Below are 144,179 nucleotides of genomic sequence, written 5' to 3'. Positions count from 1 at the left end.
TTTTGGTGGAAAGCATGTCTGGGTGGATTGAAGTATTTCCCACGATTAATAAGAGGGCCCAGACAGTCCCCGATGTTCTTCTCCAAGAAATTATCCCCCAATTTGGAATCCCAACGTCTCTTTAGTCAGATAATGGCCCAGAGTTTACCTCTCAGATCTCTCAAACTTTATCTAAGGTTCTCAAAATTCCTCTGTGTTTTCATATCCCATACTATCCTTAGTCTTCAGGAAAGGTAGAATGAACTAACTGTTCCTTAAAAAATATTCTTGTTAATATGTCACAGGAGCTTCACTCTGACTGGGTAAAACTTTTGCCTCACGCCCTTCTTAGGCTTAGGGCTCTCCCCCAAAGCCCCCTTTTTATCTCGCCCTTTGAACTCATGTATAGGCAGCCAGTTTTAACCCCCGGCCTCTCACCTAAAACCTCTCCCCTTCCTGATCACCTGCTTACTCCACTGTTAGCCCATCTTCACTCCCTATTATGGGGTTTTACCAACTACTCATTACTTCAACATGTGCCAATCTGTACCCACCGCCAATTAAATTAGGAGACCAGGTATTATTCTCCCCTTCAGACTAATATCCCTTACCCCTTTCTTCTAAATGGTAGGGTCCCTTTAAAGTAACTCTTGAAACTCCCAGAGCTGCCAAGCTTGAGAAACTCTCTCATTGAATCCACCTGTCTCACCTTAAACCTTTTATTCTCCCAGCTCAAGATACCCCCTTGTATACGCTAACTCTCTTAAGTTCCAGAGGACACCAAGATCAGCCACTTTTTCTCCAGTTCCAGAAAAATAAAAGTTTTTTTTTTATTAATTTATAAAAGTTTCCGCTTCTGCTCCTCCTCCCAATACCCTCCCATTCCCCCCACTCCCTCTTCTCCTCCCTCTCCAGCCCTAAGAGCAGTCAGTGTTTCCTGCCCTGTGGGAAGTTCAAGTTCCTCCCCCCTCCCTCCAGGTCTAGGAAGGTGAGCATCCAAACTGACTAGGATCCCTAGGAAGCTTCACCCGATGATGAATGGAGATTGAGACAGAGACCCACATTGGAGCACTGGACTGAGCCCCCAAGGTCCAAATGAGGAGCAGAAGGAGGGAGAACATGAACAAGAAAGGCAGGACTGTGAGGAGTGCGTTCACCCACTGATACAAGGGGACTGATCTAATGAGAGTTCACCAAGGCCAGTTGGACTGGGACTGAACGAGCACATGATCCAACCAGATTCTCTGAATGTGGCCAGATTCTCTGAATGTGGCTGGCACGGGGACTGTCTGAAAATAAAAGTTTTATCACTGCACTCAACCCTCCTGTGCCAAAACTCCATATACTCTCCCTCTTCCTCTTCCTTCTATCTGCCTTACCAACTTCTCTACATCTTCAATGTCATCCTTAAATTTCTAGTTAACTTCTCAGCTGTTATTACAGGGACCACCACTAAACATAGAGTTGGAAGTACGAGGATTGCCAGGAGCCCAGGTGGTAAGAAACAACAATGAGTGTGGACATTCACAGCCCCAGACTCCAAACGCTCACAACACAGTCTTTAACATAACAGGTTTGTCACTGACTGCAGCAGTGTCTCCTGGATGTTAAGGTAATACCATGATGCTAAAGAGAACAAGTGCCTTAAGATTTGCTTCAGGTAAAACATTGAGGGGTCTAATAATTCCCCTTTCTAATAATTCCCCCTTTTCTTCCCTCCTTCCACTGTCTTCTATTCCAATACAATACCATCATAAACATAAGCTTTTAATATGTCAAAAATTTATTTCTTTTCAAACATTTTTCATAAGCTCCAGGGAGCCAATTGGACTTATCTAAACAGACCAGACTCACCCAGAAGAAGTATCATTTAATTCTTCCCTTATCATTCCTGGTCTCGGGAACCCCTGGGAAATTCCCTCGTCCACCCCTCAAAAGGCTCCCCTCTATCTTCCATCTTGGGACTCTCCTTCCTTAATCACCAGGATCTAAATTTTTTCCAGACATAATTTTCTGCCTCTCCAGCATCTTGCAAGGTTCAAGCTCTCAGCCAGCCAGTTCCACGGAGCCCAGGAAAAACACAAAAGTAATCAGCCATCCCAGGCTGTGGTCAAGCACCTCAACTCTCTGACGCCCACAAAATCAGCAAAAAGCAGTCTCAAGAGACCTAACGACACCCACAAAAGCAGTAGGAAGACCTCACAACACCCCATTCCCCATTAAAGACCCCAAACTCCCCAAATTTTTGTCTCATCCCACCCATTAATGACCTCAAATGCCCCAAATTTTTATAATAAACAAAAGGGTGGAATGTTATGATTCAGGCATACATGGCTGACACTTCCAGTCTCCAGGGCTGCACATGTGTGTACAAACCCTCAGACATGACCCACGTACGTACAGCATGGTTGCATCACCTACATATGATGCAGCTGTGTGGGCCCTTGCATGCACATGTGAACTCTATCCTCTATGCATGACATAACCACACCATCCTCCTGTGCACATGTGCTAGGAAGCTCTTAAAAGCTGGACACAACATCTTTAGCTCTCTCTGCACACTGACCTCACTAGGTCTGTACACCATCCCCAAATACTTCTAAGCAAGTTTGTTGTGTGTTCTGTATTTCTGTATCACTTGTGATGGGTAATTTCAATAAGATTATGCACAAACCCTCATATCCAGTCTCAATGAGACAACTTAGTAGGAGGGAAAAAAATACCAAGAGCAGACAAAAGAGTCAGAGACACTTCCTTTCTTAATTGGGGTTTCTATGGCTGTGAAGAGACACCATGACCATGGAAACTCTTATAACCTTAGAGTTGAAGTTTAGTCTATTAGCATCATGGCAGGAAGCATGGCAGTGTGAAGGCAGACATGGTGCTGGAGAAGGAGCTGAGAGTTCTACATTTTGATACACAGACATTAGGAGTCAACTGACTTGAACTTTTTAGATCTCAAAGCCCGCCCCTACAGTGACATTCTTCCTTCAACAAGGCCACACCTACTCCAATAAGGCCACACTTCCTAACTGTGTCACTTCCTATGGGTCAAGTATTCAAACACTTGAGTCTATGGAGGCCATTCCTATTTAAACCATCACATTCCACTCCCTGACTCCCATAGGCTTGTAAGTATATCATAATGTAGAAATGCATTCAGTCCAATTTCAAAGTCTATAACATAGACAATAACCCCATAGTCTATAACAATCTCAAGTCTGTTTAAAAGTCCAAAAGTCGCTTCCAAGACTCACAGCAATCTCTTAAGTGTAATCACCTGTAAAATTAAAGTGAAAAAGCAGACCACATACTTCTAACATATAAGGCACAGGATGTATATCACATCACCGTTTCAAAACGAAGGAAAGGGAGGATAGCGAGGAACAAAGCAAGACTCAAAACCAGCTCGAAACCGGCAAACTCAAGACTGTGCCTCTATTTCTGATGTAAAAATGCTCTTCAGATCTCCAACTCCTTTCAGCTTTGTTGACTGCAACACATTTCTTTCTCTTGGGCTGGTTCAACTCCCTGTTAGCCGTTTTCCTTGGCAGATACACCATGGTTCTGGCATCTATAACGTCTTTAGGTCTCCAAAGCAATCCACGCTTCACCTTCACAGTCTCACACAAGGGCCTCTCTGGGCATCCATGCAGGGACACCCCTGCCACATGTCTGGCCTCTGCAGCTTTCTTTAGTTACAGAATGAGGGTCCATAATCCCTTTTTGGATTTCTGAAGCCAGAAATATGGCCCCCTTGTTCAATTATATCTTTGCCAGCTTTCTGTTTGTGATGGTTTCCTTCACTGCCTAAACTTGGCTGTCCTGGAACTCATTCTGTAGTCCAGGTCAGCCTCAAACTCAGAGATCCACCGGCCTCTGCTTTCTGAGTGCTGGGATTAAAGACAAAGTGTGTTCCACCACACTTGGACCTAAATTGCTCTTTAATTCCTTTTCACTGGTTGGAAGTTTAGCTTGGTGGAGTCTTGCCCTGAGGTTCTATTTGTTCCCTTTGTTCTATTTCTTAATCTGTTTATCTCCTTGAACAAACACAAGGCTTAGCTCCTTTCTACTTCCTGGTTTTTCATCTCAATCTGTACATTTTGAATTTTTACTTGCTCAGCTTGTTCTTTTTCATTACAAATTCATTAGAATCAACACTAGTCACCATGTAACAGAGTCTGTGCTAGCCTGTTTTGAGATTTCCTCTGCAAATGGAATTAATCTCTTTGGGTGTGGGCAAAAAGCAGTTGCATTCTCCACCAAAATGTCACAAGAATGATTTCTAGGTAGTATACTAAAATTCTTCTCTTCTGAAACCTCTTGACTCAGTCACTCACATTTCAAATCACCCTTAGCACCACTGTATCCCATGCTCCTACTAGTATGGCCCATTAAGCAGCACTGCTTTCCTAACCCAAAGTACCAAGGTCTAAATTCCTCTAAAAAGGACATGACCAGGCCTATTACTCCTAACTCTAACCCTGGTTCCAACTTCTGTCTTAGGGTTTCTACTGCTCTGAAGATACAGAACTGCCATGGAAACTTTTAAAAAGGAAAATATTTAATTGGGCTGGCTTACAGTTTTGAAGTTTAGTCCATTATTCTACTCCCACTATTAGGAGGTCCACAGTAACCCCAAGTTAAACAACCACAGTATGCAGAGGACCTAGCACAGACCTTTGCAGACTTTGTGATTGCTGCTTCAGTCTCTGTGAGCCCCATGAGCCCTGCTTAATTGATTCTGAGGGTTGTGCTGGTGTCCTCTACCCCATTGGCTCCACAATTTTCCTCCCTCTCTTCCATGGGGTTCCCCAAGCTCTATCTAATGCTTAGATGTTTCTCTGTTCCCACCTGTTCCTATCAGCTGCTGGAGGAAGCCTCTCTGATGGCCATTGGACTAGCACTGATCCTTGAGTATAGAAGAATATTGGTAGGAATAATTTCATTCATTTGATCGCTTTGTTTTCTGTCAGCCATGTTTGGTTCTGCCCTAGGTCTCTGAGCCATCCAGCTTCCTGTTCTGGCTATCCAGGCAGTGTCTTGTGGCTGGGGCTCAAGTTAGACCAGTCGTTAGTCAGTCACCCTTACAGTCTCTGGACAGCCACTGCTGCAGCACATCATGCAGGTAGGACAGGTGTGGGTCTAAGTGTTGGTGTACCAGCCAACTTTTTAAAAGCAGAAATATAGGGCTTTTAAAGGTTACTTATCTGCATGAGGATTAATTTCCTTAAAACTAGATTTTAACTTCCACAAATCAGTCTAATTTGATATAATAAACTCTATATGTTTGGTACACCAAAAATAGGGGAGCTGTGATGCTGCATCTATCAGTTCTATGGAGTTCTGTCATCTCTTTAGACATTTAAAAAAGAAAGAAAGCATGAAGATGCTGTAACATTTATTATTGTTATTATTATTATTAAATTTGTGTGCATGTGCAAGTGAATATGTATGCTTGTACATGTCACATGTGGAAGCTAGAGAACAAGTTTCAGGACTCAGTTCTCACCTTTTATCATGTGGATCCCAGAAACTGAATTCAGGGTGTCAGGCTTGGTGACGAACACCTTCACCCATCAACCATTTTCCTGTACACCTTTCCAAGACTCACTGCTGCTCAAAATGTGATGGGAAGTGTAGTTTGCAGCAGTCTGTTCAATATTTTGTGAAAAATGTCAGAGGATCCAGACACAAAATAACATAAGAATGTAGGTATAATGATCTATTCTGTCCCTTTAAGAGACAAGGCATGCCCTCTCCTTCCCCTGTCTATGGAGACAAGCTGATCTTCAGCTTCCAGCCTGAGCCCTTCTCTTTCCCATCTCTCTCTCTCAAAGAGGCAACTTCTGTCTCTCCCTTCTCCCCACTTCTCCTTTTCTTCCCTCTTTCTCTTTCTCTCTCTTTCTCTTTCTCTCTGTCTCTCTCTCTCTGTCTATCTCTCTCTCTGCTCTTCTCCCCTTTCCCCTCCATAACCCACTAAATAAATATCCAAACTCACTCTACACAGCATGCCTATCCATGTCTCTGTTTCTCACCCGCAGCGTTGCTCCCTGCCTGGGACCAGCTGTCTTTGGAGACCTGTGGTGTGGTCTTGTGGTGTGCCCATCTGTCTGTCTCTCCTTGTAGGACTGGCTGACACTTTGAGGTCTCTCACCCCCCATGTAGCTCCCTGCTTGGGACTTGTGGACCACTGCATCCACTCGGGGAACTACGCCATCCCTGCCTGGGACTGGCTGCTCTGGGGACCTGCTGCTCATTGCCTGCCACCACTTTAGGGACCTGCAGCATGGTCTCAGGACCATCTGCCCATTGCAGCCACTTGGGGATCTGCAACATTTTACTTTTACCATTACAGTGTGTATGTGATCTCAATTCACATAGTGCGTTGTGGATTCAACTGTACCTCATAAACCTGCACAAGTGTTATGTGTTAATAAAAAAATGATTAAAATGTTAATACTTTGATTTGTTTATGAAACATGGACAATTAAAATAGAAGTAGCAGTAATAATGAAATTTTAAAGGCACTCAATTATCTTAAGTAAAATGAATATTATTTGGATATCAACAAGGACTTTATTAGAATATAAAACCTTCGGCACTGCCTCAATAATACTGAATAATAATTTAGTATTATTATTACTATGACCCATATGCACATAAAGTTCCAAAATGCAGTATTCTAAATCACATGTCACCATCTGGCATGAGGACTCAGTGAGGACGCCAATTCTTTAAAAACTTGAAGAGCTTAATTTCATATATTACTAGATCTATGTACATACATGTAGTGTACTAGTCAGGTTTCCATTACTGTGACAAAGTTCTTGGGGAACCAACCTAGAAGGAGAAATAATAAGTAAAACTAAACCTGTTTGGGTCTTTGTTTTCAGTTCATGGTTGACTGACTCGATATATCATGGAAGAAGCTTGGGCGCTGCCTCACCTCACTGTGGCAAGGAGACAAAGATAGAAGAAAGGTCTATTGTCTCAGACATCCCTTTAAGCACATGCCTTTAGTGACTATGTCCCTTCCATATGGGCCCCACCTCTTAGGGGTTCTACCTCCTCCCATTGGTACCATAAGCTGGTAGCCGTCCAGTCTTTAACACGTGGAGCTTTGGAAGATACTAATGAGCCAAACAATTGCATTAGGTGTGGGAAATTTCAGATGGGCCAGCTGTGTTCCTTAGCCTCTTTGTGAACATTTACAGCTTTACAATTCATTCCTGGCTAGACGACTGAGCAAGAAAGAAATGCAAAGTAGCTGGGATACAGACTTGACTCGTGAGAGCCAGGCAGTGGGTTGTGCATTACGTATCATCTGTAAGATGGGGACTGTGGTAAGCATGAAGGGAAGTATCTGAGTGTTTGATGACAAGGAAGGCATTACTAGTTTTGGAAACACAAATGAATGATACTTTGAGCTGCTGTCCATTTGGTCCTCTGCTACCACAGCCAACACCTATAGTCTATTTTGTATGGTTTCAGATTGGGAAATATAATTACTTACATTTTGTAATTGGGATTGCTTATAGGAAGTGAGACTCAGGTTTCTCCATTATGAGTCAACTGCTGCCCAGAGAGCAGTCTAAATCTGGAGACTAAAGCTGTTCAAATCTCCAAACTGGAGATTTAGATGGCTCCCAAGGTTTTAAGTTTTGAACTAAAACATTTAAAGTGTGCCCGTGCCATGGAAATTGTAGCTGATATTGGCCCTTTCTCTGTCATACTAGGGAATTAGAACAAAAGGCAACACACAGAGAAGGTCAGAACTGCCTTGGGAGAGAGACTGTGTCCATCACATAGAGACTGGTTTACCTCTTGTTTGGGACGGTCTCAAGAGAGACAACTACTCTGCATGGCATGTAAAAGGACGTTTTGACCGTTCCCAGCCTCAATTTGTAGTCTCAGCCTGTATCCTACAGTAGGAATACGCAAGTGTCCCTTTCCAAGAAGAAGCATGTGGAGTTATCATATTGTTTTGTTTTCTAGTTTATAACCCCTTTATATTAATAAAATTTGTTCTTAGGCCATTTTGCACATGTACTGAATACAAGCTAACCTCTCTCATCCCCAACCTCTCTGTCACCCTTGTGCAACCCCTCTTCTGTACACATCTCTCCTGAATTCTTGTCTATTGTTTTGTGACCCAGTGGTATTCAACCAGAACCATCAGTGTAATCATGGGCTTGGCTGATTTTGTACTGACTGGAACCTGGTTGGTACTTCGTTGCAGTTAATAATTTCCCTTTCCCAGATTCTATGAATAACCAGTGGTTCAGAGGTAAAGATTTGTGCCCCATGATCTTCCCTCTTTCTCGACTGATCATTGAGAGGGCTAGTTTTGTGTGCCCCTAATGCACACATCGACAGTCTTTGTAAGTTAGTGACTGCAATGGCTGTATCCAGTCTAAAATGGCTCTTTACCGCCCTGTCTTCCTGCTCTTGTATACTTTCTGCCCCCATATCTAAACTTTTCCTGAGCTTTAACACATGGTTGAAGGGACAATGAAATTCTCTGGGATTTGTTTTATGAGGGTACTAATTCCACTTATGACCTTTCTCCTCTTATGACCTAATCCCATTCCCCAAAACTGACAGTCCTCTAAATGCCACCATTTAGAGGAATGTAGCTTTAACATGTGTATTTGTGGGGAAAGAGAACCAAACAGCATGCCCAGTCTAGAGCACAAAGGATCCTTTTCATTAGGAAGCATGCATTAAGCCTCTAGCAGTAGGTGAGACTTCAAGGGCCATGTGATAGGGACCCCAGAAAAAAACTGTAATGGAGTCATGCAATCTGAGAGCATAAGGGCTTCAAGACATGGCTGTGCCTCCTTATTAGTGAGACTGGGAGAGAACAAGGGCCTTATAGATTGCTGAGGATTTCTAAGGGGCAAAGCTGAAGACACTGTATACAGGGTTCTGCAGGTTGCCTTTGCTCAAGTTGAATGGTGGAGGGGACTGGTTGATTAGTATTCTTTCCCAGTTTCTTAGAAGTGGTATCTTGTACTGCACATCCATCTGTGTGAACACAGAAGCTGAGGAAGGGCTGGATTTCCTGGCCCAGTTGTGGCAGCTTGGAACCAGTTTGTGAAATCCTGAGGCTTGTTTCTCCTTGGAAAGCTCTGGGTCTTATAGAATTTGGTGTTCAATGGAGCACGGAGTGGCTTGAGCCCTTCCCACTGGGTTTGAAAGTTCAGGGAAGAAGCAAGTGACACCAGGATGTCATTTCATTGTGTGCCTCCAACAAGATGCCACCGATAAGCTTAGTTCACGGCGAGGAAGCTGACTGGCACCAGGATGTTTGCACGTGACTTTGCTTGAAGAGAACACTTGAGGCCACCGATTGCACGAGCAAACTGAGATCCTTATCTCTGGAATCCAAAGGGGAAGAGTTTATTTATGCCCTTATCATCTGGAAGGTATTTTTATAGATGTAAATTGGATAAGATAGCTGAGTGTCATGCACGATACGGAAGAGAAAATATGTGCTCTGGGTCTTAGACCTACCTCTCACATCAAGTTGTTGTCTGAATTTGGTTGCTTCCTAGCCCTTTTTGATATTGTTGCTTAATGTAAATCTATTAACGAGGCACAGCTCAATCACAGAACTTTTCCTGGTATGTGTGCGTTTGATCCCTGGAGTCACATGTGGGTGTGTGGACTAAACAGAGGTGACTCCCGGCATCTATAGTGATTAAGGCTAACTTAGCTTCACGAAACAGTGGCTTAAATGTCTTTTCTTGTGTAGAACTCCAGCAAGGCAGGGAGTTCTATCTCTACTCTAAGAAACTTGGAAGAGCCCAGGAGCCTTTCAGGAGTTTGTCAAAAGGAAGGAAAGTGTAAACAGCCAAGAAAAGCACAGCATCCCTAGTGGTTAGTATACAGCAACTCCTCCGCCCCATCAGCCAGAATGGTCACATGGCCACGAACACAGCTGTTGGCAACCAGCACCATTGTTCTTTTTTTCCCCAGTTTTTATTGTTGTTTTCTTTTTTTAAAATTGATTCTTATTGAGCTCTACATTTTTCTCTGCTCCCCTCCCTGCCTCTCCCCTACCCTTCAACCCTCCCCCAAGGTCCCCATGCTCCCAATTTACTCAGAAGGGCTTGTCTTTTTCTACTTCCCATGTACATTAGATCCATGTATGTCTTAGTGTCCTCATTGTTGTCTAAGTTCTCTGGGATTGTGTTTTGTGGGCTGGTTTTCTTTGCTTTATGTTTAAAAACCACTTATGAGTGAGTACATGTGATAATTGTCTTTTAGGGTCTGGGCAATCTCACTCCAAATGTTATTTTCTGGAGCTAGAAAGCACCATTGATCTTAACTGCTCCATTGCTAGGCTGACACTGGAGTGGAAGCTTGTAGATGAAGGACAAACCTGAAATATGCATCTTCCTATAGACCAGCAATCCTAATAGATCTAGGCAGGGTCAGTGCTTTGGAGGAGTGCTGGGAAGTTATTCTCCCTCTGTAACATCCTGTCAATTGAGCCAGGTGATAGTGGATAATCCCAGGTGATAATCCCAGCCCTCTGGAGGCAGAGGTAGGCAGATCTCTGAGAGTTTTAGGCCAGCCTGGTCTACAAGAGCTAGTTCCAGAACAGCTAGAACTATTACAAAGAGAAATTGTTTCAAAAAAAAAAAAAACCAAAAGAATAAAAAGGTCCTGTCGATTGAGACATTGTCAGTATGCCTCAAACACAGAGTTAACAAGTAGCCCAAGCCCCCATGACCCGAGGAAAGCATGATTGCCCTGCATAGACACGTAAAATTGTCGAGTTTCCATAGTAAAGTCTGCAAAGACCAAGCATGTGAAATTAGTCTTAGTCTACTAACTCACTTTATTGAACTCAACCATATTGTTAACGTAAATATTATTAATGAGATATCCACAAACAGAGTGCTTGAGATTTAGCTGGTCACTGACACTCATGGTACATTTCAATTTTAGTTAGCTGTGCCCTCAGTGTTCAGCAGCCTTACGTGGCTTGTGGCTGTCCCATGGGGCCTTAGTGCTGGTCTGCTGGAGGACCAGATTTCTTGTATATATCATAAATTATTTTAAAGGGCCTCTGATTAACTTAGATTGAACTAATATAAAAGTTAATGTTATTTTTCCTTCTGGGGCTTCCTATGAATAAGCAATCTTAGATTATTAATTTTCTGGTTCATCAAAGATTAACCCAATGCTCTGAACTACTAGCCAAGTCACACGGACCTCTTGGCACCAGCTTTGCAACTTAATCCCTGAGTCTTAATTTCCTTGTCTGTTGGAAGGTCACAAGTTCAGATTTTTTTCTAATCTTTATTTTCTCAGCAAATATGGTGCAGAATAAAGAATTTGGATCCTAGCTTCGACTTTCCCCCGACTCTGTGAAGAAAACCTGACAGGCTCCTCTTTGGCTCTCACTTCCCCCATTTTAACTGGTGGGGTGGTATAGCACATCTACTAATTCTTCCTCTTACAAAAAAAAATAAAACTCCCCAGAGAAAAGTAACTCTGAGAAGTCAGATTGCAAAGGAATCACTGCATAAATAATTGCTTCCACACCTTCCCGCTCCTCTCAACAACTCCATTATGAGGGGGTTTGAGATTTAGAAGACTGGGGCACCCATAATGGCATAATGCTGCTGGGTAGACGTTATCTTTGAAGGAAGGGTGGGAACGAGGAGGGGGTGCTTCCTCGAGCCCTTTTGACTGACTCTAGCTTCCGGTTTGATTTCTTCATCTCTGCTAGTGGAAGTGCATATTGAGGAATCTTTCTGGAAGCCAAGTTGGCAACATATCTCAAATGACTTATGGTATATACATCCTGTCTGTCATGGTGCATTTCTGTGTCTGAGAATATGGTTCTATTTTTGGAGGTGCTTGGTTTTATATTGCTGATGACATAAGAAAATTTAAAAATTTCTGGCTATATGAAAAAAGGAATTACTAAAAAACAACAAAAATCCGTAGGGGAATACTGTCAAACAGTAATAAAACCCATGTCGATTTGGCATACTTAATGTTGCAGGCAAATGCTTCACCTCATTGCCAAATCCTTGATATTATTAATGCCGTGTACAGTATGGTTTGTTCCCAGGTCTTCTTATCAAGTTGATTGGATACCTTCTCTTCCTGTCTCTCCCCTCCCTTCTCAACTGTATCTCAAGGTGTGACTTTTTATTTTCTTGTAGTTCAGAAATTTTAAACTTGGAAGTATTGATACTTTGGGCCGGCTATTCCTTTGCTTCCAGGAGAACGGGACTACTTTGAGTCTTGTCGGACTGGAGCAGCATTCTTGTTCTACCTGCACCATACTCTGGGAGATCACTGAAACTTCCAGCAAGTGTTGACAAATGTCCCACGGGGTTTGTTGATGTTCACCTCCAGTCTGATCAAGTCCAATGTCCGTGTTTTATGTTGTTGAGAAGTAGAACTTGATAATATCACCTGTCTTCTGTTCCCTTTTCTATATCCCCACTTTTCTTCCCCTTTCTCACAAATACATCTGTACAAAGACCCTCACACTGTATTTCATATTAGTGAAAATGGTCATTCTCTAAGACAGCTTGGTTTATATGTATAGTGGTTAGGTCCCTCTAATGAATATGCATATATCTCTGTTCTCTATAGTAATGACTCTTTAGTAAGCAGAGAAATTATCTTTTTTTGGGTTCTTGTTCTAGATCCAGCATGAGAGGTAACAATACTTCTCATGTCGTTCAGTGATTAGGATTGGCAAATGAGGGCTGATATATATATATATATATATATATATATATATATATATATATATATATATATATATGTCTGTGTGTGTGTGTGTGTGTGTGTGTGTGTGTGTGTGTGTGTGAAAACCAATTATTAACCTGGAATACTTCATAGAAGCCTATTTATTTTGCTTTTAAAGATTGGATACTTAGCCCAGTATGTATCATCTTTCTTAAGGCAGTGAATTGGTCAGCAGGGAAACCTTGTTGCTTACCAAGTATATAGTAACTGAACAACTCTTTAGATTCTAGTCTCCTGGCCTTTAGCAGTCCTAAACTCTTAGACAACAAAGGCTTTCCCAGAACACTTACATCTAAATCAACAACCCTATAAGCACCACGTGTGATCCCACCTTTCTTACACACACTAAGAGTCAAGGAGTTGTTTTATCTGTCTGTTAATACTGGGATGTTCCCTATAAGAAGATTTCTGTTTGGGCTGATGGTAGCCCACAGGACCTGTCTAATTTTAAAATAAGGTCACTGTCATGAGTCATATACCCAGTGAGGCTCACAAAAAGAACAGGAAGAAAATGTAAAACATGAGGTTTTCTGTGTCTTAGTCCAAATATAATTCCTGGGCCCCATATGCTCACGCTGCACTGTCTAAGGAGACATGGTTATCGTCAAGCTGGTCAGGGAACATGAGTGTGAACAGGTAGTAGGTGGGTGCCAGAATCACAAGCACAGCAAAAGGGAATCACAGAATTACACAACCTACATAAAAAAAATGTATAAATGTGCACACGCATGCATGTACTTATATGTACATGTATAATTGGCAGTTATATTTTTCTTCTCAATGAACAACTATTTCTGTCTATTAACATAATTACTGCTGTAACTTCATGTGAAATAATATGTTGGTATAGAAATACTATGATATGCCCGGAGATCCAGAGTGTTGACTTAATACAAATTCCCAGAGATGTGAAACACTCGCAGGAATCTTCTATGTTCTGCTCAGTTCAAGTAAGTCCTAGAAAAAGTTCTGCAAAAATTTGGTACATAAACTCTATACTGAGTGTTTATTTAAAGTGTGAGTGACATGGATTAGATTTATCTTTTTCTTAAAGTCAGATTTTCTTCAATAATCTCGTCACTACTTATACATAACTCAGGACTGAGATAGGATGTGCGAACCATGATACCATGACTCTGTATACTCAACAGGAAGTAATACTTAGGTACTAAAATAAGTTGTGCAGTTGGATACTCTGGGACATGGAAGAGTATCTAAGCTATTTTGTCCTGATTCAGTAGGCCATCTGTGTGGTGAACCCTCTGCCCTTGGTTTCTACTTCATGTATTAATGTCATGGTCATGAACAAAATGCTTCCCCTCTTAACTGATGTTTTTTCACCTGTGATGGTGAGGTTCCTGCCCTTGACCAGTAAACCTCATGTATTTGTTCTAACAGCAAAAGAGGTAATAGCTATAAGCATGCTTGAGCAATAGCTGGAATGCATAATAGTATCATGGGAGCAGAAGAATATTAACCTTGCTCAGGACTAACCCACATCCAAGATGCACTGCTCCAATCTCTGAGATTGGATTGCTTGAGGTAAAGGCATTGGTATTTGGGGATCTCCATCTTGTGCTGTCTGGCCCCGCACCAGGCACCTAGGTGGAGGCTCTCAACTTGGATTATGGTGTCCCCAAGGCCTGTGTGGGTGGTAAAATAGGCCTCCTGAGCACATACCTAGAAGAAATGTTTAGGCTAGATTGCCACAGCTGCCCACTAGCCCTCGCATGTAATCCTTAAACTGCATTTTTTCAGGGTGGTGTGGGGAAATGAAAGGAATGAAGAGGTGTGGCAGATAAACACTTCTTTCCCCTTTGCATCAATAGTTGCTTGTTTGTTTGATGAGCACCTTTACACATATTACTGAGAGTATAAATCAACCAGTGTCTATTCACGGGCTCCACGGGCTCAGATCATTTGACCCAGGGCTCAGAGCCCAGCAGTGAAGCAAGAATCCACAGTCCCTGCCCACATTCCCTTCTGCCTCACTGTGTACTATGCAGATTTGCAGATTCTTTACAGTGAGGCAGAGCAGCAGTGGGGGCCGGGTCTCTCAAGGGTCTTAATTTCCTCAGTCAGCTGCTGCTGGCAGAAGGATGGAGGACGAGAACAGAAGGCAAAAATAAGAGACAAGAATGACATAATATTTTCTAGTGAATGAACGTGGATGTTTACCGTCCTGTGTGGGCAAGTAAATCAGACTCACAAAGACAAAGAGATGTTTAGCCTCAGTTGTGGATTCTTATACATGTATGAATATATAATTTATATATAGCACACATATAAAATATGACAGGAAAGTATAAGGTAGACTCTGGGAGAGAAAGGGTCCATCGTAACATTGTAAGATTGGATAAAATGTAATTGAGTTCGTTATTTTACACAATGAATGTATACTAATAAGAAGCAAACAAAGCGTAATAAGATAATAATAGAACTGCTGTGAGAAAAGGAAAGAAGGGATGGGTGCTTTAATGTATTGTTTTATGTGTTTCCCAAGAGGAGAGCCCATTCATACTCAACTACACAGGCTGCTTAATTCTGTGGAAGGGCATGGAAGTGAGTGATTGTGTGTCAGGCAGTTTCCGTATTTTTTTCTCTGTTGATGTTTCAGGGTGTCCTCATCCAGTGCTAACTGAATGACACATGCTTGATGCATGAAAATTTACTAAAATAAACAAACACACCTTTTATTTATTATTAAAACTAACTTTTCTCTTGGGGAGCTGCTTTGGATGCCAACAGTCTGTGGACTGATGGCCTGAATGCAGTAACATAAGACTGTGCTTCAGGTTCCCATAGCCCTTTGGAAGCCATCATATGTGTTTATGCAGTGTAAGGAGCTTACTGGAACGTATGATACAGAGGATATCATTTTCCAAACCTAAATATAATACCGGCTGGCATGCACTTGAAGTCTGTCCCTCAGCAGAAGTGTACCTGTTGTCTTGACAATACCTTATTGGCAATCTACCAGAAGCTCGGTGTTTGCAACCAGAGCAACTTGGCTTGAGAGCCCAGCTTCCCGCCACCTCCATGTGTTGGAACCATTGTTGTCTTCACTCAGGGTTTCTCCTCGTCTTGTTTCTGCTCCGCCTACCCAATGTGCATGGCCGCCCAAGTCTGAACCACAACTTTCAGAACAAATTCCCCTTTTATCAGCTCCACGTTTTCTGTATTCATCATGCATTGCTTTTCTCCTCTAGAAGAACAGTGGAACACAGGAATGAGTAAACAAACATGACAGTGTTCTTTATGGGGGTGAATAAGAACGAACTGCGTTTGTCTGCACAGGCGGCAGTGAGGACAAAGTGCCCAGTGTAGACTCATACTATTGCCTCTGCTTGTGCTCACTCTGGAGGCTGGAAAGAGGAAAAGACAATGACATTTATTTATTGGAAAGAGTTCTTACTATGGAACCCAAGACAGCCTGAAACTCCAGACCCTCCTGCCTCAGAATCCTAAGAACTGGAATCACCCCCACACCCAGCAGTAAGTGGAGATTGAGAGGATTCAATAGATACCAGTATCTTCTTGTTTGCTCAGGTTCACACCCACCAAGCTCAAAAGGCACAGAGTTCTGTGTGTACTTTCCTGAGGGTCTTTCTTAAGGATTGAATTGAGAAAATTGCACACCCTCTCACTACCAGAGAAGACATAAGGGAAGGAAGAAAACCCGTCCCACCTGAGAGTTTTGTCTCCAGACAGCCTTAGTGTCCTTCATCTCTTCATTCTCTGGAGGAATCGCCTGGAAGACTTCTTGTAAAGCTGGATGATGGTTGATGGGGTTATGCTGGCCTACTGTTCCTTGTGCTTGCCCAGGGCCCCTATGCTTTAGAATATAAGTATTGGATAGGTATTGTTTTGTTCATGGCTTTGGGTGTGGTTCTCCACAAACTCATAAATAGGAAATGAGCTGGTAAGGTTTTCACTTGTCATTAGGACCCAAAGGTTTCAACCTGTAGTTATGACTTTATTTATTTATTTATTTATTTATTTATTTATTTATTTATTTATTTATTTATTACTTAGTATGTAGCTCTCCTGGGTCCACTGTTTGCAGACCCAGGTTCCTAGATTTTAGAGTTTTATTCCAAGTTGTCATTGTCTTCTAAAAGTAATAGCTAGCCTTTCAAAGAAAATTCCCTGCTTGTCAGTTCCTAGCTTTCTGTATTCATCATCCATTGCTTTTCTACTCTAGAAACACAGTAGAGCACCAGAATGAGTAAGTAAAACATGACATCATTTATATCCTAATAAGCCAGGAATATCACAAGAGGCTTTCAGGATCATACAGTTTACTTCTCAACACAGGCCTTGATCAACTTTGTCCACGGTGGACAAGTCATCCTTTAGTGACCACATGTTCACCTAAAGACCAGAACATCTTTGCTGATTGCCACTGTACCTCATCCGTCCTGCTTACTGACTTCTAATTCACCTCCTATTCTACCAGGAAATGGATGGAGCTGAGCAAGTGTCTCACCCCCATAGGTGGGAGAACAGCGAGGGAAAACTTCAGTTCTTTCCATTCTGTTTTGGTGCATGGCTAGCGTTAGCGTATGCAAATATTCTATGAGCATGCACGGGCCTCAGTACCTATAGCCCTCCTCCCTTCTTTCTGAGATCCCCCTACACTGAGGCCTTGTATTTCATGGGTATTCGTGCAAAATGTCTACACCAATGTTCTAAAAAAGGAACAGAGCCAAGTGTCAGAAGGCTGAGGTTTTCATCTTTGTTCTATCAGCTTCCTGGACCACAAACGGGCAAGCCATTTTCTCTAGTTTAGCCTTTATCTTTGACTCTCAACTGCAGACCCATCGTTCATAGTGGATGTATAATTATCTGTGACTACGTACTGTGTTTTTTCTTAGCCCAAGTCATCTGCCCTTCTCTCTCCCTGTTTCTGTCTTTCTATTCTGTCCTTTTTCTGAGGTGCACCATAAACCAAGAGTTTACAGTAAAAGCACAGGAAGAACGAAGTGATGCATTCTCTTTAGGAAAGTACCTGGTCCCCAGGGGAGCAGGAGGCTGTACTGGGAGTTCCTCTCTCCCCTCCCGAGCCGTGGCTACTGAGGACTTTCGGTGCAGACCTAGCAACGCACCCTCACCCATTGATGTGGCTTTATGAGCACTTGGTGCACAATGGCCCAGATTTGGAGCAACAAAAACCCTTGCTACTTTCTGAAGGGGGCCCTGGGACACACAGAGTTTTGGCTACCTCTCAACATTGCCCGGAATTGTTCCCAGGACTGTTCCTAGTTGCAAGAATCTCAGCTTAAAATAAAACTGTAGACATTTAATCAGAGCAGGCTGGTCTGTCCACTCAGACTACAGCTGAAGACTTATTTTCTTTGCCTTCATTTTTCCTTTCCATTTCATTTTATTTTTTTCCTTCTCTTTTGGATTCTTGCCTGAATTTTCCTTTTAGAAGGAAGCTTGCTTCCAGTGGAACTTCTTGATGTCTGACACTTAAGAACAGGCTTTCAGAAAAAGAATTCTGAGCAGAAGACACAGGTAGGCAAGACTGTTGGGGTTGTCATTCCAAGGTTTGTTCTAAATGATGCTATTTCCAGCTACACATGCCTTTATTCAGTTCTTTTTTTGGCTTGGGTTTTGAGCTTTCTTTCAGACCCCTAGAGCTAAGCATCTGTGCCCTCCTCCAGAGCATCTCTGGCAGAAGTGTCCTCTTTGCCTGAGAACCAAACTCTGCCCAAAACTTGTTTAGCGTAGACGTCAGCTATCTCTTTTCTTTTTGGTAACTTCCCATAAGCTCAATAGACTGCATATCACCAAGGAAAGACATGGTGCTGATTCATCTTCAGCTTTCTGACAGTACCTGGTATGGTGGTATTTATGGGTTTCTCAACAGCTGCTTGCTGTTGTCTTAGTTGGCTCAAAAAAGCACAGGCCAGATGAAGAAGAAGGCAAGAGTCTTGTCTTAGAGAGCTTTCTGATCGTGTCTTGGGTTTTTTTTTTAATCTGAATGCTCTGAGTTTATGTGGTGACCTCTTTATAAATCCAAGTTCCCAGAGTTGTCCTCCTCTCTGTACCACAACGGAAGCTCTTCAATCTCCTTCCCCTTTCCTTTTCAATGCTTCTTCCCCTTTGCCAATACCATCTTTTTTTCTCCCCTTACTTACCTCCTTAATTTTCTTACTCCTATTTTTTCTGTTCTTTCCTCCCTCTCTTCCCTATATTGCTGCAATCATAACTATCATATTGTTATCATCATCATCATCATCTTCCTCCTTGTCACTCCCATCATTCACTTACACAGGACAGACAGAGCATGAATTACAATCTGGGCTACTATAAGCATCATCTAAGAGGATCAACCCCATACTCAATATTGTAATTAATTCCTGCCAGGATTAAGGATCAAATTCAAGTTAGTTTGACCTCAGAGCTATGCCGGTCATTTCCCTCATTCCCATGTGGAGAATGAGGACCTCAGATTATATGCCCAGCAACTGAATCTTGCCACACTGCAGTGCCTGTTCAATGTTCTATCAATGGTAAAAAGGTGAAAATGGTGTGGACTTTGTGAGTATGGGATGACTTACATAGAATAATGCTTGTCCCTGCCTACACCTGGTACCACTTCTATTACATCTTCCCATTCCTCTCCCCTGCCCTATGAGGAAAAGTTTCTCCAGACAGCCACAGGCAGCTTCTTCTACCTAAGCTTTCAGGGAACAGCTCATCTTCAGCAATAGGAGAGTTGGGAATGATATTATGTGATGATTCTGTTTTCACTTTGTCTCCTTGGAAACCCCTTGCTTTCAAAGTAGTTCTCTGGCCTTCAACAACTCTGTCCCCTCCAAACTTGCTGGGCAGAACCATAGATGTAAACAACTGGTCCCTCAAGGATAGAAATTCAGAATTACTTGACAAGTCAGCTGAGGGTGATTATCGTCCATGCAGATGGGGAAAAATGTATGCACACAGAAGGAAAACAATCCGGTTCTAGTTATGGAGTTGAGTGATTCCGCTGGATCCCTGTGCCCCCTCTGGCTGTAGTTCCCATCTATACAACAACATGACTCAGTCACTAAGCAACTTTTAGTTGTGTCTGCCCCAGGGTCTATGAGTCAGTTCCAGGAAAGTCTTTTAGGCTTTCAAAGGCTCCTGGGGTTGAGGGTGAGTGATTCAGGCTCTGGGCATCTGAGATGCTTCTAGAGGGGAGAAGCGAATACTGTGGTTGATAGGACAGTGATACTCCCCTAGGGGAGACCATTGGGAACCTAGCGCCCAGGGCTTTGAAGACATGAGTCAGCTTCCTTTCTGATAGGCACTTATTGTTACTGAGTACCGACTGCTGACCCTCGGCACTCTCTTGCGAAGTTCATACTCGTATTCATACTTTGTATGGATAGATCCTTGTGTCATTCATATGCCCGCAACAGACGGTGTTATTATTGGTCCACACATTTTTGCTTTATTTTTAAATACTATTTTTTCTTCTCTAAACCTTTAGTCTCTTCTCTTTATAATAAGAACATATATATTTTAAGCATTATACATGGTCCATAGATATATTTACCTAGATTGCTAGATAAAGGGTTAATATATACTACATTTATTTTTCTGTTCCATCACTCAACTCTCTAAGACTCCATTCACTCCCATGGATGAATTTCTAACCCCCTCTTCTAACTGCCTAGCCATCTTACTCCACATTCACCTCCTTCTAGGGGAGTGAATTGTCTGTGTGTATTGTCACCCACTCTCAGCCACTGAAAGCAATGCTGAGCAACTTCTCTGTGAATGTCTTCCACTGACCTTTGCCAATGGATTTAAAGAAAGCCACTTTAAAGTCATGGACATAGGATGTTTGAGGTGCTTCACAGACATCACTGTTAGTATTGTGGAGTTATTTAGTGTGTGCAACTACAAGCTCTCTCAGCTTGGTATTCAGAAGCCATCACTACCTGTCCTCTTTTGTTAACTTCTTTTCTATTAGATAAAAATGAGGATCTGGACTAAATTGTTTGCAGGCATCACACTCTAGCTGAAATTTAATTATGTTGAAAATTTAATTAAAATATAATTTAACAAAAGGTACTTAGTTAAATGGTGCCTTCTATTATTAATAAGCAATGTCGATTTTCTTTTTAAAGAAGTGACATTCCATATTTAATAAAATCTAAAATGTCACTGATTACAAAAACATCCTGATTATACATTCCATTAAGAAAGATAAATAATTATACTAATTAAGCCATCAACACCATTGATTGTAAGAAGCATGCTGCTTTTAAAGATGTTAAGATATGAAGACATGTTTATCTCTGCCTATTTCCTTCAATAAATAATAAGAAGAGAACTGATTTAATGGAGGGAAAAGTAAGGAAGTGACAATTCGACTTTAAGTGAAATTGGCTGAATTAATGGAACTGGCCCCAGCACAATCAGGATAAGGAAGCAGAATGGTGGCATGTGTGGTCCTTACACCAGCCTTGGAGGGCAGTCCTGCTTATCATGTGAGCATAGCTTTAGCCAAGTAGTAACTCAGCCAACCAGGGCAGAGTTCCCACTTCCAGTTTTCAAAAGCCCACAGAGCTTGTGACTTGCTTCCAGTGTGGACTGTCCTAAGTCTCTGTTCTCCAAGAGGGCCTTGAGAAGTGCTGTTTGCATGAGCTGTCTCCCTCTAATCCCTGACCCTCATAGGGGTGTGTGCAGCCTCATCAGCTCTGTTGCCTTGCACACAGCAGTTGTGTCAGCAACTGGAGAAGTTGATTGATGAGGGGATGTTTGAGATACTGAGACAACTGCTAATGGACAGAAGAGACTAGAGAATTAGTTATAGTAATATTTTTAGTTCCTTGGTAGTTAAGAGTGTATCATTTTTATTTTTCTTGGCTCCTACTATAATTGTGGCATTAGGGATTATTTCCATGTTACAGTTGAGAACTGACCATTTTAACACAACCTTAAAGTCAATAATAACGATTGGTGGAGCTATACAGAGTCAAAATATACTACTTGTCTTTCTGTCATAGCTAGTTTACATTCTATCTATCTATCTATCTATCTATCTATCTATCTATCTATCTATCTTCTATCTATCTATCTATCTATCTATCTATCTATCTATCTATCTATCTATCTTCTATCTATCTATCTTCTATCTATCTACCTATCTATCTATCTTCTATCTATCTATCTTCTATCTATCTATTTATCTATCTATCTATTTATCTATCTATCTATCTATCTATCTATCTATCTATCTTCTATCTATCTATCTATCTATCTATCTATCTATCTATCTATCTATCATCTATCAGTCATTCTATCTATCTATCTATCTATCATCTATTTATCTATCTGTCTATCTATCATGTATCTATCTATCTTTGGGAGGTATGGGTGTATTGTGGAGATCAGACAACAACTTTCAGGAGTGGGTTTTGTTCTTCTACCATGTGGATTCTGGGAAACTGCATTCAGATAGAGCATCATTTCTGGGTATAGGGTTTTTGCTTTCTGATCCATCTTACAAGCTCTAGAACTAACTTTTTTTATTTTGACAAAATTGTGATTTTCTTTGTGTTTTTAGAAATAATATTAGAGATCTGGCACATTTCTAAATTTACTGCCTTTTGACATCTTATAAAGTTAAGAGGTAGCAGGAGGCTTGGGCACTGGTGTTAGTGTACCGGAAGTGCAGAACTATGCCGTAGCTCTGTTTCGTTGAGTTGTCCATTACAGTCACGCTCACTTCTCCCTCCTATAATCTTTGACAAATCTGTGAGTTTGACAAGCGCTTGCCCACTTTCTGTAATTTTGGCATTTGCATTGTTATGTAAGTTAGAGCCCCCAGCATGTGTCCTTTTGTGCCTCACTTTTTCTATCTCAGTTTAATTTCTTATGCATGCATGCAGAAGTAATTTCTTAAATTGACTTAGTAAACCTATAGTATGGGTGTACCATATAGTTTCTGGTTTGGGGTTGCTGTGGCTCATATGCACAGTGTCTGCTCTAGGCTAGCGAGTTTAAACTCCTGGTGCACAGCCGGAGGCACTGTTTGGAAAGTTGTGGGTCTTTGAGTGCTATGACTACTAGCAGAAGTGCTTTGCTGGAGTTGGCATTAAAGGCGACACCCCTGCTCCCATCATCTCATGTGAATGGTCTCTACTGCTTGCTCCAGCCACTGGGAACTCTGCCACCCCTTCCCAACCATGCAAGGTTGAAGTGTGAGCCCAGGCTAGCCTCCCTTCCCTTGAGTTGCTTCTTGCCAGGTGCTTGGCTACAGGGATGAGAAAAATGAGTGATACACGGCTATTGGGAAAAAAGCTTCTCTGAACAACGAGAAAGGGTTTCTCTGTTGAAGGAGGGCCTGCTTGTTTGTTCTGGCAGCCCAGAACAGAAATAACCACACAGAAACTGTATTAATTAAGACACTGCTTGGCCCATTAGCTCTAGCTTCTTATTGACTAACGCTTACATCTTAATTTAACCAATTTTTATTAATCTGTGTATGATGGTCTACCAGCAAAGTTTTAGCACATCTGCCTCTGACAGCAGATCCACGATTTCTCTCTGACTCTGCTTTCTTCCTCCCAGCATTCAGTCCAGTTTCCCCCACCAAGTTCTGTTCTATCCTATCACGGGCTCAAAACAGTTCATTGCTCATTAACCAATAAAAGCAACACATAGACAGAAGGACCTCCCACACCATTTCTGTGCAAATAGAAGTACGCAATTCTCAGGGACTAGTAAGGAAAAGCACACTTGCTGGGTTGCACGGCAGTTGTATATTTTGATTTTTAAAAAAATATTCTGATAAGTGATTCTACACAGTAACTGCACTATTTTCTGCCCACCCCAGCAGTGCAGATGATCCTGTTTTTCCATATCCCACCACCCCTTGTTCTTTTTATTCACTTTTACTTTAGATGTTTTGATTGATGTGTAATTATATCTTACTGCTGATAAGCTTGAATTTCCTATGACTAATGATGTTGAAGACATTTTCACGTACTAGAGTTATTGGTATATATTCTTCAATGAAAACGATTTAGTTTTTTGTCCTGAATTCCCTTCTACTTTAAGTGTTTTAAAATAACTTTATAATTCAAATTAAAATATTCATTGAGATAAATCTAGGCACACATATAATTATAAAAATAATAGATATCATTAACCAAAAGATGGATAATACAATTAAAAAGTGCACAAGGATTATTTGAATATTTCTCCCATAAAACACAATAATGACCCATAAGCATATGAAAATATGCCCAACTTCATTAACCATGAGGGAACTGCACATTAAACCACTAAAACTCACTAAAATGGTTATACTAGAAAAGATAGGTAAAAGGAATTTTTAATGAAGATGTCAAGAAATCCAAAGCCCCATATGCCACTGATGGAGGGAAAAATGATGAAGATGTCTGGTAAACATTATGGCATTTTTTCAAGGGTTAAGCAGAGTTACGATTTTGAATTGAGAAGTTAATCTTGTATTCTGCTACATTACTGAAGGCTTTTATCAGCTGTAGGAGTTTCCTGGTAGAATCTTTGGGACCATTTATTTTTACTAACATATCATCAGCAAATAGTGAGAATTTGACCTCTTCTTTGCTGCTTTGTAACCACTTGATCTCCTTTTATTGTTTTATTGCTCTAGATAGAATTTCAAGTACTATGTTGAAAAGATAAGGAAAGAGTGGACAGCCTTGTCGTGTTGCTGACTTTGGTAGGATTACTTTGAGTTTCTCTCCAGTTAGTTTGATGTTGGCTGTTGGCTTGCTGTAAATTGCCTTTATTATATTTAGGTATGTTCCTTATATCCCTGCTTTCTCCAAAACTTTTATTATGAAGGGATATTGAATTTTTTAGAAGGCTTTTTCAGCATCTATTGAAACGATCGTGTGATTTTTTTTTCTTTCAGTTTGTTTATACGGTGGATTACACCGACAGATTTTCATATGTTGAACCATCCCTGCATCTCTGGTTATGTTGGATGATTTTTTTTTCAGATGTGTTCTTGGATTCGGTTTGTAATAAAATGAAAGAAAGGAAGGAAGGAAGGAAGGAAGGAAGGAAGGAAGGAAGGAAGGAAGGAAAGAACTCAGAAGTTCTACTTCCAAAAGAATTAAAGCCTCTCTTTCTCTGTCTGGCACACAGAAACACATGCGCGCGCACACACACACACACACACACACACACACACACACACACACACAAACAGATACAAAAACACAGACATATACAATCTGTTCAGGAATATTCATAGTGGCAAAATATCACATAGCTCCCAAAGAGAAAAACCTGAATGCTCACCAAATGGTGACTAGATGAACAATATATGGTTTATTTGTACATTGGGCTGTTACACAGTAATGTAAGGAAATGAAGTACTTGATGCATTCTATAATGAATGTTAGCTAAAATAATCCAGTCATAGAGAATTGTGCATTTTTATGATCCCATTTGTTTGAAATGTATAACATGGGCAAATCTGTAGAGACAAGAAGTTTGATTCATAGCTGTCTAGAGCTAAAGGGCTGTGAAGACTGGGTTGTAATGGCTAAGGGGGACAGGCTTTCTTAGGGTTGATATTCTTATTTATATGGAAAATGAAGGTGGATGCATAACTCAGTGAATAAGCTAACAGTCATCAGATGGGTAGTTGTATGGTATATGAATAACTTATCAACAAAGCTATTTTACAAAACAGAACTAACAGAGTGAATCCATGGGCCCTTTGTCGAGTTTCCCACAAAGGTGCTGTTTTACCATTGTTCAGTTGAGGCCAGGATGTTGAAATGAATACTACACATTGCTTGGATTTCCCTAAGTTTTATTCTATCTTTTTTTCTCCCTGTTTACCTCTCTCTCTCTCTCTCTGCCCCTCCTATATGTTTTACCCTTGTGTACCTTTTCAGGATGAAATGCTGAAGAGCACCCTGTGTTTTAGAGCTCTGAAGCACCGATTTTCTGTAAAACAGAGGACTAACCACTTTCCCTTTCCTTCATTCTGACCAGAGGCAGGGGCATGAATCTCCCTGAGCATCTTCTTCCTTGTTGCCAAAAGGCATAAACCATGGAGTAGCAAGAATCTCCCACCCACAAAGTAAGAGAAGAAAGGATGGAATCGCAGGTACAACCTCATCCAAGGTTTAGAACCACACACTCTTCTAACGAGCAGGGCATTTCTCACCAGAGGCAGGGGCATGAATCCCGAGTTCCCACAATAACTTTTCCTTCCTCAATTTCGGAAGCAGTTTCTAGAGCAGCTGTCAGCATTTTGGAGAGCTGGTATTTACTGTGCTGCCGCCAGCGAAGGCTCTCAGGGAGAAGACTGACAATGATTCATCGGTGCAAATCCCTGTTTTCATCGGCGTGCCTCTGTGTGAGGGGACAGCCCCACTCTCTCTTCCACAGCATCATCACTTTGGTTTCTCTCAAAATATTTGCTCAGAAAAAGCCCACTGTTTGGCCTCTGTTCACTTTGGGCTTCCAGGGGACTTTCCCATCCTCCCCAGAGTCCAAGGGTGAAGCTACTTTACGGTTTTCTCAGTCCTTACCAGACAACGAGGCTGGCTCCAGACAGACCATTTTGGATCAAAGACACACTGAAGTAGAATCACTACATTTCGGTTGCTAGATGGAGGAAGGTGTGGCAGTTATTACTTCATATCAGTTCTGAGGTTATTTCCAAATACTGCATGTTATTTCCAATTCACCCCCACTTGGTTCTTAGAAGTCAGCTGAGATTTGTCCAAGTAAAAGTTCCCTTGTGCATGTCGGTTCTGTGTGGGCAACTCCAGCGACTTGGCTTGGACACCCTGCCGACACGGTGATTACAACTGATTTTGACATTCTGATTGGTGCAAACCTCCAAACGCTAATAATTCTCCCTGTGGCTGAGTCCTCAGCGAGCACCAGGAGGTCCTTTGCATGCATAGTTTCACTGAATTCTCTTGATCTTCTAAAACATATGGTTCAGAGATTTGAGGAGACTTCTCCAAGATCACAACATGGAATCACAACCCCAATTTACAGCAATTTTATACATTATCCCTCCAGTTGGGGTAAAGCAGGAGCTCGGTTTTAGCTCCTGTGATAAAAGGTGCAGATGAGAGCAACAGGGGGAGGAAGGGATGTTTGTTTGTTTCTTTGACTCACAGTCCCAGGTTTATCATGCTGGGACATCAAGGCAACAGGAGCTTGAAGCAGCTGGTCATACCATGCCCACAATCAGAAAATAGAGAGGGACAAATGCATGTTAGTGATTATCTCTCATTTCTTTTGTATTGTTCAAGATCTGTTTGCTACCCACAATTAAGATGGGTTTTCCCACATCACTTAAACAGTATCTCCTTGAAGGAAATTCTAGATTTATCCCCTTAACCCACTTACCCACTTATCCCACTAACCATGAAAATCTCCTTAGTAAGATGATAGTCTTGATAGAGGTAAGGTGCTAAATTTTCTTATCTTCCATTCATCATACTGAAAGCTTGACACACACCTCTGTACACTATTTTAAGACAAAGTTGGCTTAAATTATGTTGATACGGTTCTGTGGAGACAGAGCCATCAGTTGTTAAATAGGAAAAAACTGGAATATAGACTGGGAAGATGGCTAAGCTGGTAAGTGCCCAACATGAGGACCCCAATTCTGGTCCCCCTCACCCCCACAAAAATCTTAACATAGTGGCATTCATTTTTAACTTAGTGATATGGGCCAGAGACAAGAGAATGCCTGTAGTTAGCTGTCTAGTCAGTGTAAGCAGTTAATGAGCCTCTGCTTCAGTGGGATACCTGTCTCAAACAAATGATGTGGAGAGGGATAGAGGAAGAGGCCTGATGACATCTGGCCTCCATTTGAAAATATACTACAAACACTGAACACAATAAAAATAGAAATTTATTTAGAAAAATAAATCAATAGGATATTGTGTGTATGAGGTGTATGAGGAGAGAGAGGGGAGACAGACAGACTGACAGATGATAGATAGAGAGAGAGAGAGAGAGAGAGAGAGAGAGAGAGAGAGAGAGAGAGAGAGATGAATAGATCTTGGAGAGAGATGTAGAGGGCCTGTGGAGGCTGGCAGGCTTCAAGTCTGCACAATAGGCTGGTAGACTGGAGGGCCTGGGTTGCTTCCAGAGTTAGTGTAGCTCTTTGGGCAAGAAATTCATCTGCTGGCAGAATTCCCATTTCTGTGGAGAGGGTCAGACTTGTTCTTAATTCTTCAGCTTTCACAAGACCACCTACTATATGACTGCTAGTCTGCTGCTAGTCTGCTTGATTCAAAGTCAACTGACTTACGTGTTAACACATGCCCAAGGTTTGGACCCTTAAAGCAATATTCAGACACGTTAACCTAACCACTTTGAGTACCACAATCTAGCCAAGTTGATCCATATAATGACCCACCATACCAGTTTAGTGTCTTTTGGGAAAGGAGATGGGGATGCTGGAGGGGAAGGGTAGAGAATTGAACCATCCTTTCTTTTAATTTCCCTTTGTCTGGGCATTTGACCAAGAAATGAAACTTTAGATAAACAAAGGAGGCCCTCAGGATAGACGATGGTTCTTGTTTACCACATCACAAGATGCTTTCCTAATGTCAGCTGTATTTCCTCTTGGTCAAAGACCAAGAGATTCAACAGTCACAGACTGCTTTCTCAAACCTGAGCACTGTGGCTCAGACTATCAGGAGCTGGGGGCTGGGGCAGGTGTGTGACATGAACGGTTCTGTTGAGAGAGCTGCAGGTCTTTAGGGAGAGGAGAGGGATCCTCAGCCACATCTCAGACAGTATGGAACAGTGGGGCAGAGTTAGGTGGGGAGTTGCTGAGTTTTGTCAGAGGAGAGAGGGAAAAAGCACAATACAGAAGATGTAACTCTTCCACTGTCATCAGCTTCAGTTCCAAACACCAGCAGGGAAGTCTACAGGGTAGTAGACCAAGGTGACCAGTATCCAACAGGCTTTGCACCCCAGCGTCCTGATGCTTCCCGAGTACCAGATGCCAGCTTGGGGAGGAGTTGGTGTGGCTACAGAAAGTCAGCATTTTAGTTTGTCTGTCGTCTTCGTCTTGTTCCTCCTTCCCCTCCTCCTTTTCTTCAGTTTTTGTTTGTTTATTTATTTGTTTTTGTTTTTCGAGACAGTATTTCTCTCTATAACAACTCAAGCTGCCCTGGACTAGCTCTTGGAGATCAGGCTGGCCTCAAACTCAGAGATTGACTTGCTTCTGCCTCCTGAGTACTGGGATTAAAGGCATGTACTCTTCTTCAGTTTTATAAAATTCCAAGGTGTTTTTTTTTTAATTTTATTTAACACAAATAAGTGTTGGGTTGATGAGATAAACAGTAGTCATTGGAGGCGAAGTGTGATTGCGTTTGTGAATTTTCCCCAGAAGCCAGCAGCGAAGCCACGAGTCTAAAACCCAAGTCTCCATAGTTTCCTAACAAACATTGGCGCTGCCTCCCAGCCCTTGTCGGTGTGCTCGCCTGTGCTCCCCATTAACTCCCATTATTTTGGTGAGTTACCCAAGTTTTGTCCTATCCACCATCTGAATTGGTTTAGGAAGCCTTTCCATGGCTAGCTGAGGCTAATAAAGGGCACCATCATCAGTTCTTTGGACACTAGTTGCCACACTGTCATCCCTGTAAGTGTGAGAATGCTGAAAGCGCAGGAAAGTGCAAAGCCTGGTGCCACACATCTCACCACCACTCACACTGACACACGGCTTTGTCCTGTTTCCCATTAGTCTCTGTCAGTCTCATTCAACACTGTAGAGAATATTGGTCTTTTCTTTGTCTCTAGACCTAATTTCCTTCTCCTCTTGAATGTTGTAGGTTCATGATCATGACTTGGAGTTTTCTAGCCCACAGACATCTTTTTATGTGTTCAAATGTGTGCATCCATGAAAAACACAAATAAAGCTGTGATACTTAATTGGACATACATATGATTGCTGAATACCTCCTGTAATCTTATTTTTTGAGATTGTGTATTAACCATCTTAGATAGTCAAATGTATATTTTATTTATTATCTTATTGACCTTTTTCTATTTCTTAAAAATTTCATTCAGAAGTCTTGGAAGCATCTTCGTGTACACCTCCCATTCTCCTCCTCCTGTGCTGCCCTTCTCCTCTGTCTGAGGAGGCTATCTCACTGGGGGATCAGTACGCTGTATGTACGCTACTCTCCAAACCTAGATGCCAAGGTCCTGAAGGTCAAAGGCTACATTTTATTTATCTCTAATGTCAGTGTCTGGTATATGGTGCTGAGGTGGATGAAGAAAGGAGCCGTCTCTGTCTCTCACCTTGATTTCCCTGACGAGTTTCATCTCTTACTTTAACGTGATAATAATCAAGGGCATCCCCGACCCGACTGCCATGCCTGTCACTCGTGGCTTCTCTCCCACTACTGCAGCTCTGTAGGGTGCACCGTTTTACAAGGTCCTTCCATTACACATCCAGGTATGACTGGAAAACACGTGTGCCCAAATCCAGAGCCCACAGCCTCATAAATTTCCTTTGCCAGATCTCAGTCAGAGCATTCTGATCTATGGAAAAGGGCCAGACTTCATCTTCTATGGACATGACATCAGCTCCAGCACCCTCACCCCGGTTACTTAGTAAGCCGTTTTCCCCATCTGAGTCTGGGGAAATCACCTTCGCTGATGATCCCACAACTTCAGCAGCTTGACGCATGTCTTTCTGTCTTGTACCCTGGGTCTGCCTGTCAGAGTTCGAAAATGTTACCAGGGATGCTTTGATGCTAGTGAGGCCAAACTCTTCATTTTAGAGATGAAGTTGAGGAAATGTTCTCAGAATGATGTCATGTAAGAGACACCAAGCTAAGGTCAGTACCAGGTCTCCTGTAAGACGCTGGGTTTTCTGATAGGGTCAGTTTCTCTAGTAAGGAAGGAACTGTGTTGTATGTGTCTTTGTATCCTTTGATATTAGGAGTAATGAAGGAACACACTAGGCAAAGACTGGAGATCGGAAGCACATATAAAGCAAAGAGCATGCTGATGATTAAGTCTAACTTAGAAAGAGCCAGATGGAAGAAGATCCAAACGATGCTGAATTTTCTGGACCAGAAGGAAAAGCAGGTCAGAGGAGAAAGCAGAGAGACTATAGAAAGACTGTAGTAGGTAGAGTAGGCTTGCTGCTGTGACCAGAGCTCCGTAAGCCCAGTGATGTGATGCTGTGACATAAACCTCGTTCACATCATGACCAGCACTCATTGTGGGTTTGATCTCTAATTGCGGAGTTATTCAAAGAGACAGGCATTCTTCCCCCATCCCTCTCTCCCACACACTCTGCAAATTCAGTGTTTCAAGAGAACAGGGAACCTAAGGAGAATCAAGACGAGCTAGCAGCAGAACGCTAGCAAAAATGGCTATTTCTGGTTCTATTCCCATGGTCTACCACATGGCTCAGGTTCTCAACATTCTTGCTCTTCAGTTTTGCAGCCCCAGGAAATGGGAGTCTCATGGCTGGATGTGCTCCCTCTCAGGATTGTGAACTCGGGCACTAGAATGTGTTTTGTCGTTATTTACCCATGAACATAAGGCTAGTGTAGTTCCATTCTATATGACTGGAAGCTGAGCATCCATCCCTCTCTTGTGAAAGTGGGTGACAGATGAAAAAGCATCTGAGAAGCATTCCTTATGAACAGAATGGTGACTGTAAAGTGATTGGTCGGCAGACACCCGCTGTGATAATCTTCCCTACTGTGAGGATGCTCAGATCCATGTTGTATTTGTATCTTAACACCAAGAAACGGCTCTTACCTCCCCCAGGCCCTCTCCTCTGCTGCTTTCGTTCTTATAGGTTCATTCCGTCCTTGACCTTAAATTGGTGCCACAACCTCCAGATTCTGGTGGGTAGTTAACAATCAGAGGATGGCACATGGAATCCCGTAACTCTTGGTTCTAACACTTCCCAGCCTCACCTTTTCCATCCATAAAATGGGGAGAATAACGCACATGACTGTTTTGAGGTCTGCATGAGCTCATTGTGAAAACTGCTTAGTATGCTAACTGTAAGCAGGTAGCACTCAGGAAAGCTGCGGTTGTTCTCATAGCATATCCAGTGTGCAAGAGATGAGTGCTGGGCTCTTGCGTAATGATTGAGTCAGACCTTCATCCTGTGGCTTCCTTGCTGGCTCTGTTTCTGTGAGTAGCCATGGACTCAGTCCCAGTTCTCACCCTGAACCTTGGTCAGTTTATCTGAGTACCAGACTCCATCTAGTCCTGGTACTGACAGAGCTGATGTTCTTCCTTCTCTTTCCACGTGCCCATGCCATCTGAAGTTCTGTCTGCTCAATTCCTAGGAAGACTTCCTTGTTGACCGCCCAGGCACCGAGGTCTGAAGTCTAAAGCTTTTCCAGGGGCTGTTTATTGTTTAGCCCATAGTGTCCTCACTGATTTGATCTTGAGTCTCATATGTTTCAACCACAGTGAGTTTCCTCTTGAACTCATTAGGTGTGAAAGCAGAGCCTGAGACCAGGGCATGGGAGGTGGTCCCAAGGTTAGGGTGATGGAGTGGGCAGAGTGAGGCAAGACAGACAAAAGGGCCGGCATGGGCTACGTAGTCATTTCGTTCCTGTTTTGGGTAGCCTTGGCTCTGTAGGTTGATAGTGCCTCCAAATTGTCTTGCTCAGGACAGAAGCCTGACATTCCTTCACGGCTCCTCCTCCAAACTGGATAAGGCTCCCTGTTAATTATTCACTTCTAAAATGACTCTGGCTTAGAGCTCAGTGGCTTCCCAGGCTCTTGAGAAAAACCCAAGGCACGGAAATAGAGCATGCTTTAAAGGAGAGCATGCTCACATGTGATGCATGATACCTGTAGATGTTACATGTCTGCAGAAGCTGGCTTGTTAGTGAGCTGGTTCCCACCCCAGGCCTCTTTCGAGAACTGTGCCTTCAATCACACAAGTTTAGACTCAAATGTCCCAGTTTTAAAGACATCCTGTCTAAAGGTGGCTACCATGATTCTTCTATCCCATGACAATTTTTTCCTATGACCCTCTTTTTTATCTGGGTCAAAGTAGCCTGAAACCTACCATCCTACAGTGTGTCTGTGTCATGGCATAGGTTCAATGGCAGACTTGACTTGGGTAATTATGTAAAGGGAGAGGTCAGATTCTTTAAATATGTAAAGAAGCAGGAATAATATGGCATGATATGGTTCAAGTGATAATTACCTGTGGGGTATAAGACATCAGGGAAGGAATTCTACAGAGTCAAACGTAGACAGCTCAGAAACGAACTAGCAAAGAGTAGTGGGAAGCAGGTATAGGAGCTGCCAGAGACCAGACAGAGCCAGGCTTATACAGGCAAAGATAGGCTGGCATGGAGGTTCTTAGAGCAACTTGATAGTGTCTCTCTGTATCTGGGCCCTATTCCTTGGTGTAGCAATGTTCATGATGTCACTGGAGTCTGAGGGAAGTGATTACTTCCTAATAGCCTTAATGCAGATTCCTGTTTGTGTGGTTGCAGTCTGTCCTCCAAATCTAAATGTAGCAGAAATCCAGGACCTGAAACGGCTTTTTGAGTCTTGGCTCAGAGTGAAATGAATGAACAACCTCTGTAGACGTATTTATGCAGCCTGAGCTTGCCCCGGGTGTTCTGGAGAGTCTGGAATGTAAATTGTGCGAGGCATCTTCTATCAGCACTGACTCTCTGGGTTACAAGTATATATGCTTCCATCATCTGGGCCAGCATCTCTGAATACAGTGTGACACATTCCAGGAGCTGAGGATACAGGTTCCACTTTACAGTGACCTCATGATTCTTGTCTCAGTTCTGCTCTCTGCAGGGGACCGTCTCCCCACTAAAGGGGAGGCTACAGAGTGGCCTGCCTACCTTGCAGGCAGAGAACTCATTGAGGCATCCGTCCCTTTGCCTTATGAATATTTTTTCTTTTCCAAATATACTTATAACAACAAATAACCTCTTGGTTTCTGTTACTGATGCATTCAGATTCCGTGGCCCTCGTGGTGGAGGGGATGCAAGTAACCAAAGGAAGAGGACTTCCCTCTCGTCGTTGTCCTCAGACTCGGCTGTGCAGGCTGATGATCTTTCCACCATGAGCTGCTTATGAATCATGTTCACAGCCACGGCCACGTCTTACATAACGAGGTTCTAAGTCATCGAGTTTCATTTCAGTTCTAATTGCAGGAAACAAACTACCACCTCAGGGCCATCGGTCTAAGCTGCCTCAGTTTCCTGCTCTGTACTTCAGAGATCATAGGGTGGTGATGACGTTTAAATGAGTTTTGGACACTGAGTGCTGTCAATCAGACACTTTTATTTTTAGCACCATCTTCCGTGTCAGGATGGAATCTAAACAAGAAGCATTTAGAAGAATTTTCAAAATGAGAAGCTGCACAATTTCGTATTTTAAGTAGTCCCCTGCTTGGTTTTTAGTGGCTTATGTATAGAAAGGAGGGCAACATTAAATCATTGGTAAGAAAAAGAGAATAGAGCCTGTGGAAGGAACTAGAATGAACAGACTACACCCCAGACCTGAGCCAGAGTGACTGAAAAGCACAGCCAGGACTCTGTCCTTGCTTTCTTTGTAGCAAAGGAAGTCCTGGCCTGCCATACATTTGGCTTTTTTGTCAGCACTGAATGTGTATTCGTCTACAGTAATATATTCACGGAGGGTCAGATTGGGTGGGGGACCAGCAGGAATCTCACTTGTGACTCCATAAGAACATATGACTTTGAGTGTAATTTATCACATTTAGCTTTATTAGGGCAAGCTGTAAAGTGAACATTTTTGCGATCCTCTGGAGGATCTGGGCCTTCGCCTCATGTGACTAGAATACCAAATCCGAATGCACAGTGGGAGTGAGAAATGACTTTGGCTGCGTCTGCCACTGAGCAGTGTGTTTACAGTTTATGCTTGGTTTCCTCTGCCCGCTTCATGTTCTTCAGCAAAGCAGCTCCAAGGCACAAGACACTTGGCCTGATCCATCCAGGCTACCACTTAAATTAACTGAAAGCATTCACATTAGTTCTACCTATTGATCAGCTGGTCAAACGGATATTGATCACCCCGTGTGAAGGATGGCTGCTGTGAGTAAAGGTGAGATACTATTTGCCATTTACGACAGTACAACTCTATGGAAGACAGTATGTGGGATACTTCATGTATATTGTATTTATTGCAGTCACATGAGATAGCTATTATTATTTCTGACTTATAGAAGAAAACATTTGAGACCCAAAGAAGTTATGTAGTTTGACCAAATGTATGTGGCTAACTCTGTAGTAGAAGCAGGATGTTCGAAACCAACAGTCGGATCCTTGCACTGCATTCACTGATGAGTGTAGAGCTACTTTCCTCACCAGCGACGGCGGTCGCAAAGACCTCTCAGAAATACTTCCTGCTTCCAACACACTCACTGTCTGGCAGGGGAAGCAGTTTCCTGACTATGGTCGGGGGTCTTATTTTACCCAAATTCCAGTCTTAGCTTTGAGAACATCTATTACAAAACAAGCATCAAGTGACTTAAATTCCAATTGAACACCAGGTGCATTAGGTATAGAAGAAAAAGGACTTTGTGGTGACTAAGGCTGGGAGGAGGATGTTCAGGTCTTTTTACAATACAATTCTCCTTTATAGACACACACCTTTGACTGTGTCCTGAGATCCTTGCATCTTCATATGTGAGATTTGAAAAGGTTCATGTAACAGAAAAACTTGCCCAAGAATAATCTCATGTAGAAGTGATTCCGACCCAAGAGACAGAGACATGCTCCAAGGACTGTTCATGGCTGGGATTGCTGGGATTGGCCAATTAATTTTTACCCCGTCCCCAGTAAGAAGCATGCTTGTGGAAAATGGATTGAATCCAGAAGTGACAGGGCTTCTCACTTTGTGAGTGGGGCTCCCACTGGTATGGTTCCTGAGAGAAGGGCTCTGTTCTCCAAAGAAGAGCACCTATTTCCAGGTGTCTCCAGTCTTCACGTCTGTCTGTCAGTCCACTGCATTTGGGATGCAGGCTGGAGGCCGAAAACCTGGAGCAGAAATATCTTTAGCACGTTGTATGCAACTAGGAGCTGAGGCAGAGGCTCACGATGGGGATCAAGGCTCTGCGTGCACACCTACCCTGCTCCGAGTCATCACTTGCACCCAAGGCCCTTTCAGTGCTGCTGCAGGGCACACAGTGCCATGAGAATCTGTGTGAGTTTGGTCCTTCCAAGTCTTCCTCACTTAGGGGCTTGTGCTCTTGTGGCGTTCACTATTAGATTCTGGTTTTCTCTGTCATTCAACAGATGAGTCTCCTTCTTCTACAGCAGGAATTGTTTTAAAACAAACACCATATCTCTGTTCACTGTTCCATTAACCTCTTTCTGAAGAGGTAGCTTCTAGTCTCCCCATTCTCCTGGAAGTTTAAATATACTTCATTCTAAGGACGAGAAATGCAATACCACATCTGTCAATTAAGTGTGAACCTCTTCCCTACCAAGCCTGATGTGACTTCTGAATTCTTTCAATTACCTTCCAGGCAGTTGTTCTAAATTGATTTTTTTCAGTGAGGACTTCTTAATGGGATGGTTCCTCCCTCCAGCTGGAGATGCGGCATTGAAGATTGGCTACCCGAGAGAAGTGCTCCAGTGGAGATACAGTGCTGGGTACTGAGACCTGGCGAAGGAGAAGGGGCAGCCCTGCAGATGTGACGGTCATGTGGGGCTGGAGTGTCAATCAGAGCCCAGCAATCGACAACCCCCATCAGTCTTCCTCCTGTTCACCTGAGAGGTGCCCAGAGGAGCATGGTGGTCAGCCTCTATGAAGCTGGCTCCACTCTCTCTCTCTTTCTGACTCTGAAGCTTTTCTCATACACCTAGGGCTTCTTCTTACTCTCCTCTGCTAGCTTCTCAGAAAGCCTAGAGGCCAGGAAGTTGATGCAGAGCATAGATGAATGCCTTTGGGGATAGCCAAGGCCTCCTTTGACCAATGGAGCTCCTGAGCACACAACAAACAGAAGCCATGCCTTGGGAATTCCCCTCTCCCTCCCCTCATCTTTTTATCGACCTTTCGCATCAAGCCAAGGATTGAGAATGCAGTGAATGTGCCTTCTTCCCTCTGATCCTTGAGAAATGCTTCCTTGTTCTGAAACTGGGCGGCTGCTGCCCCTGAGGGACCATGTGGATGGAGAGTCCTGGGAGAAGTTACTTTACTTTGGTTGTGTGTATCACGTTCTCTTTCTTAGAAAACACTGAGATCCATAGTATTCCCCCTCCTCCTGCAAGATTGTCCACTGGAGGACAAATTAGTTCTTGGTGAGAAAGGCTGTCTCTAGAAGTTCTCCCACTGTCTTCAGAAGTTCTCACACATCCCCCTCTTATACTCCTTTGTTTTTAAGTTCATGCCATGGGTGAACCTGATCTGAATTCAAATCCACACTGATTACAAGCGGCATCAAGATCACATTTCTTTGTTTCAGCTGTATGTTGTAGCTGGAGATACGAGATACAGTCAGCACTCAACTTTTAGACAGAAAGGAAAGCTAGTAGAACGGCTTGGCCCTCCTCCTGGGACAGCTTATGTGTTCAGCCAGCAAACAAGTATGCTAGGAAATGTCGGGGCAGCTCTGTCCTCGGTGCTAGAGGCAAGGTAAAGGAAACATGGACAGGAACTGTTTCGAGAAAGTGAACACACAAACAAACAGGTGGAAACACTGTATTGTGGAAAAAGGAGTGTTGTGGATGGTTGTGGTATGGGGGGGCGGTGAGGGCATGTAAGGGGACAAAAGTGTCGTTAGAACATGCCTCAACTAGTCTTGTATCACCTTGACACAAGAAATTGGAGTTACCTAAAAGGAGGGAATCTTATGCCCCCATAAGATCTTTTTTTTTTTTTTTTAATTAGTGATTGATGTGAAATGGCCCAGCCCATTGTGGGTGGTTCCATCCTTGGGTCAGTGGTCCTGAGTTCTGTAAGAAAACAGGCTGAGCAAGCCATGGGGAACAAGCCAGAAAGCAACATCCCTCCATGCTCTCTGCATCAGCTCTTGCCTCCAGGTTCATGTCCTGTTTGAGTTCCTGTCCTGACTTCCTTTGACGATGAACAGTGATCAGTAAGTGTAAGCCAAATAAACCCTTTTCCCCCAAAAAGAATATGCCTCGAGGCTGAAATGGGCTGCACCTGTGCAAGAACATTCTTGATCAGTGGCTTGTAGTGGTTGTGCCTGCCGAGTAGCATAGCTGGAAGCCATTATACCCGAGCATCATATGGTAGGGAAGTAGGTGTCTTCAAAATCACTGCTTTGTTTTGGGGTTTTCTTTGAGCTGGAAGGCAAGCATTGGAGGATTTGGGTCACAGAGCAGCACAAATGACTATTTGAGAACACTGGACAGTCCTTTGGGAAGGAGATTGGTTCTAGGAGACAGGTACTAAGGACCCAGGGCTCTTGACTATGAAGTCAAAATCACTGCTCATGCTTCTCAAGATGATGCTCAAGGACCAGAGCTTAAATAGGGCTTTGTGGATGGAGAGAAAGTCAATAGCGTCAGGCATAGCAAAAGCAATGAGCACAAGTCAGGCTCATGATTTTCCATATGTCTCACTCTGTGCCATAAAATCAAAGAGGAGGAAAAGGTCTAGGAAGCTCATTGATTCCTAAGAGGTCAAAAATAGGCCAGGACAATGAAAAATGCCCCAGGTTGTCCTTATAACTAACAAGAGGGGAGTAGCAAGTAAAAGGAAACCAGAAATGGGCTTTGGGTACAAAGGAGTCAGTCACTCAGCAGGTTGTAGAGGATGGTAATTCTTCCTGGCGGGGTGGCAGGGACGGGGGGAGGCTGGGTCTTTGGGGAATCAGAATGGAAACCGGTTGCTGGACCAGAAACACCACCTCCCAATCGATGCTCCTGTACCCCAAAAACATTTGCTGATAAAAAGCAGATGAGGAATTGGAAAAGTAGTGGTAGCCAGCCAGGTTTCTTATAAATTTCTGGGTCTTCCCTTATATATTATAAGTGCATATAAATATATTATTATTTCCTTATTGGCGATTTCTGTGGAGAAGGTTATTTGGAGGGGAAGAGATTGTTTGCGCAGGGCTGTCTACAAATTGCCAGCCTAGTCCCCTTGCCTTGAGCACCAAGCAGCATCAAACATCCTTATAAGGAACACCCAGGGTCAGTGCCGTCTTAAGATGGGAGGAGGCTGCCACCTGGTGGCTGATTTCCTCACTCACGCTGCTCAGCTTCTCTTTCAAAAACTGTGGGACAGAAGAAATCTGTGTGGCAGTTTTCTAGTCAATCATTGTTCATACCACCAATCTCATCTCACCACGGCCCCCCCCCCATCTCATTAAGATCAAATTCTTAATCCCCATTTTATAAGATATTCATACAAATCAGGTGGACATTCCAGGGTGACTTAGTATCAGGATAGCTTGGGGTACAAGCCAGGCTCTCGGTATGATGATCAGCCCTTTACGGAGGGGAGCATTGCACCTGCTCACGGGAGGGCACTGGCCCTTGGAAGGAACAGAGAAATAAAGATCAGTATGGGCGTTCCTCGCGGTGCCTGGCCAAAGGGGTCTTTACACATCCACAAACTCTAGCACTTAGGGCCTGGGTGAACTTGGGGGAAGCATTTCACTGTCCAGAGACTTATCTTTCCAACCTATTACCACAAATGTGGGGTGTGCATATGGAAGCTACTTAATTTGGAGCATCCCTACTCTGTATGTGTTTAGTGTACATTATTAAGCTTTACTTTCTAGACCTAGAAGGAATGGGTGATTCCCAAATGGGCTTCCTTTCCAGAGACTGAGTTCATCTGTGGGCTTCTTGGGGCAGCAGGAGGAGCAGAAGAGTGAAGCCCCTGCTGGACGCTGATACTAGGCACCAACACAAACCCTGGCAGCAAGCGCATGTGGCATGTGGCATTTGCAGTGCTCCCAAGGTGGAAGGACAAAAGGGGACGGGACACAAACCTTTCTAATGAAAAACTGCACTTCTTAGAGAACAAGGCTAGACATGGGCTAGCCTGGGCTCAATAGCTTCCATAACTCCCAGCTGCAGTCTGTAGACACTAAGTCTCTAAGTCAAAGTCCTCCCAACATCTTCACCTCTGATCCTCACCAACTTCACTCCTGTCATCCAGGCCTCACCTTGACCTCACCACTAGGCCTCATGCTAAGCACAGTCACCATGAGAGAGTTTCTCACCTAACCTAGTTCCAAGAAGCAAAGCCAGCACCTCAGGCCCCTGCTGGCTCCCTGTTTTCAAGGGAATGAGACCTCCACTCTGCTTCTCATGCCCCTATTTGGGCTGCCCAAATAGAAACTAACACCTGCATTCTGACAAACAAATCCCTGGTAATCACTGCAAGCAGCTCAGAACAGCAGCGGGCATGGAGAAGCGCTTTGCAGCTAGTCCCGAATCCTCCCAGAATCCCATGCTCCATCTGCACAACTCACTTGGCCGGAGTTCATCACCCTTCGCCTAGCTCCTGACTTGTTCTGCATGTTCCCCTCACCCACCACACCTCCAGCCCACTTCCAAGCTGCATCATAAAATGGTTTTGGTGAAAAAGGCTTGAACATAATACTCATCTTCCAGCAGTTTTTCACTGAATTTAGCAAAAAAATTTTTAAAAGTTCTTGTTCTGTACTAGTGAGGGTTGTGTGGTGGGTCCCTGCCGCTCACTGTAGGCTCTCCTGTTCGGTATCTATGATGGCTAATTTCCGTTGCTGACTTCATTAGGTTAAGGATGTGTCTGTGAGAGTGTTTCCAGAGAGCAGCAGCTGAAGAGTGGAAGGCATCCTGAAAGTACACAGTACCACCGTATGGGCTGGGATCCTGGAATGGGTCAAGGAGAAACAAGGAGAAACCTAGCTGAGAATCAGCATCCACGTCTCTCTGCTCACCGGCTGGAGGTGTGCTGTGACCTGCTGCTTTATATCTGTTGTGGCTGCCATTACTGCAGCCTCCCCACCCAGCATGACGACCACAATCCCAATCTGTGAGCCAAACAATGCTTCCTTTCCTCGGCTGCTTTTATTGGGTATTTTGTCACCACAATGCAGAAGTAACTAATATTATTTCAGCCCTTCTGGCCCTGGCACCGCTGACGATCTCTGCAGCAGGGAAGCTTTGGGCCTGCAGACACGCTCTACTCTCCAGTTCCCCTGCTTCTTTCACTTGGTGAACTCCTACAGATTTAGATCTCAGGTCCTGTGTTCCTTTCTTAGTGTCTTCATCACTGTGACAATACCTGAAAGAAGCCCCCAATGGCGGAAAGGTGCTAGGGCCCCCCTGTTTGGGAGGGTTCCATTTATAGTGGTTTCTTCATTTTCTTTGCTGCAGTAACATGCCGGCAAGAAACAAGTTCAGAAAAGAAGGGCTTATATTCCTCCTTATGGTTTCGGGGGACACATTCCATCACGACAGGGAAGGCGTGGCAGTCAGAAAAAGCCATCCAGCCACACAACAACCGCAATCACTAATCAGAGAGCTAACAGGAAGGAATGGAAGGGCTATGAAACCACAAGTCGTGCCCTTAGTGAACAGCTTCCTCCACTGAGATCTCATTTCCTAGGCTTCCCCAACCTTCGTCAACAGCGACACCAAATTTGTGAGCCCATAGAGAACATTGCATATTCAAGCACCATCCATGATTGGCTGAACCCGTTGTTCCTGAGTCTGTGGTAAGGAAGAACTCCATAACATTCTGATGGAAGCTCAGAGGAAGAGTGCAATAAGAAGGGACCATGGCTAAGATATGTCCTTCAAAGGCATACCCAGAGGCTAAACTTTCCCATTTACATCTCACTTCCACTGTCGTACTTTCTCTTAATAGTCTGTTCAAAGTCTGAATCATCAGCGGACTAAATTATGAGTGATAACCCTATTATCTAGTCTTCCATAAAATGCCATCAAAGGAATACTGTCTTATGCTCTACTAATCTACGTTTTGAAAAGCAAGTCATATTTATCAAGGCTGATAAATATAGGGGAATCTTCCCATCAGGTCTTCCAAAAACACTTCTCCAGAAGGCACAAGGGGTCGTGTCTACTTCCAACAGTGATGATGTCTACCTTCCGTATATGAGAGAGAGGCTGTTAGGTCTCAGCTTCAACTCAGCAAACTGGACTGAGCATTTGTGGCCCTTCCAGTGGAATACCCTGATAGACACTGCCTCGGCGACCTTGTTGATAAATACTATGGGGAAGCCAACCCCGGGCCCTTTGTTTTATTATTATATTCCTCGGTCAATAACAGCAGTTCCTCTGTGAGTCTCTAACTGACAATCAGGTGGGCAGAGAAGTGTTTTCCCCGTGGCTTTCATGGTAGACTACAGTATCCTCATCCACTGGAAAGTCTTATAGATACAGACAGGAGTTTGGATGCGGAGAATTCATTAAATGACCAATGGTTCCTACAGAAAGAGCGAAGAGAGACAAATGAGATTGAATAGGAGAAGCGTGGGATTAGCAGTGACATCACACATCCAGGCAGGCCCAAGAGTGAGCCACCTGTCAGGGTCCCTGAGAAATCTGAGCCAGAGACGTTTTCAACAGTGGAGCAGAAGCACAGGGCCAGCACAGCTCCCCAAGTCTCTGTGCAGAATCAGCATTCTAGTTCAGAGCAGGAAAGTGGCGTGGTCAGCTTCCTCAGTGGGGAAGAGAGTTGTGTAGACAGTCAATTGGCCATTGTTGAACCTTTGGAGAGACTCTGTCAGCTTACAGTGACTGCATAGAGATGGAGTAGACAGAGAAGTTCCCCGGTTTGCCACACCCTTTGCCTCGCTTCAACATAATGCTGGTGCCTCCCATTTGCATGCTCTCCCAGAAGCTGGGAGGCTTCTGTATGTCTTAAACTAATAACCTTGGAGTTTTTAGTGTGGCACGAAGCAGGGAGAATGAGGAGAGTGGATGAGGCAAAGATGTCAGGGCCAATTGAACGCCCTGGATGCTAATGTCAGTGGTGATTTTGTCAGCTTCATGTCAGTGGGACATGACCTCGAGTGTGGAGTATAGTTTTGAGAGACTTTTCCAGATGCAGGCAATTGACTGAAAAAGCTACAGGGATGGAGACTGAAGAAGCAACAGTGTTGGGCTTTGAACAATTGGTCTAGAACCCTCTGGTAGCCAGTTTTCCTTCAAGGACATCCAAACTCTCTCTAAGTCTGCAACTAAGGACTCTTGTCTGATGTGGCCTCTTTTTTTAATAAGGACTTGATTCTTGTGTAGGTTTTAGGAGGCCTTTAACAGCTATGTCTACCAACAGTCCTGAAGAGGGGGGACATTTGGGCTTAGACAGTGTCAGTGGCCAGGGGAGAGTCAAGCCTCCCACTTAAAGCCTGGTTGTTACAGAGATCCGTTTATTTGGGTTTGTGCAGCCAGGAGAACGTTGCTATGGCTGGCTTGTAGGTGATGGGTCTTATGATCTGGAACACAAATTGTGTATATAACAAGACAGCATTTATTAAAACAAGATAAACTCAGCAACAAAAAATCTGGCCGGAGCCACGAATTCCTTTCATCCTGGCTTTTGAATCACTGCATTCCATCTGAAGAAGGCCCAGCAGCCCGAACATTTCCATTAAACAAATCAATTTGCTGAGAATCTCTAAGACGATGAGTTAGGAATTGCCCTGCGCCTGGTTTGAAGGGAAATGTTACTTTCGGTGCCCATGACTCACCACACTACTGAGCAGGCACAGGCCTGCTGGACTGGGTGGGGGTTGCTGGCACTAGGAAGTGTCTAGGCTGGGTCTGGAGCTCTCTTCCTCTCAGGCCTTCGATGAAGCGGGAGAAGGAGACGATCCAGGCATCTTTTTTAGACTTGAGAACTCAAGAGTGCCTGAAACACTGAACAGTTTAATTTTACTTACTCTTTTAATTTGCAACTAGAACTCTGTCACCAAGACACACCAAGAACCAAGAAGGAGAGATTTTCCTCAGGGGCCAGGGAGGGAGCAGCACACGGGGGCCAGAGACATGGGTCTAAACAGAGTTCCATTTTTTAATTGGGTAAGCAGCATCAGCCAGGACTATGAGCCATGTAGTAGACAGTCATAGTAGAGATAGCATACACTTATTGCCTTAGTAATATTAAGTACCATGCATGACTATTGAGTTTATTCTTCCTAGAAACACTATGAAACAATAAGTGGACATATCATTTATGATTATGAAGTAGAGGCTCAGAGAAGTTAGGGAACTTGGGAATGGTAGAGTTTGAGAAGTGTGCCTGTGTTATCATCCCTTCCTTCCCATAGGGTTTCTATTATTATCAATCTCTTCCTTTCCATAGGGTTTCTGTTATCAATTGCTTCCTTTCCATAGGGTTTCTATTATCAATCCCTTCCTTTCCATTGGGTTTCTATTATCAATCACCTACTTTCCATAGGGTTTCTATTATCAATCACTTACTTTCCATAGGGTTCCTAGACAACTCCAGAAAGTTGACACCAGGGTGACTTTAAAAGACAAATCATAATCTAAGAAGAAATTACAAATCATGTAAATGCTCAGCACGACGCTTGATCTTAGAGTGTCAGTTCTTTCAACCTTGTGGGATTTTTGTTGACCCTCCCTCCCCGTCCCTTGTCTCCTCTCTTCTCTTCCCTGGCAGTTGAGCATTGTCCTCCCTTCCTTCCCCTTGCCAACATTCCTCCCTTTATTATGATACACTGGTTTTGGGGAAATACAGACTTGACCATGAAAATCAGCATCACAGACAAAACTCGAAAGTACTTGTGCTTTTATTAAAAAAAAATACAATCAGATACTGTCCAGATGCTTTTGGAAAGGGAACATCTCTTAAAAAGTCCTCAGTTTTCATCATTACCATCACCATTATTATATTAATAATATTAATGTCCTCAAAATTTAAACAGTATCACTTTTGTGGCTTCAGTTTTATGAAATGTACAAACCAACAGGGAGGAGGGAGTAACATTCAATGACACACATTTTTATCTTTGTTACCCCAAACAATAACAATTAATTATACAGCTTTGTGTAAAAATGACTACATCCACTGTAGAGCCAGACTACCCCTCTCCCATTCCCAGAACCACCCAAGAGAAGTAAAAAAAAAAATCCGTTGTGTTGCTATCACTGGAAGGCTTTGCTCAGTCAAACAAGAAAGCAGAAACTGGTTGCAGACTGCTGTCTTTGGTGCAAAGGAAGTAACTGCAGGGGCCTATGCCAGGGCCTCAGTGATTCATTGCCGGATTGGACACCCAGCAGATGCCCAGGGAGAGCTTGACTGTTGGACCGGCTGTGTTGATGCTTTGGTAAAAATTCTTTCCTTTCTCTGGGCCTCATTCCTGTCTCACTCAGTTGTTCGGGGAGTTTATGCTCGCTTCCGCCTGCCTTCAAGATTTCGGAAGTTGCTGGGTCTCAGCTTCATCTCAGCAAACTGGATTGAGTACTCGTGGCCCTTCCAATGGAACCAGTTAACACCCTGCAAAAAAAATCAGAGCCCTCTGGGTTAGTTTCCAGTTGGAAACCTGTTTGTGGATCATCACCATTTATTTATCCAAACAAAAAGGCGTTTGTTTTGATTTATAACTACCTTGCGTTTCACAGGCAGCTACCTCTGGATTCTGTTTTCTGGTCTGTGTTGTGAAAACTTTCAAAAGGGCAGGCTGGATCTAAACCTACTCCATAGTTAGTCATTCAGGGTTGACATTCACACACACGGATATACACTTGTGTGAGAATAATGACCATCTTTGAGATGTTGCCAAAGATTTTTCTATAAGACACTATTTGTGTCTTCTTTGGTTCCACATGTGGCTCTTTCACAGGGCCTAGAGATGTTTGAGTCTGCACTCAAGAGTATGCAGCGGATGCTCAGGTTAGGTCATCACAGTTTCAGACTGTATTTCTGAAGGCCACCACCCCTTGCCACTGACCTTTTCACCTGGAAACTGAGTAGAGCTACAAGAAACATGTCCCTAAACAAAGCAATGGTTAGTGAGATGAGAGAAATTACAAGATTCTTTTAGTTTGATTCTAGTTTTTGGCATTTGGTGGTAGGAGGCCATCCATCTCTAAGTCTGAAGAAGGGTGGAATCTGAGAGTGGCTGGTTCATTTCACACAGGAACCACACACAGTTACAGTGAGGTCCTGTAACCTGACAGGTTGTTTCACCTACTGACATCTCTTTCCTTCCAAAGAAGTTCGAGTCTGGCTAGAAGCCAAGAATCCTTGAAGGTGGGATCTGAAGCTAGAGAGGGAAAAAGACCTCACAAAGGTCACAGGGTGGTCTGAGTGGGGCCAGAGGTACATCTGAGCTCTTTTCAGTTCTTTGTGGCCTCTGATGTCATCTTTGCTTTGAAAATTGGATTGAAGGAGAATAAATGATGTGCTCTTCTTTTTTGGTTTTCCGAGACAGGGTTTCTCTGTAACTCTGGAACTTTTGTAGACCAGGCTGGACTCGAACTCATAGAGATCTGCCTGCCTCTGCTTGCTGGGATTAAAGGTATGTGCCACCACCGCCCAGCAACATGTTCTTCTTCTTCTTCTTCTTCTTTTTTTTTTTTACTTAAAGGTTTTTCTTTTGTTTATTCTGTATCACACTGGCATTAGGGGACTAGGCAATAAGATGGACAGAGCCAAGGGTTAAAGAGGTAGTCTTCCATCATTGCTTCCTCTGTAACATATATGAAGAAACACTCCCTGCTTCTCCAGAGTGAAGATTACAAGCACAGGATATATAGGTCAGAGAACTTGAAACGCAATGTTATGTCAAGGTAAGATCTACATTTAAACTCATGGATGTCATTTTCTAGTATCCAACTGACTAAGTCATAAACACATAGGCAAATCTAATAATAAAAACTTGCAGTCCCTAGAACCTGCTGCATGTCAAGAATCACCCAGGGAGCATTTTTTCAATATACCCTACTCTGAAATCAAGAGCTATAAAAACACAAACACTCAGGAGGCTGCTATCCTGCACCCTACCAGACCGCTGGGGACTGTGACATATAACCTGGGATATTGTACTTTCTGTAAACTCACTGGACTTGAATTCTCCCTGGGGAGGGGATGGATGTTTCAGAAGGAGCTAGTTCTGGGGTTAGCCATGATTAAGTAGCTGGCCCCATTTGCTGTTGTTTTTTTTGGGGGGGGGGCTCCTGCTAGTGTAGACAGGGCTCAGCAAGGTGAACTTATGAGTGTGGTTCCTTCACTTTTTTCTAAAGAGTTCAAAATTCTGTGATGGTGGGAGTTGTATGAGAGTGTATGGGGCTCAGGGAAAAATCAGGGGCTTAGGCAAATGGGGGTTTAGCCATGCTTCCAAAATCAGGAGAGCCATTTGTCGAAGGATGTAGGTGCCTTAGTAAAACAACGGGGATTTGAAATTCATGCTTCATCCCATGTCTTTCTTGGGAGTCTGAAGACACCTGTGGGCCTGAACTCTGCTTGCTTCCCTAAAATAGTGCTCATCTTCATTAGCTTTACAGAGGTTTTGTTTTTATCTGAGGGAAAATTCTATATTTGTGACCTGTTTGGACAGTGGTCAGCTTTTCTTGAGCTCTTCAAGAGTTAATATGTGCTGTTTTTTTTCTAATCTTAGATGATTTGTCACTGAGATTCCTCACTGTGTTGAAAGATAAATTTTCTAATGAGGCGTCCTTCCATGACCCACATCCTGCTTCCCTAGCTTGTCAGTCGTGGGCTGCCACAGACTACTCACCTGACTGTGGTTATTGTCCCCATATCTGCCCATCAGGTTGACACGATGGCAATTCTTATACCAGAAAGCTCCTTTGTAGGACAGAGCACAGTTGGTGATGGCTGAGTCTGTGTCCTTGTCATAGGTGGAGAAGGATCTGCCATTGTGATAGTTCATGGAGTCACCTGATTGAGAGGAAAAGAGAGAAAGAGAAGAGAGAATAAAGACCCCCAAATACTACAGTTGCACTACTTCCCAAGGTGGTGTAGGGCAGAACCATAGGTAACAACTGAACGATCCATGGGTATGCTGGCACTGAACCGCAATTCCAGAATGCGGATGGAAGTTTGGGATGTGAGTGTCACCCTCGCCACTTATCTCTGAAGAGAAGCACTGTTCTGTGGTAAGAAAGAAGGCTGCAGGTGGCTCTGGAAGGTTCCATTTAAGTCCCATCTCTTTGGTTTTCTAGTTGAAACCTGACACAAGCCAAGCATCCTTCTAAGCCTCAGTTTTCTCATCTATAAAATGCAGCCATTCCATGAATTCTGTCTACCTCACAGTGCTGATCTAACACTGGATGTGAAGTTGTTTTCTGGACAGGGAGACTGGCGTGCAAGCAGCCAGGGTTGTTCATGATTTGTCTATATTTTCTTTGCATAAAAGATCGATGAGGTTAAGGAGAAAACTTTGCATTTAATAATGATGTTTGGATCAGGTATGGTGGGGAACATCTGTAAACCCAGCGTGAGAGTGGGGTGGGCTAAGGTAGGAAGCCCACATTTGAGGACAGCATAGGCTACATAGTTAGACCTTGTACCAAAAACAAACCAAAATTAGTAACAGTGGGCTTGTCCCTCATATACAAATATATCTGGCTATGGTCATAAAATTAAGACCTCCAGTCTCTAAATATTGAGATAGCCTTATAAAAGTGTTTACCACCAGACTGGTATTATCTGATTCATATACAAGAACCTCATTTACATATATGCTACTTGGGAATGCTGTCTGGGTCCTCCTTATTCTGAAACCATATAATTGTGTGCAGGCATTCTAAGACATCCAGGTATTTGATACTGAGATTTTAGAGCAAGCTGTCAACGGATCTCAGGAGTATTTTTAACTAACGATGTTATCCATAACATACACAGCACAGGCAAGTCATTGATGAATATTTCTGTGAGGCACCACCACCAAAGCACGTAGGAAGCTACAGCCTGAAGATGTTACTCTGAGAGAAGGGAAAGCGTGGTATCCTTTGTCAGAGATATAAAGAGTAGACACAGGCAACGTTCTTGGTGGTTGGTGGATTTTCTTGCCATGTATCAAGATTCTTTCTTTCTCAAGCGATCTCAACCAACGAGGTATTAATTGTCAGGTGATAAAGCATCAGATATTTTTGAGGCATGTGAGCACTAAAATAACTTCCACTCCTATTTCTCTTCCTTCCTACCAAATTGCCTCTCAAAGGAGCTTTGTGTCCCCTTTCCACTGCAGCCTGGTTTGGGGACCCTTTAGTGAAAGGTGAAGACTTTTTAAAAGGGTTCTCAGAGAGATTGCAAATCTGTCCTGTTTTCATAAGCATAAAATAAGACCACCCAAAGAGTCATGGCATGCATGAGGTGGTCTACATTCTTTACCTGGCTCCTCTTTGTTACCACTACTCTTCGCAGGCACACACACACACACACACACACACACACACACACACACACACTCCTTCTGTGAGCTGCTGCATCTTGGACAAATGCCTGAATTTTCCTAAGCCATTTCCTCATCTTTATGTCATTTTACTAAAAGACATTTGTGAGGGTTCAGTGGGGTTGGGGGAGCAGCCCAGTTAAAAAATGCCTGCAATGATGGGTTCTACCTCATAGCCTGGATAAGAATGGCTTCCTTACATGTTGTTGCTCTAATGTAGAACCAGAAAACTATACAAAAACCACTTAAAGTCAAAGACATTTTCAAAACTAGGGTTATGATCTAGGTGAAGAACAAAAGGTGTCTGGCCATGCCAGGAATGTGGGCATCACCAGGAAACTTATAAGAAACATAGTATCTGGACCATGCTATGTCAGAATCTGAACTTCGGCACATTCTCATAGACATCACATGCCTATCACAGCAGAGCCCTGAGGAGGCTTTGGTGAAGACTGAGCCTTTGGAAGACCATTTTCCCATCACTCTACAACTATTAGCTACAAAGGAACAAGAAACACATTTTTTTAAAAAATGAGAGTTATTCTAACTCAGCCATCGTTGAGATGATTTCTGACCTGCTCTCCATCTCAGAGATCAGATGTTGGCCAGACCCTTTTAATAATAGCTTTTCTGGATTAGCATATAGAGGACATTCAAATAGCTACTGATTCAAGTAAGTGGATGGGTCAGGAAGGAAAGACATGAAGGAATGGTGAATGAAGGAATCCACAGGAAGTTTCCCATGACTTCAGAGCCTCACAGTGTAGCTAACCCATACCTGCTGTTCCACTGTATCCTTCTACCTTCAGCTTGTAGCGACTCTTGGCGTCTCCCACACTGAATCTGTCATACACTGCAAAGGCTGACTCCCCATGGTCTTGTAGGTCCACTCGGAGCTCGTACTGCCCTTGGGCTGTGATTTTGCTCAGATTATCCAGTCCTGTGGATGACAGGCAAGGACTGATAAGAAGGCACAGGTGACCAAGGCAGTCTGAGAACACTCAACAGTGGGACATATCACACAGACTTAGGCCTGAAACCTTCTCTGTGGCTGGTATGATGTCAGGCAAAAACAAATGTCATGTTTCTGAGCCTCATAGAAAACAATTCAACACCTTTGCTTATCAATTTTCTACACATCCTATCACATTGTGAAACTCAGAGGGCCATGACTTACACTCTTTAAAATTCCTAACTGGTGTGAGCAATGGATACCACTGGGGCGGAAGTCCCAGGCTCAGTCAGGCAATGGTGCAGAGAATGATGCTGTGTGCAGGTGGCTTGCAGGAAACTGTCCCTGATGGATGGTGGCACTAGAATACGAACTTGGACAGTTTGAATTACAGTGTATGTATGACATTGGCTAGATTACCATAGATAAAACGTAACACCGCCTTGAGGGTCTGTTTCCTCATGAGAAAGATGGGAATTCTGCTCTTTGCTGGGATGTTCTGGGTGAGAGATTGTCGCTATGAGACATGAGACGTGCTCAGTGTCTGGAGCTCAGGAGGGAAGCAATCATGGCAACAGTGAGGTTGGTTTCATAACTAGATTAGTGTCTGACTTAATGCTAGGCTGACCCACAAGGCTTGTTTTTCTGACCTGGAGCATGTAATTATCCCAACATTCTTTATTTCCCACAAAACTTTTTTTCATCTAATCCTTAACTTTCCCTGTTGGTCACTGCAGTAGGACAAGTGATGAAGACAGAAATAGGCAGATCTGACTCAAACTTTCGGGGCTGCATTACCAAGCCAGAATTCTTCTCTGCGGTCCCCAAACCCAGCAGCATAGGCTTTCCAGTTTCGATAGAAGTCTTCACGTCCATTTTTGCGTCTCAGGAAAACCTAGAACATAATGTTCGTGGGTACACTTAAATGATGAAAGGGAAGAGAAGATATCTCTCTGGTAGGAGGAGCACCAGACAAGCACCCATCTCCAGCTCTCTTCGTTGCTTATTTGCCATGTGATTTTGGATGCATCATGCTTTGTCCTACCTGCCTTGAGTTTAGGTCTTCTGAAAACTAGGGACTGAAATACTACTTAGCTCTGGGGACAGTGGTACCTCAGTGCCTCTCATCAGTCTTCATGAAACGTGACACTGATTTTGAGAGTGGAGGAGAGCTTGGGGGCAATGACTTGCAAACAAGGCTTCTTAGTAAAAGAATATATCCCATACAGCCAACATGGCCATGGGATCAAAATAATTCTGAAATTCTGAACATATTCCTGGTAGAGAATAACTGCTCAGCAAGTGCTAGCTGATATAAGCAGGAGATCTGATTGGCAGTACCACTGCCATCAGAGTTGTTTGAGAAAGGACAGAATAGATAAATTATAAAACAATTATTTCCTATGCTACTTTCTTTAACTTACAGTTCTTTCCCCCACTCTTCATTTTCCCACCTTCCCACCCCACTTCTCTTTTGTTTTTTCATTCATTCAGGGTCTCAGACAGCCCAGAATGGCTTCAAGTTTTTAAGATAACCTCAAACTCCCGATTCTTCTGCCTCCAACTCCTGAGTACAAGTAGACATTTATCAACTATGCTTGGTTTTATGCAGTTCCGGGGATTGAACTCAGAACTATATATTCCAGGCAAACACTCTACTAACTGAACTACATCTCCAGCCCTTTTTTCTATTTAAATATGTAATTATGAAGGGTTTCCATGTGACAGGGACTATCTTGCAACATATTATGTTTATGTATGTTAGAATGCACAGTGAAGAGGATATATATTCTCCATTTCCCCTTACCCTGTCTGGGACCTCTAGAATCTACTGTGGTACTTACAATCCATCCACCTCCATCCGAGGTCATATCACAGTAAACATCCAGTGCTTGAGTCTTATCACCATTTATATAGATGGTGTAGAGACCAGAGGCGGTGTCGCCATTCAACATTGCTTGAGAGCAGTCCCTGGGGAATGGGTACAGGAGTCCAACTGCGGGAAGAAGAGAAAGTGTGACTCTGGGAGCAGAGGAAGGTGGGTACTTCCAGAACAGACTGCTAGCCAGCTGGGCAGTGGCTCATTTCCTAAAGGCAAACAGCTCCTGCTTCTCTAAGTCAATGCTCCTTCGTGCTCAAGGAGAGGGAATATATATTAAACTCAACAGTATAGAGCCACACACTGAGCTAGGAATTCAAATATAACACCTCATCTTCTCACATGGTACCTGTGAAGAAGGGATGGTTTTTGATCACATTGGAAAGATGAAAAAAAACTAAGGTTCTTAAAAGGTAGATAACTTCTATGCTATATCCAGTAAGTAATGGAGATAAGCCCTGGATCTAGATGAACTCTAATTAGCCCTCCTTTGCCTTTCACCAGGATGTCTGGAACTATTTTCATACATCTACATTCCCCAGGCTTCCAAGCACTAGTAGGGAATTCGTACTTTTAAGATAGTTTTGCTTTAAAAGTATAAAATAGAAGTTGAAGAGGAAGTGGGAGGTCGATTCACTGTTACACCGTCAGACCATAAGACTGTGTTCTCCATGGACCCCTTACTTGTGGTAAAGATGGTTTGGATCAGCTTGCTCCTTAGGGATCCACTCAATGCTTGGATCCTCACTGTGTAGTGGGTGGAGGGACTCAGGTCTGCCAGGCTGTAGGAGGTGGTATCTGGTCCCACAATGACTTCCTGTGGGCAGGAGAAAGAATCAGTTTGGTCCCAGATAGTCTCATGGTAGAGAAGCCCTCTTTTATTGATCCATGCAATCATCAATTCACTCAACAGAATCTACTCAGTACCTACTGCATGCCAGATTTCATATGAACATCTAGAATGACAGAGATAGGGTTCATGAGTTAAGGTTCTGGGGCCAGAAAGGTGGAGAAAGTTAAAATAACTACACTTAGTTTCAGATGGGAGGGATAGTGGGAACTGGCAAAGAAGGATTAGGGATTACAAAATACCTTTAATGACAAGCTATGCAGTTCACAGTTTATCCTTAAAAGAAATGGGGATGTTGGAAAGGGTTTTGAATAAGCTTAAGTTGTTGAGGGTTAAGAAGCTTAAGCTGATGGTAAGGTGAACTGCACAAGGGGCAAGAGACATTGAGAACATTTAGGTCAGCAGTTCCTAAAGAGGGCTTTCTCTGTTACAGCTTCAAAACAGCCTGATACCTGGGCATTAGCTCAGACTTACTGAATTATCACAGGATGGGGAGGCAGATGTATATCTAGGAAGCTAGGAGTTTAGGAGTTTAGGTGTTTAGGAGTTCTTGCCTCAGAAGATGATGGTGCTAGCCCAGTAGGTAGGTCAGGCTGTAGGCTTGAGCTAACCCAGGAAGGACAAACGTGTGACTCACACTATGCTTATGACTGGTCCTTGGGCTGCTGTCTAGATTCGTGGCTGAGCTCAGTTTGTAGAAGATCCACTTTGTCTGATGCGCACTAGGTTCTAATTCTTATTAGCAGATGACCTTAGTGGCTGAGACTGAATCTAATCTCCATCCTGGCAGGCCAAACACAACCTTGCTTTCTACAACCCATCAGTGTAACTTGTTGACTATAGTTAGTTATAGATCAGTGTGGAGGCCCCTGGAAGGTTTTCGAACTTCCTAGAAACTGGGAATGAATGTAGGAAGTGAAAATAACAGAATATGAGACACTTGCTCCCAATCCATAATTTGTTGGTGATAAAGGATGGTGTCGCATCCTTCTGGTCTCCAAGCACTTTATCCATGATTCATGAGTGTTCACTCAATACCAGTGACCCAGTGAACTTTGTGTGCACCTCAGATATGGTCCTTGGGAAGGGATCAACTTTCAGGTACAAAGTCAGACTCACTGAACTGCCTGAGGATAGAGTTTCATTCTTCTTTATGCTCCTGTGTTCAGTCTTCTAAGCAACTAGGATGGCCTGAAATGTGACTCATGAGCCATGGAGGCATCATCTTAGAACCCCAGACCTGGAGAAGACCTTGGGTGTCTGAGAGTGCATCACTTTTATCTTAAAGGTACGTATAGGGATGACATGAAGATAAAGGGCCAGGTTCAGTTCATGCTGTGGAATTATCCATTGAATACCAACTCCAGAAAAGGTGGGGAAACTAGAAATGTGTCTACTTCTGGTTAAACATGGCAGATCGGAAATATCAATATGCCTCTACTTCTTATACCTGCCAAAAAGTGAGTCAAGTATGAGGAATGAAACTATAAAAGTGAAGGGGAAGAGGAAAGAGAGAAACAGGTAGATCCTATGAATCTTGCTGGGCAGAAGGTAGGTGGTAGAGAAAACACTTCCCACAGGGCCAGAGTAGAGAGAGCTAGGGACTAACTGGAGTGGGCAGAGCCGCCAGAGACTGGCTGACATACACTGAAGCATCCAGCAAGTTCTGATGCTGTGTGTACAACAGCACAGCTGCCTTCGCAAGCAGTGTGGGATGGGATTCAACAAAGGTTCCATAAGTTTAGAAGGTTTGTATGAGAGATTGTTAGATTTCTCATTTTCCCTGTTCCCTCCCAGGACAGATGCAAGGACGAGGTTCACTCTCTAGAGCATCCGAGTTAGAGTAGAGGTTCTGGATTCATATCTACCAGGATCAGCTGATTAGGAGGTCAAGGTACCAACTGGAAGTGCAAGATCAAGTGAAATGTGCACAGTAAAAACTCAAGCTCTATGGGATGACCCCACAAATTGCCAATGCATAGCTGATTTTTACGGCGAATGACAGTATCGCAACACCCTTACGTGCAGCTCGACTTCCAATCAACTTCATTTTTGGTTCAAGTATGAAAGGGTAAACCAGAACTAAGGGACACTGGGACAAGGTTTCTAGCATGAAGAAGGGAGACAAGACCAAACCACACCAGGTCAAACTGCAGCATAATGAAGTTTGGAAGAAACATAATATGAGCCGTAGACTACAATAGCGGTGATGTGTATTTCTCAGCTAACGCGAAGATGATACACAGAACATAAATGAAGTGGTGGAAAATGCTGAGTATGAACAGAATAAGCAAGTTAGCTTAGAAATACAGTAAAGTTCATGGGGAAGAAGACATAGTTAATATTGACAATAGATGTAGTTAGATGCAGTGGATACATCATAGTAGGTCAGGTATGTGCCACTTTGCCTCTACATGTGGCAAAGATACAAAAGATACTGCTGGTGTTTCCTCCACGAAACATTAAATGACTTTGAGCCCAACTCTTAAAATATTAAGTCTTATAAAATGTTGTTTGGGTAAAGGGAGAAAGGCGAGAGAGCAGACTCACAGGGTCTGGTACCACATCTAGTCTCTACTAGTTTTTTCTAGATTTCTAGTTGCATTGGAGTGGAGAAACAGCATCAGGCAATTCTTTCCTCCTTTGACAATTACGCAGGTGTTTTGCATAGCAATGTGAGATTTACAGATACCTTGACTGTGCCGTCCAGAGACTCATAGACCAGGAGGTAGCCCGTAATTGATGCCCGAGGCGGTCTCCAGGTGAGGAGGGCCGTTTCCGATTGAACCTCAGTAGCAGTCAAGTCTCTTGGGGAATCGAGGTCTGGAGAAGACAGTGTGTAGCAAAGGAGTCACCAGATGTAGAGCAGAGAGTAGGAAGAGAATTGGGTTCAAGTTCCTTCCCTAACCTCCTTTATTATGTAGATGAGGAAGTTGAACCAACAATCTCCAAAGTCAAAGTTTATATGAGTCCTGTCACCCAAGTGTCCATAAGCCCAACATATTCCTGGTTGGTTTTGGTTGGAGTGGAGGAGAGGAGAAAGAAGAGCTGTGGAGATCATTACTGCCCCACTGTTTCTAACTGAGAGGACTGAGGAATACTTATACTGATCCTCATCCCAGCAGAAGAGACAATCTATTTCCTCAAATTTTATATAAAAACCTCAATACACAAAACCCCAATGGTCATCTAATAAAACTAGCCTTAAAAACTACTTAAAAACTATTTCCCTGCCTGGAGCATGGGTTATTACACACCAAGTTCAGGGCCAGTAGGGAAGTTTTTCCACTTGAAAGCCTTCCTTTAAATAGCCTTTCATCATCTGTTGGGTCATTTCAGTTCAAGAGGAAACAGTTTGCTTCTCTTGACTGAGTGGGCACTGGTGAATCCACCTCATGCTGATGTAATTACATTGCAAGGGCCTGACTTAAGGAGGAAGGCAGGGGAGGGGATGCAGTTGAAGATGCAGGCTGCGGGTGGGGGATTCAGAAAGGAAGGCTTCTACTCTGGCTGTCCTGGTACCTGTGGTGAACTTGGTGGTGACGGCAGAGCTCTTCTGGTGGCCCTTTTCTGCAAAGATCCTCAGTGTGTACTCTGTGGCAGGCTCCAGGTCCTGAAGTTCATACTCCACCGTGTTCCCAGACACCGTGCGCGTAACTTCTGGCACTAAGTGTGAAAGATACATATGTGGCAAACAGTGTACACCTTCTTCTGAGACCGAACTCTTCAGTGACCCCACAACGAAACAGGTTTGCTTTGAGATGGCTCACATTCCTTCTCTCTCTCAAGCACTCACACGACAAAAGATGGATCATACATGTTTTCAGGCAACAGATGGAAAGGTGGGGAGGTCTGCCCATGCAGCATGGTGTACTGGCTGGAACAGTGTTGTGCTTGAGACACCGCATAAGCTATAGGAGTATTGCAGGTAGCATCTGAGTCTTGGACTACTTAAACTCAAATTTAGCTTGTTCCACCTGTTTCTCTGTGTATGCTCCCTATTATAAAGTACCAAATGCTGCCAAGTCAAGGATCACTGAATCTTCAAGGCTGAGGGGTGACAATGAGAGAAAACAGGAGCCTGGCAGTGGCTTTCAGGCCATTGGTCCCTCCATGTCCAATGGGGGAGAAGTACAGTTCCTTGGCAAAACTATTAGTCTTATAATCATGGGGAACTCCCGGGCTGCTTTGTTCAGATCATGGCTTCCCAGGCGTGGGTCTTTAAATGCTAAGACTTTTGGAGTCCCTGGAAAATCGCACATGTTGGCCTTTTTCATCGTTATCAGCAAGCCCCGCTCTCCTTGGCTAAAGTCCTGATTAGTCCTGATCTAAAATATCACAATTCCTTCCAACCCTTAGCTGATGTGTTAGGGGAGGCATCACCATCACCCTTGTCTCAGAAGAGTTTCCATGCAGGGAATAACAAAGAGCAAAAGAAATAAACTGAATTTTTCCTTCTGCCTCATATTTGCTGTTCTTATAAAGAATTTTTTTAGGGTTTTGCCAGGGCTAAATTTAGATTTTCAGGATCCCCAGGCCTAGATTATGTCATCATGAAATACTGTCAGTGAAAGCCAAACAACCATGACCCATAAGATATGAAATGTGGGAAAAGAAATACCAGAACCCTTTCTAGAATAACTCATCGTAAAAGTATGAATGGGTTTATTCGAAAGGGGCTCTTTTCTTTCCTCTCGGAATTGCATTTGATTTGTTTCCTGATGGCTGTGTTTGGCTGATGGTCTTTGCAATTTAAACTTGTCCACTGGGTAAACTGGTAAGCTGGATACAAAGGGAGGGGAGGATCAGAGTTTTCAATCAAATTTGTTACAGTTAGGTCCTCCAGTGGCCTCTGAGAAGACTAGGCATCCCAGAGCCTCCAAATATCATTTGGAGACCACAAAGCCTTGATAGCACCATTCAGGACTATCGGATCCTTTGTGTCCTATAGGGAAGAATTATATTTCCTTGCTTGAGAAGCTTTTGGTACCTTGAGGAGGTGGAGCCCGTGGAAGGAAGTGAGTCATTTGTAGTAAGCCTAAGGGTCTTGTTGCCTGCCCCATTTTCTGTTTACTCTCTGCTTCCTGCCTGTGAGTACAATGTGGCCAGCAGCTCCCATTCCTGCTGCCAGGACTTTCCTGCTCTATGGGTGATGGAGGAGGGTTATCTGTCTATTGTGTTATTTTCATTGGTCAATAAAGAGACTGCCTTGGCCCCTTGATAGGACAGAAAATTAGGTAGGCGGAGTAAACAGAACAAAATGCTGAAAAGAGGGCTATGAGCCAGACGCCATGGAGCCAGCCACCAGGTCAGACATGCTGAATCTTTTCCGGTAAGCCACCACCTCGTGGTGCTACAGATTATTAGAAATGGGTTAATATCAAGATATGAGAGTTAGTCAGTAACTAACTCTCTAGAGATAATGGGCCAGACAGTGCTTAAATGAATACAATTTGTATGTTGTTATTTCTGGGACTAAGCTAGCCATGCGGGAGCTGGGTGAGGCGAAAAGCAGGCCTGCCCACAGCTCCTTTCTACATATGGGAATTGTATTCTTGAATGAGAAGCCAGAATAAACCATTTTCCCATTCAGTAATCAGTTATTCATTCCATCACAGCCATGAGAAGAGTAACTGAAGAGTCTCCTCGGAGAAGAGGGATGGGTCAGAAAAACACACAGAAGCTCCTGCTGCAGCTACTTTTCTCCCCTGGGAAGGCTTACCTAACTCTTTGGAGGATGCAGAGTTGGGCTTACCTAACTCTTTGGAGGATGCAGTGGAGAGATGCAAGGACATCACTGGCTTTTCCAGTACAACACTAAGTTTTATCATCCTGGGGCATATTGAAGGGAGAATGGGAGGATTTTTCAACAGACAAACCCTCATCAGAATGTAAAGACTGTGAGACAGGACTTACCTCTCTCTCCTGTATAGGAGATGACATAACTGTCCACAGTGGCGATGGCTGGCTGCCACATGGCCAAGGCTTCTGAGTCTGTGATGTTTGCTGTCAGCAGGCCAGATGGACCATCCAGAGCTGAAGAGAAACATGTGAGAGGGTTTGTCATGTTGGAGGATAGTATCAGAGGACACTTGCTCGCATGGGTTCACAGAGTTGGGCATGTGGTACAGGCTAACATAGCTTATATCATGACTCCTTCCTTTGATGGTGTCTTAATGTGAAGCTCCATTTCCTCACCTGTAAAATTGGCATAGGAATAATGGCTGGTTTTTTTCCTTGGTACAATTTTGATGTATACATGACGTTATGGGTAGTCAGATCCTGAACATTGTTGAATATGTGTGACAAGAGTTATCATCATGAATCTTGTTCCCCTTTCCAAGAAAGGGACATATATAGTGAAAATTTGTATGGTCAGTACTGCCTGAGACTTTTCTGAGCGTTGGGTGATATTTAGAGTTAGGGTGATATATAGTTAACTATATATATTATAGTTAGTTAAATGTAATAATTCGGAGGTCTCTGGGCTTTAATTCTACTGCAGTTCATTTGCCCGTGTCTCTGCATCCTTGGGAAGGCACTTCGCTGACTTCAGTTCTCAGTGGTGGCTACTGTAAGGAATGAAAGGGGAAGGGAAACTCTCAGGATTTCAGTTGTTTATAATATGCTTATTAAAGTTTTTTTTTTTTTTATCCTGTAATTCCAGCACTTCGCTGGATGAGGCAGGAGGATTGTGAATTGATGGCAGCCAGGACTATATAGAGACCGCTTCAAAGACCAGCAACAATTAAAAAACAAAGCTGTTTGAAAGTTAGGGGTGAGTACGGAAAGCTTATGTTTCAACGTGTGTGTGTGTGTGTGTGTGTGTGTGTGTGCGCGCGTGTGTGGGTGCGCGTGCACGGGGTGTGTGCATGTGAGTACAGGTTTCCAGGCTTTGGATGTGGATTACAGGAATCAACTTTGAGTTCTCTGTAAGCGCAGTGAATGCTCTTAAAAGATGAACAACCTCTCTGGCCCTTAGGGGCTATTGTCAAATGACCTGTGCTGACAAAGGTCTTAATCTCTGGTCTCTTTTAAATGAGCTCATTCCTTGCTCAGTGTTTCTTCCTTGAAAGTTGACCTGAATGTGTTCTCTCTCTCTTTTACTTCTATACCATCACAGAATTCCTGCCTCAACAGCCTAGGAGACAAAGGCAGCGAACATCATCTGCTCAGGTCACAGGCTGGCATCTGAGCCTCAGAGAACTGTCTTAAAAAATCAGGAAGTGACAAACCAATGTTGAGGAATCAACACAATCCCCTCCAAGTGTCTTCCTGCTTCGTCATGTGTGTACAGACCCTTCTTTAACTGGTGGTGACAATGAGGCCTTGGGAGAAGACACACCCAGCTTTTGTGTCTGTTGCTCTGGAGAATCATGAATGTTGCTGTTTATTTGGGAAAATAGAAGCCTGAGTGGAGAGTAGACAGAACTTTGAGTCCAGATGGGATGTTTTAATTGTATATTACCAACTCTTGTATGGAACTGGATATTTTTGAAACTTCCTGGGGGCCTATTCTTCAGATCACTGAATGGACTGGGTTGGACAGTTTGTTATATCTCAAAGGATAAATTGTTTAGAGACAAAGACTTCTGAAGAGAAAATTTCCACTTCATTCTCCCACAATAAAATCTATTATCCTTAAATTAGATTTCAATAGAAAAACAACCTCTATTTTAAATGGTTGATAGTGTTGGCCTGAGTGACCTATGTTTGAGTTTGACTCCACATTTCTAGTCTTGTTTCTTTGCAGTCTCTGCATCTTCCATGTGCCTCTTCTGTAAGCTGGGAATGAGAGCAGCGGCGGGGATGCACTGCAAAGCATTTGCCATTAGTGCCTCCTATGCAGCAGCTGCCAAGCAGAGAACAGCTGCATCACAATTCTCGCCATCCCATCTCTGGGCAAGCATGTGTTCTGGGCTGTTCACAATGCTTCCAGGCATCAGGGGGGAGGAATGAGCTGATAGGTGAAGTCGCACTTATGCTCACTGACGAGGGAAGCAAAATGGTGTCCATTTTACAGAGAGCTTAATTGGACCTCAGAAATTAACTGGAAGCTCATGTGGCTAACCCCTGAAAGATTCAGGCTTTCAACTCAGCTCAGTATGATTCTTACGCTGGACCCTCTCACAGGAATCAAATGGAGTCTCTGGGGCAGCCCAATCCATTAGCGGCTAAGGATGAGCCAGAGGGAGGCCCTGGGTTTTCTAATTCCAGCTCTTTCCACTGGGGCAAGTTTCTGCAACTCTCAGTCATGAGTCATCACCCTGAGGGCAAGGACGGAATGCTGATCACTGCACACACCTGTGGTTAGTGACCCCGAGACAGGATCACTTTCTTCAAAGCCCTTTATGGCAATAATGCTGACATGGTATTCCACTCCAGGGGTGAGCTTCACCAAACGTGTCTCAGTATCAGTTCCATCCACCATCACCATGGAGGGGGCACCTGGAAACCAGCAAAGCAAGATCAGGGATGGGGAGACTACATCACACGTATTAATCATGGCCAAACCCAACTTAGAGATGAAATGATATCTTTATGCAACCTCACTTTTTTAACTTGCTCTCCTCTTCTCCACCCTCTGGCATGAAGGAAAAGACCTTACTTTTTGTATAATGCTTTTTCCATTGCTGCAGATGCCAAAATCCAGTCAGGAAAGGAAAAAATCATGAGGTCACAGTATACTAAAAATGGCAAGTTTCCTTTCGGGAAGGTGTTGGCATGTTTCACAAGTTTTATTTTCTTCATTTTTCCCCCCATGAACTCTGTGAGAAGCTTACAATGTAGCATATATCCATACTAACTCATTGACTTCACTTAGCATGCTTATTTCTTTCTTTAAGAGATTCTATTCATGATATAAAGATGGTCTCAGTTAAGTCTGTGCTCTTAAATTTATTAGGGAGTCTGGAATTTATATTTCTTAAAATTTCAGGACTGGGGAAGAATTAGCAAACCAGCTGGTCAAACTCCCCATGGAGATAACACAGTATCGATGTTACCGACAGGCTTGTCTTTATAAACATGCAACAACAGGCAGCTTACTTACTAGGTCAGGAGCTCTCAACCTGTGTGTCTAGACCAAAGGGCAAAACCTGTATGAAAGTACAGGGATTGCCTAAGACCACCAGGAAACACAAATATTTACACTGCAGTTCATAGAGGTAGCAAACTTACAGTTATGAGGCAGTAATGAAAATAGTTGTATTGCTGGGGGTCCATACAACACGAGGAACTGTATTAAAGGGTCACAGAATTAGGAAGGTTGAGAGTCACTGTGTTAACTTGTGTTTGAACTATACTTTCCTGAGGTCTTCATTAAAGTCTGTGTGTTCTGGGCTCTAACTTTGCCAAGTCTGTAGTGAGCCTGGCAGATGTGGCCGCCAAGGACAAAACCTAACACATATCGCAGGCAAGTGTTCCAGACGACTGTGATCAAAGAGGAAAAAAGGATATAAATTCCTCTCTTTTGTGTTCAAACAGTACTGGGTTCCATTGCCTTCAAGGATTTTTTTTTTGTTATTTTACAATTTCAAGACCAGAAAGGGTGTTAATAAAGTGACCTTTCCTAAGGTAGTATCTTCCAAAATGTCTTACAGAACTTCCCAAAGGAAGGCTAGAAGATCAAGAGTGAAGTGGTTGTCACCAGCCATGATGCTTGGGAACGGGTGTGATAAGAGCAGCCAAGGTCTGAGTCACTGTTTAATCCTCATTTTGCATGCACTTCCCACCCTCTTTCAGCTTTAGGTCCTACCTCCTGTCAAAGGCACGTAGGTAATCCGGAAGCTCTCCACCGGGGCAGTGGGTGCCTTCCAGCTGACGGTGGCTGCATTGTCAGTGATGTCTGAGAACATGATTTCTTTTGGAGAACCCATGGCTGTCAAGGCAAAAACAAAACAGAAGGCCTGAAACATTACCTATCTTGTCCATCAGTAGTTTTTCCTGGATTTCTTACCCAGGACCTCTTAGTATCTGGAGTTGATGTCTGAGTCAAGTCTTAGGAATAGAGAATTGTGATACATGGTCACCTTGTGATGTGAAACAAAATGTACTGCAGAGACAGTGACCGTGTAGACCAGGAGTGACTGTGGGCTTCACCAAAGATGTGGGCTTCACCAAAGATAGCGTGCCTGCTGGTTTCCACAGAAGTGAGGACAGTGCTCCACAAATCCAAACAACTTTCTTTGATTTCATTTTTAGTATTTTTCATGTCATTGTTGTCTGTTTCCATTTATAGCTAAGTCTTAAAAGCATACAATTCTTTCCAAAATACATGGCTTACTCCTCATATTTTACGCCTAGATGAAAATGCAGTTATAGTCATTATACAGAGGAGCAAAGTAAACCTCCTTTCTCTAACCAACATTCCTCCAAGGGGACATTTCTGGATCATTGGTTAGGCAGCTGAGCCAAGAACAGCCTGGCATCTGGAAATTAAGCTGACTTGGAAACTAATCTTGACAGTCCACTCCAGAATCTTCAAGGAGATCCAAAGCCAAGAATCAAGGTCAGGTCATCACTAAAGCTCCTCAGTGGGCCTGTGGAAAGTGCATGACCAGCGGACATGTCTGCTGCCTTACTTTGTCCTTCCCAAATTTAGTTTCCTTTGGCATCTCTCTGTTTTTTGACTTAGAATTCTGCCTGCTTCAGCTGACATGCTAACTCAGAAAACAATTTCCAGACTCTCACCTGCCTCCTTCCTTGCCACTTCCCTGCTTCAACCCTGTTGTCCATTAAGTTTGGAAACATAGAGATTTGGGAAGAAAACTTTTTTCTTATCCATTTCTGTCTTTTTTTCTAATCAGATTTCCTCCTACAACTTTCTTCAGTGACCTGGCAACTACTCCGAGTTTCTGTGCCTGCCTTTTTTATTTTTTAATTCACCTTGTCTATGGCAAGTTTTTCTTTTTTAGACCACAGGGTCCCAGGAACCTACAAGATCTTAATTGTTCAAATACCACTGAAAGGCCGGGCAACCTGGGGCAAGTTCTTTCCCTTCTACATTGGTTGCTACATCCCTCCAGTGGGGAAAGTGATACCCACAGGAATGTTCTGAGGATTAGTGGGAATAATGGATGTAAAACCCTTACCATGGCCTCTGGCACAAGGAGAATTCACTAGATGTAATTGCCCTTTCTCTTTTCTTCCTCTTGGTGACCTTTTCCTATGCAGGCTACCCTGAACTTTAAGGTACTCCGAGACACAATCTAGATGAGTCTAGCTGAGAGCAGACCTACTGGTGTACATGAACTCTGTCTTGGAGGATTTCCCTATGCCTACTCAATTCACTGACATGTTTGAACTGGAAACCTTGCTAGTTAGTGTAGGTTCTAGAAGCTGTGTCTTATAGACAAAGCTTTCTCCTCTGAGTCCCAGTTTTCTCATCCAGAAAATGGAGACATTATCTACACTGTCTTAAACGCTGTATGAATCAGTGACCTCATCTATTATGTACTCAGGGACCGTATTTGCTGGTAAGAGGACAAGCAGGTATCATCTGCAGCAATGTCACAGCAGGTGTGGAATTCCAGGAGCAGTGGGCATGGTATTTTCATACCAAAGAACTTCCGAGGTATTTGTTGGTTCATGTGCAACTTTCTGCTATGAATAGGGTCCTCGAGTCTTGAGACCTACAACAGAAAGCTAAGTGCAGAACAGTGGAATCACATCTATTAGAAAGCTGAGGAGGGGCTGGGAATGTGGTTTAACAGGTAAACCACAAATGTGAGAGTCTGAGTTTAGATGCCCAGTATCCACATACAAGCTGCGTAGACGCAGTGACCCACCTGTAACCTGTTTAAAGGAAACAGAGGCAAGATGTCCCCTTCCCTTCTGTGAGTTTCAGGTAGCTAGACCCACTGGATTGGCAAGCTCTGGGTTTTAATGAGAGATCTTGCCTCAGCATAGGTAGAGGGTGATAGAGGATGCCAACCTCAGCATAGGTAGAGGGTGATAGAGGATGCCAACCAAACTCTGGCTCTGTAAGCATGAGCACACACATGCACCTGCATCTCTCAAACATGTATGGCGACACATGTATGAATACACATTCATAACGCACACACACATTGAATAGGAGAGGTCTAGGCAATACTTTCTTTACAATTAGACTCAATTAAAGGAAAGAACTTCCTTTAGTTAAACACATGGAATTGACTAAAAGAATAAAAAGCTCTCAAAGGGCTCCTGCTTGCTCTCCACATAAAACCTCACCTCTCAAAATCGATAATGAATGCCATTCATCAGTGGCAATTGTCAACCATTTAGAATCGGTTTCTTATCTACAAATTTGTATTGGTTACATAATATGCATTAAGTTTGTACTCAGCTAAGAGGATAGTTGGTGGGTTTATGGGCAAGAACTTGGAAGTTGAAATAACCTTGGTAAGAGTTCCACCTTGACTTTACCCCTTACAAACACCTTAGCACCCTGGGGCTCATCTGTGAAATGGGAAGAGAAACTGAAGATGTTTCTCTCTTGGTTTGCCTGTGTACTGGACACTTAGCAACATGCCTAGCTATGTGTGGCACAAAGCTTGTGCTTTTCAGGCGGTGGTTGCCATCTTCATGCTTCCTGGGAAGAGGCATGGAAAGCCCGTGCTGTATCCAAGGTAGATTTGCTCAGGGTATTTCTGAAATACGCTGATCAAGCTTCCCAAAGGATGGAAATGCAGTTCTATGGTGTGGCTTCAAGTCTGTCTTGATTGGCATGGGGCTGAGGGGTTCAGAGGGGGCCTGATTGGGAGGTGTGGGCAGGTTACTGTGGGGATTTTGTTCTGGAGGCTGAGAACAGTGGTGTCAACCACACTTTAGGCATTAGGACTGGAAGAGAGCTCCAGGAACACATGTGTAGTGAAAAAGACTGGGACAGACCAAGAAAATGCTCTCAGGTTCTTACTTTGAGAACCTTTGGTGGGCTGGAAGAGTCTCTGGAAGAGAAGAGGAGTCACTATTCTCTGTTCATGGGTTGCTTGCCTAATTTGAAATGGACTTTCAGAATTGTGCGCAGGGGCCTGTTAGCATTTCTCTTCCTATAGGAGGAGGAAGCATCTCTATGGAGGTCTGACCACAGCAGGGAAGAGAAGCTGCTGCAAGTGCAGGGACAGAGGAACAACACAAATAATAAACTAAGTGTCCATAGGTAGGACGACTAAGTGATGACCACGGGGTCATCTCAAGACCATTGGTTAGACATGCACACACAGCACGAAACAAGAGTGCATGACACATTTAAACACAGTGCTCAAAGAGTTCAGCGTATGTAGAATTTTGTGTATTTGTACATTTCCAGAGAGAAGAAAAAGTAATACTCTTTATTGCCGCTAGAGAGAACCACCGTGTAGCTACATAGTCAGAAACTGCTCTGTTCTAGTTTTTTTAACTCTTGCCTTTTTGTTGTCTACTAAAAATAAAACTTACAACTAACCATCATGTAATAGCTAGCATGGGCAAGGAAAGAGTTAAGCCGTCACTACTGGCGCCATGTTTAAATCTTATGCTGGCTTTTGAGTTCTGCTTTCCAGATGAGGTACTTGAGACTTGTCCAAGGTCCCATGGCTGTTAAGTAGAAGAAACATGACTATGCTCCGAGAGTTTGCTCAGAGACCACTGGCTAGCCACTAGGTTTCTCTGCCTTCCCTGCTGCCCTGGGTACTCAAGTGTGGACAGCTGGTGTCCAGACAGATCACCTATCTTGGTCTCTCCTGGTCCCAGAGCGTGTGTGTGCAGGCACACATGGGCACATGCATTGTTACACATGGTGTATCTATACATATGCTCTTTTCTCACTGGCTGTGAATTTACTCCACAGACAGGACCCTAAGAGGAGGTCTTCCCAAGAGAAGCAGGCTCTGCCTCCCTTTTTTTTTTGGTTGATCTTAAGAAAGCAATTAAACTCATGCTTAATCTTTTTTTCTTTAGAACTACGGGACTTCTAGAGAAAAAATATGCCAAACAAAACCAGTGATGAGAAGTAAACTTTGAAGAGCGGTGTTTATAAACGGAGGTCAGTCTGTGGCAGAACAGGGAGAAGGAGATCAAAGTTGGGGTGGGGTACTCTGGAAGGCAACTATGTGTACTGTGCCAGCAGCACATGAAGTGGGGATACTGCATGCAAGAGGAGCAGTGCTTTTCCTCCCAAAATTAACGCACCATTTCTGTGTCTACAAGTAGTGTTAGAGTTTCTGTGGGTAGATGCTTTCAGCTTATCCCATCCTGTCTCTTCACACAATAGCATATCTGTCTCGGTGCTGGGAAGACAGTTCAGACTGTGGTGTGCTTACCGCATAAGCATGGTGACCTGAGTTCAACCCTAGCAGCCAAGTGGAGAGCTGGCATGTTGTCACACTTATAATCAAATTGGTGAGGGAGATAGTGACAAGGATCCCTGGGACCTGTTGGCCTGCTAGCCTAACTGAATTGGTGAGCCCCAGATCTTGGACAGAGGTATCATATAAAAAATTAAGGTGAGTGGGGAGATGGCTTAGTGGGAAATGAGGTCCTAAGTTGAAATCTCTTACACCTACATAAGAAGCCATGCCCAGTCATGTGTGTATAACTCTAGTGTTGTGTGCACATATGTGTGTGGGGGAATCTCTGCAGCTTGATGGAGGCATTCCAGCTCCAGGGTCAGTGAGAGATTTTTGTCTCAAGAGAACAATCTAGAGAATGATAGAGCAGGACACCCCACTTCCTTTCCTGGCCTTGGTGCACACAAAGGCATTAGCACCTGCATGCAAGTGCTCACACTTGTGCTTAGACCATATCACACATGTATAATGGTACACAGTATATTTCTGTCTATGTTATCTCTCTGTCTCTCTGTTGCTGTCACACACATATACACACATGAGACACACGAGACACACGAGAGAGAAAGAGAGAGAAGGAAAGACAGGGAGATAGATAGACAGATAGATAGATAGATAGATAGATAGATAGATAGATAGATAGAGAAAGATAGTAGATGGCTTGAGAGTATAATACCTGAAGTTGACCTCTGGCTTCCACATACAAGTAAAGACACACATATGTGTACATATACACACACTCACACTCACCACAAATCCATCTCTACACTCCCATACAACAAAACAAGTCTTAATGTAGAGAATTGGGAGTTGGGACTAATAAGCTCTGTGTCTGTCAGACACAGTGAGTATATATATTCATCGGTTATCAGTCACCTGGTTTGCTCATTGAAATAATTACAGTAACACTCAGATAAGCTCAGTGTAGCAGAATGAGCTTAGGCGCAGCGCTTTAGCTTTCTGGGTCTCAGATTCTTGATGCTTCAATAGAGGAGGCTGAGTTCCTCTGTACGTAGCTCATCATTTCCCGGGTTTTACTCTTTCCCTGGAATTTTCTGATTTTTTCCTCTAGTTCCTTTGCAGTAGCTGGTCTATAGAATGCTATTTTGACTCTTACCTCAGTTTTCTAAAAATATCACTATTCTTCCAGGTCTGTTTTTCTCTCTCTAAAGTGTCACATAAGTTTTATGACTGTAACAACTGTGCATCTAACCATCTTTTCCTTCCTTCTTGGCACAGCTGATAGGGAAAAGGGTCTGTTTCTCCTCTCGAGGGCATTGGCATGTGTTAAAAGTGTCCATTCAACTTCGTGAACCTCAGGAAGACCCGCTAGTCTCTCCAGCTCCGTCTTTCAGTTTGCTAACCATGGTGTTTATGGATTGTATGGGACATGTTGTCAACACTAATCCTTGCAGGTCTAGGTACCATGTGTCCTTTATCCCACACCTAGTGCAACTGGAATATCTGATCAAAGAACAGAGGTTGTGTTCCTGGGTGTGTGCTGAGAGAGACGGAGGAGCTTTTGGAACTTAAAATGTCCTGTAGTTGCCAAGATGATGATAGTTAGAGACACCATAACTAGCTCTCCTTCACATGCATTTCAGGTGCCGTGTCATGGGTTTTACATGAATTAACTCACTGCATCCCCACCACCCTGCTAGGTGTAAAGCCTTGCCCACACAGTCTAGGCGAACAGTCTATACTTGAAGGAACTAGGATCCCAATGCCAACCTGCCTGCACCAAGAACTCTTGTAATTATGGAGCTCTACAGGAAGAGGATTCCTGCATTTCCTCTCTTCTTCCTTGATTATTTATAGTACCCGTTGTTACTATGGCACTTGTTTGTTTACAGTACCTGTTGTTGCTATGGTACTGACTGGCTGGGATCGCCTTCCACCGCTTATTCCATAGAGTTCAATTTCGTACTCAGTGGCCTCTCGGAGGCCTGTTATGTCCCTGGTACGCTCGGGGGAAGGGAGGGTTATTTCTTGTGGTTCGGACTGCTTTTTGGTGTCTCTGATCCTGAGAACAAAACTGTCGAATATCCCTTCATCAGCAGTCCAGGACAGACGGAAACCACCTGGAGTGGCATCTGAAACTAGAAGGTTGTCAACTTCCAGTTCAGCTTCTAGAGGAGAGAAGACAGCGGAAGAGGGAGGAAACAGAGCGTTAATCAGCAGTCCACACAATCTTCTTCCTGGTGGGATACAGAGTATGGTGGTAGCTCGGTTTTCAGGGACAGAGTATCCGGAGATACCAGGAAACAAAACCGTTCCATATTAATAAGTCTAGTAGGGCGAGGAGAGGAAAAACATGGGGTTGACACATTCAATACAAGCCAAGCATACTCTTGCATCTGTGAGTTTTGTCTAAAAGTAATTGCATAAATCCACATCTGGACTTAGCGCCGGCCCCTCCCATGCATTATTAAATAAGTTCAAAGCCATAATTTGTTTACATTCTCTCTCTGTCTTCCAGTGGCTGAGTGCCCATCCTCTTTGGCACTTGCGAGTGCCTTTTCTTTTCTTTTTGAAAAGACAAATAAACCAGCTCTAATGATCTGTAGAACTGTCCATAATGAATCTGATGATTATATTCCCCTCGAGCCAGAGCAAAATGACTTAAAATATTCTGGTCTTTTGGCTTTGCTCACAGGAGCTGGTATACAGAAGAAAGCTGCTATTTTTTACTTTCTTTTCTGTCAGTTTTAGTTTCCTGCTTACTTAGCCATTAGGTAAGTGCTTGGGTGGTAGAATGAGGCTTGGAACCTCTTCAAATATATTTATATACACCTTGTACCCAGGGTTTCATTTTGGCAACTAGACAAAACTCAAGGTCAAAATAAATCTGAAGCTGAGTTTCCCAAAGTGTGTTCAAAGCAAACTATTCCTGTTCTATCCTCTTTCTTTACAAAGCATTCCTTGTCAAACAAGAGTGGGTAATGCAGATCCCTGTGAGATCTGCAATAAGGTTTCTGAAAAGCCTATATGGTCGAAAACCGTTTCCAACCTATCCAAAAATGAAATGGTGTCTCATGAGATCTTTGAACACTCTCTAGAGCCTGTTTTCTCCAGAAATACTTTGGGAAACACAGATTTTTGACTGTTAAGATTGTTAATATATTTCTATAGAAAGTATTAGTCTTGAGAACATTATGAATTTAGTCTGTGTGGAAGATCCTTTCTGATATTAGTTTTCCTAAAAGATCAGTTTAATAAATTTCATTTAGTTTCCAATGAGAATACAACTAGGCAAGTTGGCTAAGGTCACAGGTTGAGACTATGAAATAGCAAAGATTTTTAAAACACTTTTTCAAAATATACACATCGGTATATTTCTTTTGAGAAGGCTGAAATGCAGCTGGGGACCAGCCAGGACGAGCATAAAGGAAGGTCAGTGGAGTAAGCATGTGAGGGCTATCGGTAAGACATGGACTAGAGGGCTTGGAACATTGAAGGGACACATTTCGACCTTCTCCTTTGTGCAATGGGAGGAGTGAGTACTCATTAGATGTTTGAGACAAGGGAAATCATGAAAGAGCAAGCCACATTCGTGGATTAAATGGGGAATACAGACAAATGTTAAAACCACAGTGATCCTGTAGACAGACTACACGAAACAAGAGAGTATGGTTCTCTTGAATTGAAATACCTGTAACAGCCTCAGCCCTCAAGGGCTTGGTTTGGTGCCCTTGGGTGAAGCCAGAAACCAGGACCTCATAGCCAATACCAGTTATGAGGCCTCTAAGCTCCAGCTTCCTCTGGGTTCCTGAAAGTGTGAATTCCTGGGGGTCCAGCAGCTTCCCAGAATCCACCACCGTTACTACAAAGCTGTCAAAGGCATTCTCCGATGCCGTCCAGGAAACTGTGAACCCGTAGGGATTAGTGTCGGAAATGGTTAAGTTTTCCAGAAGGGGCAAGGCCTCTGAAAGAAGGGAGGAGTGAAAACGACTCAGGTTAGCTGCACTGGTTTGGCTAGGGCAGCACATGACGCCACGGATACTGATAGATTGACTCCTATCAATCATCCCGTGAGCTAAAGCTCAGGACTCCGTGAACCCTGATAGGTCATCTCATGAGTTAAATGCTCAGAAAGGAACATTATGTCTTCGGTACCTAATTGTGTTATGTAGGGTGTTTTCCTCAATAATACTGTGCAGCTAATATCATTCCCACTCATAGGCTAGAAACATTTTTAGGTGGTGGAAAGATTTGCCCTAATCTCGCCCTAGTATGCAATGAATCAAGGTCTTCAACTGATCTTAATTCAGGCCATGTACTTCTCATTATAGAAACATGGCACCTGCATCTGTTTGGGACATTTATCTTTTGCTGTTTCTGATGCTGAAGTATTGTTGCAAGCATACTTTTTTTGGTATAGTTCATATCTTACTCTGGTTCATATTTTAAGTCTAGTCATTTGGGCCAATTTATGAGTGATGTAGCTTCAGAAACTAGGATCAGGAGGACAACCAGTAAGATTTGTTGTCTTTTTTTTGTCCAAATTAACAGTTTATGCTTATGGTCAAGGAAGAGAGTCTAAGTTTTGCTGCTTTTTGTGCTATTTACTTTTCTGGGTGAAGTTAGAAAGCAAGAGCATATTTTGTTCTCGTGTTATCATGCTTTGTCTCTCCATATCACCAAACATCCGTGTTCCAGATACACTTTTTTCCTAGTTGCCCAGGGGTCTTTTCATATACCATTTGGCCTTTCCAAAGAGTGATCTTATGGTAGCCAAGTTTCTGAAAATATCTCCGAGTTGAAGAGGCTGCATATCTTGGATTCAGTCTAACATAATGATACTGTAAGGGAGGTGTCGCCTCCTGCCTGCTAGCCTTCATTTCATTGATGGGAAAAGAAAGATTTTCCCCAGGTCCCAGATCTAGTACATGGATAAGCTGGCATCCAACATGGGCTTCTAGCTCTGAGTTCAGTATTCTTTCCACATCACAAATCAGAGTCTCCATTTGTAAACCCCACCAGTGCTGGTACATCCGAAGGCATAGAGAAGACTGGAGGAGAAGCCCTAATGCATCTTCTCCGGAACAACAGCACATAGCAATGCTGAATGAATCTGCTCTGTATCAAAGGGGACAAGGCTTGGAATTCTATGTCCAGGTCTGCTTTAGCAGCATCTAACTTAGAACTCCCTTCCTTCCTTCCTTCCTTCCTTCCTTCCTTCCTTCCTTCCTTCCTTCCTTCCTTCCTTCCTTCCTTCTTTCCTTCCTTCCTTCTTTCCTTCCTTTCTTCTTTTCTTTCTTTTGTGCAGCTAATAAAGAAGTTTCAGAGTTCTAACTAACCTTGTATTAAAGCCCACAGTCAGACTCCTGGGATGTAAAGAAAATGTTTAAAGAGAAGTAATTGGCATCAGAGTGAATAAGTGAATGGATTCCTTCATCCAGAAGCAGAGACTGAAGTTTTGCTTTGGCTTGAACTTCCTGTGTGGATTTGGAAACAGTTGAAGTTTATTTTGCAGGATTTTTTTTCATGAGAAGATTTCCCAAGAATTATAGCTTTATCAAAGCAAAGATGAAATTATATTTACTGTTCAAACTGTCCTGCTTTGTAAAGTGAGGGTCTCAAATGTTGCCTTTGTGTAGATAAGTGCTGACTTTCTTTATTGCTGGCCTGTGTAACTCTGCGCCATCCAAGCAGTGAATTCCAGTGAAAACAGGTACTTTCAGTCTAATTATTCAGCCGAGTGATTGCCTCCCCCGCACTCCCAGTCTTTCCTATTCATTTTCTTTTCTTTTTTGGTATGCCTCTTTCAAAATGTAATCTTTTCAAAATGTAATCACATTATGGATTAGCAGAAACAACACTGTAATTGGATCTTTGCTTCCTTCCTGAGTGTCCCTCTTTCAGCCTCTCTCTCTTCTCTCAATTCTGTGGGAGGCCCCACAGAAGGTGACAAGTAAGGGCCTGATGGGATCTGTGTTAATGGGGTACTAAGACGCTCTGCTACGTTACTTATGAAATGGCTTAAATTTACATTTGATGATTGAAAAGAAAAATAACCACTTAAAATCTTATGCTACACACCCAGTGTACTACTAAGAGGAAGTTGTAATGCATGCTTCTATTGTTTCATCTTGGCTTGTTGGTTCTTTTAGCTATTTATGTGCAGGAATAATGAGAAAATCTAATACTCTACTCATGATGGGCTAGTGACTTTAACTCTGAGCTACACCTCAGCCTTGTTGTTTAATTTTAACAAGACCACTTTACTGTTGGGAGACAACAAGAGGGACATAGCATCCCTAGAATGCCCAGATAATGTAAGGCAGTTATATTTCACCCGTGTCTGCTAGATTCCAATTCCAAGAGCACCAGTGAATACTCTCTTCCCTAACATAAGGAAATTGGGGTTCAAATAAATTTGCAACTTGCTAAGGTTATGTTGGCAAGATGATGTGAGAGAGGTTTAAAAATCAACTAGGCTTGATCTCAGCTACCATGCATATTTAGCTGTACTTATTGAAATATCTTGCTTATAGTGATTTAGACTCTGGGAGGGACTGGCCTAGTGAAAACAGAAGACCACATTTGTCTCTTGAGACTTACTGTTAGGAGAACAGAATTTCTAACCATCTTTTGAGGTTTGCTTTTCTGAAACCATGTGCAGCTTTTACCATTGACTTGGGTAGGACAAAGACAGAAAATAGACATCATGTCTTTATGTGTTTCAAAGAAATGTCACAGGTCAAATTTAATAGGTGGGTAAAGTTTAGCAAATGACTTGCTTTTCTAGGTTTAACTTGTCAGTTTGTTGTGCTTGACTGTTTTGCATAAATTTTTTCTTTGACTCGGGGCGAGTTTTTTTTTTAATGACAAATTATAGTATTTGGGGTACTTCTCAGATACTAGGATAGGCACTTAACGTCCTACCTGCCACAACTTGTGGACAAAATTTCTGCTCTAGATCATCACTAACGTAGATTTCACTCTTTATCCAGTCTCTCTACACTGTGGATAAAAATCCTATAAAATGAGCACAAAGATTCATGAAGCTTTAGACAAGTGTGAAGAGCTCCCACAAGGGGTTTTGATGGCCCTCTCCTTCTCAGGAGTGGCATTGCTTTTCAGGGTTAGAAATTTGCATTTAGTGTCATTCTTATTGTTAATATTGCATAGCAACTCTAGTCTATCAATGGATAAGCTGGTAAGAATATATGGTAAATACATTGTATATATATATATGTATATGTATATATATATATATATGTATATATCCACAAATTCAAGGCTAATATCCACATGTATGTGGATATATATCCACAAATTAAAGCTAATATCCACAAGTATGTGGAATTTCTTCAAGGGCGTTGGAAACTTAAATGTATGCATAAAGGGAAAATCCATGCCTCACTCCAAATGCTATGAAAGTGAAGATGATTCCCATTAATAAACATCTGGCATATGCAAAAGCTATAGAAAACTTAAAGCTAAGCACTGAATTCCTTGATTAGGGAATTTCCCTTAAACAGCTAGTAACAAGCAGCTCATTTGACACAATAGCCCTTCACAGCCAGTGTCTACTGAGATGTACGTGGGACCAGACTCCTCCTCATTTATTAGGCAGTAATAATGTGAAGTAAGTCAAACCAGGCTGCATTTTAAAGAGAAACAGTATTCCTAGAACACTGAGCTATTAATAGAATTTGGGGTTGGAAAGAGGCAGACAATTTTTCCAACCTGACAACCTCAGCTCCAATATTTGGAGATAAGAATGGGCTTGTTTAAAAACATAAAGCAAAGAAAACCAGCCCACAAATCACAATCCAGAGAACTTAGACAACAATGAGGACCCTAAGAGAGACTTACATAGATCTAATCTACATGGCAAGTAGGAAAAGATAAATCTGAGTAAATTGGGAGCATGGGGAACTTTGCGGGAGGGTTGAAGCGGAGGGGAGAGACAGGGAGGGGAGCAGAGAAAAATGTAGAGCTCAATAAAAAAAAATCAATAATAAAAAAGAGTGGGCTTGTTTAAGTAAATTTTAACTGCAAAGCCACATGGCAGAGACGCTTTAAGGCCTCTAAGGGTCGAACCAATCTGGCTCAGAAACAGCTTCCATGGCATGGCTTTTCCTTCCTGTCAATTTGAGATGCTGATACTGCTGAGGGTTTCACTACCACATTGGCAAGTTTTTCCACCCACGGGGAGAATAAAGTCCTCCAGATGGAACTTAGTTATCCGCCATCTTTTGCTATAGAAGCAATCTCCTGAATTAAATATTGAATCTGTCACTCTCCTCATGTGACTGGAAGACAAACGGCAGCACTGGCACCGTCATCACGCAGATGCTTGGTTCTCAGGTTAGTGCTACCTCCATCCAGTGCCCAGGGGATGCAGCCACACTGCAGTCGGGGTGTGTTCAGCATTCCATGCAAGCAAGGGGCGCTTTTCTCCCACCCCTTCTAACCCTTACAAACACTTCCCTGACATGCTGTCTGCTTCAAAAAGAGACAGACACATTCAAAGACTTAATGCTCGGAACAGTCACCGCATGCACTGCGATTTTGACAAGTTGATGGATGGGAAGAAAGTTCGGGTGCTTTGGAACAGGCAACAGTGGGTGACAGCGCAAGCTTGCCAGAGTAGATGTCAAAAGACAGCAGTCTATCAAACGAAAAATCTCCAGAACAAGATGGCCAAAACTGGGTATTCCTATGAGGTTTTGTGTGCAATTTAGAGTTTCTTTCTAGCATTCTAAGGTCCCCAATATATAAAATCCTGGCAGATGGAAAGAGACTATAGATCTCTTTGACCCCAAACAGCATGCAGACAATCCTTTGAGTGAGACACAGGAAACTTTGACAAGAAAGGCCAGAGCTAGATTAGAATGAGTACTACGAGGAACAATCACTTAAGAGTGGAGGAAAAGATGGTTTAGGAACTGAAACAAAATGAGTCATGTTAACTCAATACAAGCAGAGCAATTCTAGATGGGAGTGGTTATGTAGGGAAGAACAGTTAGACTCCGAAGTTTCTTATTTTAAAGCTGTACAGCTCTAAGTAGATGCTTTTATCAAACTGAGAAAGATCTGTAAGTAAGAAGTAAGAGGATGAAAATGGGCAGTAGCTGACTTTTAAAATGTTGCTCAGAGTGGTTCAGTACAGACTGAAGAACCCCTGTGCTGCGTGGACCACCAGGACCTGAGCATCCTGCCTTCCTCGTGGGATGCACTTGTGCTGCGTGGACCACCAGGGCTTTAGTATGCTGCCTGCCTTGTGGCCTGTGCAGGTAAGTAGTGTAATTCGAGGAAGGCTAGGGATGGCAGAATTTCAGGATGACCCAGGACACAGTATGATCAAAACAAGTAGCTTCTGTTAGAAGCTAGGGCAAGCTCCTGAGGTCATATTTGAGGTAAGGATGTGGCTAGGAAGAAAGTTGTCTATGAAAGCAAGAACATTATATATGAAAATCCCCTTTAAGTCCCCATTATAGTCAAAATTAAAACGCAGAGACTAATTCCATAAGTTTTTAGACTCCATCTTTCAGATGAGGATTGTTCTTTGTTGAGAACCAATTCAAAGCAAGTGCACGTAGTCAACTGATTTTTGTCCTGTCTGTTTTTTTTTTTTTGTACTTAAACATGAATGGGCTATGTACTCCTTACTCCCCTTTTCTAGGGACAACCCTGATAATAATTTGCAGTCTAAAATAGTGTACAAATGGGGTCTCTGTCAATAATTGGTGACCTAAGTAGAAGGTAATTTTCTTGGGTTCCCCAGAATATTGACTCTCTTTTGTGAACTATAATGAAAAAGCTGTATTTTGCATATATATTATATATGTAAATATATAAATGTATACATTATACACACACAAATGCATTTCTAGTGTAGGGTGTGCTAATAAATGCAAAGAGAAGGTATTGCCTCAAATGTACTGAGAATACTGCTAGAGAGTGCAAACTTCTTCCTAATTCACAGATGATCCCTCTTACTGCACAGCAGAACGCATCTGGCCCAGAACACACGCCGTGGTTAGATATGCAGAGCAAGGGCAGCCTGCTCCCTTTGGCCTCTCCTTATCTGAACATGACTATCATCTCCTTGTTGCTACATGTCTCTCAGTGTTCTGGACAGGGGCATCTTTGCCTCTCCAGCTGGTATTGAGGTTGAGGTGATGTGAATGGTGTGACTACGTCCTGCTTATCTGATTAGTTAACTACCTGTATTCTTTCTCTTCATTTTTTTCATCTAGAGAAAATAAGCAAACAAACAAACAAGCAGGATACTATCGAACATTTCCTGAAATCACTAAGATAGTTTGTTATGAGGATGTTCAAGGCTCTAGGAAGGCAAAGAAGCTAGGATAATGTAAATTTGACTTGAAGAGACATATTTGTAAGCCCAGGACAATCCTCATGATGGCTTTGAAGTTACCAAAGGGGAGAGTTCCTTCTTTCAAATGCTTTATGGCAACCTAGATAAAGGGTCATACAATATTTATAATGATCTGCTGATGATAAATCAGACACATAGATTCATGAAAATGTTCCACTTAGATGACTGTTGGAAGAGAGTTTCATTAGGCAATGGTGTATCCCAGCGACCTAGGAAAACCAGTATTCCATGACTTTTACCCCAGTGGCCAATGAAATGAAGCGGCTTCATCCTGTTGACAAAGACTGAAGAGAGAGTGTCAGAAACTAGAGAATGCTCATGTACCTGTGGTGACTGTGGTACTGATGGTTTTGGTCCGGATGCTGGGAGCAATTCCAGAGAGGTAGACAATGAAATCAGTACTAGGGGGGAGCCCTGAGATGTGAGCAGTTCGTTCAGCACCAGATATATTACGTTCTGTCGTTTGCAGCAACCTATTGGAATCAATAATTTCAATGGTAAACATGTCGAAGATCCCGTCGGTCGCTGTCCAGGAGAGATTGAAGCTCTCATGAGTTACGCCAGAAACATTTAAGTTTCCAATTTGAGGTTCTTTGGCTGAAAAATGAGAAAGTAGGAGAGAAGAAACAAATTGATTATTTGTTTGGCTGTGTTTTGAGGTGGAGGTGGTTAAGAGAACCATGCTTGGGGAGAAGATCTGATAGTTCAAGGTTACAGCGAGATAAATGATGCTACCAGTAAAAGTCAGTGCCAACGAGACAGAAAAGGGTTTTGTTAAGAGAAAAATGAACAAAGGAAGGTATGGTTATTAGATTTTTCTACTCTACATTTGCCACTCATAATCAGGCCTGGCAAGACACTTCAGGACAGGAGATGAGCTGGCTGGTTTCAGTGGGAATGGCTTTGTCCTAGCTGGACCTGCCTCCCAGAGCTCTGCCTCAGGGTCATTGGCCGTCAGTCAGAAGACATGAGGGCTGGCAGCTGCGAGGCTCTTCAGCTGCACCCAGGGACCCAGCACTTTTTTTTTTTTTTTGCTTTAGCCGTTCTTTGCTTTGACAGGGTGCCCATCTATCTAATGAGTGCTAAGTAATTCTGACACCACGGCCCTCCCTGGGTGGGACCTTGAGGCTTCAGATTTTGTCACTTGAGAAGATCCACCCACCTCTCAGCATAACTCTTGATAATTTTTCGTACTTTAGATAAGGGACAGCTAGCTGTTGTCACCATCTGTTAAAATGGCGTGTCCTCTCTTCCTTGTGTCTGTGCGGGCCAAGAACGCCAGTCCTCCATTGCCCTCCAAGACAGCTGAGCCGAACACTTCAGCAGGCCATTTATCCAAGAAATTATACTTTGCCTAAGAGATGTCCTGCCAGAGTTTTTGCTTTCTGAGTGGTAACAATCTGGCTTGCAGAGGGTGTGCATGGGGGAGGGGGGTGTTTGTGAAGCCGATACACCCTGTGCAGTAAGGAGTAAGACCCCTAATCTCAGAGACACAGAAGAGTATAGCCCTTCTCCTCCACAGGCTAACTCATCAGAGACAAGAATGTTGCTACCATAAAACAGAATACAGGCGGCATCCAAACCACAAGATCTGCAGGAAAGATCAGAAGTGGTGGGTGATTGCTCTGCCTTCTGGGAAGGAGTCGTTTGTGGATGTCAGACAAGAACCCAGAGGAACATTCAGGAAAGCCTCAACTGCAGTCTCTGGGCATTCTGAGGTCACTGTCCACATAGCAGTTGCCCATGTTTTGAGTACGTATCAGTGACAGTGCTCAGAATGAATGAGGCAACATCGCAGAATCAACAAAGTTATAAACATTTTCTGTGAGTGTTTACTCACAGTAATATAAAAAGGGGAGGCAGTCTCTTGGAAAGCAACTCATCAGGGCACACCGTAAGATGAGCCGCGGAAAACAGGGTTAGGAAGGGCTGTTCACTTGGGAGACTCCCAGAGACCAGTGAAGGCGGAAAGCATTTGTAACTGGAAGAGTGTGATGAGTAAACCAGAATGCTCCACTGGTGCGGGGATTGGGAACTAGCCACTCCAGGACCAGTGCTTTGGGGAGCAACTCTTATTCACAGAGCACCGTTCCATTTGTAGCCTGGGATACTCCTTGCTCCAAGGGCTACCACTGAAAACGTTCTCAAGTCCAGATTGTATGACGCTGCCTCTCTTTGGTCAGCTATCTAGTAATTTGATGTTCTAACAGTGACTCTGCTTCTGAAAGAATTGCCTACATGAGGGTAATTCAGTTCTCTTCTGCTCACTTAGTTTAAAAGAATCACTGGTTAAGTGGAAGCACCGTAGGACCCACCTCCAGGAGGGATTTTGAAAATATCATTTTCAGACAGCGGAAGAGTCACTAAAATAAATGATCTGTGCTCTATCAAAACTTGCATGTGTGAGGAAGGTCTTTCTCTTTGCCAGGCTTGGAGATGGGAGTTTCATTCAGCGATGTCATTGTAGGACTGGCCAGGCAAATCGTGAGAGTGGGCGTTGGAGACCAGAAGGGGCAGTATCTTACATGACTCAACATTGCTGCGGCCAAGGCATTGGGATAAAGGAGGCGCCCACAGAAAGGACTCTGAGCATGCACCATGCATGGAAGAGTCTCAGCCATGGAGAAAAGCTAATTCTCTTGCCATCTCTTAGAAGAGAGAGAGAGAGAGAGAGAGAGAGAGAGAGAGAGAGAGAGAGAGAGAGAGAGAGAACAGGAAGATACCTGTGGCGGTCTCAGCAGAGAGCACTGGTGTTCTATAGCTCTGGAGCACCCCATAGATGGAGACTCTGTAAGGAGTGGCAGCCTTGAGGCCTGGGATTTCCACAGCCCGGAGGCTACCGGGTACTGTGAGATTCTGAGTAGCCTCCACATTGTTGGCCTCCTGCACCTGAATAACAAAGTGCTTATAGGCCAGGTCATCTGTGGTCCAGTTGAGTGTGAGGCCATCCCAGCTGACCTCGGTCACGGATAAGCCTCCCAGCTGAGGTAGCTCCTCTGAAGAAGGCAGAGAGGTTTCTGTCAGTGAGTGCTGCAAACCAAGCAGGACAGTCAAAGGCCCACAACCCAACTCCAGGAAAGCAAAAGAGGAGAGAGAATGCTTTGGTTTTGGTAGCGCCTGGTCTCTGGGTATTTTTGTATTCAGATTTTCATATTCTGGTTATAGTTTTGTTGAAGAGTTGAAAATAGTCAGAAAAGGAAAATTTGCACCATGCCTCCTTGAAAGGCAAAAGCATGGAAGTCTGCAAGAATGCACAGACAGTGGCTAAGGGCAGCAGGGAAAAGGTGGGATTGGGATGGGGTAAGGAAGCCGAGTACTGAGAGGCACAGGATTTGGGGGTCCATAGACCTGGGTTAGAATTCTGACACTGTCAAACTGTGTCAGCTTGCAAATCTTGCTTTCTCTCTGAGCCTTCAGTTTTAAATAGAACTGACAGTACCATTGCATTAGGTTCTATGATGATGACTTAACATTTACCAACATCTTCGTATCATACATTAAACATAGCAAGTGTCTGATAAATGACAACTTCAAAACTAGAGCCCTTTGATGTATTTTGGAACATCCCAGTCACGTGGGAGAGGCTGACTTGCCTCATTTTATTACTTGAGGTTATGAAAGATCGTCTGCGGCTGGCTACCTGCACTGCACTTGGACTTCTGAACCATGCACTCTCTCAAGTTCTGACAGGTGTTCTGGTTTCTCTGAGCTTTTCTCAGCTTTCAAGGACATGAGGTTACACAAGAGATTCTTGGTTTGTCTCTCACTCTCCCACCTTCTTCACCCTTGGCTTGAAGCATGTGTCACAAAAGCAAGGCTGGAAGAAATGAGCCTGCTTACTTTTAATTAAAAGTGATTCTGTGTTGCTAAATGGTGCAGATGTAAATGGTGCAAAGCAGGGCCCATCTTTAGTTTTGTTTTATTATGGAAGAAGGAGATTTAATGTGGTCATTATTACCAATTAAAAAAGTATGAATTTGGGGTAAGGAAAATGTTCCTGTTTTGCATTCAATACAGGAGGAGGGAAGCTCCCTCTCTGCCTGCTTGTTCTCGCTCTCACTGGCAAGTTCATTCCTTCACTGGCCTTAGAGCCTCCTTCTCCAGGATTCCAGTGTATAATAAAGGCCAATTGAGACATGCAGCCTTGTGGAATCCATTATTAGATTCTTGGACTTTTTGTTGCTAGATGGTCACTGTTGGATTATAGCCTGTAAGCCATTCTAATAAATCTCATGTACTCATTCTATAACTTTGGTTCCTCTAGGACGCCCTGAACAAAACAACCATAAACTTAGCAACACTGCTCAACAACCGGCTACACGACAGATACTTTTTCAAGTTCTTTCATTTCTTAGTTTACCTGTTTCTCACAGCAGGGTTCTAAAGCAGGAATATTATTTTTGATTTGAAGATAAGAAAAGAAGGCCCAGAGATACAAAGCAATACATCCTGAAATAATATTCAGTTTGCAATATGGAATTCTAGCCCAGACCTGATAGTCACAGACTAATATGCCAATCATATTCAGGTAAGACTTCCAATGCATGAGAAATTTTTCCTACTTTAAGGACAGGCTGACAGGTCCCTCATTTGCCAGACAGGGTTACTGTGAAGGGTTATTGAGAAATCTGAGGATTTCTGTATTGTGTAGGATACCAGGAATGGTGAGATGATGAGCTCCTTCTGCCGGGTCAGTTCCTTGTCCCAAGTGATAAACTAACTGGACAGAAGTCCTGTCTGGTGCGGTCCAGTCCAGTCTGAGAATATCCCAGCTAAGCCTGTCACTGTGAGGCTTCCCAGCCCAGAATCTCTTCTGTGTAAGGACACAGAGATGGAGTCACTAAAAAGGGAACTGTGCTCTGGAGTTCACGTGAGATGGGGTTTGGCTACAGTAGGAATGAACTGTTTGGTTGTGCTGACTGCAGACTGATTTATTGCAGTATTGAACACACTCCAGTTGTCGGCATTAAAACCATGTTTTCCTTTCAGCCTCTGGGAATAAAAGGCAGTTTTTAGAATTGCTCAAAACTTTCATTCTCTACACACAAATAGGGCAATGGGAAGCTCTTAAGTGTTCTTAAAATGAGCTCAGACAGATTTTTTTCACTTACAAACTGTGCTTTCTAACTTTTTAGATGTTATAACTGAAACTGACTTTGCAAGGGAAGTCTGCTCTCATTTTTGAAAAAGAAGAGTAGGTGGAATTGTCATGGAAAACTATTAGGGTTAGAGCAGAACCTGGCCAAACAATAGATAAGGTCCTTGTAAAGAAGCAACAGTGATCCCCTGCTACTTCCCCAACATGGAGAGGGATAAACTTGCTTCTTCTCGAGGAGAGACAGGGTTGGAGAAAAGGGGTGAATGAGTCTAGAATACCTGTCAAGACTTCAACAGAGATAGGGTCTGTGCTGGAGTCCTGAGTGAGCCCTCGGATGCTGATCCGGTAGCGAGTGGCTGCTTTGAGCCCAGGGAAGTCCACTGACCTCAGTCCTCCAGAGACTGTGAGGTTCTGGACACTCTTGACCACGTCAGCCTCTAGCACCTGAATAAAAAAGTTCTGATAGACCCCTTCTGGGGCTGTCCAGTTGAGCCTGAGGGCATCCCAGCCCACCTCCGAGACTGAGACCTCTCCCAGATTGGGAGTTCTCCCTAGAGAAGGACAAAGAACGAGTTTAAACTATGTTGTTAGACCCAGGGAATCCTGATCACAAACAGGCTCTATATCCCCTGAAAACGTGACTTTCTTTGGACAAGCATACACCATACAACTCCCTAGGCTTTGGAAAGCAAAAGAGGGAGTGTAGGGACAAACTGTACCAAATTTCAGGGAATTCAGGAATCAATCCTGTTTTTTTGTTAGGAATTGTTAGGAATCAATCCTAAGTTTTTTTGACTGAAGCACTTAATCATCCCTAATGTAGGGCCAACATGCTTGGATCCTATGGATTGTCCCAGACAGTGAACTCCATACAGCAGCAGTGTGTTGTCTATGTGAAATGTTATGGTGGCCTTGGGACTGTGTTACTTGATGATGTGGTTCTCCAGCATCAGACCCCATGACACTATAACTGCGGCTGGCAAGGCCGCTCCAATTTCATGGTGTATGATTACCCTTGGTCAGTTTCCTGTTGGGAAAAACAGAAGTTTTAGGGGTAAAGGTAGAAAGTACCTGTGGAGGCCTCTGCAGAGAGTACTGGTGTTTTAGAGCCCTGGGCTACCCCATAGATGGAGACTCTATAAGGAGTGGCAGACTTGAGACCCGGGATGTCTGCAGCCCGGAGGGTGCCAAGAACTGTGAAGTTGTGAGTAGCCTCCACCTTGTTGGCTTCCTGCACCTGAATGACAAAGTACTCATAGGCCAGGTCATCTGTTGTCCAGTTGAGTCTGAGGGCATCCCAGCCGGTTTCAGTCACGGTGAGATTTTGCAGGGAAGGTGCTTGTTCTGAACAAGGACAGAGACAAGGTCAATTATACTATTCTTCCAATGCTTGCCTTTCCAGAACACAAAAAATACACTGACCAAAGCTGATAGATGTCTGTGCCAAGCTGCTGCCACCATATGCCCGATGGTGCTGTCCCCATAAAATGCAATAAATAGGTTAGTACAGTACTGACTTTATCTTTGTACATAGTTGAGTTTTCTTTTGGAAATACATTTTTCTATTGACAAATGTCCTAAAGACAACTCTAGACAGTTGTGTGCTAGACTCCACACCTCAGTTTTCATTTGGCAAAGTAGTTTTGATTACAATGGGTTAGCCTCAGCTGCTCTTGGGTCTTTGTCCAGCACTTTGAATTTTGTGTCTGCTTAGGTTTGCGTAGGCTTCTCTTTGTGCTGTCTTGGCCTCTCCTGAGATGTCTGCTGCAGTTTCATTTTGACTTTTTAGTTTCTGGAGTTCAGATCAGTTTTTATAAACTGCTTCAATGGAGAGTAGAGATAAATTATTACTACTGCTACTACTGAACTGAGGCAGATGACACACTTTTGGAAGGTTGCTCCATATTGCCTGGGATCTGGGAGAAGCAATTTATCAGATTGTGTTGTAAGTTGATTCACCATCTTTGTCTCCAGAACACAGAAATGTGGCAGTCTCCCTTGTCCGAATCTGCCTTACAGGGGTCATTTGCCTGTACTGGGTTTGCATGGACTCTGCATGACCTACAGACAAAGATTTCTCTGGAATTGGATCCTGAAAACAGGAGAATCCTGAAAAGGCCTCAGCTTTTTTGAAAAACTAAGCCATTTTTTTTTTCAGTTTACGTAGCTGCTGATTTCAAATGAGCCCTGCATAACCTTGAAAACAGCCTTTTGACTTGAAAAAGATAGCCTGAAAATTGACAGAGGTCATGGACAAACTAGTGGGCCACATCTGGCCCGATGCCTGATACCAACTTTTACATTTGGAAATCATTGGTTAAAAAAAAAATCCTAAGAATGGTATTCCATGATACATAAAAGTCAAACGAAATTCAAATTTTTGTGTTAGAAATGGAGCTTTAGTGGCTACCTATTCCTCCATCTTTCCCCTTCTTTTTTATAGGTGCATCAAGAAAGACCTATGACTTGTTACATCTGAGTGGTGTGTGATCACATCTACAATGGATACTGTTGGTAGGCCACTCCTCTCATCTGGCCATCAAACACATGCTCAGATAAGTAAAAGCCTAAACTTCCACTCTATCATTATGTGAATGACAGAGGAATTACAGTGTGGGAGAAGGGGGTATGGGGTGCCTTGACTAAAGATGTAGCAGCAACAGTCGAAGTGGGAACCTGGAAGCTGTATGTAAGTGCTGACTCCTCATTTCCTGTATGAATGATGTACTTGTGGGCCCACTGTAGCATCAGTCAAGGGTTCCCGTTGCCTACTTGCACCCCAGCTTTCCTGGCATCTCCTGATGAAAAGGCTATTGTCCTCTCACAGCTGTGCTTGGGAATCTACCCTCTGAGCAATGTCAGTGGGGCTAGAAAATCAGAATTTCCAGTCTGTGTCATCTGTGCTCAGTGTGGGCTGTGCAGCTGCACTGAGGACTCTCCGGCCGTCTCTTCAGCCCCTCTGATTCCCACCGCTGTATAGATGGTGGGGACCACTGACTGGCAGCCTACTTGCTCTTTGCATATGTGAGGGAATGATTCTCCCACAGCAAGGAGAAGATTAAGTGCAAGTCTGAAGACCACCACAAGGCTTCAAATGTTCCAAACTCATTTTCTAGAGATAACATACTTGAAATATAAAGTATAAATATATAAATATAACTGCCTTGGAGTTTTCTGGTAATTCTCAGTAACTACCAAGAATGAAGTCATAGGCCTAGGGCATCCACATTCTACAGCTATCCCCACATGTAGACTCAAGCCTAGGGACCCATGTTTTTCTACTTGGGCACACAGCAGGACCATGCTTGTTTCATGACTATGAAGCATCCCATCACTCCAAGTTTCATAGATTTTGTTCAACCTTCTGGAAATGATACTGCCCCCTCCCCACTCTCCCCTCCTTTTGTTCTTTGAGGACTCAGCCCAAGGGCACTTCTTCTGAGATTTCTCTGACCTCTTTGTCACCCTTGGCAGGTGGGTTATGGGGACCTGATGTTTGGGTGGAAGCATCACCCTAGCCCCTGGCATTCATAATATGCAAAAAGTATGGAATGTTTGGGCGGGAGTTCCATCCCAAGCCCCTTCCCGTGGGAGTTGCCTCAGTCCAGACTCCACCTCTGAGAAAACCTGCCAAATTATGACCCCTCCCCAGAGAAGCTCAAGACCACTCCCACAGGGTATTTAAACTGCCCCCCAGAGAACAAACTCATGGTTTCCTTGTCTTCCTACCCCAGGTCCTCTCTGGGTGCTACCAGGCTACCCAGGACATTAGTATCAATTAAATCTGGGCTTTTGCAGTTTGGTTTGATTTGGTCTGATTTGATTATGTGTCAGCAGAGAGGTTTATTGGGGTGCAGAAACTTTCGCCTGCCTCTCCCCTCTTCCCTGCGTCTACAACAGTAGAACTGCATCCTTTGAGTCCTGATTGCATTTTTCTCATCTAATGGCACTGTTTCTAGAACCTTTCTCTCCTGAATATACCTATTCTGCTGGACTCTGCATACAGTATAAATATGCATTGATAGGATAAATATTTGAATAAACTCCAGTTTGCTCCATAGACTATCAAAATGGTAAATCAGAGCAAAATGTTCTCTAATACCATACCTGAAGCTTTGGTTTGGAGCTAAACTTCGACTTTCTGTCTCCCAATGTCACGTGAGTTACTGAGGTGTCAGTAGTGAGTCATAGATCGCTGTGGAAATATGCTTCATGGCCTTGGCTTCTGCCTATTGTCTTTCTTTGTGTCTCCTACTGATCACAATGAACTCAAAGCCCTGGCTTTAGGCAGAGTTTAGTTAATGAGAATGTGAAAGAAGAAAGAGAAGAGGAAAAACTGAGGGAAGAGATGAGAAGAGGGGAGAGTTGAAGGAGGGAGACAGACAAGAGAATATGACTAGCCACCCCAGCTTTCCTCCATGTTGAAAGGGAGCATTGCCTTTCCCCTTACCCCACCTTCCTTTGATCTCTCTGTTTCTCTTCCTCCCTCATTTCATCCTCTCTCTTTGTAATGTCCATATTAAACAGGATTAAAGAATTCCGAAAGAATGACTACCCTGCTCCTTTGTCCTGAAGTGTGTTAAACAGCTGTTAAGGCAGAGAAGGACAAAAAAGACACCAAATGTGGTGATGCTAGCTCCAGGGCTGCTGGATCGCTGCAGATATTCGCGGCACTAACCCTGGCTTTGGATGTGTTCCAGGCACTGCAGACAGCAGACCAAGGGGACTGTCCCTATATTCTGGTCAGGGACAATGAGGTGAATACTGCCACTCTCAAGTCAGTAAGTGTCCAAGGAACCTTGGAGCTGCAGCTGGCGTAGACCAGGGTGGGGACTTTCACAGAGGATTCACAGGATGCCTTTGTTTTCAATAACACTTGAAGTCAATGAGACTAGAGAGAATGCTGAGTGGAAAACTGGAGACCAGTATAACAAAAGGTTCAAAGTCTTGGAGGAGGAGGCAGGTTCGGCGAACATACAAGGTGATTGTCACATGATGGCCAAGGACATACGTCCTGGAAGCTAGGTCTGAGATGCTAGATTTTGAAGGCCCACCCAGCCCATGGAAAAGTTTTTTGTATTTTGATTTCTTTTGGAGCGAGCTAGCCATGCAGGTGGTACTATGTGTGAAAAGATAAACCATATTTTCAATATGATGCTCCATCACGGAAGAGGCCTGCACGTGGGCCCTGCTGACTGGAACGTGGGGGTTCCTTGGAGCAAACACTTGAGGGTCACTGATTCTCTGCTTTCTCACCACATCCGCAGATAAGAACTATCTTCCAACATCTACCTTTGACTCCAAAGATGCAGGACTGGAGTTCCCTTCTGGGGGTTGAAATAATGATTCTGGGAAAGAGGAGAGAGTATGGAAGAGGGGAAGGGAGGAAGGAGAAGAACATTTTCTTCCTTCTTATTTTCTGATTCATTTTTAGATCACTTGGAACATTATAAGTACATGTGAAGCTGAATTACTGAAGTTGGACTTTGAGATTCATCTGTTTTTAGTTCTACTTCCCTACCTTTGATTAACTGAACCGTGAGAGGCAAATTCTGTTAGGGATGCTTGCAAGGGAAAACTAATTAAAGGTAAGGAAACAGACCATGTGACACACTTTTTCTCTAACACCTGAAGAGTGGAATGTATACAATTATTGCTTAATATATGCTTGTTAATGAAAATGGAAGCAAAGACTACCACTCATCAAATCTTAAAAGAATGTTGAGAACTTAATGGCTCAAATTGAATGTGTCATTTTTCATATAACAAAAATTATTTTTTCCACTAGATTCTCTCTTCAGCTCAGTTCCTGAAGAAATGTGGCAGAAAGGAAGATTGGTGGGGAGGCTAGCACAGTTGGAAGGGATCTGGATCAGCCTGGGAGAGCCAGGAGCCTCTTCATGACTGGAAACAAAGGGAAGGTGAGAAGGGTGCTGAGGCAGCCTGGGGACAAGTGTGACTCGCCTGGGCTACCTTGAGGAAAGCAAAAGACCTGTAATAAAAACACTCCAAGGAAGAAGTCCCAATAACGAATCCCAACATCCCAGGCATCTTTCAGGTAATGAAAAAAAAAAGTAAAGTTGTCGTTAGATTAAGGAAGAGAACTGAGGGATTAAAGGGTTCCATGGAGCACACCATTCTAAAAGAGAAAAAAAGCACCATGAAGGAGGTAACACGGCTCTCCATGTTTTACAGCCCCTGCTAGAAATACTTAACAATCAGCGTTTCGTGGTGAGGGAGCTTGGTTCAGCTGACTGACAGGAGGACGTAAAGTCAGTCTTATAAAAGACAAGGAAGCTGCCCTTTCAGTGTGGCAGAGAGTGCTTTGTGAGGCTAGAAAGGAGCATGTTTCTCCCTGGGCATCACATTCAGACCTTCTGACGGATGCAAAGCTCCACCACCCAAAGTCAACAGATGACTTGGGGAAGCTCAGGGTGACCTACCCGTGGATGCCTTCACATGTGCAGGCTTGCTCTTGTGTCTGCCCTTCTCAGCAGTGAGAAGGACAGTGTATTCTTGCCCTGGCTCCAGATCTGTCAGGACATGGGAGGTGGCATCCTTTGGCAGCTGGACTTCTTTTGACTGGCCTGTGGGGAGGCTGTAGTTGAGGCGGTATCTCTCAAACTTAGCCAGTGGTGTCTTCCAGGATAGAGTCAGACTGCCCTGTGAGGTTTCAGACACCTGCAAGTCCTTGGGTGCATCAATTTCTGGAGAGAGAATCAAGAGGAATCTGCTTTAGATTGCAAATCAAAAGGGGTTATGTAGCTGCAGGACAGTTGCCTGACTGACCTTTGATGGACAGGTGCCATTCATTGCACACTACCTTTTGTAATTTGGGGGAAAATGAAAATTTTCTAAATTTTGAAATGCTACTTAAGAAAGCACTTCCAAGAGACAGCTGGTCTCAAGAATGCTGAAGGATAAAAAAAATGAGACTTAAAACCAATATATTGAAGCCTAATGCCCAAAAGAATGCTATTCAGATGTGAGGGTCATCATCAGGCACCTTGGTTAGGTTCAGTGGCTTAACCACAGAGACCCAGAATGACCTCAGACCCTTCTGTCACTTGAAGAGAGAGAGAGTCAAGACAGACATCTCAGTGGACAAGACAGAGAGCCCTCAACAGGCACTGGTTTTCTAGCCCTTTTAACCTTACCTGTCAGCACCAAGACTGGGAGAAAGAGATCTTTCTCTTTATAAAGCTACCTGGACTAAGGCGTTTTGTTGCTGTAGCCCAGGTGGACGGATACATCCCACTTATATTTTTGGTTGTCAGCCAGCCTTTAAAGACGGAATCATCTCTCTGGCCCCATTACACCTATTTAAGCCTGTGAAATGGTGAGATTACAGCTGTGATGGAGAGTGCTAGTAGAATTCTAAGGGTTCTGCAGAAAGGGCAAGAGGGAAGTGACCACTGTGAGATGTTCCAGCATGGGTACTCAGGATGCAATGCAATGATCTGAGTCTCTGTTGTCCATCCCTTTGCAAACCTACATGTGATGAGATGCCCAAAACTAACACACATGTCCACATATATGTGCACATACACACATATGCACATACACAGTATATGCAACACTACTGAAATCTAAAGCCAAGAGCTTGTATCTAGTAATAGAATTATTCTTTATGCAATCTGTTACTTTGAGGGAAACTGAGTGAAGGTTAGAGAAGTATCTCTGAATGACATCTTATTAACTGCACATATATCTACAATTGTCTCAAAATTACAGTGCATGCATATGGATATGTTATGAATATATATAAAGATGATGCATGTATATGTACAGCTAGATTTTGTATCCCAAGGAAACCCAACCAAGTATGATCTACATCTCACACACTCCAGCCTCTCCTCTCTTCACAGTGCGAGGACAGGTCAGCAGGAAGCTGCTGGAAGGCAGAGAGGTAGTTTTCTTTGCAAAATATAGATTTTTCAGAACAAAACACTTTAGAAAAGAAGCAGTGCCTCCAAATCCTTTAGCCCTTGTTGGTCTTTATCCAAGGCTGCACTATAGGATACAATGGGATCTGGGGGCTGCATTGTCTATATGGGTATTTGAATATTTGCCTGGTAGAGGTATTTTCTCAGTTGCTAAAGGTAATCTTCATATTTGTACCAATTAAACTAGCTATTTTGAAAGGGTAGGTTGACAAAATAAAAATTTACACCTTTTATAAGGTCCGATTCCAAGTTTTCTTTCAAATTCCTTTATTCTCTTCCCTCTCTAGAGAGTTGTGATAGGATGTTCCCTTGGGCTCTGTGGTCCTAGAGACCCCTTTCTCCTCCGACTTCCTATGTTTTATAGCACACTTCTCTCAGCAGCCCTGGCTTGCCTACTCCGTCTCCCTCAGCAATGGTGGGGCTCCCATGGACCTCACCTGTGGCTGCATTGATGGTTGCCGGGTCACTCTCCTTGTCTCCCTTCACAGCAGAAACGCCAATGCCATATTCAGTCCCTGGCCTCAGACCTAAAAGAGAATGTGTAGGTAGGAATCATTCTAGAAGCAGGCAGGGTCTCAGGGAACTATAAGAGTGACCCAGGCTGGACCCTGGCCACTGTTATTTCTGCACGCCCATCTTTCATTTACAGCAAGAGGAATGGATGGAAATTGGTCTTTTTTTCCCTACTTTTTGACAGGTTGAAAAATAGGGACACCTGGCCGCCGGCTCCTGTTCTTCTGTCAGAGCTCACCTGTGAGCATGGTTTTGGTTGTGGCTTGCTGGCTCTTGGGAACATCAACCTCAGCATGGTCACCTCCTGAGATAGGTGCGTACTTAATTCTGTAATTGTCGATGTCGGCCTTGACGTTCCTCCACTCCAAGGTGATGCTGTTGTCTGTCTGGGAGACACGGCGAAGGTTCTTGGGTGCATCCAGGCCTGTTTAGGAAGAGAAAGGAAGCTTGGCATTGCACCAGGCACCAGGATAGTAGATTTGACATTTGAATCAGAGATTCAAAAGGTACCTGCCCATGGATGAAAAAATCAGAATTCCCCACAGTCTCTGTCTTGGTAGCTGACACAGGAATTTAAACAAAGAGCAAAGGCGTGACTCCTTTCTTAATAATTTTTATCAGCTGCATTTTTTTCATTGTTTTGTGTCAGAAAAGCATAAAACTCCCAAAATAAGACTGTGAGTGAGTGTGAAAACTGTTCAGTTGACTAAGTGGATTTTTTAACTTAGAGCTGACCACTGGTTCTTACTAAACTCCTGTAATGCATGTACGGAATGGACACCTGTGAAGTAATGCCATTTGCTGAGGTGCCCAGCAAATGCCTTTACCTACTGAGCCACTACATTTTAACTAGGACTTTGTCCGGAATATCAGACCAGCCCCTCCCACTTTTCTCTTCTCTCCTTCTCACTCCTTTCTCTCTCCCTCTCATATATGTACACATGTATGTACATATGCACATATGCACATGTATGCTTAGGTCTGTTTTGGAAGGTTATTTAAGCTTTTTTTTGAAAAGAAAAAAGTCACCAATTACAGAGGTGGAAAGGTCGTCCTGACTGTCTTCAGAGTCACATGAGCCTAAGAGGACTCACGGGTAGAGCGGGGCAGGCCTCACCTGTGGTGAAGGTCTCCTTAGCAGGGTTGCTTGCCATGTCCACCCTGCGGGAGACAAGGGACACCTCATACTCCGTGTCAGGCCTCAGGTTCCCAATAGAATACTGGTTTTCTTCGTGTGTGAGGTCGATGGTGGTGCGGTCTCCAGGCACGTCCTTGATGCCGTAGGAGAGTTCGATGCCATCAATCTCAGCCAGGGGCTTGAACCAGGTGACCAGGGCTGTGGTGTCTGTGACGTCTCTCACCTCGATCTGGCTGGGGGCATCCAGGCCTGTGACCAACAAAGGGAGGAGAAGTTTCAGAATGCTTTGTCACAGACCATGGGAGACGTTTGGTTCATAACGAGTCCTTGCTTTCTTTTGCCCGTGTGAGTCTTGGTTTCTGTCTGACAAGTCACACTGATGGACCAGGATATCTACTTTGAGGGCTTTCGTGTTTCACAAATAGTAAAAGAGATGAAGCCTGTAAAGCATCTAGATTGGAGCCTGGCACACAGCAGTTCCGTGATGGAAGTCCTTCCTTTGTCTGCTGTCACCACCACCATGACTGTTAGCAGCGACTGTTCTCATGAACTGAGGGAACGTGTGTATGTGTGTGCGAGTGTGTGCGAGTGTGTGCATGAGTGTGAGTATGTGTGAGTGTGTGTGAGTGACTGTGTGTGAGTGAGTGTGAGTATGTGTGAGTGTGTGTGAGTGTGTGTGAGTGACTGTGTGTGAGTGAGTGTGTGTGTGTGAGTGTGAGTGAGTGTGTATGTGAATATACAGAGGCCAGGGGACACTCTCAAATGTCATTCCTCAGGGATGCCCACCTACTTTCTTGAGGCCTAGTCTCTCATGGGCCTGAAACTCACCAAGTAAGTTAGTTAGCTCCAGGGATCCACCTATCTCTAGGTGCTTACACTTCAGAACTGGTATTGCAAGAGGACACCATCAAATCCAGCTCTTTAATGAGAAGCTAAGTCCTCCTGTTTGCAAGGCACAGACTTTACCAACTGAGCTCTCTCCTCAGCCTTGTTTGAGTTATTAGACAAAACTTTCCAGGATGATAGACAACTTTTCTGTTAGGATCATGGAGCAGAGACATGAGACAACGGACTGTTCTGGTGGGTTTCAAATGTTTTGTTGCATTGATTTGTCTGTGTGTGTGTGGCATGCACATGCATAGCACACTTGTAGAGTTCAGAAGGCAGCTGTTGGGGCTTGGTTCTTTCCTTCCAACATGTGGGACGTGCAGGTTGAGTTCAAGTTCTCAAACCCTAATTGGGCCACTCTGCCAGCCTTCTGGTTGTTTTTGACAAAAGAACTAGGGCAGGATTTTTTGCCAGATGAAGCCGCAGGGCGATTGGTAATGAAAAGTCCCCAGACTATCTTAATACAAAATATGTAGCTTTAATAAACAGAAGTAAGACTTACACCAGCTTACACCAGAATCCAAACGATCCGTCCGGACACAGGAGTCAGGCAAGAGAGCTAGTGGAGCTCGCTTGCAGGTTTATAGGCAAGCTTTAGCCTAAGGGCGACACGCCCCACAAACAAAAAATGATTGGCTAAACTCCCCTATCACATTGTTATTTTTAGCCTTGCCCATTTTTGTCTCCTCATCCTGGTGTCCTGTGTGGTCCTGTTAAACTCATTTCCTGCCCCATCCACCTTGATTCCATGCTTCCTCACCTGCGTGTACCCCCAACGTTGGTCCTTTGCTTCATCTCCAGAGACTGTTCTCCTCCTCTAACCCCTTCCTGGCCATCCCCTCCAATGTGTCTTGTAAATTACAGCCTAGCCAGGAGCCTCATTATCCCTGTTGTAACTAGGTGCACATAGCCTCCCGACTTGTAGCTGCTACTTCCCTGAGAAAGCTTTGTGATAGAATACTTATCTCACTAGGTTGTTACAGACGTTATTACAGTATGGATACATTTATATTGGGTCATACATTCATTCAGAAAATGATGTTTGGCCTTTGTGATCCTCAGGCCATCCTGGGCATTTAATCTGGGTTTTTATTTTTTAAAAGTAGTTTAGTCTATGTTTTCAGCATCCATCTGATGAACACTTTTGAACAGAGGCAGTTGGTACTCATGCAGAGTATGGGAAGAGCACCAGTATCTGATAGATTATGAGGGTGCTTCATGGTCCAATTTTGAAGTCTAAGTGGTTATGTATCAGCTAGTGGTTAATGAGTCCACAAATCATGACAATGATGTTTTCAGTTGTCAGTCGCAAAGCCACATAACTGCTAAGGAGGTTAGGTTGTGGCTGAGGATACTGACAATGAAGACTGACATCACTCTGCACCAGTCATGTCTCAGGGAACTGTGCCATCTGTGCCTCATCCTTGTGACAACTTCATGAAAAGATGCTATGAACCCATTTTTCCAGATGTTGTACCCAAGACTTAAAGAGCTGGGATATTTTAAAGTGATAGAGAACGGTGAGAAGGAATTTAAACTCAGGATCACCACACCCTTTCACTTTCCCAGGACAATGGATCTCAGCATTTACATGTCAACAAAGATTGCAATAAATCAGAGAGAAAGAATCAAACATGTTTTGCAACAAAAAGTTAAGGGTCTTTAATTTCTGGAGAAAATCTTAAAAACTTATGCAAAAGGAATAAGAAAGTATGTGTCCATCAATGTTGGTATTTACATGTTCTAGAACTTCAAAGACTGGGCATTTGTCCTTAATAAGTATAATACAAAGCAACCAAGCCTCAAATTTGGATTAAAGAGCAAAAGGTAGGTAAAAGAAAAGTCATTTGTCTCTTCAGTATGCTTTCCCTAGAATGGATAAGCATTGTTTTTGATCTTTCCGCTGCCTTGTTGCTGATCTGATGGTTTCCTTTCCTGTCAGTACCTGCCTTGTACCTACCACAGAGAACTCTTGTCAGGATGATGGAAAACACTTGCTCACAAAGCACATAGCTTCATGAATCGGCCCTGAGCTATGCAAAATGTGCAAGCACACAAGTGCAAGGTGTTCCTTCTTGCCATTAGTCAACAGACTTAACTTTCCCAGCAACCCCCAGCCAACAAGAGTTAATTTCTCAAAGAATTGGCACATCTGTTCTCTTGAAGAAAATCAGACATTTTCTTACTAAACAACAATGTAGACTGTTTTCTCTATTCTTCCTTTATCTTTTTTTTTTAAAAAAAAATTCCTGTTAGAACAATTCCAAATTTAAGTATATCCCATAAAAGTCTCTAGTTGTGTTAAATCCTATTTCACCCCAAGAATTTCTAAGGATATTAGTACCAAGTAAAAGCTGTGTATATGTGTGTATGTGTTTGAAAATGTGTGTTTGTGAGTCTGTGTATGAGTATATGTGGATTTGTAAAAGTGTGTGTGTGTGTGTGTGTGTGTGTGTGAGAGAGAGAGAGAGAGAGAGAGAGAGAGAAATGGACTTTGTGAAAGTGTGAGTCTATAAGATTATGTGTGTTTGTATGTATGTATATATGTATGTGTAAGCTGTATATATGTGAATATATATAAGTATGTGTGTGTGAAAGAATGTGTGTGTGTATCTTTTTGAGACAGGGCTCTGGCTAGCCTTGGCCTGGCCAGCAAGTCTCTGGGTTCTTCCTTCCTCCGCCCCGCAGCTCTGGATTATGTTATTTGTCCTCATGTCTGGCTTCTTACGTCACTGCTGTGGGCTGAACTGAGCTTGTGCAGCCGCTGCTTTTCTGACTGAAATCTCTCTCTAGACCTTCAGGTAAAATTTTATTTAGGTTTCTCCTGAGACATGAAATCAACATTCTGCAAAAGCCAGAGTATAATCAAGCTGGTTCTAAAGGCAGCCAGGCTTGGAGTCACAACCAGGACTGTCTGGACTGCATGATGTTAAAGTGACTCAGTCCTCCTAGGCTTGGTCACTCCTCTTCATACATAATACAATACAGGTGCTGCTTTGTCACAGGAGACTTGTTATTAGCATTAAATGAGATAATGTGGTAGACATCTTGTGATAATCTCAGTGATTTCTCCTTCCGCACCCAAGGTTTCTGAGAATGTGACTTTGGGGTGCTTCAGAGAGGAGATGCTTGTGTGTCTAAGTCTCTTACACTTGGACTGGGCTGAGAATTTGCTCTGACAGGAGTGATAGAAATGTCAGTTTGGCGTCTATTCCACAGCCACGCAACACGCCAACACTTCACAGAGCAGGAGATCACCATCTTGCAATGATTTGTTTTTGTTTTTGGAGACCGTGTCTCTCTCTGTAGCTTACACTATTCTGGACCTCAGCACGGAGCTCAGGGTGTCCTTGAACTCATGTCAGTACTCCTGCTTACAGGTGGCTATCCTAAACACAACAGTCCCAGTCCACAAAGATGCATGAGTGATTCCAGTCAAGGACAAACCCTACACAGCTGAGCCCAATGCCCAATCACAAAGCTGCAGAATTGTCACTTGAGGCTCTCCATATGGACTTTGTATTAGTAAGCAAATTCTCACTGCTGCAGGTGCTGTGTCAGATGTTATAAGCCAGAAGACGTAATGAGATACAGCCCTATCGCAGGTCTTAGGTGATACTCACGGGTTGTGGTCACTTTCTTCAAGCCAGGGCCCCGGGTGTTGTTTTTCACAATGTGCAGGGATATTTCATATTCTTGCCCAGGAGCAAGGCCAGTTTGTCGGTAAGAGGTCTCTGGTCGCCTCAAGCTTTTGGTAATTTCACCCTCATCTTCTTTATTCTGTAAGAGGGAAACACAGCACTGACATCCTGAAGCAGTGACAACCCTCCATTCCCAGGCTTTATTCATTTCTTCTCTTTGTTTCACTCATTTACTGGGTGTCTCCTCTGCCTCCCAGCAGACTGGGAAGTTAGATGCGGAGAATATGGAAATAAAAAGGCTGCTTCTTGATTTCATCCCTTCCTCATCCTGTCAAATGGCACCGAGTAGAAGTTACCACCCACCCTTCCTTGAGTTCATCCCTTCCTCCTGCACACACCTGCGCTCACCCTGTCAAATGGCACAGAGTGGGAGTCACCACTCACCCTTCCTTTGGCATGTCAGCATCAGAGAAGTTGGTAGATTGTCCATATTCTCACAGAAAATTGGGAACAGGGCCCAAGTTATGACCAGCAACTTGCTTTAACTGTTCTTTGTGGTTTGGGGAGATCCTCTCAAATTTGTGACATGCCAGAAGATACTGTATGGGACAGACTGCCTCTGGTTCTGTGGCTTCCAAATAGAGATTTGCAAGATGACACCTATAGATGAGCTAATTTACATTCGCTTGGATTTTCATCCCAAAGTGTTTTTTATTTATTAACAGAGGGGGAATCCCTTTAAGATGTGTATGTGAACGCCCAGCCTCCCATATGCAGCTGAGGAAGCTGCGTGACATGAATGTCATCTTGCAGATCGTCTATGTCAAAGGCTTCTTCACCATGGAGCCCCTCACCATATTCCGAAAGATGATCTCCCACGTTTCGAAAGCAATGTCTAGAGGATCCCACTCCACTTCCACAGATGTCTCCTTGATAGATTTGAATTTTAGTCCTTCGGGCGCAGGCAAGTCTGTAAGGAACAGCACAAATAGGATTTAAGAAAGAGCAAGGTCCTTGGTAAAGGCCATTAGTTAGGGATCCATTAAACCTGTGATGGACAGCTGTTACTCTGAGGTTGATAACCAGAACTGTGGTCTACTTAAAGGCTCTTCTGGCATACTATATACTGTAAGGAAATGTGAAAGTTCCTATTATGACTAATATTATGACTGTCTATTTGCAATGTTCTATGGAATCAGACAGACACACACCAGCATCCAACTTGACAACTGATAACATCATGGCCTAGGAAAAGGTTTACACAAAGCCCTGAGATAATTTCTTTTCCTGAGAGAAGGTGGTAACGAGCTATGTGTGCCCTTGGGAATGCACCAAGTATTGAGTGATGCGTTCCGTGCAGTCTGCTGGCCTGACTCCCGACATGCAGTGTATAGTCAGTAAGGAGAGACCAATGTTCTCATTACTAAGCAAGTAAGGGCTGGTTTCTAGCCATGGATTGCTATTCAGACATGAAAGTCATTACACTGACGCTAGACTCTTACGGGAGCAACAGGAAACAGACAGTGACTTTGATAGAACAGAACTCCATATAATAGTGGTAAGATGGCTAAGAATTACTCTTTTCTAAGACTGCCCAGGTCAAAGCTCAACTCTGTCTTTGTTAGCTGTGGGACTGAGATGAGATGATAAACTACAAATCCTCAGTTTCCTCATAAGCGAATGCTTCTGTCTCATTGGGTGAGATTTGCTAGCATATACTAAACATGAAGAACAGTGTGTGAAGTGCTTCACTGCTAAGCCAAGGCCAGGTGAGTACTTTGCCTACTCACAGGTGGCAACCCTGGCACTGACAGGGATGCTCCTCTTGTTCTCCAAGATGGCGAACACACGGATGAAGTATTCCACTCCTGGCTCAAGCTCCCGGATGGTGGTGGAAGTCTGGTCCCCAGGCACACGGAATTGCATCTCCAGACCATCAGCATGGGTGGGTGTATACATAATTAGGTACTCGGTGACCCGCATCTCATTGTCCCATGCCAGGTTTACAGTCTCTTCTGTTACTTCTGTCACAATGAGGTCCTTGGGAGGGGATACTAGAAGGGATAAGAAAGGACATTGTGAATCAAGTGTGCACCTATAGTGCGCTATGGGTTTAATTCCCTCAACGTGTCTCTTTTACTATTTGCAATACAGATGTCAAGTTGTCTCTTACTGGAGCAGGTTCTCCCGACATTCTAGACTCAGCCAGAATTCTCCTTTGGTTCATCTTTCTTTTTAGTGATGTTCAAACCTACTAGAGTCCTGTATATTCTAGGTTGAGAGTTCTATCAATCGATGGGATAGAGACATTAGGTACTTCTGCTCTCGCAGAGGAGCACCCAATGGTGACTCACAACAGCCCCTAACCTTCGGCTCCAGGAGATCTGATGTCCTATTTTAACACCTGCAGATACAGGATCACACGTGGTACATATGCATAAATGCAAGATAAGCACTAATACACCTAAAATAAAATAAATCTAAAATAATATTTAAGAGAGTTCTGTTTTCTTTATAAGCAAGTTCCCCTTCTCTGTTTCTTGAACTTGAGATCTTTCTGTGTCAGCCTCTGTAGTGGCTGGGCTGGCAGATCTGGTGGCTTTACCATCAGAGGTAGCTTTGTAACCCATTGATCCACTGTCTTCATGCCGACCAAGAGTGTTGCTTTCATCACGGCATGTGATGTAGTCTCTCCACTTCTCCACCTTCTAAGGCCAAGCTCAGACTTAGACCATGGGTACAGAAAGCGGCATCTCAGCCTGCCTCCTGTAAGTAGTCTTTGAGGGCTTCTCTAACCAGACTTTTTTGTTCCTTAGATGTGAGCAGTGAGGCCCAAAGGTTTTCCTGCAGTTACCCACATCAGATTTGGAGCTCACATCTCTTTGCTAAGTTTGCACAGTTCAGCCATACTAGACACCGGAACTATTTATTCATTCCTATCTATGTTTGGCAGATGTTCTCTGTCATGATATGAGGACGAAAGAAATACAGAGATCGTCGTGGACCATGAGTGTTTTTGTTCTTTGCTGGGTTTTATTTACCACATGTCTCATCAACACACACTGTACATGCTAGCTCTCTGCTTGTGCTAATTTCTGGAAATAGTCTTCTTTTGGGAGATGCTCACAGACCTTGGATAAAGCTAGCAACACAAGAAAACTTAAGGGACAGATCTAGTTCCCAGGTAACCAGTAACTATTCTTTAGCAGACTGCATTAATAGGTTCCCTTTATTTATCATCAATGTCTATTCAGTCCAGCTGAGTATCACTGCCCTTCAAAGCAGAGAAGGAAAGGAAGCCGATACTTAGCAATAGGCTTTGGATGGTAGAAACAATACAGATGAGGTAGACAAGTTTAAGAACCAGCTCAGAGTCCTTTGGAGAACAATACCACTTCTCTGAGCCCTTGAGCCCAGATTTTTCTGTGCTAAGAGATGGACCACAACCCCCTCAAAGAGTCAGCGAAAGAATATACGTTTATCAGAAATACACTAACAGGATGCATAAAAAGAATTGGTGTACTGATAAATCCAAATACTGTCTGACAGGCGTCAGGTGTATACAGCATCAGGACCACTTGATGCCAGCGCACCGATACTCACCTTCAGAGCAGTCTTCCCCTGTGTATCCTTCACTGCAGATGCAGCGGCCTGAAACACATTGTCCCTGGTTGTTACAGTCACCTGGGCAGGAGCGCTGCCCACAGTCCAGACCTGTGAAGCCTTCATGGCAGATGCACTGGCCGTCCTCACAGCGGCCTTGACCGTGGCAGTCACTGGGGCACCTTTGCTCCTTGCAGTCTTTGCCAGTGAAGCCCTCATGGCAGATGCACTGGCCGTTTACGCAGCGGCCATGGCCGTGGCAGTCGTTGGGACAGGAGAGCTCGGCGCAGTCAGGGCCAGTGAAGCCATCCTCACATATGCATTGTCCATCCACACAGCGGCCCCGCTGGCTGCAGTCCCGGGGACAGCGGCGGTCTCTGCAGTCTTCCCCAGTGTAATCATCGTCACAGACACACATGCCGTTCACACAGCGGCCATGGCCGTGGCAGTCATTGGGACAGCTCATCTCACTGCAGTCAAAACCCTTGAAGCCTTGTTCGCAGATGCACTTGCCCTGTACGCACCTTCCCCGGTTGTGACAGTCATTGGGGCACCGCTGCTGGCTGCAGTCCTCTCCAGTGTATCCCTCGTCACACACACACTGCCCATTGACACAGCGGCCATGTCCACTGCAGCCACTGGGACACTGCAGATCCCCACAGTCAGTCCCCGTGAACCCATCATCACACTCACACTGCCCATTGAGGCAGCGGCCACGGTGGTGACAATCGGCAGGACACCGCTTTTCACTGCAGTCCGCACCAGCGAAGCCCTCGTCGCAAACACACTGTCCCTCCTCGCACTGGCCACGGCCCTGGCAGTTGTTGGGGCAGGTGAGCTCACCACAGTCTTCGCCCGTGAAGCCTTCCTCACAGTAGCAGGTGCCATTGACACAGCGGCCGCGGTCGAAGCAGTCATTGGGGCAGATGAGCTCACTGCAGTCTTCACCCGTGAAGCCCTCGTCGCACAAGCACTCGTTCTCCACGCACCGCCCACGGTTGAAGCAGTTGTTGAGGCACAGGGGCTCGTTGCAGTCGTCACCAGCAAAGCCATCTTTGCACACACACCTACCATCCACACACATCCCGTGCTCCTCACTGCAGGGCACTGGGCAGACTTCCAGGCCACAGTCAACCCCGGCATAGCCTTCAAAGCACATGCAGCCTCCATTCACACACCTGCCCTGGTCATTGCAGTCATTGGGACAGGCCAGCTGGCTGCAGTCTTCACCAGTGAAACCCTCGTCACAGACACACTGTCCATCGAGGCACTGGCCTCTGAGGTTACAGTTTCCAGGACATTCGGGCTCAGAACAGTTGGGGCCTTTCCAGCCTGGTTCACAAACACAGCCACATCCTTCAGCACTGAAGTTGCCTCGGCCACTGCAAAAGGGCCTGGTGTCCAGACGGCCTGCAGTGAAGACAGCAGGTATTGAGCTAAGTACCATCAGAGCAGGTTCTTGGTACTCACATGGAAAACCCTGACCCAAATTCAGCTGCATCCTTCCACATCAACTGGCATGGAGAAAAAGAGGTGGGATTCACATTCATCCACACTCTCATTAAACCTACGGTGTCTTCTTGCTTATATTTCCCCCAAGGGAAAATTAATTGGTTTATGATTAAAGCTAACTTTTTAGGAATTGCCTCAGAAGCCCTCCCACAGCACTCCTTGCCTATGGTGGTCAGGTCCTTTCTTCAAATCATTATCAAGGTCCTCTCTGATAGGATTTCCTAAGTGATAGAAACAGATGCTCATTCCTGATTTGAAGTTAAAGCTTCTGCAGTTCTATGGGCCTGGAGAAATGGAGATAATGTAATTCCAAAGCAGCAGAACACCTGGAATGGACACACAATGGCCCAGGATATCCCTCAAGGAAAGTGAAGACAACCAGGCACATCCAAAGTCTCTGTCCTTCTTTGTCTTGAGTTATCCTGTGAGAGCTGGTCAGCTTTTAAAATTCCAGTTCTTATATAAGAACGCTAACTCTTATCTTGAATGGTTGTTTGGAAGATCATACAAGATGCTCTCAGTGTCTAGTGCTAGAGCGTCTGCACATACGAGCCTTGACCCGACCACCTTCCCATCGTCATGCTGTGTCCTGACACCTTCCAACACTATCTTCTGATGAGCGCAGACTCAGCCCCCCCCGGGTAGAAATGTCCTTTTGTAAGAACACAGGGCGGTGGAAGACTCTTTAAGGCCTAACTCAGCAGGACCCTGAGAACCTCACCCCCTCGGCATCCTTTGCTTCGCTATTTGTACAATGAATTGACATGGCTACTGCAATCTCCTGGAGAGAGTGCCCTTGGGAGAAGGAATGTTGTGTTTTCTCAGACATTTTAGGGTAACTAAGAATTAGATTTCAGGGTCAAACATGTTTGACTGAGATGTAATTAAAGTGGGCACTGAAGAGATAATGGCCCAACATTTAAGAGCGCTTACTGTGTAATCACAAGGAGCAGTGTTCAGATCCCAGTGCCTAAGAGCTGTGTGTCTTATATATGCCTATAATCTCATCTCTCCGTAGAGACGGGGGAGTGCTGGGGCTTGCTGGTTTGTAGCTTAGCTGAGAAAATGAGAGCCCAAGGTTCAAGGAAAGATGCTGATGCAAAGGAATAGTCAGGGAGTGATAGAAAAGGGTTTCCAATGCCCTCTTCTGGCCTAATGCACATATAAAAGAGTGCATACCTGTAAACACACACATATGTGCACACACTCACCTGAAGACGCACATACAAAATAGTAAACTAAATAAATCTTTGAACATCTAGATTTGTTTATTTTATTGTTTTGTATGTAGAGAGAGCTTTTACTGCATGCATGTGCATGCACAACTTGAATGCCTAGTGTGTGCTGAGGTTTGATAAAGATGAGACCCTAGGAGTGGAGTTACAGGTGTTGTGAGTGTCTGTGTAGGTGATGGAAATAGAACCTAGTTCCTCTCGGAGAGAAAATACTCCTAACTGCTGAGCCATCTCTCCAGACCATTAAACCTAAAAGATACAATTAAAGTGAAATAGGGTTTTGAGAAGCAGATTGTTTTGAAGGCTGGGAAATTGATGCAGAACTGTTATTGCAATGGCCCTTTCAAGAACAGACATGGGATGGCTGCACGCTCCACATTGACGTGACCTCTTTTTTGTTTTTTAATGAACACCTTGCCTGTCTAGTTTCTCAGGAAACCAGCGCTAGAAACCACTCAGATCCTTTTTTTGCTCATCTCCCCCACCCCCATACACATTTGCACAGAAACAGGGGCACCCCGGCTTTTACCTTCTGCAGGTTGGAGACAACAGCCAGTACCCATGGTGCACTGCTCCCTTAGAGAAGATACCAGCATCTCTAGCTCCTCCAGCCTGCTCAGGAGCTCCTTCACATCAGGAGCTGCAGCACAGCCACAGGCCCGGCGGGGGATGTTGATGCGGTGTGTGAACACAATCTGATTTTCTCCATCCACTGTGTGTTCCTGGAAGCTTCCACTGGACTCTGGCGTGGGGGTCAGGTCTTTCTCCCCATTCGCTGACTCCAGATCCACTGAACACTGAGAGCCCACAGGCAACTTGATGTTGTAGACGTGGTTGAACACCACTGGCTGGCTCTCCTCTGGCAGGGTCATGTTCACTCCACTCTGTCGCTTGTGCCGGATGACTTTCTTGAGGACCCCACCTTCAGAAGTGAGGGCAAACGAAGCTAGAAAGATGCCTGGCAACAGCCAGGTCATGGCCCCCATGATGGAGTTTGGATTGGCTAAGTGTCTTTAGATTTATAGGATTCTTAACTTCCAATAGGATTTGAGATTTTGATGTACTTAATAGAATACTGGATGCCCCCAGTCTTCTTGGAAGAATGATCTGTAAATAAAGGAAAACAATAGTTATTTGTGTCTGCCACTAATGCATGCTGTGGAGTGACTCCAGTTCCAGGTAAACTTTAGTTTAATGTCTCATGTGTCTGAAGCTTTTATGTCCTCTAGAAGAATCTTGTAATTTTGAAGGAATGTTAGTCATTATTCAACTTTTGGAAATTTAAGGAGACAGTAGAGAATAGAAAAACAAGAGAAAATGTGAGAATAATGCAGGTATGGGTTTGTCTCCCCTTTAGCTCTAGGCACTTGGGTGAATTATTTAATCCCACCCTTATTGCACTTTTTACACTGAAATTCACGGCCGATGGCAGGGTTAAAAGATGATGTAATGAGAACGTTATGTAGAAGCCATTCATTGTCTCTCAGTATTAACTGGTCATGCCTTCTGAGAGAATTTTTATGGTGCTGTGAAGGCTTTTAGCCCCAGGAGATGTTCAGTGATTCCTGGCTTTAATTACTGAGTCTCCAAGCTGAGGTAAGCAGTGCTGTTTCTCTCTGTCATGGGAGACTTAGGTGAAGAACTCAGAGGAAAAATGAGGTTTTAATTCTAACTGCTTCCTCCTAGTCACGTGACTCTTCCATAGCCTGCCTTCTGTGCATCTGAGATCCCCATCTCCTCAATTTACCTTCCCTGAACACCCCACAGTCTCATCTTTCGAAGAGCTTAACAGAGTACCAAGTGCCCATGAGCATCATGGGCTTCAGACTAACCAGTACTGACCGGATTTATACTGACTTTCTCTAGCAACCCAAGTTCTGAGGATGCTAGAAATAAATGGAGGACTTGGTGTCTACTCTTTTCAGACTTAGCAGCAGGACTAAGAAGAAAATGGAATGATTCATTCAGTGCTCAGGAAACAAAGAACAATGTCAATGGTTTGTTTTCTGGGTATAGAAGTAAATTGCTTATGACTTGTGAAAAACAAAGGAAGTGTCCAAGGAATGAATGTGAATTATTGGAAAGAATGAGATGTAAGTAGTGAGGATTATATGAGACCAAGTGTAGAGAAAGATATCTTCAAGTAGTTTGGCTGCTAAGTTTTCTGGTTTGCCTGTCACATAGCTATTCGTATGTACAGACAGGAGATAGGAGAAGGGAATTGTCACCTGTCACATAGCCATTCGTATGTACAGACAAGAGATAGGAGCGGGCAATTGTCAAAGGTAGTGGAGGAATTACTGAAAATATGAGTGCCTAGCTAAACTCAGGCTGATTTTAAGACTTAAAAAATAATGATTCACATATATAACTTCATATCTATGCTTGACATAAAACTACCTGTGGCTTTCTTGCTTTAAGACATATGCCTAAGCTGTTGAGGATAATGTGGGAAGAAGGAGGCTGTTTCATTTGTCTTTGAAGGGTGTCTTTCGCATCAGCTCGTGGTGCTCTGAGGACTGGGAGGACTGGGAGGACTGGGAAGCTTCTGTGATTAGGGAAAGCTCAATCACAGCTCTAGTGCTGTAGGAAGCACATCTAAGCTCTTTCTAGCCCAGTAACTTGGGCAGGCAGCTATCCTCTCACCCGTGACCTCATTTATATAATAGGGGTCAAAATGATTTCAAAGAGTCAGGGATGTGCTTGACATGAAAGAACAGGGACTTGAATTGGATCCCCAGAGCTGGGCATGGGGACACATCTTTATAGATCCCCGAGACCCCGCCTAATCAGCAAGTTTCAGAGCTCCTGAAGAAATTGAAACTGGGGAAAGGCACTTGAGATTGACTTCTGGCTTCTTCTGCTACAACCGCCACAACAGTAACAACAGTAACAGCACCACCACCACTACACACACGTGCACGCACGCACACACACACACACACACACACACACACACACACACATGCACACACACCAGAGGGGATTAAAGATTGGAGACCTGTACTAGAGCTTGAGTATGTTGCCTGGCTCATTATAAACACTTACGCAAGAGGACATGTCATTCTGTCATTCTATTGCACTCTTGGGATCACAACCTAGCAAGGATATATGCCAATAATTCATTTTGCTTAAGCCAAAACTTGACCCCCTTAGTGGAATCCAGTCCAAATTCAGTGGCAACTTGGACCTAGATCAGAAAAGTTGTAGAAATCATTGGTGTATGAGAAAGTAAGCCTTGTGAAGATCAATTTGTTAGAAGTAGAAATATGTGGTCTGGGGGGTAGAAATGGAGAGAAATAATGATGTTAGCAATGCACGATGTTCTGCATACCAACAACTGACTGGTTTATGTTTCCTCTGAAGGCAGGCTTTGGAGAAATTAGTTGAGATTGCAGTTTCAGAGATTTAGGTTAGACATGAGGGGTCAAGCTTGGATAACTGTGCTTTCATGATTTCAGGAAGAACAAATTAACCTACAAAGACCCTAAAAACACAGATAGATGATTATCACTGAAAAAATTTATTAAATGCATGAATGTTTACCTGCAAGTGCCTCAGTATACCACATGAATGCCTGTTGATCATCAAGGCCAGACGAGGGGGTTGTAACTCTTACAACTCAAGTTGTAGCTGGTTATGAGCTGCCATGTGGGTGCTCGGGAGCCACAGCTGAGTCAGCTGGAAGTGCAGCAAGCGCTCCTAATGCTGCGATCATCTCTCCAGCCACCGAGACTCTCATATTTGTGGGAAGTGACTAGTAATAAAGTGCCGGGAGCATGCCTTGTCGGAGCTGATGACTCATCGCTGTGAAAGCCAACATTAAGTGGGGCGGGATTTCCACATGTCAATCTCAGGGACCCAGGTGTGGGGTTGTCTTCATGTCTCCAGAGAAACAAGTGCTGTTGTACCTGACGGATGCAGAGTTGATGACAAGAATGCTCGCATCCGAACATGGAGATTTTAAGCTTTAAGAAGCAGCATGAGATTAATTAAGGGTTATTTTTAGATATCTCTCTACAGACTGAAGATCATTGTGGGATAAAGGAGTTAATCTCGGAATATTTTCCATGGTCACAGCTGGAGAATAAACAATACAGGATTTCAGTTTTAGGCATGTATCATCCTTATCTGGATAGCCTTACATGATTGGAGACACACTTCTGAATCAGTTACTGGTGGCGTCATGATTAGTAGCTCATGAAATGTGTTTTTGACTTAGGTACATACATGGAATATCCTTGACTTGGATAGACAACGATGCTTCCATATTTCTTAAATGCAGATACGATTTGCATCCACATCAGTTTGATGACTTAAGGTGTTGCAGGAAAATTTTCCTCTGGCTTACAGGGGGAGAGAAGTTTATTATGCATGATCAGTCAAGCAAGGGGCTGCTAACACAGGCTTTGAAACTGGCCTACAAGTTTCTCACCACTTGTCCCTCCCAATATCCTTGAATTCCTTCTTGGAATGTGTCAGGAAGAGCTAGGAGCCAGGAAATAACCTTTAGTTTGGATTTTTTTTTCAAGGACATCTGACCCCCTCCCTTGAGTGAGTCCAGCACACTCTGGGTGAAAAAAACCTAGAAATAAAACTTGAACTGACAAGACCCATCTGAATGCCGAGGCTCTAAATGTCAGCACTGGCTAGTCATTATCTGTTTGAGAAATGGTCCAGGTGCCTTGATTGGCAGCCAGGAATATGTCAGTGGGACTGCCAATTGTCCCAGAGACTTGTCACTAAATTTATTTACAAATGACTTGTTCTTTCTTTTTCTTTCAACAGAGATGAGTTGGATGTGATAATAGGCCTTGGGCTAGCCTTGGACTAGTAGAGTTTCAGAGACCAGTGATGGACAACTCTAGACTGCTATTAATGAAGTCACATGTCAGTCAAGGAAGCAGACATACATAAAAGCAGATCTATATTGGAAAGAATATAAATGTGAAAATGGGCAAAGGTCACAGTTCCTTTATCTTTGCTCTTCTTCCTTTATTAAAAAATATTTAATTGTGCATCTGAGTCTGTAAGCGTGCATGTCTGCACATGTGGTTGGCAGAGGTTGACTTTTGTGAGCCATTTGTCAACTTCCACCTTGTTGGAGGCAAAGTTTTTCTTGTTTCTCTGCTGCACTGAGCATACTGTACTAGCTGGTCCATGAACTTCTAAGTAATTCTGCCTCCGTCTCTCATCCTGCTGAAGGAGTGTTGGAATTACATACTGTTGCCATTTCATCTGGCTATTTCCATGGTTTCTAGGGAGATGAACTCAGGTCACCAGGCTTATTTTGTAAACCCCTGTACTTACTGAATCATCTGTCTAGCTTCCACTTGTGCTTCGTCTACGTAAGTGTACAGCCCTCAGCGTTTCAGCTAGCTTAGCGTCAGGGACGATCTGAAACCTTAGGAGAATGAAAAGACTGTGGCTACAGACCCAGGATTCCCTTAGCCTTAGTCTAATTCAGTAGCAGGAACAAGGGAGTGAAGGATCTGGGTGGAGCTCTTTTCTGGGAGGTCAGAACTTTGGCCAAGGCTCCTCTGAGGCTGGGAGCTGCTACTGGGAAGTTTGTCCATGATACTGGGCCAGCGATTTCTTCAGAACACACTGTCTGTGGTTTAGTCCTTCAAAAATTGTTCTTTTAATGGAAAACACTTGGCCCAGCCTCACAGTGCTTTCCATATGCAGACAGAAATGAGGTTATAGAATCAAAATCACACTTGGGCAGGGATTACAACCAACAGTAGATGATCACTGAGTTTAGAGGTGGCAAAACAGTGGTACCCATGCACATGGTACACATGCAGATGTTGCTGACAAATATGACTTACTTGTCACACTGCATATATTACCCTAAGTGGCCACATACAGTTACCATAGCATATATTTATTTATGGGAACCATTATGGTAAAACGGATTGGTAAAATTACATTGTATATTTAGAATTTGCTAAGATAGTAGATTTTTGGTGTTGTCACTATATACAAAGAAAGCAGATTTGTGGGGTAGTAGATATAAACTGATAACATTTCTATCTAACAATCACATTATACATCAATGCTTTTTAATTCTACCTCAGTAAAAGTGGGAAAAATAAAAAAAACAATAGAGTGAAGGAAATTTCTCTTTACAACAGATGGAGACCACTATAGAAAAGCAGAACCAATCAAAATTCATAGTTGTGGAGTCCAGTCCTAATGGCTATATCTACAAAACTTTCCCACATTTATATTCAGGGAACATTACAGTAGAGGGGGTAAAAAGTTTGTGAGAGCCAGAGGAGAGAGGAGTTTGCTGTGAGATTGTGTCTTCTAGTGACATCAGAAGTTAGAGCCATAAACTTTCACCAGCATGACTAACCAAGTGTGAGCTGAATGAAGACCAATGACCATAAAAAAGAGGACAAGGGAAGCCCAGGAGACCTCAACCCTACACAAAGGCTGAGGAATGCTGGGAATGAGAGAGGCATCCTCTCCAGGGAAGAATGCACTGATTGATTGTCCAGTGCCAAAAGGCCAGCCCTGAAAACATACACATAAGCAATATTATATGGACTGAACAGGCTGTATTTAGGAATGTATATATATATATATATATATATTTGTGTGTGTGTATATATATGAATATAAACATATGTGCATGCAATAACAATGAAAAAGTGAAAAAGCTATGAATTTGAAGGAGAGTAGGGAGGGGTATATGGGAAGACTTGAAGAGAGAAAGGGGTAGGGATAAATATTATAATAATAGTCTCAAAAACAAAATACAAATAATAAAAACAAAGAAGTACATATGAAAACTTCCTATTAATGCTTAGCTGAAGTCCATTTTAATGGTCTCTGGAGACAAATATCAGGGAAAGAAACTGGGAGGGCTAACATGTTAAGAACTTTCTAGAAGTCTTGATTCTGTATGATTTTATCCCATCCCCCATCCATCCTTATCAAATACCTACTATGTGTCATGCCTTTAGGTAAGCGTTAGCGCTATGACTGGAGCCCACACAAATAATGCTCTCTATAATAAGAAAGTTTAAAGTCTGCTCTTGAACAGTGACAACTGTAACTGCTTTTAAACCCATGCATTGATGTTTTAAATGGTTATGATACTCTCAAGCACCACTATAAACTGGGAACGTGCTGCATGCGCCTGGGTCAGCAGAAAGAGCAGGTATGAGACGCTTTCCAGCGACAATTTCTTCTTACTCTGTGGGCTTCACAGTATGCAGGACACTGGGGAAGAAGGACAGAGTAAAGAGCTGTGTCCCATTCTCAGAGCTCATTGTGGAAATTAAGAGAATATGCATGAACAAGGGTAGAGACAGTACCAGTGTCAGTGGAAGAGTTAAGTAAGGAAGTGGTCCTCTTGATTAAGGAGCTTATGGAGGGCTAACTGGAGGAGGAAAGGTGTAATGGACCAAATACTCACTGCAGAGGCTTTGGAAATCAGGAAGAAGTATGCCAATGACAATAGAAGTACAAAAGATTATCGTGTTTTAGCTATTGACGATATTTTTCCAGAACATGAGCTAAGCCTTTTGAATACACAATTTCAAATTCTTTCCAAATCACAAAGTAAAAATTTTATATTCATTATGCAGATGAAGAAATGGAAGCATTAATTTATGTCACATGCAAACTGGGATGGCACTCAGGAGTGAAGGTATGAGCCCAAGCCCCTTGGAGTCCGTCGTTTTTCATTCACCAGAGAAGGGACTTAGGGCGTGAGGGCAGCCGCAGCTCTGCCGACCTGACCCACAGCAGGCTGTGGGGGAGTCCGCAAAAGCCCTGTGCGGAGAAGCCTGATGGCGCTGCTGCACAGCGAAGCAAGCTGATGGGGACCCTTGAGGTGCTGCTGGATCTAACTGAGTTGTGGCTCCTGGTGTCTTGAAGAACTCTAGAAAGCCCACTTTCCCCACTTTTGAGTGGACAGACTTAATCTGTCCTTCAAGTGAAACTAAAATAACCTCCATTACTGGAAGTTGGCTGTCTTCTGTCCTGCTGTCTGGGCTGAGTAGCACTATTTTAGAAAAGATTTTGAGAGAGTTTGATGTCTTTGTGTCAATTCTATTTTATTTTCATGTAGGCTTTGCCCATATAGAGTTAGACTATATAGGGACTTTGGTTCAATGAAGGCAAGGGCCGTTATATGAGAAATCCAGTTCTGTATATCCAACACCAAAGATTGTACCTAGAGTACAGTGAACCCCAATTTTAGAAGTCTCTTGGTTGTAATGATGTGTGAACTGTTGCTAATTTGGCAATAGTTCTGTCTAACCAGATTTAGCTTTCTACTTTAGACTCAAGCAAAATGGCCAATATTAAATAAAAGGAACTCAAATATTGTACTGACTTTTCCTTCCATAAAAGATTTGGACGAATCCCTGGTGGTATTTTGTGGCTCCTCCTAGTCCTTGAAAAGAAGTTTCATTCCTAACCAAATTAAATCCCCAAATTTTAATCCATAAAATATTTCCATCTAGGCACAATAATGAGATTCCTATTTGTGGTTTAGTATACCTACGAACAGCCCAGATGAGAAATGACTAGATCCATTGATGCACTCAGACCACAAGCTACCTTGCTATGGTCTGGTTTCAATTTTTGAAATAAAATTTCTGCAGAGCAATAGTTTTCTGTCTTCTGCTTCTTGCTTAGACATAAAAGAAAGTAAGTGGGTCTGATCGAATGGCAATACTATAGATTCCTGTAAAATTCTGGAAAAGCATTTCAAAAATAAATTTGAATTTATTTTTTTCTGGAACAATAGACTCTTCTATTTTCTATTTCTACCACTTTTTTAAAAAAAATGCAGTTGGCTCGTTCTCAGGTCTCAAATACTTGAGCCTGGGGTAAAAAATTAAAGCTATTTATTCAGGAGGCACGGGTCATTAAGTGCAACTCAGGAACAGGGCAGTGTGGATACATAAGCTAATTATTTGGCATTTGGGAACTAGAATGTTTAGAAACATTCTCTGAAATGGTAGTCCTGATATCTGAATGAATGGAATTCTGCTGGACTGGGGTCTGCTGTCAGATGGAGCCAGAGAGAAACACTGACAATTCCCAAACCCAGGAAGCATCAAGGTCAACCAGCCTTGAAACACTTTGAGAGCAGCCGACTCCCAAAATAAAAATAGGTCTCTAAGATTGGTAGCAAGAAACCAGACGCCATGGAAAACTAAGTCTACTCCAGTAATTAATTAGTGTGGTCCTAGAAAAGGCATGCAGACACACAGTGTCTACTTTCCCTCTCTCAAAATGGGATCACCTAAAAGCTACAATAATAGCAGCAGCACTGATTGAAAACATCTGTGCTTCCTGTGCCCTATATGGGTCATTCCACTGGCTCCACGCTAGGATCCCTGAAATAGTTTCCTATACTTTTTGCTCCTCAAGGATAAGGAAACCGAGGCCACCTAGCTAGAAAGGAGGGCAGCAGAGTTTGATCCAGGTGAAGTGACTCACCAGTCAGGCGCAGCTTCTTAACTCTCAGTTTTCTCTAAGCAATCTGGTGATGTCAAAGGATGGTTTGCATGACTCAGTTCAAAGGACTAACTTCAAAAGAACCCAGGGTTTGGCTCCCCTCAAAAATACTATTGACAGTGGAAAAAGTCTTCATGAAGCTGCACAAGAGCCGGAAAGACAGAGATAAGTGTAAGCTGAGGCTTAGGCTTCCCAAACACGGGAGCACATTTACTAACATGTAATCTGTACATGTGGAGAGGGATTGCTGCTAAGCAAAAGGCATTTCCTAGTTAATCATGTTTAGAAAAGACTATTTTTAAAGCCAATGCTATTTTAAAGCAAACAAATTACGCATCGCATCTTTCTTTACTTCAGGATTTTCCAGAGACTTTTATGTGTTTGTGGAAACCTCCACGAAGATTCTTCATAGCGTGTTTCCCAAACGTACTTGATTCTTTTGTGTTTGTAGTACGTCACAGGATTGGGTTTGATGGCACACAAGGAAGGCAAGTCCTGGGACAGAGCAAACCTAGAGCGTTGCTCTGTTCAGTATGTTCAGTAGCTTATATGTTAGCTAGAAATGATGCTATACCTGGCCAGGACCTGTCTATCATAAAAGGTGAAGCCCCAGGATGAAAGATCTCAAGCAACTAAAGTGGAACAAATCAGTATTATTTATTTGGTGCTTGGTCTTTTCCAAATACCTTCTCATCATGATCCAAGCTTAGGCAGTCTGGGAATATTGTTCTTATTTTCTTGCTCTCAGAAGCTCAGGCTTGAGGCTGCTCAGGGGTTATCAGGTCAGTGCTATTCAAATCAGAATCAAGGGCACTGTCTCATGATGCCAAATTTTAGGTTCCTTTTGTACTACTATGTTATTTTTTTTGAAAGAAGATTTATTGTTTGCTTTAAGGTATTAATATTTAAGTAATATATATTGGAGACACACTCAGTTTCATTAAGTGAATGCATTTGTTAGGGCCACAGAGAGGAAGAATGAAACTGGGGTGCCCATGGTGGTTTCATTTACTGTTTATTTGAGGAGAGGGCATGAAGCCAAGTGAACTAAAATGTTGAAATCTCCGGCAGATCTCTAGAGCTGCTGAGAGCAGTCTGCCTGCTTCGTTGGCCCAGAGAGAAGGCTAATAAGTGAGAGGATGATGAAGTGGGAAGCGCCAGACAGGAAAGCTTCAAAATCAGGAGTTCTGGAAAACTGGGCCTCACACTGTGTACAGCCAAGAAATCAGCTAAGGTATAAGAGGATCTCAGAAACTCTGACATTTAAAACTTTCTTTTCTGGCCTGGGCTGTGGTGGTGCACGCCTTTAATCCCAGCTCCAAGCACTTGGGAGGCAGAGGCAGTAGGATCTCTGAGTTTGAGGCCAGCCTAGTCTACAAAATGAGTTACAGTACAGCCAGAGTTGTTACACAGAGAAAGTCTTTCTCCAAAAAAACCAAAACCAAAACCCAAAACAAACAAAAAAAACCAACCAAACTAACCAACCAAACAAGCAACAAAAGCAACAGAACAGCAAGAAAGATTTTTTTTTTCTGAGAGTGAAAAATTTTAGATTAGGGTTGTTAACTTGACACAGTCCTGAGTCACCTAGGAAGAAAATCTCAGTGAGGGACTTTATAGACAAGGTTGTGGGTTTGTTTGTTCATTTAATTATGATAATTGAGAGGAAAGATCTACCCATTCCCTAGCTAGAGTATCCTGTATTGCAGAAGAGCATAGAAAGTGATCTGAACAGAGACATGCAAACCTAGATCCAGTTCCCTTTTGACCACGAATATAATGTAACCAACTGCTTTGACTTTGCTAAAATGATGTATTCAGAATTGTAAACAAAATAAATTCTTTTATCATTATGTTGCTTTTCACAGAAACAGGAACCAAAAGTAAGCAGAATTTCATGTCTAAACTAGCAAATGTACAAGGGAGGAGAGGGTGTTGAGTTCCTTCTAGGCAGAATCATTTATTTCAGCATATGATGGGGAATTCAGAATATTTAACCTGAGGAAGAGGGGTTAGGAAAGACCACAGGTAGAAGGAAAGGGAGAGGAAGAAGGAGCGGGAGAGAGAAAGAGAGAGGGGGAGAGAAAGAGGGGGATGGGATGAAGGAAAGAGAGCAAGAGAGAGAGAGAAAGCACAAAATGAATGAAGGTGGCTGAAGGAGTTGTCTGTTGCTCTTCTAAATTTCCTCATAGGATAGAGTTTGGCATTGTGCCCCTGGATTTGAGGGAATATTTACCAGACAAACTTTTATTTCTGTCTCATTCTCATTATGTGTGCAATAACATACAGTTTGCCAAGGTAATTCCAGTCATTCGACTGGAAACTGTGCATAGAAATCTGACATAATGGTTGTAAGGGTCAACCAACATTTTCTTAAATGACCAGAGAGTAAATGTGCTGTCTGATCACCTCTTTCTATTAGGGGTTGTATATGAACCATTTCCTTTGGCTCACAGTTTGAACACTTGGTCCTTTCCTGTGGGACCAATTTGAAGGCTATGGAGTCTTTTCAAATACAAGGTTTGTCTGGTGGAAGGAGAGGGACCATTGCTGGTTGTCACTGCTCTTTCCAGTCTAGTTTCCTATGCTTCCTGTCATCCGGGTATACGAGTCAGGGCTGCATGCTTCTAACACCTCAGACTGAGCCCTGAGCTGCAAGCCCCATGCCTCCCTGCCATCCTGGAGTATTACTTTGAAAACATAAGCCCAAATAAACCTTCCTGCTTATATGTTGTTTCTGTCAAGTATTTTATTGAGTAGACACAAAAGTAACTAATAGAATTTGCAAGTATCCAACTTTATTACTGTAGAGAACATTGTTATAGAAACTAAGCAAATGAATAAGGCTGTGTTTTAATACAACACTATTTACAAAAACAGGCTGCTGCTTCACAGTTTGCTGATTCCTGCAAGAATACAGTGATTATCACTGCTGCAGTTATAAAATCAAACATAGCAGATAAGCAGAAAGACTAACATTTTGGTATCTACCTACTATAAACCTGTTTTGTGAGCTGGTGAAATAGTTCAGTGGATAAAGGCACCTGCCTTCAGTCCTGATGACCTGAGTTCAGTCCCTGGGACCCACATGAAAGAAAGAGAGAATTGACTCCCTTGTTGTCCTTTGACTTCCACAGATGCAGTGCCTGCTCGTGTGCACACACCTGCACTTGCCTTTTGCCACAAGTTGTGCTTAAGCTTTTCCTATTGATCTTCTCATTGTTCTAAGAATCTATCAAGGTGAGTATTACCATGCCTGTTTACAAGTCAAGATAACTCTTGGTGTAGCTCAAGAACTGGTCTTTGAAACAGAAGCAGCTTTTGAAGCCCTCCCTGTGGTTCTCACGTATGAAATTTCAACCACATTGCGCTACACTGGGGTAGTTCCTCAAACACTTTAGTTATTAAAAATGTGTAAACTTAGTTTGAGCTGCTCAGTAAGGAAAAATATGAAGAGTGAAAAAGAATTTTTTACCTTCCACTTCCCAGTCCCCTAGCAACTGTCTGGTGCTTGTCCATGTGTAAATCCTGGAGCGTTTGACCTCTGCCTTTCTCTCTGAGCCCTGACTGGTGCTCCTACTTTGCATGCTTCTTCTTTGGAGGACACTGGAGCCAAGGTGCACTGTTTGCAAGTGGTTATTAGCTCCTGGGTATGTGTTGGCAAGTTCCCTTTGGCCTAGACAGGGTTCCAGAGTCTTCTGAGGTCTGGCTGTGATTACTGGGTACCTTAGCCAGAAAGAGTTGCTAATTGGGATGACACTCTACATGTTTCTGCCTCTCCGGTTAGATTTCCTGACCCGGGCATGCCTGTTTTGGCTCAAGTGATTTGTTTGGCTTTTTACTGTCAATTTAGATGTATGTGTACAAATTTAACATTCCTTTAAGAGTATGTGGAGCCTGGTATTCTGGTGTAGAGTTTCCCAGAGTATGGTCCAACACATTTTAAGATACATGTCACATGGATAAGGGTGTCAGAGCTCCCATTAGTTTAGAAATCAATGTCCTTCCAAATGTTGCTCTAGGGAGCTTCCTAGTCTCTTCCATCCTGTGTAGGTTCAGCTGTAAATCTTAATCTATGTACCAGGATGTGGGCATTCCCAAGACACACAATCAACTGATGCTTTATACTTAAGACTTCAAAGTCTCCAGGAAAGTGGGTTTCAATTGATTCCACGTTGCCTAGTACACAAAATTTTGTCATGGAGGAGCACATAGGATAGGGCATCTCTATAATGAATTGTAGGCTACTGCCTTATTGTTTTTGCTACTGTGTTGTCAGCATTTAGCACCACAATGAAATGACTGCATGAGCCCTAAATTTCCAGGATGTTGTTAGGTGTTTCCCAAACTCACTGGCCACAAAACACTCTTTCAGTGACTCTCATAAGAATCTGTTTCACAGGACACAATTTGAGAACTGCTTACCCAGTGGGATCTTAGCACCAAGAACTGCCTCAAAAACAGTGTCAGCCGTCATGACCATGACCATTTATGTCACATGCCAGTTTCTTTGATAAGCAAAATAATGCACAATACATTTAATAACTGCCATGACCTTCTGAAATAGGTGTTGTTATATTGTGCAATATATATATATATATATATATATATATATATGGAAAATGAAATTTAGAGCAGTTACTTAATAAAGTTTGCAGAGCAAACACAAGTATTTTGAACTCAGAACCTTCAGATGCCAAGCCACACTCTTAATCACGGTTCATCACTTCGCACGGGTTGTGATTTTCTCCATGTCTAAAGACAAGGACACCTTTGTCCTTATCTCTTCCCTGAGACCATCTATTCCTCCCACCAGTTGCTGACTGAGTCATACTATTACAAAAGCCTTCTCTGACTCAGTCTCAAATCCCTGGACAGATGCCCTCTGTCCTTGGTACTGGCTTTTCCCAAACCCCAAGTAACTACAGCACTTGTTTTTGGGACCAGTTTTGAAAGTAAAGACAATCCTTGAAGTCTGTGTCCTGAAAAAATTTCCTGTCTCAGGACTGGTGTGGCTTCTTGCAGGCATAAGGTATCTTATGAAAATGAACTGTGTAAATAACTTCTAACTCTAATTTTTCTAAATGAGCCTCTCATGTGAAATGGGATTTTTGAGTCTTAGGAATAAGGACTTTTATCAGGTATTTAAGGTTAGCTTTAAGGTATGCTGAGTTACAGGTGAACTAGAACAAAAATCTCCTCTTAAGAACTCTGCCTTGCTGGAAGGGTTAGTCTGTTGGATAGAAACAACAGTCTGGTACATGGGGTAGTGGAAACGGTCAGATTGTGCAAAGAAGATGGGGAGGAGCACCTATGTGTCTGAAGGAGGTGGCATTTGAACTAACAATTGAAGAAGAAGACGTGCTAGGTGTAAAACAGAGAATGCAATTCTATGTAACAGAGGATGACATTTACAAGAAAAAATATATATTGAGGCTGGGTGTACAAAGTATGGTGATGGATGAGGTACAGAGTCTGCTTGGAGGTGAAGGATCTGAATCATGGGAAACCTTGAATGTCAATTAGGGGGTGTTAATTTTCTTTGTAGAAAAGAACTACTTGGAAATATTTGGTCATAGATATTCCAACCTTTATAATCCTAAATAGTGACACAGATTAAAGGGGAACACATGTGTGATGGGGCCTAGGTAGGAATTTGCTGCACTGATCCATTTATAAATGACCCATTATAAATCTTATAAGATGCTGAGAATTGAGTATGGAGGTCTCTGATGGAGGGCATGGGGTGGGTAGTGAAGTGCTTGGCTTGTGATAATTACTTTTTCATTGATTTGGTCAAAATTCCACCAGAAACAACTTAAGGGAGGAAGAGTTCATCTTGGTTCACTGTTTCAGAGAGTTTTGGGCCATCAAGACAGAGAATATCTTTCCTTAATTTATAAGACAACAATAAAAGATTGAGCATTCCTCAAGAGACTTTTTCACCTCTTCTGGGTGGTGGGTGGGAGGGATGGTGTAGTTCATTTACAGATATAACATCATGCTTGACATGATGGTCTTCTTTTGGATTTGTTGTTGTTGTTGTAGTTTTGAGACAGGGTTTCTCTGTGTCACAGCCCGAGTTGTCCTGGAACTAGCTCTTGTAGACCAGACGGGCCTTGAAGTCATGGAGATCTACCTGTCTTTGTTTCCTGAGTGCTGGGATTAAAGGCATACACCACCACTGCCCAGCCCTTCATTTGGAGTTTGAGAATAACATAAGGGTTGTGGTTGGGTGTCAGTTTAACAAGGGGTAGACTTGTGATCATTAATCCTGGTTGTCAACTTGACTTGATCTGGAATCAACTCAGAGGCATATATCAAGGCAGATCTGAGAGGGTATTCCTCAAAGTGTTAACCAAAAGGGAAGGACTCTTCCCCAGACTGCATGACACCTCCCTGCAATGTCCATCTATAAGAAGAGCCTAGGAAAAGCTATTTCCTTTTAGCCTGCTTGCATTCTCCTCCCATTGGTAAGTGCATCTGCTCTGCTACCTCTACTCTCTCTGCTGCTGCCATTCTTTACTGACACAAGGACCCAGATTTTTCAGCTTTCCAATATGGACTGAAGAATTGGGGGCTCTTCAGGATTCTTCCAGGCCTTAACACCAGATTTGGTCTTCTGGATCACTCAGCCTTGTGGACTGAGTAGTCACCCGTTCTGTGACTCTCCATTATGAACACAGCCATTGTTGGACCACCTAGACCATATACTGCGAATCAACATAATAATACCTTTAAATATCTATTCATCCTATCAGTTTTGTTTCCCAAGAGCACCCTAACTTATCTAGAAGGTGTGGTGGCTGAAATGTGACAGAAACTGCTCACATAATGCTGGGAAACACCAAGCCAGAAATAAAGACAGGGAGCAGGGTTGGGCAGAACTTTCAAAGGCATACCATTTCCTCTGCCGGCTAGGCCCCACCTCTTGAAAGTTCTACAGTAGACTATAGTCTCCTAAACAGCATCAGCAACTGAGAGTTAAGTATTCAGAGCACAAACCTTGGGCGTTTCATATTAAAACCATAACATCAATAGGAAACATAAAATACTGTATATGTTACAAAGGAAAGGAAAAATTAGAATTTCATATTTTAGTCTTAATTTATATGCTGGAAGGCCTATATTGGTGAGAAGAAAAGCAGTTTGTCACCTAGAATGTTTTGCCTTTCAATAAAATATATTTTGTGTGATGGCCAATCTTCCTTGTCAATTTGACTGAATCTGGAATCAACTAAAATTCAAGCTGCTGGCTATTCCTGTGAAGGGTTTTCTTAGATCATCTGAAGAAGAAAGACAACCCCTGTTGTATCTGAGCAGTACCTTCTGGTGGCAGCCCACATGAAAGGTTATGGGAGAAGAAAACTTGGTCTTTTGTCTGCTTGTCCTCACTCTTTCTGGTACATTTACCCATCCTGACCCGAAGCATTCCTTTACCAATAGTAGAATCAGCTTCTCTGAGATTCCAACACAGACCGAAGTCCGGCAGTTCTCCAGAAATGCTTTAAACCTTCAGTCCCAGACAGGCTGCTGAGATATCCACTCTTACAAACTCAACAGCTACTGGGCTCTCAGCCCCTCTAGTGAAACAGTCCCTGCTGGACCTCTCAGACCATATTTTGTAAGCCAATATACAAATCTCTTTTTTATATTTAATCAGTTCTGTTCTTTTACAGAAGTTTGACAGATACATTTGAAATTATTGTCCAGTAAAATTCTAGTTTTGGGGTGATATTTGAAGGAAATCAGGGCTACTTAAATGATCTATGATAACTACCTCACAAATGGCTGGAAAAGTTAAGACACAATTCACCTTAGTGGTTGTCACAATTAGTTATTGCCCTTCTATTAATAGAAGGGAAGGTAGAATGAATGAATTTGTCATCTATAATAAGATTCAGGGAATGGTGACACTGGATAGTTAGAGGCTGCAGCAGGCTGACTCAAAACAGAAGGCTTTGATCCTGCCTCCCAAAACAGACTGCGCTGATCCTGTCCCCCAAAACAGACTGCGTTGATCCTGCCCCCAAGCCTCATGCTTGTGGAACTGCCTTTTTTTGCAGTATAGCCTAACCATTTCCTTTCAGCTAAAACTAAACAGTTAAACAGTCATCTCCGTTTATAAAAGACTCTTCCTCTTCCTCCTGCTCTTCCTCCTCCAGCTGCTCCTCCTCTGCCTGTTCATTCTCCTCCTCCTCATCCTTCTTCCTCTTCTATCATTGGCTTGGGTGAGAAGTGCCGCATGTGAGAAGAAATTAAGACAGCATGGAACTGAACCATGCAGTCTAGAAACTATGAGGAGTAGAAACCAGGCAATAAACACAACCTGGAATCTAACCATCCCTTAGTCAAACCTTAAGCTATGCCCCAAACCCAGGTCAACAGCAATATCACATGAATGTGGAAAGCTCAGCTCAGCTGTGCTCTGATTCTACAGCTACAGAAGTCATAAGACACTTATTTCCGTTTTTCTTTATTTTCTTTTAATTTTACACACTAATCCCACTTCCCCCTCCCTCACCTTCTCCACCTACCATCTCCCCTCATTACAACCCCCATCTACTCCTCAGAGGAGGTAAGGCCTCCCATGGGAGTCAACAAAGTCTGGTATAGCAAGTTGAGACAGGACTAAGCCCCTCCCTGTTGTATCAAGGGAATGGGTACCAAAAGGCCAGTTCATGCACCGAGGATAAGTCTTGGTCCCACTGCCAGGGGCCCCCCACCAAGTCACATAACTGTCACCCACATTCAGAGGGTTAAGTTCGATCCTATGCAGTACACAGTTCATGAGCTCCCACTAGCTCGGATCAGCTGTCTCTGTGTTTTTTCTAATCGTTATCTTGTCCCCCTTGCTCATATAATCCCTCCTCCCTCTCTTCACCTAAGCTCCAGGACACTGAGAGCAGCAATTAATAAATGTGGTCTCCTGAAACTGAGAAACTTCTGTAAGGCAAAGGACACGGTCAATAAGACAAAATGGCAGCCTGCAGAAAGGGAAAAGACCTTCACCAGCCCCACATTTGACAGAGGTCTGATCTTCAAAATATACAAAGAACTCAAGAAATTAGACATCAAAATACCAAATAATCCAATTAAAAATGACGTACAGATCGAAACAAAGAATTCCTAACAAATGCATCTCAAATGACCAAAAGACATTTAAGGAATTTCTGTTATTTTTTTTTAAATGACAACTGATTTGTGGTGAGTGAATCAGTAATAGAGCCATTAGCTCACTGCACACACTGTTTGGAGAATAAGATAGTTCATCTTTCTTTTGTAAGCGAATTTGCTAACAGCAGAGTTTTATATTCTAAGAAAAAATTCAGAAGACTTAAGATTCTTCCCTGACCCAATGCCACCTGGCATGACATCTTAAAAAAGTTCTCTCTTCTCCATGTCTCAGTTTCACCATCTTTAAAATAATATGTCAAATTAGGTCAGCAATTTGTACAAACATTCTCCTTCTCCCTCCTCCTCTTTCTTCTCTTTGTGCTAGAGAGGACTTTCACCAAACTGTGTCTCATGTGGAAATTCCATGCACAAAACAGATAAATGTACTTGAAATAAGGTTGAATGTGGTCCCTTGCCTTACTGCCCCACCTCTCCATGGCATTGTCTGAATCACCTCAGGGGCTCTAGGAACCTGAGCTGTGAGCTCCTGGCTTTGAAGCTGCCCAACAATTAGCCTCTTCAGCTTGGCATTCTGTAAATTCTAGCAAAGGTATCCTATGTGCAAGAGCACTGTCCTGTGACATTTCTGCATCCCACCACTTCTGTGTGATGGTCAGTGGCCCCTGACCACTGCTGGGGCTATTCTGGCTTCCTGTCCTCCACAGCAGGCAGACTCCCTCGCTATGTCAAGTTAACCTTTGTAGTTAACTTCAGACTTCTACCTCCCTGGGTGGCTTTATTATCCACTGTACAGGTTTCTATTTTTTTTAAATATTATCATTTCATAGACTGGTGCTTATGTTTACTGTTTGCAAGGGTTTCTTACCGACAAATGATCTAGCAGAGCACAGAGCTGTCTCCTTCCAGTGACAGTATGTTGCTTCTGCAGGTGACATGCTCTCCTGACACCGTGTCTCCTGACACACGTTGTAACCTTAATGTTTTGAATAAAACTAACGTTTCCCCCCACAGTCTTTAGTTTCTTCAATTTTGTTTAGCCCATGGAGTGTTATCTTACCTCTCCTACACATGTACTGGAGGATGAAACTTGACTCTCCCACTGCACAGTATCCACAGACTTGTCTAAAGTCCCTCACCCATAATTCACTCACCAATCTAAGCATTTACAGAAGTAGTTTTATTTAACTGCTTCTGTAAAAATGCAAATATAAGCTACAGAGATGAGTTTGCTGCTCTTTCAGAGGAGCTGAGTTCAGTCCCCAGACTTTAAGCAGTAATGCTCACAATGCCTGTGACTCCAGCTCCAGAGATCTGATGCCTTCTTCTGACCTCCAAGGGATAATGTCTCCTTGTGCACCTACCCTGACACACACACACACATATACATAATTAAAAACAAAATAAATTTTAAAATGTAAATATTTATCTAGCAAATAGCCAGTTGTTTCTAAGCTGCTTTTGTTAACTGGAAACTTGAATTCCTTAGAATCTATGGAACACAGTGAGGGAAACACTGGGAAGGAGCTCTGAATGCTTTTACTTTCTGCTTTATGCAACTAACAAAGGCTCAGTTTACCTTCCTGCAAAGTCTTCTATATATGCTAGGAGTGCATGAAGGTGATCTGCATAGAATTATTTCATAAATGTATTAATTCATGAGTATATCATGTTGTGAATACCTGTCCTGCTTGTGGGGTAGCTTGGTAAATCATGAAGCAACTTGGGAAAGACCTGAATACCACACCTTTAGAAGCCAAACCCTGTTGTTCTGGGAATAGCACGGCACTTCATAGACATTGCATTATGAGGGTCTGATGAGTGCAGAAGGCACATAGACTCTGGAGATAGTGAACTCCCCAAGACAGGAGGAGCTGAAGCATGGTGCCTGGCATAGCTTGCTTACCCTAATGATCATTGCCAACTTCTAGACACTTGGAAAAGAGTTTGGGTTGAGGTCTATCATCTGTCTTCATGGTGAGTAAGTTACTTAAATTGGTGCAGCCCAGATTCCCACCATTTGAACTGAGGAGTTCCAGTGATATTGAAAATAATAGGAAGTGATAAATGTCACAGTGTTGGCAGACTACACAGCAAAATTTCAAATCCTGGCTAATTTTGATCATCAACTTGGTAGGACTTGAAATCTGGTGTAGAAACAAACCTCTGGCATGTCTGAGAGCCAGTTTCTAGATCAGGTTTGTTGAAATGGGAAGACCCATGCTACATGCTACATGACTGAGGTTCTTGCACTTCATGCACAGGGAAAAGCTAGTTGAACACCAGCTTTTCTCAATCTCTGCTTCCTGAGATGGACGCAGTGTGACCAACCAGCTCCAGCTTCTACCACTATGCTTTCCCTACCACGATGGACTGTGTCCCTAAAAACTGTAAGCCAAATAAGCCATTCCTTCTCAAGTTGCTTCCTGACAGATATTTGTCGCTGTGACAATGAGCAAAGTATTTAATTTAGTTAGTTTCCCAAATATCCCTCATTCATTTCCATCGTGAACATGAAGGAACATCCTTAGTGCTGTTAGCAGAAGCCACCTTCCCTCCTTTGGGGTAGGAAGTGACCCTGGGCTGATTCTGAAGCAAGAAATCTACTTGCTGGCTTCATGAAACCCATTTTCTCTTGGCATTATGTTCAAGGAAGGTTAAAGGACCAGTCAAAGCTATTTGAGTTATAGTGCCCACATTTCATAACTTGAGAACGTCAGGAAATTTCAAACATCTGAGATGGCTTGGAATGAAATAATATTTAAAAAAATTCCACTCACAAACAGAGTGAAAATACAGATGGAAAGGATTTTCCATTCACAGCCTACTTTCAGCGTAGGCATTTTGTTCCACAGAGGAGGGTCGAAGATGGCAATGGGAGCCCTGAACTCTAGGTGGCTCTTCAAGTCTAGGAAGTATGTATAACAGAGGGGAAGGAAACAGAACAAAGATTATTAGATTTAATGGCACAACTTAGCAAAAGTCTGGCCACTGGGGCTAGAATCAGGTTACTATGCAGTGGTCTCTTCTCCGCACAAAGTCGTAGAGTGTGTGCAGACTTTATAGCAGGTGAGGCCACCAGTGTGCTTTGTGTTGGGGAGAAGTAGAGTTTGCAGGCAGCCAGGCTCACTATACTTTAAGGGGGTTTTCCTTCTTGGAACGGGGATTCCATTTAATGTTTCCCACATGTTGGAGGTGTTCAGGCTGGTCTGGGATGGGATTCAAGGGGATTCCCAACTATCTTCCCACAGTGAGAGGTGCTTGAATCATAACCTTCTTCTCTGATGCTTTGGCAGAATCTGTAACTTGGAGCCTATAACTGCTCCCTCACTGCCCTGGGTTCATCCTCAGATGCCTGGTATAGCCTTCTCCCCCTCCAAAGCGGTCCATTTCAAACCACACATTCAGATTAACGAAGCCCTAGAAGATTCAGGTATGGCTCTGTTCTACTCTCCCATCCTAACGTCCCATCTCCACAGTCTGGGAAAGTGTGCACTGACTTTTCTAACATGTATGTCAGTAGAAATGACATGACTGCTCCCTCTCGCTCCCTCCCCATCCCCCTCTCTGTCTCTTAGCTGAAGCTTGAAAGTTTCTGTTTCTAGGCAGTGAAGTTAGCCACCGCCAGCTAACCTTTCCTGTGCACATGAAAAATGATAGCTGCAGGGCTCCTCTGTGAAATCAAGAGGCTCCGATGCCAGCTGGAGTCTTCTGTACTATTTTGGCCATTCCCCAAAGGACACCATGTAGGGTTCTGCACTTGGTTAGCCAAGTCTGACATCAGGAGGCAGTGTGGCACAGGAGACAAAATAGTGGGGTTTTACTTAGAAAGTTTGGGTTTGCAGCCAATTCTGACTCTTTTATGGAATGACCTGGGCTGAGCCACTCAATTTTCATGAGCCTTAATTTCTCCTTCCATTAAATGGAGTCTTTAATTCATAATTTGTCGTAGTCGAGAATTAGGTGAGATATCATAGTCTTCCCCTCACACGTGTTTCATGATGTTAGCCCTGACTGCAGCTATTTTATGTCTGTGTTTGATCGACAAAGAGGAACTGTATATTGAGAGCCAAGTAAATATTTGTATCTCAAGTTCTTTTCAAATGGAAAGAGCCTCTGTATGGAGAAGCCTTTGTGTTTTGTGAAAGCTGGGAATATTATTCCACCAGAAACTCTAGTTTGTAAGTTCATGGAATTGCAGGCCAAGAGAGACTAAGAGGTGTGTTTAGTTCATTGTGAGCACTGGAAAGGGTAGGATTCGGGGGATGCTTCTCATTCTGTCAGCTTGCGTTCTTTTTCCAATTTCTATTATTATACGATAAGGCTATTGCTGTATTATGGGTGGCCACAGTCTGCCTGCAGGAGCATACTTAGTCAGAAGGGAAGTGCTTTCCTTCTCAGGGCTATGCAAGGAGCCGACACATTGAAAAGGAACACAGCAGAGGCGCAATATGCCTTGGAGTAGAGACGTGGGCTGAGATTCTGGCCCCATCACTTGAGTTCTAAGACCCAATCTCTATGTACTCGGAGTCTCTTTGTCTCCTAAGTACATCCACGCTTCAGAGACGTGTTGTGGCCTTTTGGTGCCATGATGCCCAAGGAGGCATCAAGAGCCTATAGTTTACACGTTGGGCTAACTGTATGCTGGCAATGTCTATCACTGACATTGATTAAAAGAAGCGACTTTCTTATGCCTCTAAAATTCCTTTCTCCTGTTTCATTTGGGGACCTGTCCTTACTCTCATAGCTGCTGGAGTTCAGAGCTCCAACCTAAACGAGCACCGCCTGGCTCTGAGATCTGGAGCTGTGTGCCCTGTTGTTTGTGATTTGGTGAAATGTTTCGGGGGATGGAACAATGCAGTAAGGTTTGGACCCCTTAACCTCACATCGGCCCACGTAGCCGCATGATTACCTGTCAGAAACTTGCAATATTCTCCAAATTCTATTAATAAATACTTCCATCGTTAAACTCGGCAAGCGTTTTTAGAACATTAATCTTAAAGCTGTCTGTGAACTGATAATCAGATAAACAGAAACACCTCTCAGAGCCAGCCTGTCTATACCAGGTGAGTGCCGCAGAGCCTAGGAGAGGAAATTCCTCACCCGCATTGTGTGAGGGCAAAACTCGTGGCTAGGAACTCTGTCACCTCTTGAGACAGGGTAAGGAGGGGTTGGGAGCACGAAGCTAGGCGTTTGAACAAAGCAGGGGCAACCCAGAGAATATTCACACTCTGCACCCCCTTCTTTGCCCAGATGTGGTTCCTTTTTTTGGAATGCACAAGGCCAAGGCGCACTGCTGCCCATACTCATACGATGGAAGTGCTTCCCATCGCTTTATTTAGGCTGAACAAAGCTCTCCCCAGTCCCTATGTGGCTTGCTCTATCTCAGGACAAGGTGCCAGGGTGGGAAACAGCTTTCCTTTCTAAGATGCTCATGGGAAAGCTCTGAAAAGCAAGGAAAAAGAGGTCCACAAAAGCATTGAAAAGAAACGTTCAACCTTAAAGAGAGTGCCCTGTCCAGCTAGCCCTCTGACACAGAGCTGTTCCCGAGAGTCTCTAGCCACACAGCACCCCAGAGCCAAATACTTGAGCCTGTAATGCCGGAGGACTATCTGGAGTCAGAACTCCACATTCACATCCAGCCCCAGGTTGCTACCTTTTCTCCTATCGGTACCAACACAACCTCTTGTTTCTAAAATACCTGCCAGGCTAGCAGGCACTCTCAGATTTGGCAAGATAAAATGATAAAGACTAGGGGGTGGGGATAAGCAGAAACACTCCAGAACAGGGAAGGTGGCTTCTCATGTCTGGGTGGGGGGGGGGATTAAGGGGGGTTTACTGACTCTGAAGAGTGAAGAGAGAGCCTGATTGGGGCAGGGGGGCGGCGCATGGGATTTGGATAGCCCTGTAACCTCTAACCATGCAAAGGCCACACCTGAGGCCAGTGAATCAGGAGCCTCCCACTGGGAATTAGCACCCTGCTCCAAGTCTATCCTTGCAGCCTGTAGGTTGTTCATGTGCCTGGAACTCATAGCCTCACTTTGGTATCCCAACACTTATTTTTCCACAGAGTGGACATTGTGAGGACCAAATTGTGGTGGACGTGGTTGGGGGGGGGGAGTAGCTCGAAAACTGTCAAGTACTGAGATTGTTTAAATATACAATTGTGTTCTTTCTACTACAACCCTCTGTCATTCAACCTCGTGGCTGTGAGCGAATGTCACTTTCAAACACTATTTTTCTAACACTGAACAGGAGGAAAATCCACAGGTGAGAATCAAGTAGGTAAAGGGTTAAGAGAAAAAAGTCTTACTTTTACACACACACACACACACACACACACACACACACACACAAAGGCAGAGTCAAAAACTTTACCAAAAGTTTGTCTGAGTAGTGACTATTGACAGAGCAACACCAAATACAATAGAAGAAGGCAGGCAAGAAATAACTAGGGTACATCGGATCACATGCAGCGAAACACTCCGTTACTGGGGGTCGAAATAGAACACGAGTTTTAAGAGTTATAAACCCACATCTCACTGGTACCAGGAATGCCAAGGGCACATCAGGAAGACCTTGAGTGATGGGGTGAACAGACTCACCTTTTCCAGGTCGGAGAAATCTAGGTCGCTGGGCGCACAGGCTCGCTGAAGAAGTACCTGGGCTGAGACCCTGGCAAGTTCCCAGGGGTGCAGTTCCTAGCGTCTCCCCAGCCACTGTCTTTGTGCCCACCAGAGGCTGGGATGTGTCTGCGCGCGGAAGAGGCTTGCGACAGTAGGCAGGCTGTGGCCAGAGCAGCCAGCTTTGACTGGCTTTTATAGGGAGCTCCTTCCTCTGTAATGGGACGCCTCGCCTCCAGACATCCTTTCCCACTTTTTTTTTTCTTTTCAGTTTGCGAGTTAAAGGAACAGCCCTCCCAGCGGAACCGGGTTAGCTCATGAGAGACGCACTCACTCCAGGCAGCCAGCCAGCAAACAGACCATTTGCATACAATTTATAGTGAAAAAAAAAAAAAGTAGGAATTTCAGCTCCCTCCGCCTCCGCAGAAGAGCTGTTAGAGAAGTGTGATTTTTGCCTTGCTCCACAAACAAGTATTCTAATTGTGAAACAGAAGCCCCTGGAGCTGAGCAAGAGGGAATGGGGATCCTGGCTCTGCTCCTGGACTCTAGCAAACTGGAAACCCGACCTGGGTTCCCTTAGGCTCTGGGCAGCAGCTGCGGGGTGGCACCTCAGAGAAAGCCCAACGGGTGAGTCCAGTTCCTGGAAAGAGTAGGTAGAGGCTGCCCAAGCCCAAGGCAGTTCAGGTTTCTCTTGGCCCCAGGAGATAACTCAAGATCAGTTCTCAGCAGCTGGGGACCATGTTAGAAGCTTGGATGAGTGGGCTTTTCTGAAGTGGGAGCCAGCCATGCCCAGCTGCCAAGAGGAATCATTATTCTGATCTCAGTGTCCTGTCCTGCAGGGGCCACTTTTTGCCCTTACTTAAGCCAAGTGCTAAGGGCCTTCTACTTAGAAGGGTCTCTTGGGGGTGGCTTCTGAGCTCCCAGTGCCCACAGATGCTCAATCCAGACTTTTTTCTTTAAAAAAAAATTCAGTAATTCTTTTCAAAAGGTAACAACTTTATCTTTAAGTTCGAAGATTGCGTCTAAGTCTTCCCTGGGCTTGATGTTCAGCAAGTTAGAGTATCCACAGGCCACATGGAGGAATTAGAGGGAGAGAGAAGCTGCCCTCAGGGGTTTGTTTATGACAGTGCTTGTAGCCTGCAGTTTAGAGAAGTAGGTGTGGCTCTATGGCACACTACTGACCAGAAATAGAGAGTGATGGTACTTAAATAGGAGACTGTTACACATTAGCACAGACGCCACTGCCATGTTGAACTATGAAAAATGCATTTCTTTGTTCTGTAATTTAGAAGAGACTTCTTATATTTTAATTAAGAATTAGTAACGGAGGTTTCAAGCATCCACTTACCTGTAATATTGCTTGATGGCACCCTTCAACCTTCATCATAGCAGTTGGTCTCAATTTCTCCAGTGCAAAAAAGGCAAAACGAGATTAGGCTCTCCCTATGTTAACACTGACTCCAGGATTCTGGAACTTTTTGCAAAAGTGACCCACCTACCCTCCACCCGCAGACAGCAAGAAAGCACATAAATCATTATGTCATAAATCATGTGAACTTTTGAACTCATTTGAACTTTCGAACCATTTTGGCTAATTCAAATGTTGGTTGTTTAGGGATTTTTTTCATTCTGTATCTCAGTCAAAACATATTTCAGTAGCATGTGCCTGTCTTTTCACCAGCAGTGAAGGCCTTCTGTGCCTCTGGGCTTTGCTAAGTGGACCCAGGGCAAAATATTCTCAGTTAGCAAATAAAGTGCTGGAAATGTATTATGCCATTTGTCCTATGAGCTATGTTTACACAAATACATACTCAGTTTATTTGTAATTAATTACATATATTTGAACAAGGTATTTAAATAAGTTGAGAGAGCCTGAAAAAAAAATCTGGGCAATTAACAGGGCTTCTTCTCAGAATGTTTCAGGCCCCAGGTCGCTGGCTCCCAACAATCCTTACTGTTCTATAATCAATCATTGATTCCCAGCTACTACAAACTAACCAATCACAGGAAAGCAAAACGAAATGTGACCAGGCTCATTCTGAGAAAGGAAACAGCCAGTAACCCTGACACATAAGAATATAATCATCAGCTGCCACAGAGGTGTATCACAACACCGACACCGTAGACACATCGTTAGTGCAGTCTACTTGCAAAATGTGTTATGAGCTGATGTGGGGGCTCACTCTTTAGTAAATCTGGCATTTGAGAGGTTTAAGCAAGAGAATGACCATGAGTCTGAGGTCAGCCTGGGTTATAGAATGAAACCTTTTCTCAAAGACAAACAACCAAAACAAACCCAACAAAACTACTAACAACAAACTAAAACAAGAAACCCTTTCCCCACCAACTAAAAGAATTTTCTCCAAAAAGCTATATAAAAGAAAGCTGTACCTTAGCCTTGAAGTGAGGAAGACCTCTCAGACTAGGCTTTGTTCTATCCCCTTTTTGATTCTGCATATGGTAATTTTACAAAATGATGTGTTTGCTATGCTATCTCCACTGTGTACACAACGTACTTCGACATTCAACCCTCTAATGCCTTTTCTATCCTTGTCTTCAAATATCTCTGATATTTCTCCTTTTATTTGTTTTTTCTCTCCTGATTTACATATTTCACTTAGCATGGTGACCTCCAGTTCCATCCACTTTCCTGCAAATGTCACAGTTTTATTCTGCTTTTTGGCTAAATAAAACTCCATTGGGCCTTTTTTTTTTTTTTAATTCTCTCATCTGTTGATGCCACTTAGATGGACGGTGACTAGTTCTGTCAGCACTGTGCTTATTCCTGTACTTCAGCATCTCCACAGTACGCTGACTCTGACGTGTGCTGAGTGCCACGTGGATCATATAGCAGTCCTAGTTTCAGTTCACTGGTGATCCTCCCCAACACACACTCACTGTGGGACAATGATCTTATACCCTGTAAAGATTTATCAGTTGTATTGCTTTAATAAAACACTGATTGACCAGGAGCCAGGCAGGAAGTATAGGCAGGATGACAAGAACAGGAGAATTCTGGGAAGAGGAAAGGGTAAGTCTGCAGTTGTCATCCAGACACAGCAGAAGCAAGATGAGAATGCCTCGCTGATAAAAGGTACCAAGCCATGTGGCTAACACAGACAAGAATTATGGGCTACTATAAATTATAAGAATTAATAAGAAGCCTGAGCTAATAGGCCAACAAGTTTATAATTAATGTAGACCTCTGTGTGGTTTATTTTTGTGTGTGACTGAATGGCTGCAGAAACCTCTGTCAACACACATTGATTTTCTTAGTTATTGGACAATGGGATTCACATTACCACTAGGTATATAATACTCTTGTCAGTATTTGTTGGGTTTTGTTTTCTCGAGATAGACATTCTGACTGGGTTCAGATGAATTCTCAGAGCAGTGTGGATGTTTGTTTCCCTGACAGTGAAGGAGGCTAAACAGTTCCAATATATTTATTGCTACTTCTTTTGGGAACTATGTGTTTAACTCCTTTGCTCATTTCTGATATGGAAATTCTTCTGTATGTGTTGCTTTTATTGGATAATGAATAAAGAAACTACTTGTACCGATGACAGGGCAAAACAGAGCTAGGTGAGGTAAACTGAAGTGAATGCTGGTAGAAAGAAGGCAGAGTAAGGAGAAGTCATGAAGCTGCCACCAGGGACAGATGTGCTGAAACCTTGCTAGTAAGCCACAGCCACATGGTGATACACAGAGGAATAGAAATGGGATGATTCAAGTTGTAAAAGTTATCTAGAAATATGCATAAGTTAATAGGCTAAGCAGTGATTTAATTAACACAATTTCTGTGTGATTATTTCAGATCCGGGAAGCCAGAAATGAACAAGCAGTCTCTGGCTACAGATTGGTGTGCCAACATGGGACTGACTAAAGGGCTTTTTTCGGTAGCAGCATTATAATGGGTAGACTTTGTTTGCTAGAAACAAGAAGGGACTTGATTCCTTTAAGAGAGGTCTTTCTGATTTAGTGATTTAAAAGAACCAAAAACCTGCGAGGTATCGAATCAGCTGAAACAGCAGTTTCCTTGTCCATGTTGCCAGCACAAACTCCAGCTCTTTCAGGAGGCTGAGCACTTGAATGGGGTTTGTGGGTAGTGTGCTGCAAGTTACTTGGTGGCAGCATGGGCCAACTGGTTACCAACATGAGCGTAGCTCCTACCTGGCAGTCTCAGAGTCATTGAACAGATCTCTATTATTTTGGACTGGGCAGAGCCAAAAGGCAAAGCAGTCTGAGATCTAGTAATGCTGCTTAGAATTTTCAGAAGCACTCCTGGGCAGAAAAGGATTTCAGATACACAATAGGACAGATTCAGGCATAAATGAGGCACAGTATGCTTAAAAGGTGTATGTCGGTGTGGGAGAGAGAGAAAAAGAGTAAAGAGACAGTAAATGTAATATAAAAGAGTACAGACAGTAATAGATTAAAGGAGTAAAGAAAAGAAAATAAATAATAAACTTCTAGAAAAAGTAATAGAGTAAGAAAAATAGGCCACATAAAAATGGCATATACACAGAACGTCTGGATTATGCATATTATTCTGTTTTATTTAAATTATTTGACTGTCAAGGAGCTAAGTACAGAGAAAAATTTCATTGTATGGGTCACTAAGCTAAACCAACCTATATATTTTAAAGGCATCATAACTTCAGAATTTGAGGCCAGACTAATGTGGTTTGATTGACCAAGACCCCCCCAAATGGTCACCATGAACACCCCAAAAATTACTTTACCCAACAAAAAGCAGTAGGCAGTTTGGAGATAACTATGCCCAAATTCCCAAATATTGTTTATAAATGTTAGTTTACATTAAAGGGGGATATGCTATAGAGATGGATACTTTGAATTGGTGTGGATCTTCCATTCTGTAACATGAAACAGCCTGCTTGTTTGGGTTTTCTGTCCTGTCTGGTACCCCACAGCTGGCAAGGTCCCAAAGAAAATCACACAAAGATCTCTATTAGTTATAAAGCTGATTGGTCCATTAGCTCATGCTACTTATTTGCTCTTGTGGCTTATACTAACCCATTATTCTGATATATGTTAGCCATGTGGCTCAGTACCTTTTTCAGCGGGGCAGATCACATCCTGCTTCTTCAGTGATCTGTACAGGAGTGGGAGGAACCAACTTCCTCCTTCCCAGAATTCTGTTCTCTTTGCATCATTTCTATTTCCTGTCTGGTTTTCCCACCTATACTTCCTGCCTGGCCAATCAGTGTTTATTTAAAACATGATTGACAGAATACAGACAATTCTCCCACACCAAATATCCATAGTCCATTTTTTGTGAATGTGGGTATAGTATTCCAGGCTACTTCCAGCTGGTTGGGGGCACTGATAATCTTATGGGGACCTAAAGAAAATTTAGAGTTATGATCAAGCCCTGACTGAAGTATCCTGTGAGTCTTGATCATCTCAGGCAGCAGTCTTGAACCTGTTCTGAATGAAGAACTCATACATCTAGGCCATCTATTCCTGCCAGAGATTTCTCAGGTGGTCTTCCTTGATCAAAGCTGATTTTTCTTAACTCTGAATAAATCCAGAGTCTCTTGTTTTCTGTGGAAACAAAAGCAAAATCTCTTCTCCAAAGTAACATACCTTTTGACTTCAAATTTGAAGTCAAGGTATCAAAATACCTATCTTGAATTAATTCTGGAGCATTTATAAGCAGATATCTTTTAGCAGCTCTTTCTCCTTTCTCAGCATTCAAACAATTCAAAGAGAGCATAATAACATACAGCATCAAGATTCTCTGTGTATTTTCCATCTTTATGCAGCTTTATTTTAACCTCTATTTCTTTTATTTTTACTTTCAACTTTTGGTTTTTTGAGATAGGTTCTCCGTATATCTTTGTCCTGGAATTCCCTCTGTAAACCAGGCTATCCTTGAACTTACGGAGATCCCTCTGTCTCTGCCTCCCCAGTGCTTGGATTAAAGGTGTGTACCACCACACCCAGCTACTCTCTTTCTTTTTTATTTTGAGGCTTTAAACCTTTTTTTTTCAAGCCTGCAAATATTTTTTTTAACAGATTGTAAGACATTTAGGGGTTTCCTTTGTCTTTGAATCTCTCTTTACTGTGTATTTCTCTTTTTTTGACCACATGAGTCTTTAATTTGCTAAGCAATATGGAGAGCCGTGGCTTTGATCGGTGAATACAGCCCATTCCTTAGCTTTCCAGCCTCATGGCAGAGGTACCAGCTGTAGGCACGTTTATCTCCACAACTCTATGGCGTTTCAAGGTCCTTGCCAGCAAGCAAGCTGCAACAGTGTCAAACAACACTCAAAACCTCTGCAGTCAGGACCACTTGCTTGAAAGAGACAGAGTTTGCCCTGGCAGGATGGCCCAGAAAGCCAGCATTTTAGAACAGTGTGACTTTTTTCCTGCTACAGCTGAAAACCGAAAAGCATGCATTCAGCTTTTCATCAGCACCATTTAAGTATTTCGTGGCAGAACCTCTTAAAAGAGCTGCAAGGTTTTGCAGCTAAAGCTGAGTCAGGAAGCCTCTCTTAGATGAGAGGCTTGCTTGCCTCTAGCAAGCAGTGCAGACCTGAGAAATTGCTGCCACCAAGAAAATACGCTTTACTCTATTCTTTCCCAAGCTTTCTCAGGCTTTCTGTGGATGCAGTTATCCACATGGGTGCCATTTGTATCATGAGGGCTGGGCTTGTTGGGGTTTCTGTCCCGCCAACACCCCACAGCCAGCATATTCCAAAGAAAATCATACAGAGGACTCCATGAGATTATAAAACTGATTGAACTATTAGCTCAGGCTTCTTGTTAACTCTTGTAGTTTATATTAACCCATTATTCTGATCTATGTTAGCCATATGGCTTGGTACCTTTTTCAGCTGTCAGCTCACATGTTGCTTCTTCGGTGGTCTGGGCAGGAATGGCAGAGGGAGCTTCCTTCTTTCCAGAATTCTCCTGTTCTCATTGTATCACCTCTACTTCCTGTCTGGTTTTCCTGTCTATACTTCCTGCCTGTCCAATCAGCATTTATTTAAAATATGATTGACAGATTACAGACAATTCTCCAGCACCAGATCTTGGTTTATTGATACAAATTTAAGGTCAATTTGTTATATATATAAATTTCTGTTTTTGATTAAGGTATTGCATTTATGCAGTTCATTTCGAAAGGTAACATATAATTAAGAAATATAGGTTAATAGAGAATCATCTATAATAGTCAAGCCTGTAGTCATGTTAGTTAGGTTTTCGGGATGTATAGAGTTATATTTCAGTTTGACAGATATTCTCCAAATTTACAAAGACTACAGAATATGACATTTAAAATGTTTTAAGAACTTAGGACTTCTCATGATATTGAGACACACCTGTTCCTGGCAGCACCAATCTACTTTAAGAAGAAGACAGACATCAAAGAGGCTCCTCATGGAGTTTGTTAGCCATTTGGGCAAGAAACTGCTCTTTTTGAACTGCTTGACTGAACTTGTAGGATCCACAGAAAAACCACTGCTCAACTTGCCTAAAGGTGAGATGGTTCTTCAGAGTTTTTGCTTCATGAAAGAACCTGCTAGACATTCTGCAGGACACAGAAGAAAGTGACTGACAAACTGCCAATATAGGAGGAACTGTCTTTGAAATTTCCTGCTTCATGGGAAAGTCTGGTGGATACTATGGGCCAGTAGACTAAAGATATGTGCCCCAATGTTAAAGAACAATCTGAGGTGATTGTTCAGGCAGCGAGATGTCTCTGTCAATTCTAGAGTTTTGGAAGTTGCTTACAATGCACTTCCTGTTAACTTAGGTAATACTATGTCCTTTCGGAGTCTTTGATGGTGTTAAAGAATAGGTAGTTATAATTATAGTTTTCCTTAGTTATGATAAAAGGTAAAGTAGATATAAATGTTGTAACTGTAATTCTTTCTTGATGCCTGTTTTGCTATATGCAATTTTTTGGTGTTAAAGTAAAAACTTTCCTTTTTATTTAAACAGAAAAGGGAAAATGGTGTGAAAAGTCCTTCTGTATATGTGTTGCTTTTATTGGTTAATGAATAGAGAAACTGCTTTGGCCTGTGGTAGGGCATAACAGAGATAGGTGGAGAAAACTAAACTGAATGCTGGGAGAAAGAAAGCAGAGTCAGGAGAAGCCATGTAGCCGTCACCAGGGCCAGATATGCTGGAACCTTGCTGGCAAGCCACAGCCATGTGGTGATACACAGACGAATAAAAATGGGTTAATTGAAGATTTAAGAGTAATCTAGAAATATAAATAAGTTAATAGGACAAGCAGTGATTTAATTAATACAGTTTTTGAGTGATTATTTCTGGTCTGGGAAGCTGAAAATGAACAAGCGCTCTCTGCAAACACATTTCCTTATTGAATTTGCTTGTGTGTGTGTTTAAACTTTTAATAGATTGTGGATATTTATTTCCTGTAAGATGAATAGCTGGTGAGGATTTTCTCCTGCACCATATGCTGTCTACTCCCTTGGGTAACTAATTGTTCCATTTGCTATGCAGAAGTTCATCACAGCCATCTAATGGCCATCAGCTCCCCTTTTCAGCCTTTGTTCTGGGAATATGAGTCTGTGTAGATCATGTGCTCTCCAAGACATGAGCCTTTGCTCGTGCTGAACTCTACTTAATCTGCTCATGTCTGTCTCTCATAACCATTTATCATGTGCTTCTGTTCTGATTTTACTTTGAAGTTTTCTGTATAGATTCATTTATTAAAAATGCTTCCAAACCAGGTGCGTTGTCTCATCCCTTTGATCCCAGAACTCAGGAGGCAGAAACATGCAAACCTCTGAGTTAAAGGCCATCCTGGTTTATATAGTAAGTTCCAGGGCAGTGTGGGCGATGTAGTGAGATTCTGCCTGTCTTGGTTACTATGATAAAACACCGTGGCTGAAAGGAAGAAAGGTTTCATTTTCTTTACCATTCTCAGGCCACACATTGAGGAAAGCCAAGGCAGGAATTCACGATAGGAACCTGGAGGTAGAAATTGAGACTCCATGAAGGAATGCTGCTTACAGGCTGATTTTCTTCCCACTGCTTGCTCACCCTGCCTTCTTGTAGTGCAGAGTACCACCAACTGAGGGGTGGTGCTGCCTTCAGTGAGGTGGGCCCTCCCACATCAATCATTAAGAGAATATCCTAAATATTTGCCTACCTCATAGAGGTATTTTCTCAATTGAGATTTTCAGATACATCTAGGTTTGTGTCAAGTTGACAAAATCACCTAGTAAACTCTGTAAAAGCAAACAGACAAAAATTAAGCAACAACAAAAATGCTTCGATGCACAAAGCTCAGCTCTGTTAGTATATTCATCAGTCCCACATGATGCATTTCACACATGTATGTCTTATTTTTGCTCCCAGACCCTAAGCTTCCTGCGGGTCTGTCATTAGGGCTGTTGTCTCTGTGCTTATAAAGACATGTGGACATTGTAGAATCTCAGGAAACTGTTGTTGAAAATATGATGGAATGGACATGACTATTTGAAATACTATGTTTTATAATTAGGCTTTTTCTCTTCCTATTCTAAGGAACAGTAACAGAACATAAAGGAGCATTGGATTATAATGTCCATCACATTCATTGCACCGATGAGAAAAGGGACCTCAGCAAGGAGAAATGATGAGCTGTATGCCAGTACAGCTGCTGTCCATGCAGATAGCCATTGAAGTCCCAACTGAGCCTCCAAAAATCTATCATGCATTAAGGCAGAGGATAGTCATATAAATTAATAGTAATTCATCTTCCCATTTGGCAAGGACACCATGATTTTCACCATCTGATCTTGCATTGTTATAACCTTCTCCATACTGTGAGCATTTTTTCCCACGTGAGAGGGCAAAATTAAGGCTGATAAACACCTCCTCTGCACAGCAGTTCCTGCCAAGGACTGACTTTGTTATTGCTTGTTTGCTCTCCTCATTCATGAGTTGCTGGTGGAGGCTGTGGTTGGAGACCAGAGTATGGAGGATTGCCCCAGGTGAGATCATTCTTATTTTTTTTAATGGTCTATTATGCACAGTAAATTTTTTTCCAGATGGACTAGACAGTGAGTAGAGTGTTGGCCAGGACTAGCTTTCCTAAGGAAGTCAAATGATCCCTTTCTGTCAGCATCTCTGGCTCCCGACTGTGATGACATTCTCCTCTGCTGCCCTGAGCCTCGTCCTCTTTATCCTGGGATTCCTTTAGCATGCCAGAACTCTTCTCAAAGTCCCATGTGACTCTACAGAGGCCAGAAGTCTTCTTAAACAATTTGAAATAGCTTAGATCAGATGCAGAGGGTCATTCAACTAAAGTCATCACTTAGAGTGAACTTTTCCATTCTTGTTTGACCATTTTTATTGATGGTCACCTCTTCTCACTTTCCCACACAACAAGAAAACCACCAACCAATCAATAAAAAAGCAACACCCAAACCCTCATAGATGTTACTGAATGAGAAACAAGACATACGGGAACTTGCCTAGCACAATAGAACAAGTCAGGTCCACAATTAAAAAAGCCAGGTGTGTGGGTGAAGCTTCATAAAAAGGACTTTGATATTGAGTTCAAGCTGCATGGGTGGTTTATTGACTGTGTGACTTTGGGCATATTTTTCCCACCCACTAGCTCTCTCTCTGTTTTGATATCAAATTGACATTTGTTAAAATATTAGAAGCTCAAATAAAAGTTGAAATTTAAAGAGATAATTTAGAAGCCTGAGTTCTTTTGTCTATACCTTTTGCTAAGAGGATATGTGTTTTACTGTCATGATAAATTACATTTTTAAGTTTTATTCTGTGGGGTTTTCCTGAGAATGTTTCCAGAGTTCTCGCATCCAGACAGCAGGACTGCTCTGTGCTCACTCACACAGTTGTTTTTCATCATTATTGCATTGCACACAATGTTTCCCTCACCTCTTTGCTCTACTACGCCATGGTGCTGATGGCTGGCACTGATTCTTGACACATATTTACTGGCAGAGCTATTTATAGCAGGCATCTGTTATGGCCAAGGCCTATACCCTGACATTTCTTAATAATTCTTAATATCATTTTTTCAATGTAGAGAATATCATATATTTTGATGATGAACATCAGAATCATTTTTAAATTATTTTCTTGATTACATCCCTGAGTGTTATCACTGATTACCTTGACATTCCATGGCAGCTCCTTGAAGGCAGGCAGTATTTTTTTCCTACTGCACATGCCCAAACCACAGGAAGTCCATTCATGTTTTTACAAAAAATGACTAGCACAGCTGTTGGCTGGCTTCGTGATAATAAATATGGTAAAGACATAAGTCTGGCACAGTCAATATTGGGTTCCATTCAACTCAGATATTGAAGGTAAATTATCTCAAGAAAAAAAAAGCAAGTAACCCCTCTCAAGCTCACTTTCAGCTTTGGTGAAACTCGGATAAAATTCCAAACACTGAGTACCTCTAGGGTTGGTATGAAATTATATAAGGGAGAAAGAGAGAAAATTCTCTGCAGACTGTGCTCGTCTGGGTTCTTGATGTTTATGCTGAGTGATGCTTCTACCCTTTAACACCCTGTGAAATTCAGGTGAAGTCCCGTCTGGCATAGCTGTGTTGTATTATGAAAATGTGAGTCTAATCTTCTATCTGAAGTATTTCTGAGCACTGCATGGGTTAGCAGTGGGGAGAAGGGGGTTGATGTCTTATGGCACTATCTTGTTCACACTTTAAGACAGATTATTTTTTAATCAGAGTCTGAATAGATAGACTATTTTAATGGACCAGTGTTAGTCAAAGTAAAGCCAGAAGAGCTGGGTTCTGAATTCTCTACAGAGAGGGATGGAGGTGATTTGGCTGTGTTCATTGGTCTGAGTACAAGTTGTGCTGATGGGTACAAGTGTCTTGGACATTATACAGCTCATAGGAATGCATAGCTTTGAAATCAATAAAGATAGAACCACAGCTGATTTCCAACAGCCGGGTAGGACACTTGTGAAGAAATGTGATTTGTCATTTTCTTCTTATTTCTCTCCTATATTTTTCTTAGATTTATTCTGAAGACAACAAAGGATGATATTGATTAACATTTATGGTGTTTTGTCATGATTTAGACTGTTTGTATGTATTAAATACCAAGTTCTTTACTATTGGCCTGTTGGATTGATTATATCATCTCATTTATTTCAAATAAGAGTTGTGAGCAATAGAGATGTGAGGATAATATTAGGGCACATGGGTAGCAGACAACAGTGAATGATTTCAAATCCACCAAGAAGATTTCATTCCCCAAATTTCTAACAATATTGTGGGCATGTTTATGTATATTTAATTGATAATCACCTAGAACCAAAGATGACAGTCTTAGATTCAAGTGAATTATGCTGAGAAGTTATGGAATCTGAGCATGGTGATCTAATGACATGAGGAGGCCTTGGTTATGTTGCTTTGGCTTCTGGGACAACAGAAGGCAGGGAATTGACTATGCTAATCCTGAAATTGTGTGACTCACCAGCATAGTTTTGGTTCTAATCCTAGTTCATCCACATGTTTGAAAAAGAAGGGGACCCAGGGTGAGTTATTCATCTTTCCTGGATTCTTTGGATGTAAATGTAACAAAATGACTGATGCTTCTTGACATTATTCCCAAAGTTTAAGAAACAACACTTTGTCAAACGTTTGTGCTGTTTCCTATTGCATTCTGGTGCTGTTGGTCATTAGAAATTAGGGATTTAGTCTATTTTTACAGTTTTCTCTCTCTTTGTTTTAGTCATTTTTAACTGGAAAAGATAATCTTGGAATATGTTCTAGAAATGTACTCATTCAAGTATGAAGGGTTAATAAAATAAGCAAGAAAATAGAAATTACTCATTTCATTGTCAGAAAGGATGTGACTGTCCCTACTTGGCCAATTAATAGTGATCGCTCTGCTCACATAGTTTTTGTGAATTACCTCCACTGTTTTACTACTCATGTGATCTCTCTCTCTCTCTCTCTCTCTCTCTCTCTCTCTCTCTCTCTCCTCATGCTCTCACACAATGTTCCCTAGGCAATAACTTATAAAAACAAACATTTTCCTGAAGGTATGTCCAATGCTGCTATGAGAGATTAATGTCTTGAACGAATATTACTAATTGCCTCCAAAATATGTAATTCCCTTTGCCTGCCTCCAGACAGCACATGTTCAAGAATATCACTGTTCTTTCATGGCTTTCTAAGAATTCACTTTCTGATTCTCACATAGAATGATTCCTCCACCCAGAGTCAGCTCATTTCAGCCAACTCAAAGATAGAAGCTGCCTTAGCTGGCCCGGGAGGGATAGTCTCATATAGCTAAATGACTCATTACTCTTCCATATGGGGAGCTCCTTTGGCTGACCCTCTATTCTGACTAAACAATAGTACTGCTTCCCCATCTACTATAGTCTAAATATGGTTTCTTCACTCCTGTTCTCCAAATCATGTTGAAATTTGATTGTTACTGATGCAGTATTGGAAGGTGGGTACAAAAGAGAGGACTTCATCCACGAGACCTATGAGTATTACTTTGTGTGACAAAGGGTATTTTGTGGTTGTTGAGAAGTGAACTCTATTGAGATGGAAGAATTTCCCTGGATGTAATTGCAAGTGTACCCATTAGAGAAAGCCAGGTTGAGTGGGTTGGTATTGACTACATGGGATAAGAATGCAATATGGAAAAGGGACATAGATTATAGAGCATTATGGCCACAAGCCAGGTCATGCCAATGGTCACCAGGAACTGAAGGAGGTGAGAGATTCTCTGTGGAGTCTCTAGAAAGACATTAATCCTTTTGAGCTCGTTATTTAAACTCTCTCCTTGCTTCTGCCATTTTCTACCTGCAAGAAAATACATTTCTACAGTTTTAAGTCACTAAATTTGGGTATAATTTGATAGGACACCATTAGATTTGAATCTAAGAACAGCATGGCTGAGATGTTATTTCTGTCTTCTGCACAGAAGGGCTATGGTCATTTCTTGGATTATCTGAGATTATCAGTGAGAGATAGTGTTAATCTCCTTTGAAATTTGGAATGCCATTTTCCACTTGTATGCAGTTTCATGATATGAATCTACATCTATATTTTCCGAAATACCCTTTTATTGCAGTTCCTTTAAGCTTGTTTAATGGGGTGGTCCAGAGAACAGAGAACAGAAAAATTCCCTGGGAGTTTCAATCTCTCATCCTCAGTCAGACAGTTTTTGTAGTGGTTTGTTGATTCAGGAGCTTTGCAGTATTGAGTGATTTAGGCCAGAAAAGAAGGTGAAATCTGGACCAACACATGTCATCCTTATCATCTTAGGGCAGTCTGATTCCAAGAAGTGTAGGCTTTATCAGAATGGACACTCATCAGTAGCTGTAAGGGTTCTTCCTCAGCTTTGTCAAACTGAAGAGTCAGGAGATGAAGGGCCAGAGATAGGAAAGTGAGGCATGGAGCTTTGCTTACTGATCCCACAGAGTGTCGGACAGCTCAGGCCTGTAGACGGAGACTGTTCATTTGTTTCCTGGCTGCCCAGACCCAAAATAATCACACAGAAACTATACTGATTACAGTACTGCTTGGCCTATTAGCTCAGGCTTTTTACTAACTAACTCTTACATCTTAAATTAACCCACTTCTATTATTTTGTATTTTACCATGAGGTTCATAGTTTATGGGTAAGGTTCCAGTGCGTTTCTTTTCTATGGAAGCTATATGATATCTCTCTGACTCTGACTTCTTTTCTGATCTATCTCTGCTTGGAATTTCCACCTTGCTCTATTCTGCATTTCCATACGCCCAAAGCAGATTTTTTAATTACCCAATGAAGTAATAAAACATGTTCACAGCATTCAGAGTGGAATCCCATATCACCTCTCCTTTTCTTTCTAAATAAAAAGAAAGGTTTTAACTTTAGCATAGCAAGATTACATACAAGCAAACAGTTATCAAGCAAGAATTATAGTTACAATAATTAGTCCATTTACATTTGACAAATTATGGAAAATACTCTTTATTTATCCTATCTTTGTAAGTCTGAAGTTTTATATCTAATCTATCTTTTATAATTATATTTATCTTTTTTCAACTCCATCAAAGACTCCAGAAGGATATAATATTATCTAAGTAAACAGAAAGTGCATTGTAAGCAGATTCTAAAACTCTAGAATTGACAGAGACATCTTGCTGCCTGGATAGTCACACAAAGTTCTTCTGTAACATTGGGGCATACATTTTCAGCCTCCAGGGCCATGGTATCTGGCATACTTTTCCATGAAGCAGGGAATCTCAAAGATAGTTCCAGATAGTTGCAGTGTCCTGTAGAATGTCTGGCAGACTCTTTTATGAAGCAGGATCTCTGAAGGACTGTCTCACCTTCTTTAGACAAATTGATCACTCATTTTTCTGTGGGTCCTCATGTCCAGTTTATATAGCATACCATCAAGTAATCCAAGCAAGGGAATTTTTTTTTTACCCAAATGGCTAGCCTTATCACATTTAAGGCAAATTTCATAACAAGTTTCTTCAATGTCCATCAACCTCTTTGAAGTAATTGGTGTTGTCAGAAGCAGATATGTATCACTATCATGAAAAGTTTTAAGTTCTTAAAACTTTTTAAATGCCATATTCTGTAAATCTTTGAAAGGTTTGAAGAATATCTATCAATCTGAATTATATCTCTGTATACCTAGAAAACCAAACTAAAGTGACTACAAGCTTGACTATTATCGATGACTATCTATTATCCTGTATTTATTAATTATACATTATATTTTTAAATGAACTTCACAAGCACAATACCTTAATCAAGAGCAGAAATATAACAATATTGACCTTAAATTTGTATCAATAAACCAAGAACCATGCCAAGGCAAACTATTTATTTCTATAGCATATCCTTTCTTAAATATAAACAAACATTTGTA

At 43.0% G+C, this 144,179-nt stretch overlaps 1 protein-coding gene across 7 annotated transcripts; it reads right to left on the bottom strand.

Moving 5' to 3' along the window:
- Positions 1-44,479: 44,479 nt before the first annotated feature.
- Positions 44,480-128,489, bottom strand: Tnc (tenascin C). 7 transcript variants are annotated; one of them, XM_048459249.3, is made up of 27 exons: positions 128,277-128,489; positions 103,580-104,157; positions 100,304-101,713; positions 98,491-98,754; positions 97,555-97,670; positions 96,683-96,839; positions 92,151-92,420; positions 91,272-91,457; positions 90,958-91,047; positions 89,018-89,281; positions 83,646-83,918; positions 82,853-83,125; positions 80,200-80,472; positions 77,801-78,073; positions 70,772-71,044; positions 68,976-69,248; positions 62,565-62,687; positions 61,112-61,255; positions 58,724-58,843; positions 56,330-56,473; positions 55,500-55,630; positions 52,642-52,774; positions 51,923-52,074; positions 50,877-50,973; positions 49,905-50,066; positions 47,447-47,610; positions 44,480-45,204 (listed from the first exon to the last, which is right to left on the bottom strand). In XM_048459249.3, exons 2-27 carry the CDS (start codon positions 104,034-104,036, stop codon positions 45,094-45,096), a joined length of 6,333 nt encoding a protein of 2,110 aa, XP_048315206.3. In that variant the 5' UTR covers positions 104,037-104,157; positions 128,277-128,489; the 3' UTR covers positions 44,480-45,093. The 7 variants fall into 7 exon arrangements, with proteins under 7 accessions (XP_048315206.3, XP_085542238.2, XP_048315203.3 ...); XM_085686112.2 differs by lacking the exon at positions 80,200-80,472 and having other exon boundaries at positions 128,277-128,488; XM_048459246.3 differs by lacking the exon at positions 70,772-71,044 and having other exon boundaries at positions 128,277-128,486.
- Between the last annotated feature and the right edge of the window lie 15,690 nt (positions 128,490-144,179).

Source organism: Myodes glareolus, chromosome 3 (genome assembly GCF_982192425.1).
Source record: "Myodes glareolus chromosome 3, mMyoGla1.1, whole genome shotgun sequence".
Lineage (NCBI taxonomy): Eukaryota > Metazoa > Chordata > Mammalia > Rodentia > Cricetidae > Myodes > Myodes glareolus.
The sequence above is the reverse complement of the archived record's forward strand: the minus strand, read 5'-3'. Positions and strand labels throughout refer to the sequence as shown.

What these genes read in the sequence shown, in the direction of transcription:
- Tnc (XM_048459249.3), bottom strand. Translation starts at nt 104,036, where the DNA reads ATGGGGGCCATGACCTGGCTGTTGCCAGGCATCTTTCTAGCTTCGTTT. An exon ending in TAAGGAGACCTTCACCACAG is followed by an intron (nt 91,458 to 92,150) that starts GTGAGGCCTGCC and finishes CTTCCTAAACAG; the next exon opens with GCCTGGATGCACCCAAGAAC. An exon ending in CTACGTGCCTTTGACAGGAG is followed by an intron (nt 61,256 to 62,564) that starts GTAGGACCTAAA and finishes GCTGGTTTCCAG; the next exon opens with GTGCCCCCTCCATGGTGATG.